This window comes from Carcharodon carcharias, chromosome X (assembly GCF_017639515.1).
Source record: "Carcharodon carcharias isolate sCarCar2 chromosome X, sCarCar2.pri, whole genome shotgun sequence".
Classification (NCBI taxonomy): Eukaryota; Metazoa; Chordata; class Chondrichthyes; order Lamniformes; family Lamnidae; genus Carcharodon; species Carcharodon carcharias.
This window is the reverse complement of record NC_054507.1, coordinates 14706586-14850764: the sequence shown is the minus strand read 5'-3', so window position 1 is coordinate 14850764 and position 144179 is coordinate 14706586. Positions and strand designations below refer to the sequence as shown.

Sequence of the window (144179 nt, the reverse complement as noted above, 5' to 3'; positions counted from 1 at the left end):
CGGGCTGTGACGGGAATGAGCGGCGAGCGTCACTCCGGCTGTGACGGGCGTGAGCGGCGAGCGTCACTCCGGCTCTGACTGGAATGAGCGGTGAGCGTCACTGCGGCTGTGACGGGAATGAGCGGTGAGCGTTACTCCGGCTGTGACAGGAATGAGCAGCGAGCGTCACTCCGGATGTGACGGGAATGAACGGCGAGCGTCACTCCGTCTGTGACGGGAATGAGCGGCGAGCGTTACTCCGACTGTGACGGGAATGAGCGGCGAGCGTTACTCCGGCTGTGACGGGAATGAGCAGCGAGCGTTACTCTGGCTGTGACGGGAATGAGCGGCGAGCGTTACTCTGGCTGTGATAGGAATGAGCGGCGAGCCTCACTCCGGCTGTGACGGGGGTGAGCGGTGAGTGTTACACCGACTGTGACGGGAAAGATCAGCGAGCGTTACTCGGGCTTTGACGAGAATGAGCGGTGAGCGTCACTGCGGCTGTGACGGGAATGAGCGGTGAGCATCACTGCGGCTGTGACGGGAATGAGCGGTGAGCGTCACTGCGGCTGTGATGGGAATGAGCGGCGAGCGTCACTCCGGCTGTGACGGGTGTGAGCGGCGAGCGTCACTCCGGCTCTGACTGGAATGAGCGGTGAGCGTCATTGCGGCTGTGACGGGAATGAGCGGTGAGCGTTACTCCGGCTGTGACAGGAATGAGCAGCGAGCGTCACTCCGGATGTGACGGGAATGAACGGCGAGCGTCACTCCGGCTGTGACGGGAATGAGCGGCGAGCGTCACTCCGGTTGTGACGGGAGTGAGCGGTGAGCGTCACTCCGGGTGTGACGGGAATGAGCGGTGAGCGTCACTGCGGCTGTGACGGGAATGAGCGGCGAGCGTCACTCCGGCTGTGACGGGAATGAGCGGCGAGCGTCACTCCGACTGTGATGGGAATGAGCGGCGAGCGTCACTCCGGCTGTGACGGGAATGAGCGGCGAGCGTCACTCCGACTGTGATGGGAATGAGCGGCGAGCGTTACTCCAGCTGTGACGGGAATGAACGGCGAGTGTCACTCCGGCTGTGACGGGAATGAGCGGTGAGTGTTACTCCGGCTGTGACGGGAATGAGCAGCGAGTGTTACTCTGACTGTGATAGGAATGAGCGGCGAGCGTTACTCCGACTGTGACGGGAATGAGCGGCGAGCGTTACTCCGGCTGTGACGGGAATGAGCAGCGAGCGTTACTCTGGCTGTGACGGGAATGAGCGGCGAGCGTTACTCTGGCTGTGATAGGAATGAGCGGCGAGCCTCACTCCGGCTGTGACGGGAGTGAGCGGTGAGTGTTACACCGACTGTGACGGGAAAGATCAGCGAGCGTTACTCGGGCTTTGACGAGAATGAGCGGTGAGTGTCACTGCGGCTGTGACGGGAATGAGCGGTGAGCATCACTGCGGCTGTGACGGGAATGAGCGGTGAGCGTCACTGCGGCTGTGATGGGAATGAGCGGCGAGCGTCACTCCGGCTGTGACGGGTGTGAGCGGCGAGCGTCACTCCGGCTCTGACTGGAATGAGCGGTGAGCGTCATTGCGGCTGTGACGGGAATGAGCGGTGAGCGTTACTCCGGCTGTGACAGGAATGAGCAGCGAGCGTCACTCCGGATGTGACGGGAATGAACGGCGAGCGTCACTCCGGCTGTGACGGGAATGAGCGGCGAGCGTCACTCCGGTTGTGACGGGAGTGAGCGGTGAGCGTCACTCCGGGTGTGACGGGAATGAGCGGTGAGCGTCACTGCGGCTGTGACGGGAATGAGCGGCGAGCGTCACTCCGGCTGTGACGGGAATGAGCGGCGAGCGTCACTCCGACTGTGATGGGAATGAGCGGCGAGCGTCACTCCGGCTGTGACGGGAATGAGCGGCGAGCGTCACTCCGACTGTGATGGGAATGAGCGGCGAGCGTTACTCCAGCTGTGACGGGAATGAACGGCGAGTGTCACTGCGGCTGTGACGGGAATGAGCGGTGAGTGTTACTCCGGCTGTGACGGGAATGAGCAGCGAGTGTTACTCTGACTGTGATAGGAATGAGCAGCGAGCGTTACTCCGACTGTGACGGGAATGAGCAGCGAGCGTTACTCGGGCTGTGACGGGAATGAGCGGCGAGCGTCACTCCGGCTGTGACGGGCGTGAGCGGCGAGCGTCACTCCGGCTCTGACTGGAATGAGCGGTGAGCGTCACTGCGGCTGTGACGGGAATGAGCAGTGAGCGTTACTCCGGCTGTGACAGGAATGAGCAGCGAGCGTTACTCTGGCTGTGACGGGAATGAGCGGCGAGCGTTGCTCTGGCTGTGATAGGAATGAGTGGCGAGCGTCACTCCGGCTGTGACGGGAATGAGTGGCGAACGTTACACCGGCTGTGACGGGAATGAGCGGCGAGCGTCACTCTGGCTGTGACGGGCGTGAGCGGTGAGCGTCACTCCGGCTGTGACGGGAATGAACGGCAAGCGTCACTCCGGCTGTGACGGGAATGAGCGGTGAGTGTTACACCCACTGTGACGGGAAAGATCAGTGAGCGTTACTCCGGCTTTGACGAGAATGAGCGGTGAGCGTCACTGCGGCTGTGACGGGAATGAGCGGTGAGCGTCACTGCGGCTGTGACGGGAATGAGCGGCGAGGGTCACTGTGACTGTGACAGGAATGAGCAGCAAGCGTTACTCCGACTGTGACGGGAATGAGCAGCGAGCGTTACTCCGGCTTTGACAAGAATGAGCGGTGAGCGTCACTGCGGCTGTGACGGGAATGAGCGGTGAGCGTTACTCCGGCTGTGACGGGAATGAGCGGTGAGAGTTACTCCTGCTGTGACGGGAATGAGCAGCGAGCATTACTCCGACTGTGACAGGAATGAGCGGCGAGCGTTACTCCGACTGTGATAGGAATGAGCGGCGAGCCTCACTCCGGCTGTGACGGGAGTGAGCGGTGAGTGTTACACCGACTGTGACGGGAAAGATCAGCGAGCGTTACTCGGGCTTTGACGAGAATGAGCGGTGAGCGTCACTGCGGCTGTGACGGGAATGAGCGGTGAGCATCACTGCGGCTGTGACGGGAATGAGCGGTGAGCGTCACTGCGGCTGTGATGGGAATGAGCGGCGAGCGTCACAACGGCTGTGACGGGCGTGAGCGTTGAGCGTCACTCCGGCTCTGACTGGAATGAGCGGTGAGCGTCACTGCGGCTGTGACGGGAATGAGCGGTGAGCGTTACTCCGGATGTGACGGGAATGAACGGCGAGCGTCACTCCGGCTGTGACGGGAATGAGCGGCGAGCGTCACTCCGTTTGTGACGGGAGTGAGCGGTGAGCGTCACTCCGGGTGTGACGGGAATGAGCGGTGAGCGTCACTGCGGCTGTGACGGGAATGAGCGGCGAGCGTCACTCCGGCTGTGACGGGAATGAGCGGCGAGCGTCACTCCGACTGTGATGGGAATGAGCGGCGAGCGTCACTCCGGCTGTGACGGGAATGAGCGGCGAGCGTCACTCCGACTGTGATGGGAATGAGCGGCGAGCGTTACTCCAGCTGTGACGGGAATGAACGGTGAGCGTTACTCCGGCTGTGACGGGAATGAGCGGTGAGCGTCACTCCGGCTGTGACGGGAATGAGCGGCAAATGTTACTCCGGATATGACTGGCGTGAGCGACGAGCGTCACTCCGGCTGTCATGGGAATCAGCGGCGAGCGTCACTCCGGCTGTGACAGGCGTGAGCGGCGAGCCTCACTCCGCCTGTGACGGGAATGAGCAGCGAGCGTTACTCTGACTGTGACGGGAATGAGCGGCGAGCGTCACTCCGGCTGTGACGGGAATGAGCGGCGAGTGTCACTCCGGCTGTGACGGGAATGAGTGGCGAGCGTCACTCCGGCTGTGACGGGAATGAGTGGCGAGCGTCACTCCGGCTGTGACGGGAATGAGCGGAGAGCGTCACTCCGACTGTGACTGGAATGATCAGCGAGCGTTACTCCGGCTGTGACACGAATGAGCGGTGAGCGTTACTCCGGCTGTGACGGGAATGAGCGTCGAGTGTCACTCCGGCTGTGACGGGAATGAACGGAGGAGCATTATTCCGGCTGTGACAGGAATGAGCGGTGAGCGTCACTCCGGCTGTGACAGGAATGAGCGGTGATCGTTACTCCGGCTGTGACAGGAATGAGCGGTGAGCGTCATTCCGGCTGTGACGGGAATGAGCGGCGAGCGTCACTGCGGCTGTGACAGGAATGAGCGGTGAGCGTCACTCCGGCTGTGACGGGAATGAGCAGTGAGGTTACTCTGGCTGTGACGGGAATGAGTGGCGAGCGTTACTCTGGCTGTGACAGGAATGAGCGGCGATCGTTACTCTGGCTGTGACAGGAATGAGCAGCGAGCGTTACTCCGGCTGTGACGGGAATGAGCAGCGAGCGTTACACCGACTGTGACGGGAATGAGTGGCGAGCGTCACTCCGGCTCTGATGGGCGTGAGCGGCGAGCGTCACTCCGGCTGTGACGGCAATGAGCGGCGAGCGTCACTCCGGCCGTGACAGGAATGAGCGGTGAGCGTCACTGCGGCTGTGACGGGAATGAGCGGCGAGCGTCACTGCGGCTGTGACGGGAATGAGCGGCGAGCGTTACTCCGACTGTGATAGGAATGAGCAGCGAGCGTTACTCCGACTGTGACGGGAATGAGCAGCGAGCGTTACTCCGGCTGTGACGGGAATGAGCAGCGAGCGTTACTCCGACTGTGATAGGAATGAGCAGCGAGCGTTACTCCGACTGTGACGGGAATGAGCAGCGAGCGTTACTCTGGCTGTGACGGGAATGAGCGGCGAGCGTTGCTCTGGCTGTGATAGGAATGAGCGGCGAGCGTCACTCCGGCTGTGACGGGAATGAGTGGCGAACGTTACACCGGCTGTGACGGGAATGAGCGGCGAGCGTCACTCTGGCTGTGACGGGCGTGAGCGGTGAGCGTCACTCCGGCTGTGACGGGAATGAACGGCAAGCGTCACTCCGGCTGTGACGGGAATGAGCGGTGAGTGTTACACCCACTGTGACGGGAAAGATCAGTGAGCGTTACTCCGGCTTTGACGAGAATGAGCGGTGAGCGTCACTGTGGCTGTGACGGGAATGAGCGGTGAGCGTCACTGCGGCTGTGACGGGAATGAGCGGCGAGGGTCACTGTGACTGTGACAGGAATGAGCAGCAAGCGTTACTCCGACTGTGACGGGAATGAGCAGCGAGCGTTACTCCGGCTTTGACGAGAATGAGCGGTGAGCGTCACTGCGGCTGTGACGGGAATGAGCGGTGAGCGTTACTCCGGCTGTGACGGGAATGAGCGGTGAGAGTTACTCCTGCTGTGACGGGAATGAGCAGCGAGCGTTACTCCGACTGTGACAGGAATGAGCGGCGAGCGTTACTCCGACTGTGACGGGAATGAGTGGCGAGCGTTACTCCGGCTGTGACGGGAATGAGCAGCGAACGTTACTCTGGCTGTGACGGGAATGAGCGGCGAGCGTTACTCTGGCTGTGATAGGAATGAGCGGCGAGCCTCACTCCGGCTGTGACGGGAGTGAGCGGTGAGTGTTACACCGACTGTGACGGGAAAGATCAGCGAGCGTTACTCGGGCTTTGACGAGAATGAGCGGTGAGTGTCACTGCGGCTGTGACGGGAATGAGCGGTGAGCATCACTGCGGCTGTGACGGGAATGAGCGGTGAGCGTCACTGCGGCTGTGATGGGAATGAGCGGTGAGCGTCACTCCGGCTGTGACGGGAATGAGCAGCGAGCGTCACTCCGGCTGTGACGGGAATGAGCGGCGAGCGTTACTCCGGCTGTGACAGGAATGAGCGGCGAGCGTCACTCCGGCTGTGACGGGAATGAGCGGCGAGCGTTACTCCGGCTGTGATGGGAATGAGTGGCGAGCGTCACTCCGGCTGTGACGGGAATGAGCGGTGAGCGTTACTGCGACTGTGACGGGAATGATCAGCGAGCGTTACTCCGACTGTGATGGGAATGAGTGGTGATCTTTACACCGACTGTGACGGGAATGATCAGCGAGCGTTACTCCGACTGTGACGGGAATGAGCGGCAAACGTTACTCCGGATATGACAGGCATGAGCGGTGAGCGTCACTCCGGCTGTGTCAGGAATGAGTGGCGAGCGTCACTGTGGCTGTGACAGGAATGAGCGGTGATCGTTACTCCGGCTGTGACGGGAATAAGCGGCGAGCGTCACTCTGGCTGTGACGGGAACGAGCTGCGAGCTTCAGTCCGGCTGTGACAGGAGCGAGCGGTGAACGTTGAACCGACTGTGACGGGAATGATCAGCGAGCGTCACTCCGGCTGTGACGGGAATGAGCGGCGAGCGTTACACCGGCTGTGACGGGAATGAACGGCGAGCGTTACACCGGCTATGACGGGAATGAGCGGCGAGCGTCACTCCGGCTGTGACGGGAATGAGCGGCGAGCGTTACTCTGACTGTGACGGGAATGAGTGGCGAGCGTCACTCCGGCTGTGACAGGAATGAGCAGCGAGCGTCACTCCGGCTGTGACGGGAATGAGCGGCGAGCGTTACTCCGGCTGTGACGGGAATGAGTGGCGAGCGTCACTCCGGCTGTGACGGGAATGAGCGGTGAGCGTTACTGCGACTGTGACGGGAATGATCAGCGAGCGTTACTCCGACTGTGATGGGAATGAGTGGTGATCTTTACACCGACTGTGACGGGAATGATCAGCGAGCGTTACTCCGACTGTGACAGGAATGAGCGTCAAACGTTACTCCGGATATGACAGGCATGAGCGACGAGCGTCACTCCGGCTGTCATGGGAATGAGCGGCGAGCGTCACTCCGGCTGTGACAGGCGTGAGCGGCGAGCGTCACTCCGGCTGTGACGGGAATGAGCGGTGAGCGTCACTCCGGCTGTGACGGGAATGAGCGGCGAGCGTCACTCCGGCTCTGACGGGAATGAGCGGTGAGCGTCACTGCGGCTGTGATGGGAATGAACGGTGAGCGTTACTCCGGCTGTGATGGGAATGAGCGGCGAGCGTCACTCCGGCTGTGACAGGAATGAGCAGCGAGCGTTACTCAGGATGTGACGGGAATGAACAGCGAGCGTCACTCCGGCTGTGACGGGAATGAGCGGCGAGCGTCACTCCGGTTTTGACAGGAGTGAGTGGTGAGCGTCACTCCGGGTGTGACGGGAATGAGCGGCGAGCGTCACTGCGGCTGTGACGGGAATGAGCGGCGAGCGTCACTTCGGCTGCGACGGGAATGAGCGGCGAGCGTCACTCCGGCTGCGACGGGAATGAGTGGCGAACGTTACACCGGCTGTGACGGGAATGAGCGGCGAGCGTCACTCTGGCTGTGACGGGCGTGAGCGGTGAGCGTCACTCCGGCTGTGACGGGAATGAGCGGCGAGCGTCACTCCGGCTGTGACGGGAATGAGCGGCGAGCGTTACTCCGACTGTGACGGGAATGAGTGGCGAGCGTCACTCCGGCTGTGACAGGAATGAGCGGCGAGCGACACTCCGGCTGCGACGGGAATGAGTGGCGAACGTTACACCGGCTGTGACGGGAATGAGCGGCGAGCGTCACTCTGGCTGTGACGGGCGTGAGCGGTGAGCGTCACTCCGGCTGTGACGGGAATGAGCGGCGAGCGTCACTCCGGCTGTGACGGGAATGAGCGGCGAGCGTTACTGCGACTGTGACGGGAATGAGCGGAGAGCGTCACTCCGACTGTGACTGGAATGATCAGCGAGCGTTACTCCGGCTGTGACACGAATGAGCGGTGAGCGTTACTCCGGCTGTGACGGGAATGAGCGTCGAGTGTCACTCCGGCTGTGACGGGAATGAACGGAGGAGCATTATTCCGGCTGTGACAGGAATGAGCGGTGAGCGTCACTCCGGCTGTGACAGGAATGAGCGGTGATCGTTACTCCGGCTGTGACAGGAATGAGCGGTGAGCGTCATTCCGGCTGTGACGGGAATGAGCGGCGAGCGTCACTGCGGCTGTGACAGGAATGAGCGGTGAGCGTCACTCCGGCTGTGACGGGAATGAGCAGTGAGGTTACTCTGGCTGTGACGGGAATGAGTGGCGCGCGTTACTCTGGCTGTGACAGGAATGAGCGGCGAGCGTTACTCTGGCTGTGACGGGAATGAGCAGCGAGCGTTACTCCGGCTGTGACGGGAATGAGCAGCGAGCGTTACACCGACTGTGACGGGAATGAGTGGCGAGCGTCACTCCGGCTCTGATGGGCGTGAGCGGCGAGCGTCACTCCGGCTGTGACGGCAATGAGCGGCGAGCGTCACTCCGGCCGTGACAGGAATGAGCGGTGAGCGTCACTGCGGCTGTGACGGGAATGAGCGGCGAGCGTCACTGCGGCTGTGACGGGAATGAGCGGCGAGCGTTACTCCGACTGTGATAGGAATGAGCAGCGAGCGTTACTCCGACTGTGACGGGAATGAGCAGCGAGCGTTACTCCGGCTGTGACGGGAATGAGCAGCGAGCGTTACTCCGACTGTGATAGGAATGAGCAGCGAGCGTTACTCCGACTGTGACGGGAATGAGCAGCGAGCGTTACTCTGGCTGTGACGGGAATGAGCGGCGAGCGTTGCTCTGGCTGTGATAGGAATGAGCGGCGAGCGTCGCTCCGGCTGTGACGGGAATGAGTGGCGAACGTTACACCGGCTGTGACGGGAATGAGCGGCGAGCGTCACTCTGGCTGTGACGGGCGTGAGCGGTGAGCGTCACTCCGGCTGTGACGGGAATGAACGGCAAGCGTCACTCCGGCTGTGACGGGAATGAGCGGTGAGTGTTACACCCACTGTGACGGGAAAGATCAGTGAGCGTTACTCCGGCTTTGACGAGAATGAGCGGTGAGCGTCACTGTGGCTGTGACGGGAATGAGCGGTGAGCGTCACTGCGGCTGTGACGGGAATGAGCGGCGAGGGTCACTGTGACTGTGACAGGAATGAGCAGCAAGCGTTACTCCGACTGTGACGGGAATGAGCAGCGAGCGTTACTCCGGCTTTGACGAGAATGAGCGGTGAGCGTCACTGCGGCTGTGACGGGAATGAGCGGTGAGCGTTACTCCGGCTGTGACGGGAATGAGCGGTGAGAGTTACTCCTGCTGTGACGGGAATGAGCAGCGAGCGTTACTCCGACTGTGACAGGAATGAGCGGCGAGCGTTACTACGACTGTGACGGGAATGAGTGGCGAGCGTTACTCCGGCTGTGACGGGAATGAGCAGCGAGCGTTACTCTGGCTGTGACGGGAATGAGCGGCGAGCGTTACTCTGGCTGTGATAGGAATGAGCGGCGAGCCTCACTCCGGCTGTGACGGGAGTGAGCGGTGAGTGTTACACCGACTGTGACAGGAAAGATCAGCGAGCGTTACTCGGGCTTTGACGAGAATGAGCGGTGAGCGTCACTGCGGCTGTGACGGGAATGAGCGGTGAGCATCACTGCGGCTGTGACGGGAATGAGCGGTGAGCGTCACTGCGGCTGTGATGGGAATGAGCGGTGAGCGTCACTCCGGCTGTGACGGGAATGAGCGGCGAGCGTCACTCCGGCTGTGACGGGAATGAGCGGCGAGCGTTACTCCGACTGTGACGGGAATGAGTGGCGAGCGTCACTCCGGCTGTGACAGGAATGAGCGGCGAGCGTCACTCCGGCTGTGACGGGAATGAGCGGCGAGCGTTACTCCGGCTGTGACGGGAATGAGTGGCGAGCGTCACTCCGGCTGTGACGGGAATGAGCGGTGAGCGTTACTGCGACTGTGACTGGAATGATCAGCGAGCGTTACTCCGACTGTGATGGGAATGAGTGGTGATCTTTACACCGACTGTGACGGGAATGATCAGCGAGCGTTACTCCGACTGTGACGGGAATGAGCGGCAAACGTTACTCCGGATATGACAGGCATGAGCGGTGAGCGTCACTCCGGCTGTGTCAGGAATGAGTGGCGAGCGTCACTGTGGCTGTGACAGGAATGAGCGGTGATCGTTACTCCGGCTGTGACGGGAATAAGCGGCGAGCGTCACTCTGGCTGTGACGGGAATGAGCTGCGAGCTTCAGTCCGGCTGTGACGGGAGCGAGCGGTGAACGTTGAACCGACTGTGACGGGAATGATCAGCGAGCGTCACTCCGGCTGTGACGGGAATGAGCGGCGAGCGTTACACCGGCTGTGACGGGAATGAACGGCGAGCGTTACACCGGCTATGACGGGAATGAGCGGCGAGCGTCACTCCGGCTGTGACGGGAATGAGCGGCGAGCGTTACTCTGACTGTGACGGGAATGAGTGGCGAGCGTCACTCCGGCTGTGACAGGAATGAGCAGCGAGCGTCACTCCGGCTGTGACGGGAATGAGCGGCGAGCGTTACTCCGGCTGTGACGGGAATGAGTGGCGAGCGTCACTCCGGCTGTGACGGGAATGAGCGGTGAGCGTTACTGCGACTGTGACGGGAATGATCAGCGAGCGTTACTCCGACTGTGATGGGAATGAGTGGTGATCTTTACACCGACTGTGACGGGAATGATCAGCGAGCGTTACTCCGACTGTGACGGGAATGAGCGTCAAACGTTACTCCGGATATGACAGGCATGAGCGACGAGCGTCACTCCGGCTGTCATGGGAATGAGCGGCGAGCGTCACTCCGGCTGTGACAGGCGTGAGCGGCGAGCGTCACTCCGGCTGTGACGGGAATGAGCGGTGAGCGTCACTCCGGCTGTGACGGGAATGAGCGGCGAGCGTCACTCCGGCTCTGACGGGAATGAGCGGTGAGCGTCACTGCGGCTGTGATGGGAATGAACGGTGAGCGTTACTCCGGCTGTGATGGGAATGAGCGGCGAGCGTCACTCCGGCTGTGACGGGAATGAACAGCGAGCGTCACTCCGCCTGTGACGGGAATGAGCGGCGAGCGTCACTCCGGTTTTGACAGGAGTGAGTGGTGAGCGTCACTCCGGGTGTGACGGGAATGAGCGGCGAGCGTCACTGCGGCTGTGACGGGAATGAGCGGCGAGCGTCACTTCGGCTGCGACGGGAATGAGCGGTGAGCGTCACTCCGGCTGCGACGGGAATGAGTGGCGAACGTTACACCGGCTGTGACGGGAATGAGCGGCGAGCGTCACTCTGGCTGTGACGGGCGTGAGCGGTGAGCGTCACTCCGGCTGTGACGGGAATGAGCGGCGAGCGTCACTCCGGCTGTGACGGGAATGAGTGGCGAGCGTCACTCCGGCTGTGACAGGAATGAGCGGCGAGCGACACTCCGGCTGTGACGGGAATGAGCGGCGAGCGTTACTCCGGCTGTGACGGGAATGAGTGGCGAGCGTCACTCCGGCTGTGACGGGAATGAGCGGTGAGCGTCACTGCGACTGTGACGGGAATGATCAGCGAGCGTTACTCCGACTGTGACGGGAATGAGTGGTGATCTTTACACCGACTGTGACGGGAATGATCAGCGAGCGTTACTCTGACTGTGACGGGAATGAGCGGCAAACGTTACTCCGGATATGACAGGCATGAGCGACGAGCGTCACTCCGGCTGTCATGGGAATGAGCGGCGAGCGTCACTCCGGCTGTGACAGGCGTGAGCGGCGAGCGTCACTCCGGCTGTGACGGGAATGAGCGGTGAGCGTCACTCCGGCTGTGACGGGAATGAGCGGCGAGCGTCACTCCGGCTGTGACGGGCGTGAGCGGCGAGCGTCACTCCGGCTCTGACGGGAATGAGCGGGGAGCGTCACTGCGGCTGTGATGGGAATGAGCGGTGAGCGTTACTCCGGCTGTGATGGGAATGAGCGGCGAGCGTCACTCCGGCTGTGACAGGAATGAGCAGCGAGCGTTACTCAGGATGTGACGGGAATGAACAGCGAGTGTCACTCCGGCTGTGACGGGAATGAGCGGCGAGCGTCACTCCGGTTTTGACGGAAGTGAGCGGTGAGCGTCACTCCGGGTGTGACGGGAATGAGCGGCGAGCGTCACTTCGGCTGCGACGGGAATGAGCGGCGAGCGTCACTCCAGCTGTGACGGGAATGAGTGGCGAACGTTACACCGGCTGTGACGGGAATGAGCGGCGAGCGTCACTCTGGCTGTGACGGGCGTGAGCGGTGAGCGTCACTCCGGCTGTGACGGGAATGAACGGCAAGCGTCACTCCGGCTGTGACGGGAGTGAGCGGTGAGTGTTACACCGACTGTGACGGGAATGAACGGTGAGCGTCACTCTGGCTGTGACGGGAATGAGCCATGAGCGTTACTCCGGCTGTGAGGGGAATGAGCGGTGTGTGTTACTCCAGCTGTGACGGGAATGAGTCGCGAACGTTACGCCGGCTGTGACGGGAATGAGCGGTGAGAGTCACTGCGGCTGTGACGGGAATGAGCAGCGAGCGTCACTCCGGCTGTGATGGGAATGAGCGGCGAGCGTCACTCCGGCTGTGATGGGAATGAGCAGCGAGCGTTACTCCGGCTGTGACGGGAATGAGCGGCGAACGTTACTCCGGCTGTGACAGGAATGAGCGGCGAGCGTCACTCCGGCTGTGACGGGAATGAACGGCGAGCATCATTCCGGCTGTGGCGGGAATGAGCGGTGAGCGTCACTCCGGCTGTGACAGGAATGAGCAGCGAGCGTTACTCCGTCTGTGACAGGAATGAGCGGTGATCGTTACTCCGTCTGTGACGGGAATGAGCGGCGAGCGTCACGCTGGCTGAGACGGGAATGAGCGGCGAGCGTCACTCCGGATGTGACGGGAATGAACGGCGAGCGTCACTCCGTCTGTGACGGGAATGAGCGGCGAGCGTCACTCCGGTTGTGACGGGAGTGCGCGGTGAGCGTCACTCCGGGTGTGACGGGAATGAGCGGTGAGCGTCACTGCGGCAGTGACGGGAATGAGCGGTGAGCGTCACTCCGGCTGTGACGGGAATGAGCGGTGAGTGTTACTCCGGCTGTGACGGGAATGAGCAGCGAGTGTTACTCTGACTGTGATAGGAATGAGCAGCGAGCGTTACTCCGACTGTGACGGGAATGAGCGGCGAGCGTTACTCCTGCTGTGACGGGAATGAACAGCAAGCGTTACTCCGACTGTGACAGGAATGAGCGGCGAGCGTTACTCCGACTGTGACGGGAATGAGCGGCGAGCGTTACTCCGGCTGTGACGGGAATGAGCAGCGAGCGTTACTCTGGCTGTGACGGGAATGAGCGGCGAGCGTTACTCTGGCTGTGATAGGAATGAGCGGCGAGCCTCACTCCGGCTGTGACGGGAGTGAGCGGTGAGTGTTACACCGACTGTGACGGGAAAGATCAGCGAGCGTTACTCGGGCTTTGACGAGAATGAGCGGTGAGCGTCACTGCGGCTGTGACGGGAATGAGCGGTGAGCATCACTGCGGCTGTGACGGGAATGAGCGGTGAGCGTCACTGCGGCTGTGATGGGAATGAGCGGTGAGCGTCACTCCGGCTGTGACGGGAATGAGCGGTGAGTGTTACTCCGGCTGTGACGGGAATGAGCAGCGAGTGTTACTCTGACTGTGATAGGAATGAGCAGCGAGCGTTACTCCGACTGTGACGGGAATGAGCAGCGAGCGTTACTCGGGCTGTGACGGGAATGAGCGGCGAGCGTCACTCCGGCTGTGACGGGCGTGAGCGGCGAGCGTCACTCCGGCTCTGACTGGAATGAGCGGTGAGCGTCACTGCGGCTGTGACGGGAATGAGCGGTGAGCGTTTCTCCGGCTGTGACAGGAATGAGCAGCGAGCGTCACTCCGGATGTGACGGGAATGAACGGCGAGCATCACTCCGGCTGTGACGGGAATGAGCGGCGAGCGTCACTCCGGTTGTGACTGGAGTGCGCGGTGAGCGTCACTCCGGGTGTGACGTGAATGAGCGGTGAGCGTCACTGCGGCTGTGACGGGAATGAGCGGTGAGCGTCACTCCGGCTGTGACGGGAATGAGCGGTGAGTGTTACTCCGGCTGTGACGGGAATGAGCAGCGAGTGTTACTCTGACTGTGATAGGAATGAGCAGCGAGCGTTACTCCGACTGTGACGGGAATGAGCAGCGAGCGTTACTCGGGCTGTGACGGGAATGAGCGGCGAGCGTCACTCCGGCTGTGACGGGCGTGAGCGGCGAGCGTCATTCCGGCTCTGACTGGAATGAGCGGTGAGCGTCACTGCGGCTGTGACGGGAATGAGCGGTGAGCGTTACTCCGGCTGTGACAGGAATGAGCAGCGAGCGTCACTCCGGATGTGACGGGAATGAACGGCGAGCGTCACTCCGGCTGTGACGGGAATGAGCGGCGAGCGTCACTCCGGTTGTGACGGGAGTGAGCGGTGAGCGTCACTCCGGGTGTGACGGGAATGAGCGGTGAGCGTCACTGCGGCTGTGACGGGAATGAGCGGCGAGCGTCACTCCGGCTGTGACGGGAATGAGCGGCGAGCGTCACTCCGACTGTGATGGGAATGAGCGGTGAGCGTCACTGCGGCTGTGACGGGAATGAGCGGCGAGCGTCACTCCGGCTGTGACGGGAATGAGCGGCGAGCGTCACTCCGACTGTGATGGGAATGAGCGGCGAGCGTCACTCCGGCTGTGACGGGAATGAGCGGCGAGCGTCACTCCGACTGTGATGGGAATGAGCGGCGAGCGTTACTCCAGCTGTGACGGGAATGAACGGTGAGCGTTACTCCGGCTGTGACGGGAATGAGCGGCGAGCGTTACACCGACTGTGACTGGAATGAACGGTGAGCGTCACTCCGGCTGTGACGGGAATGAGCCACGAGCGTTACTCCGGCTGTGAGGGGAATGAGTGGTTTGCGTTACTCCAGCTGTGACGGGAATGAGTCGTGAACGTTACACCGGCTGTGACGGGAATGAGCGGCGAGAGTCACTGCGGCTGTGACGGGAATGAGCAGCGAGCGTCACTCCGGCTGTGATGGGAATGAGTGGCGAGCGTCACTCCGGCTGTGATGGGAATGAGCAGCGAGCGTTACTCCGGCTGTGACGGGAATGAGCGGCGAGCGTCACTCCGGCTGTGACGGGCGTGAGCGGCGAGCGTCACTCCGGCTCTGACTGGAATGAGCGGTGAGCGTCACTGCGGCTGTGACGGGAATGAGCGGCGAGCGTCACTCCGGCTGTGACGGGAATGAGCGGCGAGCGTCACTCCGACTGTGATGGGAATGAGCGGCGAGCGTCACTCCGGCTGTGACGGGAATGAGCGGCGAGCGTCACTCCGACTGTGATGGGAATGAGCGGCGAGCGTTACTCCAGCTGTGACGGGAATGAGCGGCGAGCGTTACTCCGGCTGTGACAGGAATGAGCGGCGGGCGTCACTCCGGCTGTGGCTGGAATGAGCGGTGAGCGTCGCTCCGGCTGTGACAGGAATGAGCAGCGAGCGTTACTCCGTCTGTGACAGGAATGAGCGGTGATCGTTGCTCCGGCTGTGACGGGAATGAGCGGCGAGCGTCACGCTGGCTGTGACGGGAATGAGCGGCGAGCGTCACGCCGGCTGTGACAGGAATGAGCGGTGATCGTTACTCCGGCTGTGACGGGAATGAGCGGCGAGCGTCACGCCGGCTGTGACGGGAATGAGCAGCGAGCGTTACTCCGGCTGTGACGGGAATGAGCGGTGAGCGTCACTCTGGCTGTGACGGGAATGAGCGGCGAGCGTTACTCCGGCTTTGACGGGAATGAGCGGTGAGCATCACTCCGGCTGTGAGGGGAATGAGCGGTGTGCGTTACTCCGGCTGTGACGGGAATGAGCGGCGAGCGTTACACCGACTGTGACTGGAATGAACGATGAGCGTCACACCGGCTGTGACGGGAATGAGCCACGAGCGTTACTCTGGCTGTGAGGGGAATAAGCGGTGTGCGTTACTCCAGCTGTGACGGGAATGAGCAGCGAGCGTCACTCCGGCTGTGACGGGAATGAGCGGTGAGCGTTACTCCGGCTGTGACGGGAATGAGCGGCGAGCGTCACTCCGGCTGTGACAGGAATGAGTGGCGAGCGTCACTGTGGCTGTGACGGGAATGAGCGGTGATCGATACTCCGGCTGTGACGGGAATGAGCGGCGAGCGTCACTCTGGCTGTGACGGGAATGAGCTGCGAGCTTCAGTCCGGCTGTGACGGGAGCGAGCGGTGAACGTTGAACCGACTGTGACGGGAATGATCAGAGAGCGTTACTCCGGCTGTGATGGGAATGAGCGGCGAGCGTCACTCCGGCTGTGACGGGAATGAGCGGCGAGCGTTACACCGGCTGTGACGGGAATGAGCGGCGAGCGTTACACCGGCTGTGACGGGAATGAGCGGCGAGCGTCACTCCGGCTGTGATGGGAATGAGCGGCGAGCGTTACTCCGACTGTGACGGGAATGAGTGGCGAGCGTCACTCCGGCTGTGACAGGAATGAGCGGCGAGCGTCACTCCGGCTGTGACGGGAATGAGCGGCGAGCGTTACTCCGGCTGTGACGGGAATGAGTGGCGAGCGTCACTCCGGCTGTGACGGGAATGAGCGGTGAGCGTTACTGCGACTGTGACGGGAATGATCAGCGAGCGTTACTCCGACTGTGATGGGAATGAGTGGTGATCTTTACACCGACTGTGACGGGAATGATCAGCGAGCGTTACTCCGACTGTGACGGGAATGAGCGGCAAACGTTACTCCGGATATGACAGGCATGAGCGGTGAGCGTCACTCCGGCTGTGACAGGAATGAGTGGCGAGCGTCACTGTGGCTGTGACAGGAATGAGTGGCGAGCGTCACTGTGGCTGTGACGGGAATGAGCGGTGATCGTTACTCCGGCTGTGACGGGAATAAGCGGCGAGCGTCACTCTGGCTGTGACGGGAATGAGCTGCGAGCGTCACTCCGGCTGTGACGGGAATGAGCGGCGAGCGTTACACCGGCTGTGACGGGAATGAGCGGCGAGCGTTACACCGGCTGTGACGGGAATGAGCGGCGAGCGTCACTCCGGCTGTGACGGGAATGAGCGGCGAGCGTTACTCCGACTGTGACGGGAATGAGTGGCGAGCGTCACTCCGGCTGTGACAGGAATGAGCGGCGAGCGTCACTCCGGCTGTGACGGGAATGAGTGGCGAGCGTCACTCCGGCTGTGACGGGAATGAGCGGTGAGCGTTACTGCGACTGTGACGGGAATGATCAGCGAGCGTTACTCCGACTGTGATGGGAATGAGTGGTGATCTTTACACCGACTGTGACGGGAATGATCAGCGAGCGTTACTCCGACTGTGACGGGAATGAGCGTCAAACGTTACTCCGGATATGACAGGCATGAGCGACGAGCGTCTCTCCGGCTGTCATGGGAATGAGCGGCGAGCGTCACTCCGGCTGTGACAGGCGTGAGCGGCGAGCGTCAGTCCGGCTGTGACGGGAATGAGCGGTGAGCGTCACTCCGGCTGTGACGGGAATGAGAGGTGAGCGTCACTGCGGCTGTGACAGGAATGAACGGCGAGCATCATTCCGGCTGTGGCGGGAATGAGCGGTGAGCGTCACTCCGGCTGTGACAGGAATGAGCAGCGAGCGTTACTCCGTCTGTGACAGGAATGAGCGGTGATCGTTACTCCGGCTGTGACGGGAATGAGCGGCGAGCGTCACGCTGGCTGTGACGGGAATGAGCGGCGAGCGTCACGCCGGCTGTGACAGGAATGAGCGGTGATCGTTACTCCGGCTGTGACGGGAATGAGCGGCGAGCGTCACGCCGGCTGTGACGGGAATGAGCAGCGAGCGTTACTCCGGCTGTGATGGGAATGAGCGGTGAGCGTCACTACGGCTGTGACGGGAATGAGCGGCGAGCGTTACTCCGGCTTTGACGGGAATGAGCGGCGAGCGTCACTCCGGTTTTGACGGGAGTGAGCGGTGAGCGTCACTCCGGGTGTGAAGGGAATGAGCGGTGAGCGTCACTGCAGCTGTGACGGGAATGAGCGGCGAGCGTCACTTCGGCTGCGACGGGAATGAGCGGCGAGCGTCACTCCAGCTGTGACGGGAATGAGTGGCGAACGTTACATCGGCTGTGACGGGAATGAGCGGCGAGCGTCACTCTGGCTGTGACGGGCGTGAGCGGTGAGCGTCACTCCGGCTGTGACGGGAATGAACGGCAAGCGTCACTCCGGCTGTGACGGGAGTGAGCGGTGAGTGTTACACCGACTGTGACGGGAATGAACGGTGAGCGTCACTCCGGCTGTGACGGGAATGAGCCACGAGCGTTACTCCGGCTGTGAGGGGAATGAGCGGTGTGTGTTACTCCAGCTGTGACGGGAATGAGTCGCGAACGTTACACCGGCTGTGACGGGAATGAGCGGCGAGGGTCACTGCGGCTGTGACGGGAATGAGCAGCGAGCGTCACTCCGGCTGTGATGGGAATGAGCGGCGAGCGTCACTCCGGCTGTGATGGGAATGAGCAGCGAGCGTTACTCCGGCTGTGACGGGAATGAGCGGCGAGCGTTACTCCGGCTGTGACAGGAATGAGCGGCGAGCGTCACTCCGGCTGTGACGGGAATGAACGGCGAGCATCATTCCGGCTGTGGCGGGAATGAGCGGTGAGCGTCACTCCGGCTGTGACAGGAATGAGCAGCGAGCGTTACTCCGTCTGTGACAGGAATGAGCGGTGATCGTTACTCCGGCTGTGACGGGAATGAGCGGCGAGCGTTACGCTGGCTGAGACGGGAATGAGCGGCGAGCGTCACGCCGGCTGTGACAGGAATGAGCGGTGATCGTTACTCCGGCTGTGACGGGAATGAGCGGCGAGCGTCACGCTGGCTGTGACGGGAATGAGCAGCGAGCGTCACTCGGCTGTGACGGGAATGAGCCACGAGCGTTACTCCGGCTGTGAGGGGAATGAGCGTTGTGCGTTACTCCAGCTGTGACGGGAATGAGTCGCGAACGTTACACCGGCTGTGACGGGAATGAGCGGCGAGAGTCACTGCGGCTGTGACGGGAATGAGCAGCGAGCGTCACTCCGGCTGTGATGGGAATGAGCGGCGAGCGTCACTCCAGCTGTGATGGGAATGAGCAGCGAGCATTACTCCGGCCGTGACGGGAATGAGCGGCGAGCGTTACTCCGGCTGTGACAGGAATGAGCGGTGAGCGTCACTCCGGCTGTGACGGGAATGAACGGCGAGCATCATTCCGGCTGTGGCGGGAATGAGCGGTGAGCGTCACTCCGGCTGTGACAGGAATGAGCAGCGAGCTTTACTCCGTCTGTGACAGGAATGAGCGGTGATCGTTACTCCGGCTGTGACGGGAATGAGCGGCGAGCGTCACGCTGGCTGTGACGGGAATGAGCGGCGAGCGTCACGCCGGCTGTGACAGGAATGAGCGGTGATCGTTACTCCGGCTGTGACGGGAATGAGCGGCGAGCGTCACGCCGGCTGTGACGGGAATGAGCAGCGAGCGTTACTCCGGCTGTGATGGGAATGAGTGGTGAGCGTCACTCCGGCTGTGACGGGAATGAGCGGCGAGCGTTACTCCGGCTTTGACGGGAATGAGCCACGAGCGTTACTCCGGCTGTGAGGGGAATGAGCGGTGTGCGTTACTCCAGCTGTGACGGGAATGAGCAGCGAGCGTCACTCCGGCTGTGACGGGAATGAGCGGTGAGCGTTACTCCGGCTGTGACGGGAATGAGCGGCGAGCGTCACTCCGGCTGTGACGGGAATGAGCGGTGAGCGTCACTCCGGCTGTGACAGGAATGAGTGGCGAGCGTCACTGTGGCTGTGACGGGAATGAGCGGTGATCGTTACTCCGGCTGTGACAGGAATGAGCGGCGAGCGTCACTGTGGCTGTGACGGGACTGAGCGGCGAGCGTCACTCCGGCTGTGATGGGAATGAGCGGTGAGCGTTACTCCGGCTGTGACGGGAATGAGCGGTGAGTGTTACTCCGGCTGTGATGGGAATGAGCGGCGAGCGTTACTCCGGCTCTGACGGGAATGAGCGGTGAGCGTTACTCCGGCTGTGATGGGAATGAGCGGCAAGCGTTACTCCGGCTGTGACGGGAATGAGCTGCGAGCTTCACACCGGCTGTGAAGGGAGTGAGCGGTGAACGTTGAACCGACTGTGACGGGAATGAGCAGCTAGCGTTACTCCGGCTGTGACGGGAATGAGCGGCGAGCGTCACTCCGGCTGTGACGGGAATGAGCGGCGAGCATTGCACCGGCTGTGACGGGAATGAGCGGCGAGCGTTACACCGGCTGTGACGGGAATGAGCGGCGAGCGTCACTCCGGCTGTGACGGGAATGAGCGGCGAGCGTTACTCCGACTGTGACGGGAATGAGTGGCGAGCGTCACTCCGGCTGTGACGGGAATGAGCGGCGAGCGTCACTCCGGCTGTGACGGGAATGAGCGGCGAGCGTCACTCCGGCTGTGACGGGAATGAATGGCGAGCGTCACTCCGGCTGTGACGGGAATGAGCGGTGAGCGTCACTGCGACTGTGACGGGAATGATCAGCGAGCGTTACTCCGACTGTGACGGGAATGAGTGGTGATCTTTACACCGACTGTGACGGGAATGATCAGCGAGCGTTACTCCGACTGTGACGGGAATGAGCGGCAAACGTTACTCTGGATATGACAGGCATGAGCGACGAGCGTCACTCCGGCTGTCATGGGAATGAGCGGCGAGCGTCACTCCGGCTGTGACAGGCGTGAGCGGCGAGCGTCACTCCGGCTGTGACGGGAATGAGCAGTGAGCGTCACTCCGGCTGTGACGGGAATGAGCGGCGAGCGTCACTCCGGCTGTGACGGGCGTGAGCGGCGAGCGTCACTCCGGCTCTGACGGGAATGAGCGGTGAGCGTCACTGCGGCTGTGACAGGAATGAGCAGCGAGCGTTACTCAGGATGTGACGGGAATGAACAGCGAGCGTCACTCCGGCTGTGACGGGAATGAGCGGCGAGCGTCACTCCGGTTTTGACGGGAGTGAGCGGTGTGCGTCACTCCGGGTGTGACGGGAATGAGTGGTGAGCGTCACTGCGGCTGTGACGGGAATGAGCGGCGAGCGTCACTTCGGCTGCGACGGGAATGAGCGGCGAGTGTCACTCCGGCTGTGACGGGAATGAGCGGTAAGCGTCACTCCGGCTGTGACAGGAATGAGCGGTGAGCGTTACTCCAGCTGTGACGGGAATGAACGGTGAGCGTTACTCCGGCTGTGACGGGAATGAGCGGCGAGCGTTACACCGACTGTGACTGGAATGAACGGTGAGCGTCACTTCGGCTGTGACGGGAATGAGCCACGAGCGTTACTCCGGCTGTGAGGGGAATGAGCGGTGTGCGTTACTCCAGCTGTGACGGGAATGAGTGGCGAACGTTACTCCGGCTGTGACGGCAATGAGCGGCGAGCGTCACTGCGACTGTGACGGGAATGAGCAGCGAGCGTCACTCCGGCTGTGACGGGAATGAGCAGCGAGCGTCACTCCGACTCTGACGGGAATGAGCGGCGAGCGTCACTCCGGCTGTGACAGGAATGAGCGGCGAGCGTCACTCCGGCTGTGACGGGAATGAACGGCGAGCATCATTCCGGCTGTGACGGGAATGAGCGGCGAGCGTTACTCCAGCTGTGACGGGAATAAGCGTCGAGCGTCACACCGGCTGTGACGGGAATGAGCGTCGAGTGTTACTCCGTCTGTGACGGGAATGAGCGGCGAGAGTTACTCCGACTGTGACGGGAATGAGCGGTGAGCGTCACTCCGGCTGTGACGGGAATGAGCAGCGAGCGTTACTCCGACTGTGACGGGAATGAGCGGCTAGCATCACTCTGGCCGTGGCGGGAATGAGCGGTGAGCGTTACACTGGCTGTGACGGGCGTGAGCGGTGAGGTTACTCCATCTGTGGCATGAATGAGCAGCGAGCGTCACTCTGCCTGTGACGGGAATGAGTAGCGAGCATTACTCCGCCTGTGACGGGAATGAGCGGCGAGCGTTACTCCGGCTGTGATGGGAATGAGCAGCGAGCGTTACTCCGGCTGTGATGGGAATGAGCGGCCAGCGTTACTCCGGCTGCAATGGGAATGAGCGGCGAGCGTTACTCCGGCTGTGATGGGAATGAGCAGCGAGCGTTACTCCGGCTGTGATGGGAAGGAGCGGCGAGCGTCACTCCGGCTGTGACGGGAGTGAGCGGCGAGCGTTACTCCGGCTGTGACGGGAATGAGCGGCGAGCGTTACTCCGGCTGTGATGGGAATGAGCGGCAAACTTCACACCGGCTGTGATGAGAATGAGCGGCGAGCGTTACTCCGGCTGTGATGGGAATGAGAGGCGAGCGTTACACCGGCCGTGACGGGAATGAGCGGCGAGCGTCACTCCGGCTGTGATGGGCATGAGCAGGGTTTTGGATCATCTAATTTCATTAGAAACACAGACAGAGAGAGAAATTAATTTTCTCCTCAGTTTTAGCCGCTTTTTTAGCAAGATTTGCACCATGGTTTCATCAAACCACTTAAGATCGAGTAGAGCATTCTTTTCCCTTTAAACTTTAATCATTATTCACCCTTGCTGCAAATTCATCCCCTCTGTCGAATTAAAGTTGGTTTGTTTTCCCCTCTTCTCCTTCCTTCGAACCCGCTCATGCAACACTGCTGGCTCTTCGTGATGTCACTTCTACCAACATCTCGCGGGTATGTCCAGCCACAGTTGACAATCCTCATAGGGCATTAGCTTAAAATTAGAGCTAGGTGGAAATCTGGAACTCTCTCCCCCTTTAAAAACTATGGACACTGGGGGATAATCAGAGCTTTGGAGACTAAGGTGGATCGATTTTTATGAGTTAAGGTTATCAAGGGATATGGAGCTAAGGCAGGTAGATAGAGTTTGGCTACCGATCAGATTGAAGGGTTGAACAGGTTTGACTGGCCTCCTCTTGTTCCTGTGTTATGACCTGAGGAGGAAATCAGAAACAGCTTTCAGTAATTTGGCTGAGGTACGTGACGGTTAACTGAATCGAAAGTTGGCTGCTATAAATAGTATGCATGATGCTGTTACGTAATTCTTTATGGTAAATGGAGAGAAGGAAAAGAAGAACCTGAAAAGCCAGCTTCACTGCAGAGGCTCACCTTGTCCCCACCAATGTCTTCTCAGGCAAGAGGCAGGGAGATCCAGTATTCCAGCAGCCAGTGACATACTTCAGTGAAGGGGCCAGTGTCATACTTCAGAATCTTCACAGTGCAGTAGGAGGTCATTTGGCCCATCAATCTGCACTAGCTCTCTGAAAGAGCATTCCACCTAGTCTCACTCCCCTGCCTTATCCCTGTAACATTGCACATTCAGGTAGCAGCCCAATTCCCTTTTGAATACCTCGATTGAACCTGCCTCCACCATCTTCTTCGGAAGTTTGTTCCAGACTCCAGCTACCCTCTGAGTGAAAAAAAAATCCTCACATCACATTTATTCCTTTTGCCAATTATTTTGAATCTGTGCCCTCTCGTTCTTGATGCTCTCTTGAGTGGGAACAGTTTCTCACTATTTACCATGTTCATACCCCTCAGGATCTTTACTTCTATCAAGTCTCCTCTCAGCCTTCTTTTCAGTAGCAATGTGGCTTATTGGAATCTCTGGGGCTTGCGCTTTTTAAGGGAGATTTACAGACCCTTCGGTCGAGGTGTTACTGTCTGTCATCTAACAAAAGAAGTAAAGAAGGGCTTGCATTCATGTAGCACCTTCCACAGCCTCAGGACATCCCAATGTATCATACAGCTGATGAAGTCTACTTTTTGGAGAGTAAGCAAGATTACAATGTAGGAAAGGTGGCAGCCAATTTATGCACAGAAAGCTCCCACGAACAGGAATACAACAGTGGTCAAATAATCTGCTTCAGTGATGTCGGTTGTAGGCTAAATATTGGCCAGGACACTGGGGAGAACTCCCTTGCTCTTCTTCGAAATAGTGCCATGGGGTCTTTTAAATCTAACTGAGGGGGCAGACAGGGCCTTGGTTTAACATCTCACCCGAAAGACGGTACCTCTGACAGTGCCTCCCTCAGTACTGCACTAAAGATGGATGCCATTTTTGTGACCCTGAGGGGAGGAGGACAATGAAGGGTATGATCCAGACCTCATAGAAGGAAGTCTTGGCAGTGACTGCCACGTCCAGTAGGCTCCAACACAAATACTCAAGGCTGGAAGAAGTTTACTGACCTCTCCAGAGCAGTCAAGGTAACAGGAGACAGTCACGCTATGGAGGTGAATTAGACTGTACAGTGGGGGCAGTAGCGAATCAGCAACCTGTATTACATCCTCCAATTCTTATTTCTATTGAAAGTCAAAAGGGCATACCTTGTGACAATGTACTGGAATGACCATCTTTTCCCAGTTGCACCCATCTTGCCCTCGCTTCATCATTCGCTCTCCTTCACAATTCCTTCCTTCTGCAAATATTCCGTTACTCACCGCAGAACATCGGGGTGGTGGGCGCGTGCGGTGGGGAGCAGTCAAAAGCCCTCACGCGAAGTATTTCATTACCAACACCTGTTGTCACTCCGACCCTCAGCAGGTCGGGAAATTCCCACCACTTTTAGCTGGCCTCGCCAGATCTTCTCCCGCTTCCCGGTCAGTCTCCCCCCCCCCCGCCCAACCAAGGCTGCGAAGGCAAACCATCAGTCACCTCACAACCTCCTGCTGCTGATCGGGAAATAAGAGGTTCAGGTGAGGAGACACAACGCTCTATAAATTGTAGAAAAGTTGTCAGATTTGTTACCTCACAAAATGCTTTTTATTTTGTTGACTGGTGGGGTTTGCGTGGAATGATTTGGGATGAGACGAATGTGGTTTGGAGCAGCGGAACCCTCTCCGGGGTTGGTCGCTGTGGAGGAGAACGGCATGCCACCAAGCGACGGAGTTGAATTGGCTCTAAAATTACGACAGAACGACTCATTTGGATGGTGAGACAAAAACAGAAAGTGCTGGAAAAACTCAGCAGGTCTGGCAGCATCTGTGGAGAGAGAAACAGAATTAAGGTTTCGAGTCCGTATGACTCTTCATCAGAGCTGAAGAGAGGTAGGAATGTGATGAAATTTATACTGTTTAAGAAGGGGTGGGGCAGGTGGAGCTGGATAGAAGGCCAGCAATAGGTGGGAGCAGAGGAGAGATTGACAAAGATGTCATGAACTAAAGGACAAAGGGAGTGTTAATGGTAGTGGTTAGTACTAAAGGAGGTGCTGATAGTGGCAAAGGTAAGAAAGCAGAATATGATAATAGCATACGGACTCGAAACGTTAACTCTGTTTCTCTCTTCACAGATGTTGCCAGACCTGCTGAGTTTTTCCAGCATTTTCTGTTCTTGTTTCAGATTTCCAGCATCCACAGTATTTTGTTTTTATCATTCGGATGGTGGCCTCAGATCTTGGCTAGTTGACAGCTATCTGGCAGGCAGTTGAACTTGAGTTCCTGCTGTGAGGGAGGTACAGCCTTCTCAAGCATGGCAGAAGGATCGTTGTGAAATGGCTCTAACTGGGTCTGCAGACAGGGAGGTCTTGCTCAGCCTGGCATCTGTGCCGATGCATAAGAATCATGGTGGTGGGGATGGGGGAGAAGGGGCCCAAGGGGTCCCCAGTGGTCCTGAAGGCCATGTGTGAACATTAAACTTAAAAACACTTGAAGAAACTGCAAGCTTAAAAAAGATAATGTAAGATTTTACAGGCTTCAGAGATCCTAGGGGTTTGATTTTCAGATGTATCATCTAGGTATAAAGTGAGCTGCATACAGTGATGCCACTATTGCCAGCCAGAATGGAGATGATTGGGCAATTGCCCTTCCATCCTGTCTGGAGTGCCCCCCCCGCCAACCCCTCCCAAGCTGTTAGAAATTGGGATTGATTTTACCTATATGATTGGTATTATGTGACTATTCACCAACCCCCCTCCATTTTGCTGAAGAAATCACTCTGCTTTTACGGGCAGACATAATTACTCTGCTTCATTCATGAGTTCTGTTTTCTGTAGTTCGTGAAGACCCTGTTTAAATAGACGCTGTGGACTGTTTGCTGCTGTGCGCCGTTTAAATAGATTCCATTTGCTGTTTAACTAAATATTCAGATTTGGGTAACACCATCACTTTTGGTCATTTTCAGCCAATGACCCTAGTTTCATGATTTGGGGCTGAATTAACGAGAGATTTTTATGTAGATCAACCAGACCAGAGAGAACATTTTTTTTGCGGAATAAATGCTAGCTCATTCAACTCACTGTCAGCAGTTTCCCACTGACCACAGATGATGTGTGCCACCAAACGTGATATTGCCAGTTAAAGCAATGCAGAAGAGGCAAGGCACTGTGCAAAATTGTCCACTTTTTGATTATGCGTTGCATCTTAGCAACAGTGAGGCTTATTTGAAGTGAGTCCAAACTCTGCCAGAACACTATAAAGCCACCTTCTGAAGCACAGCAGTTACTGTGATCGCAGAAGTGCCCTTAGGAGATGCATGAATCATTTTGGCAGCAGCAACTGGAAAATAGAAGTAGATCGAGTACCCACCCTGATAGGATTCACTAGGCAATGGCCATTAATATAGTTCTTTGTGAAGATCAGCCCTGAATATGAAAAGGGATTCACAGATGAATTCTAAACTGCTTCTATATTCAGAACGACAGAATAACCTTGAAAGCCTATCCATAATTGCTACTTCGTCTGTTTTGATACTTGCGAGGATGAGAGTGACCATTAACCATCTTGCTGCCAGATTCTCTGAGGCATTCAGTGAAGATTTTAACAGACATCGGTCAGTCAGCAATGCCCCCTCACATACCCCAAGTTACAGGAAACTTATGGCAAACAGCACATCAGTATGTAGGGGTTTCTCTAAGCAAGCCGCAACCTCTCTAAGTGTTCCCTCAGTACTGCACTAGGAGTGTCAACCCAGATGTTTGTGCTCCAACAACTTTTATTTATGTAACACCTTTGACATAATGAAACGTCCCAAGGTGCTTCACAGGCGCATTGTAAAACAAAGTATGACCCCGAGCCACATAAGGAGATAATAAATAACAAAAGTTTGGTCAAAGAGGCCGATTTTAAGGAGTGTCTTACAGGAGGAAAGTGAGACAGAGAGGTGTAGGGAGGGAATTCCAGAGCTTGAGGCCAGGCAGCTGAAGGCACAACCACTAATGGTGGAGCGATTATGATTGTGGATACTTAAGAGGCCAGAATTAAAGGAGCACAGAGATCTCAGAGGGTTGTGGGGCTGGAGGAGATTACAGAGATAGGGAGGGGCGAGGACATGGAGGGATTTGAAAACAAGAATGAGAATTTTAAAATCAAGTTGCTTGAAGGGAGCCGATGTATGTCAGTGAGCACAGGGGTGATTGGGGAACGAGACTTGATGCGAGTTAAGATATGGACAGTAGAGTTTTGGATGACCTCAAGTTTACAGGAGGTAGAATGTGAGAGAGTGGCCAGGAGTGTGTTGGAATAGTTGAGTCTAGAGGTAACAAAGGCAAAAGTGAAGGTTTCAGCAGCAGATAAGCTGAGACAGGGGTGAAGTTGGGAGATGTCATGGAAGTGGAAAAAGGTGGCCTTAGTGACGGCATGAGTGTGAGGTCAGAAACTCATCTGGGGATCAAATGTGACACCAAAGCCAGGGTTTTCCAGTCCTGTCCTCGGCAGGACTGGAAATTCCCACCTAACGTTAATGGACCTTTCTCTGGGCCGCAACAGTGGTGGGACCAGAAAATCCCGGCCCAAGGTTGTGAATGGACTGGCTTAATCTCAGTCCTGGGCTGGAACTTGAATGCACAACCTTCAAGAAAAAATGTCGGGAGCAAAATTGCAACCAAGGATTCCCACCAGTGCTTGGGGTACTGCACCCCTGTGAAATCTTCCCTGACTCAGTGCAATCAGATAGTGTAACAGGATTAATTGTTTCCTTCTGTTTCACGAAAACATTTTCCTTGCTGGATTGGAGAGTGGTAACCTGGTGCAGTTTTATCGGTGCCGCTGAAAGTGGGCTTCTCAGCAAAAATAAGCATTTAATAATAGTGTCTAGCTTTCTTCCTGTGAGCAACCTGATTTAAAAATCACTGAAAATGACTAAAGAAATAGCGCCAAAGCATTTTCACTGGTGTACACTGGGGTTTGTAAATTCAATCGTTTTCAATGTGAATTGTAGAAAGACAGATTTGTAAATCACCCACTAGATCTCCGGGCTTCATAGACAATGAATTACTTCGCAATTCAATTGCTATGGTTATGTAGGCAATTTGGGCAGTAATTTTGTACAGAGCAAGATCCCATATACAGCAATGTGTTGAATGGCTATTCTTTTTGTGATGTTGGACGAGGCACCGATGTTGGTAGGGTCTCAGTTTAACATCTCACGCATAAGACAGCCTCCGAAATTGCAGCTCTTCCTTAGTAGTGCAATGGAATGTCAAACCAGATTGTGTAGGGACTAGGCTTGAGTCAAGCACTTTATGGCTCAGAGGTGAGAGGGTTACCAACTGAACAAAAGGAACGATGCATAACTTTGCTGTCTTCACAACAAAATTAGACAGAACAAAATTAGACAGTGGCAGCTAATGAATTGACATTTGAATTGATTCTTTAGCTAGGGAGTTCCGTGGTGCCATTGTTTTATTTTTCTGCTCATTTAATAGAGTGTACGGGGTATTATTTGTGTTGCATTTGTGTTATGCTGCCAGATTTGTCCAGATTCGCACACTTATCTGACATCTGTTTTCCTCTGGTTCGTGATATGGAAACACTTAAATCGCTTCACATACACAACTGGCCTCCTACCATGCGTGCCTTGCTGTACGAGTAATGGTAATATTGGCACAGTCTGTCGACCCCAGCTTCCCACACAGCCACTCATGCATGCCCAAGAATCAGGAAAATGAGCTCCAAGTAAGGATCAGTTTCTTCAGAAAATTGGCCGGATGTTCCACTCCCAATTCTCCCCACAGCACCACCCCCCTCCCCGGCCCCCCCGCCTACATTGGTACAAGTTGTCATCTCCGAGTTAAGGGCACTCAATGACAAGGAGAACCACCATGAGCATCATACTAATGAGCCCCCTCCACTTCTCAGCGAAAATCTCATTCCCTGTTAGCGCCAGTGCACAGCATCAAATTACGATTAATTAACACCAACTGGGCTGCCTGTCTCAGAGGGAAGATAAATGGTGCATGCGATCAATTTACTGTGATGATGTAGTGAGGAGCTTGATCCTTTCGCTCATTCCCTTTTGGAAAGCAATATAATTTGGAGATGAGTTACACTCTAATAACAGCGAGTGCATTAAACTTACTGTTAGGTTCCCAGCAAATTCTGGGCCATTAAGCAAATTAAAAAGGGATAACATTTATGACATTTATCATGTGCTTGTAAGCTAAATCCAAGCATATTAAGAAAAAATACAAATAACGCTTTTAGATCGTCTCAGCCTTTATGTTGACAAAGTCCATGAGCTCCTCGCATTTGTTGGGGATGAGAGTGGAGGGGGCAGGGGATAAGAATTTAAACGGCTGGATTTTATGTGCCCCCCCCCTCCCAGGCGTGTTTTCAGTGGGGAGGGCATGTAAAATAGGGTGGGTGCCCACCTCACCACCTTCCTGCCCACCCCCCATAACACGGTAGATGAGCGGGTGCTGAAATTGGCAGCCTGCCCACCATATTTAAAGAAATAACCAAGGGTCAGTTGAGCTTGTTAACAGGCCAATTGACACGGATAATGCACTGCCCACACCGTAATATGGCTGGTGTGGGCAGTCAGGTTAATGTGGGTTAAAAAGTTTTTAAAAGGGCAGGAAGGATGGGGGTACTATCTTTGGGGGTGATTCCCTTTGCACATCGAGAGCCCCCGTAAGATTGTACCCACCCCCCTTTATTCCTACCCACCTGCTGTCCACCCCCTATCCATCCGCTCCCTTCCGTCAGCTGGCCAAACCCTCCCCACCCAACAACCCGGACTTAGCTCGCTCCGGGATTCGTTGGGCTTTCTTCTTGGGGCTGGTTGCAGTCCCAGCAGCGCCCACTACTGACCTCTTGGTGCTTTTGGGACTCCTGGATTGGCTGGCAGCCCGAGGATGGGACCTCCTCCTCAGTGAGGGGCGGAAGTCCCACTGTCAAGCAATTTAGCCCGCCCATAGTGCAGTATGGCTGCAGAAAAGGCTGGTATGGTGAGAGTTGGCTTCATGCTGACTTTCCTTTTATGGGTAGGCGTGGGGGGTGCAAGCCATCCGTCCCCATGTAATATGCAGCCCAAGAAGATGATTAGTAGTGGCTTTGCTCTCCAGGTTAATCCTGGAGCAGTGTGTGCTTTTGGCAGAGGAGAATGAGGCCCAATGGCACTTGATATGTACCAGACAAATTAGGTGGTGGATGGCGAAACCTGTGCGCAGCAGATATATTCAAGTGTGAAGGTGGGGGTCATACCAGGGGACTGACTGGGGTGGGGAGACTGGTTTTGCTGGATCCAAGGGTAACACTAGCACGGAGGAATTCCTGTGTTGTAGCTTCACTGGGTCAGAAGCACATTGTAAAGTATGCCTGCTGCAGCTTTATGCATGTGGGGTGGTCTTTCCCTTGGCTGGATGAGCAACAACACTCTAGAAGCTCAACACTATCCAAGACAAAGCAGCCTGCTTGATTGGCACCCCATTCACCACCTTCAAAATTCACTCCCTCCACCACTGCAGTGGTTGTAGTGCGTGCCATCTACAAGTTGCATTGCAGGAACTCACCAAGTCTGCTTTGACAGCACGGCTCCCTAACATCCATGTTGGTAAGGAATTATATGCAATGGCTAGGAGTACACAATAGTTGCACTGAAGATTGGCAATTCTACATTGCAAACTGCTACAAATACCTTGCAGGCCATTTCAGATCAAGTACTAGGTATGCAGGAAAACAGAAATGTCTCCCTTGAAAAATGACCAAATCTTGTTTCAGTTAAGACATCCTCTTGGAGTATTTTTTTTATATTTGTTCTTCGGATGTGGCAAAGTTGGCAGTACCGTATTTATTTCCCATCCCTAGCTGCCCTGAGAAAGTGGCATGATTTCACCTTAAACCACGGCAGTCCTTGTGGGGATGGTTTTCCCACAATGGTGTTAGCCAGGGAATTTCAGCATCTTCACCCAGCAGCGATGAAGGAATGGCAATACATGTGTGTGGCTTGGAGGGATACCTGGAGGTGATGGTGCTCGCCTGATATCATTGTCCTTGTCCTTCTAGGTGGTAGAGGTTGCGGGTTTGGGAAGTGCTGTCAAAGTAACCTACATGAGTTGCTACAGTACATCCTGTAGATCACACATAATGGGATGCTGGATTTTGAATATGGTGGTAGGGCCACCAATCAATGTCTGTCCTGGATGGTGTCAGCTTTCTTGAGTGTTATTGCAGCTCTCCACCCACCTATGCGAGTGGTGAGTGTTCCATCAAACTCCTGATTTGAGTTTCATAGGTTTTGGAAAGCCTTTGCACAGTCAAGGAATAAGCCATTGTATCTACCCTATGCCCTTGTATCCATGGTGTTGATATGGCTGGCCCAGTTAAGCTTCTGGTCAATGGCGACCTGACAAAATGGTTACAGTAGGTGACCCAGCAATGGCGGTGATGTCAAAGGTCAAGGGGAGATAGCTGGCCTTCCTCCTGTCCAAGATGTTTGCTAGCCAACATTTGTGTGCAACAAATGTTACCTGTTGCTTGTCAACCCAGACTTGGATGCCACCCAGGACAAAGCAACATGGCCTGCTTCATTATCAAGAGAATTGTCAATGCGACTGAACACTGTGCAATCATCAACGAACATCCCCACTTCTGACCTTATGATGGAGGGAGGGACATTGATGAAGCAACTGAAGATGGTTAGCCCTAGGACATGACCGTGGGGAACTCTTGCAGCTATTGAGGGCTGCAACAGCACCGCAACTACTGGCAATCACACCAAAAACCAGAAGTTGCAGTGCTCCTCAATGAGCTCATGCTGATGGTCCAGCCATGATGTTCTGTAAAGTGGCAGGAACCTGTAATTTGGGAATTGGGGTTGATTGTCCATAGGTTACCATCAGTTTCATGCCTGTTTCCTTAAGGCTGGTATTAACAGGCATCAAACTTGCTCAGGAGACTCTTTTTGATTAAACAATGAAAGTAATAGCCTTCTTTTTGTTTTATGTGGTAATAAAAATGCAGAGAAAGCATGAGGGGAGATAGTAGAGAAACTAGAGGAAGATAAAAGTTCAGGTCTTAGGGCAGGGAAGAGTATAAGAGGACGTTTGGCCAGGTGGGCTAGTGGAAGGGAGAGGCACAGCAGAAGCAACTGATCAGATTGTTGCAAACTTGCTTCTCGCACTTATTGCTGGAGGTGAGGGTGGAGGAGACAGGAGAGGGGTTTGAGAAGTCGGTTTGCAGTCGAGAAAAGAAGCAGGGGGTTTATCTTTACATTCCAGGATGATTCTGGAATAGCGAGCAGTTTTAGCAGATGAGAGCAGGACCCTATAGACCTTTATGTGATCCAGCCAGATCTGATGGTGAATGACTAAACCAGTTGTCCACCATATCCTCCAAGTTTGTGTCCCTTAGACTTAAGGGAGCAGAGATGAGGGCCATACCAGGAGTAACAGCCAGGGTGACAGAGGGAGTAATGGTTTAATTGGCGACTAGAGCATCAAAGGTGAGGATGGGGTCGAACAAATCAGTAGCTGCAGAAATGTTGTGGCAAACGGACGGTCAAAAGCTAGTTAGATGGGATTTTGAAAGTGCTGTTGTAAGTGAATTGGGTTAGTTTATTCTAAGGGTTAATACAGAAGGAGGTAGGGTTGGGGTGTGGAAGGGGGATGTGGGTGGTGAGTGATACAAGAGATGGCCTTATTTGTAATCAATACGATGGGACTAGCAAGACCATGTGATATGGCAAGGTCAAGGCGGGGAGGGGTGGCCTTGAATATGGGTTGAAGAGGTTACATGGAGGGAGAGATTTAGGGAGGTTAAGAGGACAGTGAACACGAGAGAGTATGATGAGTTGAGATGGAGGTTGAAATCACCAAAAATGCATGTGAAGCCAAAGAGAGCACTCCACATTAAAGATCATGCCTTTACTGTGGATACTGACTGCCACCCTTCACCCCCGAGCCTTGAATACAGATTGCTCCCTCCATTACCTCACACCAAGCCACACTATCTCTCAGATTAATTCACCTCCATTTCATAAAAACACAGCTCGCTGTGCAAATTATATTATGCCATTTAGAATTTTATATAGACTAAATTCTCAGTGTAAATGTATACTGCAATCAATGTGTACTGTTCTTCTCTGTGCAGAAGAAGTTGGTACTCAATAAGTCCAACTGGCTGCAAACTGATGGTGGTACCCAATGTACCAGAGTCCTTATGCGTTTAGAAACTGCAATAAGGTACAGTATTGGCAAAACAGCCTTCAGGGTAATAAAAACAGCAAGTGCTAGAAAAACTCAGCAGGTCTGGCAGCATCTGTGGAGAGAGAAATTGAGTTAACATTTCGAGTTCAATATGACTCTTCTTCGGACTCTTTCCCTTGGCATGGGAAAGTTCTGTGTAGTTGAGAATTCTCACTGGCCCCTGGCTTTGTCTGCTGGGATCTGTCCCACTGTCACCCGGTTCCTCTTCCCACCATCCCCCACCCCCCAAACATTGACCACATTCACTGCATTCACTACTACTCAAATGAAAATAATGCACTTCACTTGTATGCTGCAGTCAGTTCTTTTAATGTACTCGTCAGAAAGACATGCAACAGAACTAAGAATGATAATACAACATATACAGATGGCAGGGCAAACCGGGTATGGCGAAAACAGGTAGGAGGTCCGGTTGAGCAAACCTACTAGCACAACTGTTGTGAGGGTTCATTTGCAAGGCTCGAAAGATGAGGTCAGCCATGAGCCCTGCTTCATCAGTCTCCCTGTCCTGGCTATTGCTGCTAGATCTCTGGGGCCCCTCAACAATTCCATGGCGAAGTCTCTATCCAAAGCAATATTGCGTACTCCCGCTTGAATTCAACAAACCCTCTCGGAGACATTTTGTAACCCCTATCCCTGTTTTTAGCGCCCTCCAACTATCCACTCCATTAGATTCCTGATCTACCCACCTGCCTCATGGCTGCACTTCACTGGGGATTGGAAGTGCTGTTAGGAATTGCTGCTTTTGGGTAATGGATGTTCCCCACTGCCCCCAACCCCTCACCCATGGAGTCAAACATCTTTCCCTTTTAAAGAGCTGGGGGCATGCATGATTATCTGAGAGTCAAGCCAGATGAGCATTCACTAGGAACAGTGTGCTCAAGTGCACTGGCTCACATACTGAGAGGCCCTTCCTACTGAGGTATGCAATTGCATTGTGATAAGATCTGCAAATGGGTACTTGCACATAATCTCTGATGCCCAATGCCTTGGAAAAGACAGAACTGCTGGAAAATTGTATTTGCCAGTCCTGTGCTGAGGCAGTTCAATGTTGAAACTGTGCTGAGGCTTGGTGGTGCACTAGGGAAAGAAATAGGGACACACATGATTGAAAAATCAGTGTAGCCATGCATTGCAAATTGACTAACCCCAGAGATGACTGCCATGGGTAACCCAAAACATCCTTTGCATAATCATTGAGGACCATGATGACTTTCATTGCTGCTGATGGGTGCAGTGTAGATGGTGGTCTGCATCTGCAGGATGGAGGCAGTGGGAGGGTCTTGTTCTATCACATGTCAACTGACCTGAAGTTTCCTCTGGCACTGATCCATTCTAAGGCCCAGCCCTCACATTCTGCTCATTGCACAGGTTACTGGTCAACCATCCATGTCCCCTGACTCTTCTCGGTTGGCATCTCCTGCAGTCCATGCTTCTCTGGCGAGACCTTTGCCAACACAACACTGTACCCATGCTGCCCCGCAGCCAAAAATCAGATGCATTTCTGCTGGCACCCTCAGTTGCGCGAGCACCAGTCCTTTATGATGCATGTTATATGTGATGTGCGTGAGGAGTTCAAGACAACATTCCTTTTTCCTCAATTGGACCTTTTATCGGGATACGAAAGAGACTTAATGCTGTGACTGTTTGTGAATGCGCTCAACACCAGGGAGGACGTTTTGGAGCAGTGCGGGATCAGACAAAACCTTTATTAGCGCAAACTCCATAAATGACCCCATGTGTGATTTGTGCATGGAATAGATGTTACAACAAGAAGAATTTCTTCTCAAGTGGACAGTTATTTTACATTGAACTAGACATCTTGACTTGATGCCCTAACATTGAAAAAAATTGGTTTAAAAATATATATTAACAATAGAAAAGTATATGCATTTTGCAACAACATCTAACAGATTTTCCTAGATTGCAGGATCTCATTTACATGGGCAGGTGAACCTCAAGAGGGGCCAGCTTCAATGGCATGGGGGCAGGGGGACTTTGGTTATAAAAACAGAAAATGCTGGAAATCCTCAGCAGGTTAGGCAGCATCCGTGGAGAGAGAAAAAGAGTTCATGTTTCAGGCCAATGACCTTTCATGAGGGTCACATTAACCCTGTTTCTCTCTCCAAAGACGCTGCCTGACCTGCTGAGTATTTCCAGCATTTTCTGCCTTTATTTCAGATTTCCAGCATCTGCAGGATTTTGCTTTTGTGACGTTGGTAGTGCCATTTTTCCAGGGGGGTTTCCAAATCTTCTCCATCAAAAGTTGTGGCAAATGAATGGAATAGCTCACTCGGAACCCCAACCCCTATAGTTGGTTGCAAATACAATCTAAATTAGAAGCCTGGTTGAAGTCTCGAAGTGCAGGTATCACTCAGTACTTGAGCTGCCCCACTGTGGGATTCAAGTACAGAAGCAGAAGAGACGAGTTTTGCAAACCTAGAAGCAAGCCTTAAAAAGTTACAGATGAGGATTCAATTGCATGACAACACAATGTGCAATGTGTTACACCATTTCCTGGCAACATCAGAATCAAGCACCTTCTGTACATAATGACTGGTAAGGCACTGTAACTATAGTCTATGGTTTTTAACCAATATAAAATATACACATTTCCATTATGGCATCAGACATGTTAAGTACTACAATTTATTCAGTGCTCCCCATATGAGATTAAAGCATGTTATTCCCAGTCATAATGCTCTCTATATAGAATAAAAACAGACAATTATTCCCAGCCATAACAGTACAATATATCTTCTTCACCCTTGCTCCCTCACAAGGTCAACCAGTCAATAGACCAATTGATTTGAACCTTTTGTCATGTGGGTGACCATAAGCTGAAGCCAGGAATAATCACTGGAAAATGCTCGTAGTCCACGTAAGTAACCAAAGGAGTAATTGGTGGATGTTACCAATACAATTTGGTGCTGCAGCTAAGGAGCCAACTGATAGTGAATTCATGAAAGGAATCGTAGACCACACTTGCCCCCACCTCCCCTCCACCTCACCCCATAAATTGCCTGTTTCCATTGGGACAATAGGCCTTACTCTATCATACACAAGTCTCAAAACCTTTCTGTAAAGCGGGTACTACAAATTCAAGTTGATCCACTCTTGGTTCCAGAACTATTAATAAACCTTAGCAAAAAGAACCTTTTAAAACATCCAAGCTAGTACCAATAATTTGTGCCATATTGCATGAGCGTAGTCTTCACAACTGAAGAGATTTGGCTTCACAGCTTCCAGTTAGGGCTGTGGTCATCTTCAGTATTGACTTATTTAGTTACTAAACCACAGCGTCAAATATTCATGCAGAATATGTCAGTGACATAGTTCAAGGTTTAGTCTGTCACACTTCAGGCTTCTGAGTCCTGACTGTCCAGAACTGGCCTTGAAAGAACCTTTTGAAGATTGAATTATTACAGTGTTAACAAATGTTGTCCTTTCAAAATCCATCTAAGATAGACAAGTTGAAGCTTTATTCTTTCCAATGATGGCTGGACTGGACACTGTTTTCCTACCTCTGGCATATGCGATTACAAATCCAGCCCAGACAGATAAAGTACGTATCCATTTTCTTAGATATCTGATCACTGAAATAAAATCAGTCCTGATCTTATATTTTTTTTATGTTAAAAAAATCACATTTGGCCCAATGATGATGATTCTTGATTCTCATTTATAACTCTTTTGATGTAAGAGACGACAGTGATTGAGAGTGTACAACACTGAAGAGTCACATTCCATTAGGTCGTTCTTAAGTTGAGATTCAGGGCCATGACAACATAGGGACAGAGGGAGAGAGTAGCTCTAACCAGTGCTATTATCTTCTCCGAGAACATCGGATCTGTCAAGTTTGTCAAAGCTCAGAGTTGCTTTACGGTTAGATTGTATTGCAGAAGCTGCAATGTAGCAAAGGGACTTTTTTTTTCTCCAACAATCTGTAATGCTGAATAAAATGAAAACAGCATTTTGAAAAACAGCAAACCCAATTAGCGCATAGCATATTTGTCCAGCTCCTGAAGCCATCCCACTTTGAACTGGTTCCAATGTACGTTGAACTCCCTGCTCATACTGCAACATCAAATATGAAGGCCGGGGTCCAGTTCAACAGTCACGTAACTTGGTGACTTCTCTAGAAAGGCAAAGTGTCCAGGAATAGTTTGTCGACAATGGCAGGTGGAGGAACCAGGTCAGCGAGCTTCAGGTAGAAAATACGCTGGAGTCCTTGTGTGCAGAGGGTACAGAGTTCAGGTAGCTTGCCCAGAAGCTTGGACAAGTAATTTGGCCGCATCTGCTCACCTCCACTGGATGTGACATGGTCTTTCAGACAAGTTATAATCTTGGTCTGCAGATCTTCAACTTTCTTGGGTTCTTTTAAGCCATGCCGGTCTGAAACATCGCAAAAACCAACACAGGCCATGCATGAAATTAATTTTCAGAAATGGATGCAAAACGATTGACAATAATTCAAAACCTTAAAGCCAAGGATCATTCGAGCAAATAAGGCCCATTTGAAAGAAGTTGTTCCCACTCTTGCATGAAGCTATGTTTTTTTTTGGTCAAATCGATAGAAAGAGAAAGAACGGATAAGCAGGTTGCTTGGAAGGATGCCCACTCACCACCCACTCTCTCAAGGCCCCCTCGTTCACCAGGGAGAGCTTTGGGTACAGTCTTCCCTCTGGTTGCTATCTATATAGTCCCTAAAAGGTAGAAGCCTAAGTGAATAGGTCTGGAAGGCCTGTCCTCATAGTTGGAGAACAGTACCAGGCCTAGGGAAACAGAAAATAGTAAGAAAACTAAAGAGTGAGCAAGTCCTTACTTACCCCAAAATTGTTTTTTCTAAGATAAAAGCAAAAAAACTGCGGATGCTGGAAATCTGAAACAAAAACAAAAATAACTGGAAAAACTCAGCAGGTCAGGCAGCATCTGTGGAGAGGAACACAGTTAATGTTTCGAGTCTGAATGACTCTGCATCAGAACTAAAGAGAAATAGAAAAGAGGTGAAATATAAGCTGTTTAAGGGGGGTGGGACAGGTGAAGCTGGGTAGAGGGCCAGTGATAGGTGGAGGCAAAGGAGAGATTGCCAAAGATGTCATAAACAAAAGGTCAAAGGGGTGTTGACGGTGGTGATATTATCTAAGGAATGTGCTAATGGTGACATTAAGGGTAGAAAGCAGGATGAGCAAGTGACACATGGCCCTAGTGGGGGTGGGGTGGGGGGAAGGGATTGAAATAGGCTAAAAGGTGGAGATAAAACAATGGATGGAAATAAATTAAAAAAAAAATAGAAATAGGTGGGGAAGGAAAACTATATATGTATAAAATATATAATAATTATTAAATAATTAAACAGCTTATATTTCACCTCATTTCTATTGCTCTTTAGTTCTGATAAAGAGTCACACGGACTTGAAACATTAACTCTGTGTTCCTCTCCACAGATGCTGTCAGACCTGCTGAGTTTTTCCAGCTATTTTTGTTTTCTCCTATGTCACTTTAGGGGGCAGAGCTTATTGAGAAAAAATCATATAGAGTGGAGCTGGAGTCAAACCGTGTTGGAGGGTTCTCAACGCTCCCGCTTTGGCACAAGAATCTCACAAAATCAGTGCTTTGTCTCCCGAGTGCTGCCAGTGGCAACTCTGGGAGAAAAGTTGGCTTGGAGATGACCTCTTCATTATCATGTGTTATTTCTGGAGTTCCAAAAGTTTCTATTAGAGGGAGTTGCTGTCTGGGTGGGCCAAGTGCGCGAGCCAGGAGCAGTTGCAGCACATGATGGAACTTTATTTCTTCTTTCATGGCACGTGGGCATCGCTGGCAATGTCAGCATTTGTTGCCCATCCCTAATTACTCTTTGAGGGCAGTTAAGAGTCAACCCACATTGCTGTGGGTCTGGAGTCACATGTAGCCCGGACAAGGTAAGGACAGCAGATTTCCTTCCCTAAGAACATTAGTGAACCAGATGGGTTTTCACGACAATTGATGATGGTTTCATGGCCACTGCTATTCATGTTGCAATCCTGTTACAATGAAGCGCATGGTCTAGTTGTAAGTGAGAGCAGCTATTACTAACTAGAGAAAGGTTAGGGCAGTATTCTTAAGATAAGAACCAGTTTACATCTGTGTGGGGGTAGGAAAAGGAAGTCTGGGCCTGTGTTCTCAGGGTTATGTGAGGACCTGGAGACATTAATCACCACCTAGAGGTGTGAGAGGACCCAGAGACAGTGACCCCCCCCCCCCCACCTAGAAGAGCGAGAGGACCAGACAGTGACCCCCCCACCTAGAGGAGCAAGAGGACCTGAAGACAGTGACTCCCCCAAACTAGAAGAGTAAGAGGACCCCGGAGACAGTGACCCCCACCTAGAAGAGTGAGAAGACCCAGAGGACAGTGACCCCCCCCCCCCACCTAGAAGAGTGAGAGGAACCAGAGACAGTGACCCCCATCTAGAAGAGTGAGAGGACCCAGAGACAGTAACCCCCCCCACCTAGAGGAGTGAGAAGACCCGGAGACAGTAAACCCCCCCCACCTAGAAGAGTGAGAAGACCCAGAGACAGTAAACCCCCCACCTAGAAGAGTGAGAAGACCCAGAGACAGTAACCCCCCACCTAGAGGAGTGAGAGGACCCGGAGACAGTAAACCCCCCCACCTAGAAGAGTGAGAAGACCCAGAGACAGTGACACCCCCCCTCCGCCCCCACCTCGAAGAGCGAGAGGACCCGAAGACAGTAACCCCCACCTAGAAGTGAAAAGAAGACCCAGAGACTCAGCTCGTCTCTTTGATTAACACATATAAATTCATACATTCTCCATGCGACTAGCACTAAGTGTGCAACCTCAACGGAGTGCAAGAGTTTGGTGAGCTGAGGGAATTCGATGGGGAGGGGAGGGAAGTGCTCCTTTGCTCTTTCTAACTCTTTCACCCAGTAGGAACTGGTTCTTGCTCTGCTACAGAGGAAGAAGCTAACTGGTGAGTATCTGTTAAGTGGTCAAGGTCTATTCTATTACTAAGGTTTAAAATAGTACAGGAATTTGTGATAAGATTAATAAATATATAAAAGAAAATAAAGAATAAAATCATCAAGTAATTAATTAAAGCATATTAGTATAGTAGGACAGGTGATGTGTCATGGCTGCAGCATGTGGGAGCTTCTGGATACCAGTGTTATCGAGGGCAAACGTGTCTGCAATAAGTGTCTGCGGCTTGAGGAGCTTTGGCTCAGAGTGACTGAGCTGGAGATGGAGCTGCAAACACTGCAACACATCAGGGAGGGGGAAAGTTACCTGGACTCTTTGTACCAGGAGGTGGTCAGACCCGTTAGGATAGGGTCTGGTCAGGGACAGGAGGGTGTAGCTGTAGCTGAGGCAGGTAAGGGGACCCAGAGGGCAAGAGTGTAGGAGTGTGAGTCTTTGCAATTGTCCAATAGGTTTGAGGTTCTTTCAGCTTGCTTGGATGAGAGTGGGGGCTGCAGGGTGGATGAGCTGACTGACAATGGCACTGTGGTACAAAAAAAACCATTCAAGTGAGGGGAGCACAAAGGAATATAGTTGTAGAAGGGAACAGTATAGTGAAGGAGGTTGACACTGTTCTCTGTAGCAAGGAGGGAGAGTCCAGATGGCTATGTTGCCTGCCCAGTGCCAGGGTTTGGGACATCTGCTCAGGGCTGGAGAGGAACTTGCAGTGGGAGGGGAAGATCCAGTGGTCATGGTCTATGTAGGTACCAATTACATAGACAGGATGAAGAAGGAAGCTCTGCAAAGTCAGTATGAGGAGTTAGGCACCAAATTAAGAAACAGAAGCTCAAAAATAATAATATCTGGATTATTACCTGAGCCACATGCAAATTGGCACAGGACGAATAAGATTAGAGAAATGAATGTGTGGCTCAAAGGCTGGTGTGGGAGAAGTGGGTTCTGGTTTGTGGGGCACTGGTGCCAGTATTGGGGAAAGTGGGATCTGTACCGCTGGAATGGTCTACACCTGAACAATGCTGGTGATCTGCATAGCTAGGGAAGTAGAGAGGATTTTAAACTGAATAGTGGAGCAAGGGATCAAATTTGGGAAGATGTGATAAATCAAAGAGTAGAGACAAGGCAAGAGAGAATGGTATTAATATGGGAAATGATAAACAGATGGTGACAGGAATGGACAGAGAGTACAAATCTTTAAGAGTAAATCAGCAGATAAGGCTACATGCTACAAAAATAATAAAATGACAAAACTAAAGGCTCTGTATCTAAACACATGTAACATTCAAAACAAAACAGATGAACTGATAGTGCAAATAGAAATAAATAAGTATGATCTGATAGTCATTATAGAGACATGACTGCAGGATGACATAGATTGGGACCTGAATATTGAAGGGTATGTGACATTTAGGAAGGACAGGATGTTAGGAAAAGATGGAGGGGTGGCCCTGTTAATTAATCATGGTATTAACACATTAGAGAGGGATGACCTAAGTTCAGAAAACCAGGATGTAGAAGCAGTTTGGATTGAGCTGAGAAATGATAAAGGCATGGAGTCACTTGTGGGAGTGGTGTACAGGACCCCTAATTGTAAATACATGGTAGGACAAGGTATAAAAGAAGAGGTAATGAGAGCTTGTCAGAAAGGTACAGCAATAATCAAGGGGGATTTTAATCTACATACAGACTGGAAAAATCAGATGGGCAAAGGTAGCTTAGATGAGGAGTTCATAGAATGTTTTCAGGATAGTTTCTGAGAACAGCACGTTCTGGAGCCAATCAGAGAGCAGGCTACACTAGACCTGGTATTGAGCAACGAGATGGGATTAACTGATAAACTCATAGTGAAGGCACCCCTAGGTACCAACGATCATAATATGATTGAACTTTACATTCATTTTGAGGGAGAAACAAGTGCGTTCAAGACTAGTATTTTAAACTTAAATGAGGGCAATTATGAAGGCATGAAAGTGGAGCTAGCTAAAGTGAAATGGCAAATGAGGTTAAGGGATATGTCAATAGAGGTTCAGTGACAGACATTTAAAGGGATATTTCAGAAAACACAGAATATATACATTCCAATGGGAAAGAAGATTCCCAAGGGGAGGGCCCACCATTCACAGCTTCTCATGGTATCAAGAGAGTACTACAGGACAACCAGTGATGTGAAAGCCTATTGATCATGTTCAAAAGGGAGAACATATGTGGGTTAAACGGCAGAAACTTCTGACAACAGGAACCCTTTCAGGTTTCCAAGTGAAGTGACACAGTGAGAAGATTTGTGGATTGGAGCTTGTTCTTACTCTCCATTGGGCTGGAGCACTGCGAACCCCACTAGGATCCACATGGCAAAGATGACATGGAGAAGGGAAGTCTGAACAAGAGGAAGAACTCACCTGTAATGACCACCAATGCCGCAAGGCAGGAGAAGCTAGACATGTCGATCTTCATCCGTTGGAGGGTGGTGGAGAAATCGATGATCGAGTCAATCCATTCACCAAAGCCGCGCACACACTGCTGGCGGTGGAGGACAACACCACTGCAGAAAATAAGCTTGCCTTCTTCAGGGTTGGACCTGCAAGCAACACAACACAAAGTTCTACTAGGTTCAAGGAAACCAACCTTCCTGTCTGGCTTGGACTGGATAGTAAGGAAGAGAAAATAAATCAAACTGATTACTTTGCTTGAATCCAGAATTAATTCCACACTGACAGAGGTGACTTCGGGATAGCTTTAATTTTACTGCCAGCTCAACATATTGCTGTTTGAAGGAATTTTGTTGACTATTTGCTCTAAACTGGGACTTCTCAGATAAATAATGGTATATTATTCATTCCCCTGTAATTTTGAGGACTGGTCCATTGAGGTTGCCAAGATTGAGTGTCACTTATGCTTCATACATCTCTTAGCCAGGACATATTTCATTGGGATAGTCGATAGAAAAAAAAGAGTGAAGTCAAACAATTCCCATCCCCGATTGTTATCCCATGGCTAGAAGGGTGTGCGTAAACATGTTGGTAGAGGATTGGATTGAGATCAGCTTTAATGACTCCTAGCATTAGACATCCTGCAAACCGATTATCTGATCATTATTACATTGCTGTTTGTGGGTGCTTGCTGTGCATAAACAGGTTACTGTGTTTCCTACATTTCAACAGTGATGACACTTAAGTCATAATTCCTTGGCTGTGAACTTCTTTGGGACATCTTGTGTTCATGAAAGGTGCTATATAAATGCAAGTTCTTTCTTTAACCCTCACTAGAAACAGCGGGGATGACATTACCATGGACCAACATACCATGTATTCTTGTGTAAAAGTCGAATTTTTGAGACCAGTTTTTTAGGCAATAAGCTAAGGGATCGACTTTTACACAGGTAGTGTTTTTGAGGCCCAGAATGAAAAACCACTAAAAACTGGGAATTTAGCATACTGGTCTGAACAGGTTTCGTATACCTTAAAATGGGACACCAGTAAAACTGGGAATTTAGCATATTGGTCCAAACTGTTTTCCCTCCTCGGGGGTGAGGGTGGGGGAGTGGGTGCTTACTTTCAACATACACCCACCCAGCACACCTAACATGGTTCTGAAAAGCATCCACAAGGTAATGGGAGAATCATGCCCAACTAGCCATTAATTGTATCTCTCACTTTCTGTCTTTATTAAGGGGCCCCCTCTACCACCGCGCCCCTCCCCCACCCCGCCACTGGGAAAGGGAACCTCGGCATTAGCTAGGCCTGCAGTTCCAATGCTGCTTGAGAACCAGGGGAAAGAAGAGAGGGAAGGGCCGCATTGTTAGAAAATGTCACGCTAACTGCTCCCAGCCTTTGACTTCGGCCTTGGTGTGGGGGGGGCGGGGGGGGGGGGGGGGGGGGGGGTTTGCACCGAGTCAGCACTCACAAGGGCCCTATTGGCAAGACCTGAGCCTCCCCTCCCCTCCCCAGGAAGGCTGAGGGCGATGACTGAGGACACAAGACTTGGGCATTCACTTATTTAAAGTTCGGTCTGGATAGTTGGTCCCTACATCTGTTTCCACGTGCGCCGTTTAATACTCCCCTCCGATAGTTTCTCCCCCCAAAAATCAAAATCTCCATTCTTCCTACCTTAATTGACAAGTAGGAAGTGAAAGAAATACGGTAAGTGAAACTTTTTTTTTTATTGAACAATGAATTGAGGTTTTTGAAGTGATTGTAGAGATTAGGTTCTGAAAGGTTTGGGCTTTGATTCCTGAAGAGTAGGGTCAACTTTTCCATGAGGTATATGAAAAAGTACATTTTTTCGGGCCAAAAGTCATGGGGTTGGCTTTTACAAGAGATCAGCTTTTACATGGGTATATGTGGTAATTCATGGTCTTCGGGAGAGGAGAATAATGGTGGCAGAAATGGACTAACAGATGGGTTCAGGTACCTACCTGTAGGCCAGCCTGAGGATGAAGAGCTCTAAGAATGCAGATTCCAGCAGTAGGTCCTGATCTTCTTTGGGCAAACCGTTAAAGCCTGGAATCTTCTCTGCCCACTTGCGTATCATTTCCATCGAACCTGCCAATAACTCATAAAACTGTCGGATGTCACCTGCCTCATCCTCCTCTGACTGAAAAGTGCTGGATTCCTGAAACTGTACCAGACATTGTGAATCAGTGGGGGAATGTTTCCGTGAAAGAGAACAACTATTTTCTTTTATAAATAACAAACAAAAGTAAGGAATGTCATTGTTGATTTAATACAAGCCGAGATTTCTCCGCAAAGCATATTATTTGCATCCTTCAACAGAGCATTGGACTTGTAAGCGAAATTCTGACATTTCAGGCTTTGCATATTGGTTAAAATTCACCTTTAATTAGACAGAAAATGCATGTTGCTTTCTGATCGCATTTATTCCATGATTGGATTGGCAACATAGAAGCGACTGCTCATATAATTTCTGAAGGCAAATTTTATGCTCGCACAAGTCAAGTTGGCGCCAGGCTTTTTTTGTTTCGCGCAGAGCTGCACATTTGCTGTCTTCCAATCCTTTGCGCCCGTCCACGCCATCACATGCTGAGGTGAACCTGAGTGATTCATTCACCGCCATTTTAAGTCTAGCTAATCATTTGGAGAATGTGGCCTGGAATGGAAGCAAACAGCCTCCTAGCTGGCAAGTGGTGCATTGTGAGGGAGGGAGGTGGGTGAAATTACGGGCCTACTTAAGGAAAGTCATTTTAAGTAGGACCATTGTGCTACATTTTCATGGCCACTTACTGCTTCTCAAAATAGGCAAAAAAAAATGATGTACATCGAACCCTAATTGACATTTTAGGACAGAACTCCTGGCAATAGAGCTAAAGGGGCCCTGAAATAGTAAGTTTAGAATTATTTCTGTGGTTCCACAAAAATAACCTATTTTGTTGCTGCCCCATGGGACTTCCCCTCCCTACCCCCACAGGACTTACCTGGTTGCTGGCTGAGTGGTCTCTGGGCCACCTGACGATGCCCACAGCTCACCGGTTTGATGAGGCCTGGGCCTAAATGGTGGCTTCAGCTTCTCTGCCTCTGGAATGGGAGGGCAGCTGGTCAGCCACCTAAGAGTTAAAATTGGCCCCGGCGATTCGTAAATAAGTCAGAAGAATTTCACTGGATTGCAAACTGATTTATATGCTGCCTCCTTCTCCCCTGATACAAACATTTTTCTTTTTAACCTCTCAACTGATTTTCACCTCATATTTACCTTGGAATAATCTAGATTGGACATGATTGGGTTGGAATCAATATGTGCCCTGACCAGCGCTGTGATGAGACTAACTGGAACATTTGAAGGCGTGGCTTCTTGAACATTCTTTGGTTTGGATGGAAGTCGACCTCTACGACCTTTCAGGCTGTCTGTGCGGACCACTGGAAGATTAAAAAAAAGTTAGATTTTCTTTTAAGCCTGTTAGGCTTCTCGCCGTTGGAGCTAGTGGATGCACAAAATATGAGCTAACAGGAAGGAATTTTGAGAGTTTGTGCAAGCGAAGTGTTTGTCCACTTCCAGTGACTTGTCAAGTCTCTCATGTATACAGATTGGTGTTACAAACAATTGTACACAGAATCAAAGTGAGTCCATTTTTGTTGCTTCTTAAGGCCTTGTTAACGAGCAATTCTTTGGCTTCACTTTCTGCGCCTGGTACATTTGTTACATTCAATAAAGGCTGCTGCTATAGCAACAGAGGGGTGCCGGGAACAGCATTACCACTGATACTCTGCTCCTCAAACAGCTCCTGTATTTGCTCCATCTTCACAACTGTCCCTGAACCTGGATATTAGAATCTGACTTCAAACTGTCTACAAGTCAACTACATTCCACCACTGGGCCTCAGAATCTAACATTGGGCACTCCCATATTGTAACCTCTCTACCGTGTAGTTACGACCAGGACAGGTCTCTCCTAATTCCCGACATCCCTGTGTAATCTCCTTTCCCTCTATGTCCATTCAAGTGCACATTTTGGTACTTCTCTTAACCTGAACCTATGTCCATCTCTCTTTTTTATCTCTTGGTCCCTCAATTGTCCAATCTCCTCCCCTCCCTGTCACCTACTCATGCCACCTTTCGTATCTCCCCCTCTTGGGTACTTTGCCTTGCCCTCACCACCTCATAATCTCTAACCTAATCCATCACAACTCTTCTGCCTTTCTATTCATTTCCAGCTGCCCAAGGCTTGAAGCTACTTTGGATAAGTCCATAGCTTCCCTCTGTCCTCTCATGATACTCTCCAAAGAGCCCATCGAGGCACTACTCCTTACAAGCAGCAACCTCAATTGCCTGATCCTCCTTACTTGCAGACTTTCACAAGAGTTTAAGAAATAGGAGCAGGAGTAGGCCATGCGGCCTGTTGAGCCTGCGCCACCATTCAATATGATCTTGGCTGATATTCTGTCTCAACTCCACTTTCCTGCCTGCTCCCCATATCCCCTGATTCCCTGAGAGATCAAAAATCTGTCTATCCCAGCCTTGAATATATTCAATGATTGTGCATCCACAATCATCTGAGGTATCGAATTCCAAAGGTTCCCAGCCCTTTGAGTGAAGAAATTTCTCCTCCTCTCAGTTCTAAATGATCGGTCCCTTATCCTGAGACTGTGCCCCCATGTTCTAGATTCCCCAGCCAGGGGAAACAATCTCTCAGTATCTACCCTGTCAAACCCCTTCAGAATCTTGTATGTTACAATGAGATCACTTCTCATTCTTTTAAACCCCAGAGAATATAGGCCCAATTTACTCAGCCTCTCATCATAGACATCCCCCTCATCCCAGGGGCCAATCTAGTGAACCTTCGCTGTACTATCTCCAATGCAAATATATGCTTCCTTAAATATGGAGACCAAAACTGCACAAAATATACCAGGTATAGTCATACCAAAACCCTGTACAATTGTAGCAAGACTTCTTTATTGTTGTACTCCAATCCCCTTACAATAAAGGCCAACATGCCACCTGCCTTATTAATTGCTTGCTCTACCTGCATGCCAACTTCCTTCCTCACCAAATGCACCTGCTGAGGGTACATCTCAGCAACCACATTCCCATCCCACTTACCTTACCCACCATTACCGACTATGCCTCTGCCAAAGGACCAACAATTACCAGGCCTCTCTGTATTTCCCTTCACCCAAATTTCCAATCAGGTTTCCACCTTGCTACAGGAATGAAATGATTCAAATCAAAGTCCTGTTTGTAGCCTTTGACATGATTGGCCAACCCATCCTCCGCCAACACCTTTCATCTCCTGTCCAACTAAGTGGAACTGTCGCTGTTTGGTTCCATTCTTATTCTCATCCAGATGTAGTCACAGCATCTCCAACAATACTTTTTCTATCTGCCCCATCCCCAGAGAAGGGGGCTATTCAGCCACTTGAGCCTGTTCCACCATTCAGTTCAATCATGGCTGATCTGTACCTTAACTCCATCTACCCGCCTTGGTTCCATAACCCAAAATACCCTTGCCCAACAAAAATCTATCAATCACATTTTTTAAATTTTCAATTGACCCCCGCCCACAGCCTCAACAGCCTTTTGGGAGAGAGTGTTCCAGGTTTTGTGTGAGGAATTGCTTCCTGACATCATCCCTGAACCGCCTGGCTCAAATTTTAAGGTTCTGACCCCTTGTTTTGGATTCTCCCACCAGAAGAAATAGTGTTTGTCTGCTTACCCTATCAAATCCTTTAGTCATCTTAAATACCTCAATTAGATCTTAATTTTCAATACTCAAGAGAATACAATAACTTGCCTGTGCAACCTGCGCTCATAATTTAACCCTTTTAGCCCTGTTATCAATCTGGTGACCTTGTCCGAGGCCAACATATCCGTCGTAAGGTGCAGTGCCCAGACCTAAACAGAATATTCTTGATAGGATCTAACCAGAGCTTTATACACTGTAGTACAACTTCCACCCCTTTGTACTCCAGCCCCTTGAGATAAAGAGCCCGCCCCAAAGATATATCCTTGCCCCACCACACGCTCCCCCTTCATCCTCATCTACATGCTGCTGTTTGGCAGCACCTCCCAAAGACATGGCACAGCTTCCACATATACTCAACTCTTATCTCTCCACTGTTTCTCTCGACGCCTCTGAGGCCTTTGTATTGTCCAGCTGCCAATCCTTCCAATATGCAATCTTGAATGAGTTGCAACAGCTCCAATTCAGAGCTTTCATCCTTAATTCAAATCCCTCCATGGCCTCATCCCCGGCTATCTCTGTAACCTCCTCCAGCCCCACAGCCCTCTGAAATCTCTGGGCTTCTCCAATTCTGGCTTCTTGTGCATCCTGCACTCCATTGGTTTCACTGTTGGCGGCCATTGCTTCAGCTGTCTCGGGCCTAAACTCTGGAATTCCCTCCCTGGTTCTCTGTACCCCTCCACCTCACTCCACCTTTAAGATCCTCTTTAAGATGCCACTTTGACCATGTTTTTGTTTAACCTTCCCTCCTTCCTTGGCTCAACATCCATTGGTGACTGATTACGCCTCTGCAAAGCATCGTGCGATGTTTCACAAGGTTAAAGGCACTATATAAATGTAGGTTTTTGTTGTTTTTCAATACAGCAGATGTACAACAAAACCTAGTGAAGGGAGAGCTCCTCTGTGATGAGGACAACATAGGTCCAGCATCTAATGTCACACAGATAGACCCGTTGAAGGGAAAGGATCAGCAGAGTAAAGCCAGGGAAGTTAAACAGCATATGAGGCATCCCAGCAGGACCCAACATGTGGCAGGATTACTGTACCAAACATAACTCCACTACACTTCATAGTGCAGGAATGTGAGAGGATATGATCCCTGAACTCTGTCCTTTGAAAGAGCAAGATCTGCAGCTGCACATCAAAGTAATGATGGCCATCAACCTTTACATCACAGAGTCCTATCAGTCACCCATGGAAACTAGATTTCTGCTCATCACTGCATTAAACAGGTCACAGTTGGCCTACTTCATCACATACACACTCGCCGAATGCAGTACCAGCAGGAGAGACAGACCCATTTCTACCAAGATTGTTTCTTGGGTATAGGATGCCATAGACTGCACTCACACAGCCAGTGGTGCATCTGTACACAATATCATTGTTCTCATCAACAGAATTATTACTTCCTAAATATCCAAATGCTATGAGAGCACTAGCAGAGAATGCTGCAGGTTTCAAGAGGAGCTTCTCACACTGCTTTAGTGTAATGATGCCTTCCAAAATAGATTGAAGGCCAAAATAGGCTGCAACATTAGTTTCTGGAAGATCTGCTGCAAGCATATGGCTGATGAACCTTTGTGCCATGCCCCCAATGAGACAAGGGGGAGGTTAAACAATCAGAGTGCAGATATTTGGAGCGTTGAAGTATAGAGTCGCACGGTTGGACCGTGGAGGGTTCCCCTCCCCCAGAGAAAGTTGGCAGACTAACAGCAAGATTTGCTGCACATTGCTGAATACCGCCCTGGAAGCCAGTGTGAGCATAGAGGTTGCTCAAAAGCAGCAGCAAGCCATGTAAGAGGAGGGTGATGGTAAACAGATCCATCAGCGGCAGAGCAGCTACAAGAACTCAAACCAGTGCATCAGGCTCTCATTGGCCCTTGAGGCCCTTACAAGTTAACAGTGCAAGTTTCACAGCTTGACTTTCCTAGTTCTCTAGTATCCTTGCTGTTACTGTGCTATCTTTCCTGAGCGCGGTTATGTGATTTGCTCAAGAGTACAGTATAAAAAATACTGACATCAATTCTTAAGTGTTTTTATCCCTGCAACAGCATATGTGAAGACTATGTTTAATGTACTGTTGCAGAGTCCTGTTGTGACTCATGCATTACTCCTACCTGATTCCCTAATGAAAGGCCCTGCTCACTTCTTGCAAGATGCCCTCACAGTCTCTCTCTCGCTCTATGTAATTGAAAACCAGAGGGTGATGCATGAATGTTAGAAACATTTTAGCTTTTTGAGGGTGGCTGGGGATTGCAGGGTGGAGGAGGGGTGGAAGGAGCTGCTTGCTTCAGTGAGGGCTATTTTGTCCAGAGATGCACAATGGCAAGGAATTAGCGCGACTTAAAGAGATGCCATTTACCTCTGCTTTGCTATGTGCATGCCACTATTAGCGATCAAGACATGAGCCACCAATCTCTGTCAGCTCTGGGTTTCTATGGATTGCCCTAATTGCATCTCCCAAGCATGTGGATGCCAGCTGTATTGTGCCTTGAGTTGTAGAGCTGAACATTAGTGGAAGCCTTTGTGAGAGATGCTCCAATGGTGTCTATGTTTTTCCCTGTAGATGCCACTGATGTTGCTTCCTGCTCAATGGCTGTCTGCAGAATTAATAGCTGTTTCTCCATGGCAGTGTATAAATGGGAGTTATAGACACCCCCATGCAACAAGGATCAGCTTCCACCGCACTTCACAAGGAGACAAGCGGTTCATGTAAGATTCCTTGGCATGAGAGGTCCTCCATTTGCAATTTGCCCTCAAGAGCCTGTACTTAAAGCAAAGGATCAGTCACCCTGCTGCACCTCCACTTCCTAATGATCCACAACTCACTCTGTGCCTCCTCAACCTCACTACATATCTTCCAAAGTGTGGATCACTAGGCTAATGCTGGGTTCAAGTCATGCTGATGACGCAGTGTTGCACTGCGACTAGTGGATTTAAGGAGCTGGCTTACTCCTCCAGGGGTTCTGTGATGAGAGATGGCACTATGAGACGGACCTACGGCAGGCCAGAGGTCTGTCTTGTTTCTAACCATGAGCGACTGTGCATCTTTTATATTTCTGTATAAAATCTTGCTTGTTGGCCAACTGATAAGTTGTTTACTGTTGGCTAGAAACAAACCATCTGAGTGGATGCCAAACATACGTTTTGTGGCACATGTTAACAAGGGGCATTCAGTCACCTCTGTCTAGGTGGAGAAGTGTTAATTGGCAAGTCTTCATAAAAGTGACAGAAATGCTTAATACTGATCATCTGGATGGGAGACAGAGACAGAGCCAAAAAGTTGTGGTGGTCCAATCCATCTGTGACTCCTGCAAAGCAAAAACTTTCACAGTTGGCTTTGTTCTGAAGGGCGTGGGTGCCTGGAAAGCAGATTCTGGGAAACCAGCCTGATGTGTTTAAATCCTACTGTGAGAGATAGCTGTGTCCAATTATGAAATGTACCTTCTCTTTGATACTTCATTGTCTCAATTTGAGCTTCAAAGCAAAGAATTGAGTACAATTGTTGTTCGCTAACTTTTGCTCTCCAGGCAACTGTGCCTGCTGGAAGTGGTGCGTGAATTGCCGCGTTCACATTTAAGTTTTGCTGCACAGAGCTGCGTTCAAAGTTTTAGGAAGTTATCGAAATTTCAGAGCATTTGTTACTTTTGAATTGTGGTGAGGGTGCATGAGAAGGCAAGCAACGTCCTTGGCCTGCTGCATTGTTCCAGTGAAGCTCAACGCAAACTAGAGGAACAGCACCTCATCTTCCAACTAGGCACTTTACAGCCTTCCAGACTGAATATTGAGTTCAACAATTTTAGATCATGAACTCTCTCCTCTATCCCCACCCCCTTTCTGATTTTTCCCCCTCCTTTTTGTTTTTTCCAATAATTTATATAGATTTTTCTTTTCCCACCTATTTCCATTATTTTTAAATGTATTTCCATCCATTGTTTTATCTCTACCTTTTAGCCTATTTCGATCCCTTCACCCCACCCCACCCCCACTAGGGCTATCTGTACCTTGCTTGTCCTGCTTTCTACCCTTAATTAGCACATTCCTTAGATAATATCACCACCTGCAACCCCTCTTTGTCCTTTTGTCTGTGACATTTTTTGGCTATCTCCACCTATCACTGGCCCTCTATCCAGCTCTACTTGTCCCATCCCCCTTAAACCAGCTTATATTTCACCTCTTTTCTATTTTTCTTTAGTTCTGTTGAAGAGTCATACGGACTCAAAACATTAACTGTGTTCCTCTCCGCAGATGCTGTCAGACCTGCTGAGTTTTTCCAGGTATTTCTATTTTTATTTTTGTTTTGGATTTCCAGCATCCGCAGTTTTTTTGTTTTTATCTAAGAAATTAAGCATGCCTTCACATTGGAATCTAGTGAAATTTGCTGTGCATGTTTTTGCTTCTAAATAATTCTACTTCTTACTAACTTGATTTACTGTGATAGTCTGTGATACCTTGTCTGTCAAGACATTGTTTGTCCATCTGTTGAGGGGATCTGGTGAGTATGAGGTGGCTGGTACTAATTTTAATTAACTTATTAACAACAGAAGGGGTTCATTGCTCAGGAAGGGCAACATGATCCCAGATTATTTTGTGCCTATAAGGTCAGTCTTCAGTTCAAGGTGAGCACAGGCTTCTCTCTGGGAGCTGGCTTTTATATTGGTCAGAAAAGAAAGTAGCTGAGACAGCCCAATTATTAATAATGACCACTTGGACATTAGTTTCTATTTTTTGTCGTAACGTCAGTTAGATAGCCTAAATATTCTATCAACATTTTATTTCTCAAGTTATCCTCGGGTTATTTGGGTGTCGCTGGCAAGGCTGACATTTATTGCCCTGTCCAAACAGGCTGCTTCCTCAGCCAATTCAGAGAGCAGTGATGACTGGCATTAAAATAGGGCTGTCCAAAAAGCAAATCAATGTGACGGATTTTAAAGGACGTGCTCAGGCACTGCTTTTGACCCTGAGAAATGTAAAACGCTTTGATGCAGTGTGAGAATATAACGGTACAGACCAAGAGCTTGGTTGCCTCCTCCAACCTCTAAGTCCCTTGGGTGCTCTGTGGTCACCCTGTCCTTAATGTCAATAGTGGCAGCCTCCGAGCTGGTTAGGATCTAATTTTTGTTGAGAACTATCACTAGTCACCAGTACTCTCTCCTGTCAAGGGCCACCTTCTCTTGCAAGATGACTAGTATCTATTTTGGCCACTTTTAGCTCAGAACGATTTCCCTTTGGGTTTTATTTCCATGCTCTAGATAAATTCAGGCTAACAATTCCCTTTCTATTCAAGCAAATATCTTTCAAACTGTCTATGGGATATCCAGTTAATTCACTTAACAGTTCGTACCTTACCCCCTTTTTTCAGGTTAGACACTTTCAGATTCTTCCAACTGGATTGAGGAGCAGAGCTGACCTTTGTTGTGAATCAGCTCCAAATGCCCACAGTGTTCGCTCCTTAATTGTGGCGTGTCCTTTGGGCCTGCAGGGGGCCTTTTTCCTGCCCCATACAAGCCAACTGCCATAACCTGAAAGACACCTGCAAGGTTTTCTCTTTGAAGTGAGCTATTCTGTTGGACTATCTTGCCTCAACAAGCAATACAAATTATGCAATGCGCAGCCAGATTGCTGTATTATGCACTCTTTATGCGCTCAGTTAAGAATCACTTGGATGGTTAATGCATGGCTCGGTTGTACTATTTGCAGCCGCACATTAGTTCTGACTAACCAGGTCTGACAGAAATCCCACCATGTAGGATAGAGTGTCACAACACACAGAAGAAAAATTGAGTGCCTTTATCATGTATTCTTCACAAGACAAGAAGAACCTCTTCCATGGACCTTATGCTTTCACTGTCATCAGCTCTGAGCTTTGGAATTTTACAACACCTGAACTGTCCCTGCCACCAGAAAAGGCACGGGGAACAAAACAAGAGGAATCAAAGGCATGAGAGTGGGGAGGAGACTAGACATAAAAGGACCATATGAGAGGACCAATGCTTTCTCCATTTGTAAAGTAATCTTCTGTTCTCTATATAATTTATAGGCATTGATCTGGTCCTTTTTAGGTATTAGAAGGGTTCCTCGAAGGACTGAATATTGGAAGACAGACGCTGAATGTAAAGCTGAGGTCAGTTATGGAGGAGTAAATCCTAAAATGGCAATAAGCCTGTGAGCTCACCAGGATTATCACAATAACAATATTCAGTTTTGAACAGTTCAAAGATTTAAGAAAGAACATTGCCAATGTGGAAACTGCAGTATAGCCATTGCACTGGTAATGCTCCTTCAAGCTTTGACAAAGTATGTTTTTTGTAAACTCATAGGTCAGGCATTACTTCTAAGGAGCAAGATGCATACATGTCTCCAGGTAGCTATAAGTAATCTGTAGGAAAAAATTCTAATCCAAAGACTTTATTAGCCTCCATACTAATAAGCACTTAGAAATGTTATCTAATTGAGGTGTTTAAGATGATTAAAGGAACTGGCAGGGTATATAGGGATAAACTATTTTCCTCTGGTGGGAGGAGTCCAGAACAAGGGGACATAACCTTAAAATTAGAGCCAGGCCATTCATGGGGTGATGTCAGGAAGTACTTCTTCACACAAAGGAGAGTGGAAATCTGGAATTCTCTCCCCCAAAAAAGCTGTCAAGGCTGGGAAAAATTTCAAAACTGAGATTGATAGATTTTTGTTAGGTAAACAATTTAAGGGTTTACGGAATCAAGGCGGATAGATGGAGGTAAGATACAGATAATCATGATCGAACTGAACAGCAGAACAGGCTTGAGGGGCTGAATGGCCTCCTCCTGTTCCTATGTTCATCCTCTGTTCTAACTGGAATGGATGTTCTTTACATACCCTACTTGCTACATACTTATCTTCATGGTGCCCAGCTCAATGTTTTGGCTTTACCAGTGCTTTTCTGGTTATCACTACCAAATCCATATGCTGAAATTTCACCCCCTTGTAGCCTTTTCCCCATTCCTACTAACATGGTTATGGTGACCCTGGGCTTTGAATAGCTTTGTCTTAATTGTTATTATTATAAGTACCATTATTATTGAAAGCAAACCACCAAAGCATAGATCAGTAACTTACCACAGAAGTATGTGGAACAAACCCTAACATAACAGATAAGGGGTGGGAGGGACCAGATTCTGAAACTGTTACTTCCTCATTGCAAGAATACCTCAAGGGAATATATAAAGAAGTGACTTGCATTCTCAAGGGCAAACATACCTTATTTTTGTATTATATTTTTATTAAATTATATTTTGCATTATAGTAAAATGCATCGTACTAGATGATTAGAATTAAATTATTAATGACAGGCAGATGTGACGAATGAAATAGTGGTTGACCAACAACGCCATGTATAAACATGTGTGTGTGTGTGTGTGTATCTAGAATTGTCCAAATGCTTACCTTCTTTTACCATACCCACGGCAAGGCATTTCTGAAAGCGGCAAAACTGGCATCGATTCCGTCGCCGTTTGTCCACGGGACAGTCTTTGTTTGCTAGGCAGACATACTTGGCATTTTTCTGAACTGTACGCTGTGGAGACAAATGAAAATTATCAGTGAAGAGAGGAGGTTACCAAGGAGGTCCTGGTCGACAGATGTACCTTGACAACCAGATGCTGTAATGCAGAGGTAGAAATCCGCTAACGTATAGCATTCTCTGCATGCATCCACATTTTCATATCAGAAGGTTGAATGTCCAAGCATCAATCGGGTGCAATGTTACAAATCTGCCTCCCTAGGTATCTCAGTTGATAAATGCATTGCCCTTTCTGGAAATGAGCCAAACCAACAAAGTAACAGGTCCAGTTCCCGGTCTGGACTGTGTTGGCTGATGTTAACCAGAGTGGAGCAGAGACACTAAAGTTGGCTCAGTGCCACCTGATTGGGGAGGGGCAAATAATGAAGTACCAGCCACAGCTTCCGTTCCACATAACAACAGCGAGATTCATAGCGGAAAGCACAAGTATGTCAATATTACATTAGGGCAGGAGCAAGCTCGGTGGGTGAAGCTGGAATGGTCTGCCAAGGCTTACTGTCCAAGCTCAGGCTTGAAGAATGGGCAGTTGGACAAAGCATATCGGAGGGCTTCAAGCACCCATGGGAAATGCCCTGCAGTATGAGGTATCATTTTCATGAGACTGGTGGGGGGAAGAGGGAGAAAACTGGGGTCTTGAACAGCATTCTAAACAGGTAAAACAGGATACCACCTTCAACACATTACATGTGCTGCAGACCATCGTTATTTTATTGGGTAAACAGACAGTAGAAAAAGTAGTTCTTATGGCAAACTGTCATGTTAGAGCCTATGGTTGGATCCAGTCAAACCCAGGTTTGCCAATGAGCAATGGTAGAAGATGACTCCAGCTTAGGGAAAAAATTGCATAGGTGATGGGTGGGGATGGGGGAGTTTTTGAAGGTGATAGTGATGGTAATAAAGTTCTTGACGTCATAAGGGTTGTACCTACCTTGATAACAGAGAAGTAACTGGAAAAGCAGTGGGGATATAATGGGCTAAGCAGAGATATAGTGATAGCCCTATCAATCAATCAGTGGGTTACAGTCTTGTGCTAAATAGCAGCTAATACCAATGCTGAACTAGTTTCAACTGGTATTCAGTGTGCCAAACTAGAACTGTCAGCATTGGTCCAAGTACAGGGTTTCAATTCCTATTCACTTCCGTTTAATCTGCCTGGCCAAGCTGGTGAAATACCTAAACCCAGTTCAGGGATTATGACAAATTCAACTGAATCTGAACATTGGATTGCACCTTTGAATTCTCTCCAATGTTCATGGGGCAGGACCCACCTAGGAGAGCAGATTAAATGAATCAAGAGATATTGGTTAAGTGACATCAAAATTTGGCTTTAAAAGCCTGTGGATTGCAGGATGAGAAGGCTGAGGGAGGTGAGGAAATCCAATGTTTTGAGGTTAAGAATGAGTTAGATGAGTTTTGATTTCAGGACAGTGAGGAAGCCAGGAGGAGGAATACATAGGAGGGTGCATTCAAAGCTAAGGACCAACAGGACAATTCAGAGAATTGGCCATAGCAGTGTCGTTTGTACAATCATTTGTAATGGTACATTATAGCATTGTGTGAGAGGTCAAATAGTGACGTTCTCTTTACTGTGAAATATTTTCCAATTCAAAACCCACTTTATTCGGAGAGGCCTCTTGCCCTAGTTTCCAACACACTTTAGCACCATTTGATGAGATGTACTTGCATTACAGGGTGGGGGACTGAAGAATTAAAGCCCAAAAACGAGCAATCCAGCTCAATCAAATTGTCTTTATAAACTAAAAGGCTGGAATAGATGAGTTCTTGAGATAAGTGTTGTGGATGCTGGAAGGCAATAAGTTTTTCCACATGAAGCATCAACGCATGCACGTTAAGCACTCACACATCAGGTTTTAGTGCTAATCAAATACTTCTCCTTTGCCCTAACAACTCAACCTTACTCTCAGAGGAGGTAAATCAATGTGACTTTTCCGATTCCCACACTCTTAAGAGTGAACACAACAGTGTAAAAGAATGGATATTTACATGCTGTGCACTTCTGTCTACTGGAAATTGGATTCAGATTCCTTTGCATAGTCCCCTCCCTCAGAACAAAGAAAAAACTTGCACCTATCTATGCCAGATTTGACCTCAGAGCCCAGCAGTGAAAGGACAATGTGCTGAGACTCAGTCCTCAGAAGGTGCACAAAAAATAGGAAGAGGTATATCATAGAGAGGATGCTTTTTTTTAATGCCTTTTTTATTCATTAGAGGTCCATGAATACTATGCCATGATCAAACACTATAGTATAACAGCAACCATTATGCAAAGATATTAGTCCATTATGAACTGGCTGACTTTTTAAATATATCATTTACAATATTCTCCACCTGAGCAAAAAATGCTCATCTGACAAAGAAGGGACGATATACCGTTGCCAAGCAACTGGCCCATTAGTAGGATGCCAGAACATCTGCAAAACAACTATCTTGGGTCCCTCTGCCCACCCCCACCCCACCCCTTCCTAAGATCCAGTGTCACAGCTGTACTGAATATCTGTGTTGTCGATGTTATGTGATGAAAAACAGATTTGCTTTTGGCAATGTGCCAGGAAAATTCAGTGTTTAAAGGGCGTATTGTGTTGTGCAATCGCTCACTGGCCAGTTGGTCATGTTTGCGGTTGTCACTTCTTTCTTTTAAGACCCACTCCAATATGCTGCTGCACACTATCAAAGCGTTTTCCCATTTAAAAGGAATGGTGTATCCTTTGAATTGCCTCTCCCTGTTATGCAGCAACAATTCATGAAAAAAGTTGCAGTGCTGTCAAATGCTTTATTGAAAATACAAGATGATTGAAGAATAACTTGCTTGGTTTAAAAAGCAGTCATCTGTCCTGTAAAATTCAGCCTTGTGGCTTCCCATGGTGTGTGGTCCAGGATCCCTGATCTGCCAACTGATCTCACCCTGCGTTAGCAGTCAGGATGCTACAATTGATCTCATCCATGATCAGGGAGGGAAAAGACATACTGGCCTTTGCTCTTGGTCACTAGCTTGTTAGAAAGTGCTTGTGCCTAGGTGAGTACCAACTCAGGCTCGCCTCCACAGTCAAATAGCACACAAGCACTCACTGCCTAGACTCACAGCACAAGTCCCTCGGAGGTCAAAGGTCAGCTGACAAGCATTATGAATAGCATGCTAGAAGTGACCAATGAGAAAACAATTAACGCATGAACAAGACATCATTTTAATAGACATTTTAACCCATTGGGAATAAATGGATTGATGCCTGCGCTGAAGCAATGGACAGGGGAATGCCATACGAGGGCACTAAGGAGCCTATTGCTCAAATTCCTTTCCTAGCCTAGATAGTCTGACTAATTTTTGTTAGGGTAAAAAATATATATTTATGAGTCATTTTTCATTGCAACTTTAGATGTCACTTTAACTATATATTACATATAATACAATTTTTCCCCACACACACATACAGGGTGCCCTTGTGCAACTTTAAACTTTAATATCTTTTGATGTGCCCATGGTAGAAGCAAACTGTAAGCAACACATGAAAACATAATTCATATAGTTTCTTTAATGCTAATTCCTTAATGTTGTTACTAATGATGCTAAAACTGATCGAAAATTGTGATAGTGGAAGAAACTGTTGGAAACTCATCTTAAACAATGTAGCATAAAATATATGGGTTATACTGAAGCCTAGAAATCTGAATGGTATTGTTAAAATTTTATGAATTATATTTTCATATGTCTTTACAGTTTGCTTAGTTTAAAGTTGTACAAAGACTTTTTAAACACCCTGTATGTTATAAAACATACATTTATATTTATAGAGACTTGCATTTCTATAGTGCCCTTCATGACCTCAGAACATCCCAAAGCACTTTACAGCCAATGAAGTACTTTGTGCTGTAATGTAGGAAATATGGCAGTCATTTTGTGCACAGCAAGCTCCCACAAACAGCAATGTGATCATGACCAGATAATCTGTTTTTGTGATGTTGGTCAAGGGAAGAACATTGACCAAGCCATCAGGGATAACTGCACTGCTCTTCAAAATAGTGTCATAAAATCTTTTACATCCACCTGAGGGGCATTGGTTCAACATCTCATTCGAAAGACTAGATATTTATACCCACATTATCATGAAGTCCCTGCTGGCAGGGGGCACTGTGTGGTCATCTCTTCAAATACCAGCCGACCAGCCTACTGTGAATTCCTCATAAATTGATGGTATGATTTTGACCCATATTTAACTTTGGTCTTCTGTTATTCTTAATCGTACACCACAATTTCACGCCTGTTTGAAGTCCAATTATTATAAAACACATGCGAATGAAATTTGACATGAATGCAAAACAGAAGGCAGTCAGTCAAAGAATAAGATAAAAGCTTAAAAGTGGCTTCGCTTAAGGGCAAGGGGCTCTCCGGTAAAATGGCAGTGAAGGAGCTAAATAGAGGATACCCAAGAATGGTGGGTACAGTGCAGTGGAGCTACAAGAGTTAAATTATGAGGACAGGTTGCATAGACTAGGCTTGTATTTTCTTGAGTATTGAAGATTAAGGGCTGATCTAATTGAAGTGCTTAAGATGATTAAAGCATTCACTAGGATAGACAGAAAGAAACTATTTCCTCTGATAACAAGGGGGACATAAGATTAAAATTGGAGTTAGGCTGTTCAGGGGTGATGTCAGGAAGAGTTCCTTCACATAAAGGGTAGTGGAAATCTGGAACTCCTTCACGCAGGGTCAACTCAAAATTTCAAAACTGAGATTGATTGATTTTTGTTGGTTAAGGGTATTAATGGTTATGGAGCCAAGGCGGGTAGATGGAGTTAAGATACAGATCAGCCACGATCTAATTGAATAACGGAACAGGCTCGAGGAGCCAAATGGCCTCCTCCTGTTCCCAAGTTCTCGAAAGCTTGTAACTCCTGTTGGGTGTTTTGTTGGCCAATATAGTATGATAAGAGTTGAGAAGAGAGTGAGGACTGTCAAGTCAAAGCACTGCAAACAGCCTGCTTCCTAAATCTTGCTGATCTTAAAATGTACTCGTGAGTAACAGATTGTGTGTGGAGGAAGAGTGGGTGGGGGAATTCTCATGCCCCTGGTTTTCAGTGAAAGCACGAGTTAGTCACAAGTGAGTCATGAGCAAGTTATAAAAGTCTCCCTTAGAAATGTAATCACCTTGGTATTCCCCTGGTCCCCAAAGCATTGTCAATCTGTACCACAGGTTAAGAAAAGGTACTCTAAGCAGTCATGTATCACTTGCACTACTTTTAAGTGTATCCAAAGTAGTCAGTAGCATATTCCTTTGCAAAAATTATTTTCATAACGGACAGCTTAGAAGATGGTATTTAATGTGGCTTTGCCCCGGTATGGGGGACAGGGAGTTATTTAAAGCATAAGGTACAACCAAATCCATTTTTAAACACTAATCTGGGAGCTGATCCAAAGCAGGAGAACATGCTGTTTGTTGGTGGCAGAGTCTGCCAAAGAGTTGTTCCAGGACAGAAGTCCCTAGCAGTGACATCATTATGGTTGGCCAGTCTCCACTGTGCCAGAATATGTTTCTTTTAAATGTAGCAAATATTTTTATCACTATATAGAATCTTACAGCGCAGAAGGAGGCTGTTTGGTCTGTCTGTACTGCCTCTTTGAAAGAGTTATCCAGTTGACCCCACTTCCCTGCTCTTTTTCCATAGCTCTGCAAAATTTGCCTCTTCAAAAATTTATCCAATTCCCTTTTGACAGTTACTATTGAATCTGCTTCCACCGCCCTTTCAGGCAGCACTCTCCAGATCCAACAAGCTGGTGTATAAAAAATTGTCTCCTCACCTCTCCTTTGGTCTTTTGTCAATTATCTGAGATCTGTGTCCTCTGGTTGCTGACCCTCCTACCAGCGGAAACAGTTTCTCACTATCTACTCTATCTAAGCTGCTCATAGTTTTGAATTCCTCTGTTAAATCTCCCCCTTATCCTCCTCTGCTCTAAGAAGAAAAATCCCAGACTCTCCAGTGTCTCCACATTAACTAAATTTCCTCATCCCTGGTACCGTTCTGGTAAAACTCCTCCACACACACCCACTCCAAGGCTTTGACATCCTTCCTAAAGTGTGGTGCCCAGAATTGGACACAGTACTCCAACCAAGGTCTAACCAGTGATTTATAACAGTTTAGCATAATTTCCTAGCTTTTATACTCCATATTTTCAATATTCCTCTTAGGCTTCCCCTTTTAAACAGCTTCGGGTCTCTTATTTCATACTATTAACGGGCGTATAGTAATGGAACCTCTGAGTTGTAGCCATGGCCTTGCCCTTTGCTATCTCTGTAACCTCCTCCTGATCCTACAACCCTCCCCATTTCTGTAATCTCCTCCAGTCCCTACACCCCTCCCTATCCCTGTAACCTCCTCCAGCCCCTACACCCGTCCCTATCCCTATAACCTCCTCCAGCCCCTACACCCCTCCCTATCTCTATAACATCCTCCAGCCCCCTCAACCCTCCCTATCTCTGAAGCCTCCTCCAGCCCCTACAACCCTCCCTTTCTCTGTAACCTCCTCCAGCCCCTGCAACTCTCCCTATCTCTGTAACCTCCTCCAACCCCTACAACCCTCCCTATCTCTGTAACCTCCTCCAGCCCCTACAACCCTCCCTATCTCTGTAACCTCCTCCAGCCCCTGCAACTCTCCCCATCTCTGTAGCCTCCTCCAGTTCTATTATCCTCCAAGATCTCTGCATTCTTCCAATTCTGGCCTCCTCAATTTCCTTTGTTCCACCATTGACAGCTGCATTTTCACTACCAATGTCCTAAGCTCTACAATTCCCTCCCCAAGCCTCTCCATTACTCTCTGCTTCTTTACAACACTCTTTGACCAAGCTTTTGGTTCCCCTGTCCTGATATCACCTTATCTGGCTCGATGTCAAATTTTTGTTTGATAACACTCCTGTGAAACACCTTGAGATGGTTTGCCACATTAAAGGTGCTACATAAATGCGAGTCGGTGTTGTTGTAACACTTGAGTTAATTCCAGAGTTGGAATCAGAATTTGGCATGTGGAGAGGATATGACCTATGCTATAGATTTTGTGCAGGGATAACATATGCCTCCCATTCATAATGCCCCCACCACCCTCAATGGGTGAGTTGCAACTGAGGATGAAAGCTTTTTCCTTAAGTCATTCAAGGGGAAAAAGTGTTTTAAAGAATTTGTTTTAACAGCTACCTTCACACCGAGGAGGTACTTCCTCTTCCCACCTTATCTCATTGCCTTGATAGCTGTCTCTTTGGTGCGTTCCTCTCCCATTTTTTTCCCTCAGTCAGTGCCACACCAACGAAAGGCACTTGACTGCTGTGATCATGCATTAGATGACCCTGGCATGCATTTTCCCAGAGAACTACAAGCTGAGACTGAGAAGGCACACACAGCATTAGCCTTGGGGCTAATTTCAAATTATTTTATACTTAGCAGATATGAATGAACCATTGAAAAAAAAGGAAGCCTTATTGCAGTTTTTAAACACAAATAAACTCCATTTTCCATTATATCCCACTGGAAGGCCAAACCCCCCAAAAAACAATGAGACATTTGAAAGGGCCACTATTTTCTGGTGGGTTTTTTTCCTTGCCATATACTTGATAAAGCTTGTACACAGAGCACTACTGTGTCACAACCTATATATTTCCAGAATATAAACTGTACATCCAAAATCTTTTTTTTTTCAACACTCCCCTGTTGCTGGTGATGTAGAGACACTCATCATTGACGCCAGCTTCATTCCAGCACTTCAGCACATAACCTAGGATAACAGTACTAAAGGGAATGCTACACTAATAGAGGCACCATCTTACAGATGAGACGTTAAACCAAGACCTCATCTGCCTTCGGTGACCATTAAAGATCCCACAGCATCTATTTGAAGAAGAATTCTCCCCGGTGTCCAGGCTAATATCTGTCCCTCGATGAACATTATTAAAAACAGATTATTTTTTACATTACATCTCGTTCATGGAAGGTGGGTGTCACTGGCTGGGCCAGCATTTATTGCCCATCCCTAATTATCCCTGAGAAGGTGGTGGTGAGCTGCCTTCTTGAACTGCTGCAGTCCATGTGGTGTAGGTACACCCACAGTGCTGTTAGGGAGGGAGCTCCAGGATTTTGACACAGCGACAGTGAAGGAACAGCCGATATATTTCCAAGTCAGGATGGTGAGTGGCACGGAGGGGAACTTGCAGGTTATCTGGTCATTGATCACATTTCTGTTTGCAGAATCCTAAAGTGAGCAACTTGGTCCATATTTGCCAAAACAGTGACTACACTTTGAAAAGTATGGAATTGGCTGTATCAAGCACTTTGAAAGGTGCTATATAAATAGAAGTCTTTTGTTTCATTTTTTAAGGTTTTCAATGAACTGGCATCAGTAGCAAAACAAACATCAGAACTCATCCCTTGATCTCACCCTCTGCCCCATACCTAACCTACTTGGGGAAAGAGAAGGGATGCTAATCACAAGCAGTGAATGATCTGGTACTGTAAAGATTTTAAGTATACAATTCCCAAAACAACCCACCCAAAAGATGGAATTCAACATTTCATGTTGCAAAATATATGTGTCTGTCAATCATACAATCTTAGGGCAGACACAAAGGCCATTCAGTCCATCGTGCCTGTTCTGGCTCTTTGAAAGAATGAGCCAATTAGGTTCTGCTCCACGGTTTCTTCCCCTTGGCTCTGCAGATTTTTTCAAGTAGATATATCGAATTCCCTTTTAAAAGTTCAACATTGATCACTGGACTAGTAATCCAGAGGCCCAGACTAATACTCTGGGGGCAAGGGTCCAAATACCACCATGGCAGCAGGTGGAATTTAAATTGAATGAATTTTTTAAAAATTGGAATTGAAAGCTCTGTGACTGTGAAACTATCATCGATTGTTGTTAAAAAACCCATCTAGTTCACTAATGCCCCTTTAGGGAAGGAAATCTGCCATCCTTACCTCGTCTAGTCTGCATGTGCCTCCACATCCAAATGTGGTTGGCTCTGAAATGGCCGAGCAAGGCAATTAAGGATGGGCAACAAATGCTTGCCTTGCCAGGAAAACCCACATCCCATTAAAGAATAAATAAAAAACTTGCTGCAATAGGTGTCCTCAAAAATGACAAGAGGTTTTAATCTTGAGGCAGTCTTAACATAGAATACAGTAATGTTTCTGTCCCATTGTTCCGTCAACTCTCAGTGGGTTTTAGAATGGGTCACAGCTGGGAAAATGTGACGTGTCTCAAAGCTGAGATGCTGGGGCTGTGTATAGAAAAACCTGAGTGGGAGGGTGGCAAAGAGAAGATAGCTCCCAGAGCCAGCAGATAGGAGAGTGTGGTCACCATGATTTGTAGCACTGGTAGCCTGGTTATAGCAACTAATTCTTCATGCTCTAAGCTGTAACATTATGAAATGTGCTCCTCCAAACCATGGTGTGTGTAACTGATTGCAATGAAGATACTTTTGTACAAATTACCAATTTCCAAGTAACAACTGTCATTCTGCTTAGAAACTGTCATAGCGCATACAAGATTCATATCTTTAACTTGCTGAATGACCAACAAATGAAAGGGCTCGCTGGAAAGAAAGACTTGCCTTTTTGCAGCACCTCGCATGACTGCAGGATAATCCCAAAGCACTTTACAGGCAATGAAGTCCTTTTCAAGCACAGTCACTGTTGTAATGTAGGAAGCAATTTGTGAACAGCAAGACCCACAACAGCAGTGTAATAATGATCAGATTATCTGTTTTTAGATTGAGGGATAAATATTGGCCAGGACACCAGGAGAACGCTCCTGCTCTTCTTTGAAATAGTGTCACGGGTCCTTCTGCATCCACGTGAGGGGGCCTCAGTTTAATGTCTCAGCCAAAAAAACCCATCATTGTTGCCAGCGCTTCCTCAGTACTAAGCTGGAGTGCCAGCCTAGACTTTTATGCTGAAGTCCTAGAATGGGACTTGAACCCAAACACTTACTAACCTACAGGTAAGAGTGCTACCCACTGAGCCACACAGCAACTTTGCATGATAATCTAAAACAGCTGAGAAAAACAGAACGGGTGATACCAATGGAAATATAAACTGGAAGAGATTTGCGATCGTCCATTTGACATTACCACACATTATACCACCCACCCCCCGCACCACCACCGTCGCCCCCCCCACCCCCCCCAACCCATTGTTAAGGTTCAAGAAACTCATCAAATACCTTAAAGAAACCTTTGCATCCTTCACAGGTTCGTACACCGTAATGTTGGCAGGAAGCATTATCTCCACACACAGCACACTGGCCCTCACTGGAAGGGGGATTACGAACCGGTGGAGAGGGGATGGGATTGTCTATTACAATGGGACTGTCCAAGAGCCGCGGTCCACGGTCCATGGGTAGAACAGGAAAATTCATGGAGGCTTGGTTGGTGGCATCATAAGACATGGTATCAACTAGTTGGTGGACAGTATTAGGTCCATGGGAACTTGCATCAAGCCTCATGTGGCAATGCGACACAGGTGATTCTGAAGGTACCTGTTTAAAGGAAAAGAATGAAAGCTGGGAGACATTTTTTTGTTGATCTAATAAGTGATCCACCTCACCATATTGGAGTGAGTGCTGAGGAAAAGAATCATCCCATATGGACACTTGCTGCATTTGAAAAGCAGGGGTTGAAGGTGATGGGATGGAGCAAGATCCATTGTAATATTGAGAAGATCCACACTGGGGTAGCACCTCTTCTAAATGCATGTTGATCGAGGCTGGGTAACAGCCAAACATTTGAACGTCCTCCACTTTAAATGGAGACTGCTGGTTGGAAAGCATCAGTTGGTACAAATAGGCGTCAAAGTCTCCGTTGTTGCTGTCGATGAAAGTGTTGAAACTGGGCAGTGAGGTGGTGGCAGCGATCTCTGTGGTGCTGAGGTCCATTCCAAACTTGACAAACTCAGGAGTCAAGAAGTCAGAACTGTAGTCCTCATATGGTCCTCCACCTTGTGGCAAGGTCCCATACTGTGCCTGAAGACAAGGCATTTCTGAAAAAGAAACATATTAAAACCTATTCAAGTTAGAGGGCATTTTGGTCTTCCTTTGTTTGTCTTACATTGTGTACTATTTACTAAAAACAGGCTATACACAAGATGGATGTCTACTGATGTATTGTAATGGTTTTATTTCACCTCTGAGGTCAATTTTCCAAGATAGCCAAATGTATTTATGCATCAATACTACTCTAAGTTTGATAACAGATTATTCAAACTGCCAATGGAATTTTGCACCCAGTGATAGCACCAAGCCAATGTGGTACAGGCCAGATTTGACAATCAGATGCGACCCTCAGCCCTCTTATTCTATTTAATCGCGATTATTAAGATTTCAGTTTCCAAACGTTTGCATCGAGTCTGTTGAACCTAAGCTAGCCATTTTTTTTTGAGTCTGCACCCAAGACCTCATGCATTGGAAAATGGGCTACTGAATAATAACTTACTGATTGGCAATGCTGTCTTTTTTTTTTATAGTGACTTGATTCATGTTATGCACGTAGCTGCAAATAAATTGAATGTAACAGAAGACGAGACTGCAATCCAAGCAGTTGTGGTGGCCTAATGACAGCAGACATTCTAAGGACATATAAGTGGCCATTTGTCATCACTGAGGTAGATATATATAAAAATTGAGCCCTCTACCATGTCCCTCCAGAAAACTGAGCCACCTTGAGAGTCTTTTCATATTTTTATCAATCAAAATTGGAAAATGTTTTATCTTTCAACTTGCCACGACATTGTCTCATGCTAAACAGATTTTTTTTGTAAAAAGAGAGCTTAAACATAGGAACATAGAAACAGGAGGCCATTCAGCCCCTCGAGTTGCTTCTGCCATTCAATTATATCATGCCTGACCCATATCTTAACTCCATCCGCCTGCCTTGAGTCCATAATCCTTAATGCCCTTGCCTAACAAAAACTTCTCAACCTCAGTTTGAAGTTTCCAGTTGACCTCCAGCCTCAACAGTTTTTTGGGACAGAGTTCTAGATTTTCACTACTCCTAAAGCAGGCTTCTTCTCTGGATGTTATTCAGATTGGCATCCATAAATTGCGTGTCGAGTCATAGACACGGTGTGTGGGAGTGGGAGAGAAGAATGTGATTCTACACAGAGAATGCAGGACTGTAAATTACTTAATTATTGATGAAGAAGAAAATTAAATAAAATTTGTTCTCTTAGAATGCACGAGGGGACATTCCCAAATAACAGTTAAGGCACTTCCCTTCCATTTGACAGCTGTTTTTTTGCTCTTCATTAATCATTCTACACATTTTTTAACCATCTGACTTGAGAGCATATTCAGTTCTTTCCAGTTTAAAAATAAATCTCTCAGGTTATTAAGTCCAGTGACAAAGTCCCCTGGTGCTGTTACTGTATATACGTAGATACAGAACTAGCTTTGTGTATAAGCATACGTTAATACATTGAGCTCTCTATCAATATAAAGCTAATAGTCCGGGGAACATCTAAAACGGCTGCTGGCTCCATTGTGTTAGATTTCCGGAAGGACGTTATTCACTTCCAGTTCCAAGCAATATAAAAGTGTTCATTCAGCCAGGAGGACTTTGCTTGGTCGATATGACCAAACACCCTCCTACGGATAATTTAAACTGGAAATGGGACTATCTGTGAGGAACCAGGACCGGATGAGGCCAGCAATGTTAATATTCATCTGATGTCTACCTAGAATTCACTGGGCCTGTGTGGCAGTTCAAAGACAACAAGGGACATCCAGAGAATGATTGAACTATGAAAGTGTGGGAGATGAGAACCAAGATAGCCCTTGGTGAAAGTTAAACCACCAAATGTGAGTCCTGCAGAGTGTTACGGACTACTTATAAAGAGACTCTGGGGGTGAATTTCCTGGTGTATAAATTGGAGTTGTGCCAAAGTTACGCTGGAAGAATGGGAGAAACACCAAAGAAATTCATCCCGTCTGACTAGATTCACTGCTGACAGAAGCAATAGACCTAAAACATCAGGGCATCTACTGGTCTCTTGATACATAGGCTTGTGCTGTTCTGTATGTGTCTGGCTTGCTTAATTTCTATAAATAAACCTAGTTAGCTCACTTGAAATATGAGCCTAGCTGGCATGTGATGTGTGTCTTCTGGACTGGCATGGAGTGAAGTGCAGTGAGCATCAGTGATCTAGGATTGCATGCGTCTGTAAGGGTATGAGAGGGGCAGGAAACCACAAGGCTGCACCTCCTGGATCATAAGGTCATTTGACAGGAAGTGCTGACACCAAGGCAGGAAGGTATGGCTGATTAAAGTACCCCAAACAATGGTGATAGAGAGTTGTGAGACACCCAATCCTGTCACAAACCCATTAACTGCCTCTCTGTGACAGGAATCAGCAAACCTGCCCCATGACTTTCACCCATATGGGGGTCAGCTTCAACTTTTAGCTGTGCCAAGGGCAGAGCGCGCTGACTAAATGCCCATTCCAATGCCCAACAGGCCCACCCTCACAATTTTGCGACCCTGGCCTCATGTAAATCTTGCAGGCAAGCTATAGGGTGCCAAACAGGAGCAGATTGTGAACTCAAGATCGGGTGAGGTGGGCAGAAAGGGTGGGAGACCCAGGGCGTCAGCTGCCCAGATTCCATCTGTGCCCCTCCCCTCCCCCAGCCAACCCCCACCCCACAAACCCATCCCTGCAGAAATGCTCCTCTGGTGCCTATGAGAATAACTCGGAATTATCTTTAGTGGCCTCTTCTGACATTTACTCAGGGTATGAAGAGACCAGCCTATCCAACCTTATTTCTCCAATCTCCCATTGCAAACATGCAAAACAATATGAGACAGGAAAAGACTAACGTGTCCATCTGGCCTGTGCCATATAGTACTGTGCCTAATGCCTCAGCTCATGTGGCCTCTGGTGCCCTAGGGGGAGGTGAAAAACAGATCGAAAGCCAAAAGACCAACTAGGGGAAAAAAATCTGAAAAATTACTCTCCACGCTCTCCAAACAATCAAAACCAGCCTAGGAACACACATTGAATTTGACTTATATTAGTTGCTGCTTGTCTCCTATATGATGTGACCCCCACCCCAGTCAGAAATTAGTCCAGTTTTCTCTTGTAACTCTTTCGAGTACAAACACGTTTCCATCTGTTCCTATTCAGATGAAGTTACATTGTTCCATAGTTTGCCATTGTGAGATTTGAACTCTTGAGCTTGGGGTTACAAACCCAGTACCATAACCACTTGGCTATTTAGGCCAAGCAAAATATATCTACCGTGTAACTCTTTCGAGTACACGCTCACTGCACAAGCCTGTCCTACACCTTCCCTTGGAGAAGCACTACTACTGAATATCTAACCTAGTTCTTCTCTTGTTCTTCTTTTCATGAGGCTTGGTCCCTACTCGCAGAAATCTTTGTATCATCAGCAAACTTGTACGTCATTCCCCCAGCACCTTCCTCCGGATATTATTCCCTGGCAATATTGATTCAATCAAATCAAAAAAAAAGTCATATGGCTCGAACAAGCAGACATTGATACTAAGAACACAATGGAATGGAGAGGATACTTCGTTTCTACTGTGCGTGGACCTTCTGGAGTTGGACTACCAGCCAGCAACAATGCATTCTCTTCCCTATTCTCTCGGGCAATCAATGTGTACGTCAACAGCAAACGCGTACTTAGACCAAAAAGAGAACAACGTAAGCCACCTGAGGGTAAGGTTGTTTCATCAGCTTGCCAACATCAAGAAGGACATCCTTCTAGTCTCACTGATCAAAGCCATTTGCGTTACCTTTTGACCAAACTGTGTCAGTGTGGCTCAGCTGCCAACAGGATGTTGACAACAGCTGGCACTCCAGCAACATGCTGTATTGTTTAGAGGACCTTTCTTTCAGATGAGACCACACTTCCTCGTTCAGGTAGGCATTTAAGAAACCCCCCACCCCTGCCCGCCAATCCTGGCAGTATTGGAAGAAGAGCAGGAACCTAAGAACACAAGATATAGGAATAGGAGTAGACCATGCCCGCCATTCAATACGATAATTGATCTTCTGTCTCAACTCCACTTTGCTGCCCGCTCCCTGTATTCCTTGATTTGCTGAGAGACCAGGAGAGGTCTTCTGGTGTTCTGACCAATGCTCATTGCTCAGTTGACACCACAAACAGATTAACTGATTAATCATATCATTGCTGTTCCCAAGAGCTTGCTGCGCAAACGAAATGGCTGCTCTGCTTCAACGTAATGCACTACTTTACCATGTATTTAGATTGTGATAAGGCACGATATATATGTAACTGTTAAGTACAAATGCAAGGATTATCCACTTTGTTCAAAGAAAGTAATCTGCTTTTCTGGTACCTCCAGTCCCTCCCAGAACGAAAAAACAGTAAAAACTGGGAAATAAGAGTACTGGTCTGAACTGGTCTTGTATACCTTAAAATGGAACAACAGTAAAACTGGGAAATAAGAGCACTGGTCTGAACTGGTCTTGTATACCTTAAAATGGAACACCAGTAAAACTGGGAAATAAGAATACTGGTCTGAACTGGTCTTGTACTCCTTAAAATGGAACAACAGTAAAACTGGGAAATAAGAGCACTGGTCTGAACTGGTCTTGTAAACCTTAAAATGGAACACCAGTAAAACTGGGAAATAAAAATACTGGTCTGAACTGCTTTGTACACCTTAAAATGGAACACCAGTAAAACTGGGGAATAAGAATACTGGTCTGAACTGGTCTTGTATACCTTAAAATGGAACACCAGTAAAACTGGGAAATAAGAGTACTGGTCTGAACTGGTCTTGTATACCTTAAAATGGAACACCAGTAAAACTGGGAAATAAGAATACTGGTCTGAACTGTTTTTTCCAGCTACCCGCCCCCCCCACCACCCCAGCTGATGGGACAAAGAGTTTGCTCCCCAAGGTCATGTTTCCGACTTCTGCTGTGCCAGTGTGGGGGAGGTAGCAAACAGGGGAACTGCAGCAAAAGTGAAGAAGAAAATAATCAGAGAGCCAGATTTTGCAGAAAAAAACTGAAGCGTTTTCAATCTAAGTGCAACATCTGGCATCTTTTACTACACAATACACGAGCAAGGGCTTCCATCCCATGCAACAACTCTCTCTCTGACAGGGCCTGAATGCAATATGTTGACCCAAGTTGCAGCGAGTTCTGACAAAGCCTGAACTAATCTGTCGTAAAAATCCTCTGTTTGCCCAAGGATTTCAATAAACGGATGAGAAAATAAGCAATGCTGACAGATCACACCTTAATAAGCAGCCAGCCTTCAACCCAAAAAGATATTTTGCACAAATCTGCTTCTCTTTCTCAATGCGCTCCAGGTGAGGTTTAACAGTGGCTTGCCTTTTGTAACAAAGCATTGAAGAACAGCTAGTTGTAAGAGATTTCTGTGGTTAAACCACAACCGTTATTCTGTACAAGGGCACATTGGAATTTTAAAGTTCAATTAGACATATGCATCTGGCTGGGGGGCCACCTGGTGGTATCTCTAAGCTTCTGCAGCACAATCTTTAAGGGAAGTTCCCTAACTGTGCTGTACCATCCAGCAACTGAAAGGCACCTGTTGCTGGTCTTATCGGTTTGAGGGGGACATTTGCTCCTACAGCGATCTACAGTCTTTAGTGCGGTGTTTGTCAACAGAAATAGCTGCATAAAAGGGACCTTTGACCCAGAATTAATGAACTGTTAACCCAGGGAGGTCTCTGGACACTTAATGTGCCTCGGCTGTTGCTTGCTCCTGTCTAACTAAAGCCTCTGGTAGTAAATATTCTAGCTATAGACACCCTTCTGTAGAACCCACTCCTAGGACAATGATCAGTTCTTCCCCAGTTTCACCATCTGATTCCCCTGGGAACTTCTGATGTCAAAATTATGGTTGGTCCCCTTGTAATTTTCTTTTTTGTACAGGACAGGTTTTTCATTTCATTTCACAACTGCAAATACTATTGAGGTTTTTTTTTCTTAAATAAAAGATGGAGCAGGCACGGCTTTTAAAAAATAAATAAAGCCACGGAAGGTAATGTGCCATCTGTGTCATTCTGAATTTTGGGCTACCCCTTTAAGATGATACCTAGTTATCTAAGCCAACTGTAAAAGCGGAAGAAGAGGCAGTAGGATAAGTAAATAGTGAATGTTTTATTGCATTAACAACTAAAATATCACCTTAGATATGTACAAAGTGATGTGAAGGGCATGCACTATGCCCTCCAAAATAAAGGACACCATAAACTTGGCATCCTAAACTGACACATACTAAATCTCTCCTATCTAAAAAAAGCAATCAGATTACAACGACTTCTTGCTTGGTGCAACATTCATTAACGAGCAAGTTACTAGATAGACAGAAACAGCGGTGAGCCATTAGCTGTGAGCGGCTTTTACTGTGGTTTCTTAGAATATGTCACCCTGACTCATAGATTCATCGAGTCATATGCGGCACAGAAGTAGGCCATTTGGCCCATCGTGTTGGCTCTCCACAGAGCAATCCAGTCAATCCCACTCCCCTGCCTGATCCCCATAGCAATGATGATTGACAGACCCTCTTCTACTGCCACTGGGGAGTTCTGCAGCTTTCGGCATGAAATTGTTTACATGTATTCTTACTACACCATGTTAAAACACTGATCTGCCTCCTCGCATGCTCCCTGGGTTGAAATGAAAGCTCCTTGCTCTGTAATTGCTTGGGAAGACAGTGGTGTGGTGGTAATGTCATTGGGCTAGTCATCCAGAGACCCAGGCTGATGCTCTGGTTTAAATCCCACCATAGAATTTAAATTCAATTAATAAAATCTGGAATTATAAAGCTAGTCTCAATAATAGCACCCACTGATTGTCATAAAACCCTACCTGTTTCACTAATGTCCTTTAGGGAAGGAAATCTGGCCTTACCTGGTCTGGCCTACATGTGACTCCAGACCTATATCAATGTGGTTGTCTCTTAACTGCCCTCTGAAATGGCTGAGCAAGGGGCAATTAGGGATGGGTGACAAATGCTGGCCTTGCCAGTGACGCCCACATCACATGAAAGGGAAAATAAAAATCAGCGCTTTTTCTGTTCTCAATACTCCGGGATTCCATATACTTTACTCAGCCTTTGCTTCAGCCTGCAACCAGGCTGGCTTCTACTATGCTAATCACAACTTTTTCTACCCTGTTCAACATTAGCAGTCTCCTGCACTGTGATTTTGACCCTTCCTCTGGGTAAGAAGAAAACAAATCTAGGGGCTACAGAGGAAACTCACGGATGGGCAGCTGAGCATAAGCCACGGAGCCAATCATGAGTGATATTTCTGAATTGTGTGGCTTGTAATTTGCTGTCCATCAGATCAATGGCACTCCCCTCACTCAGTAGGTGGAGGAAACATGTTTTCTAGTATTTCTAGCACACCCTGAGAAAATCCTGAAACATAGTACTTCTAAAGCCAGTTAGCCAAACCAGCTGCACCCCCCTGATCTAGCCACCACCATTACTACCCCCTCGCACCCCCCCTCACCCCCCACACCCCTCACCCCACCACCAGCTGATTTTCTCCTCTTCTCCTCTCCTTCTGCAACACTATACATGTGTGGACACTGGATGAAGACAGGACTGGGCTTAGCCATGATGCCCCTCACAGTTGAATGTCCTGCCACCATTTACTGCCCAGTCACACCGTGAGGAATGGTTGCTTGGTACAGTTCACTGGGAAGAGTCGGCACCTCACTGAGGGGGGAGGTGGGAAATAGAAACAAGCCATCTTTGTATGTACAGAGACGATGCCAGCTATGTCAACCTGCTTATCAGCACCAAAAGTATAGTCCCTCAAAGTCTTTGGGTGCTCCCAGGAATTGCCTGCTGGGGTTGAGTTTGTGAAATGGCATCACACTTCAAACCTGCTTTGAATGCAGACCAATGGTCTGCTACTGGATGTCACCATGGTTACCTTCACTAGGTCACTCCTCGCCATGCCAACAAGAAGCTGAAAGGGTAAATAACTAAATACCACGCCAGTTAAGGTGGTTGGAAAACAATGTTAATTTGAGCAGGTGGAATGAAAAGGGTTAACATATTTTAGATATTCTTCACTGAACCACCTTGGCTGAGGGTCTCTAATAATGGTTATATACAAGTTCACACATGATCTTCTATCTCCTTAATGCAGGAAAGTGACTTTTATATTGATGCAACTTTTACGTCAGAGTTTATGACACCATTCATTCAAAATGCTTCGGAACACAACACTGTACACACCTCACACACAAAACGGTGTGGTATCAGGTGGTTAATGAAAGCACATCACTCATGGCCCTGAACTGGTAACTCATGAGTGATCAATGCATTATGTAGGTCAGGTCAAATGTGAGATGGTTTCTCTTCAAGCAATCTACTAATGCAATCAAAAAATGCTTATTAGTATTTCAATCATTTAAAAATATGTGCATAGATAAACAAAGTCTGACTCTGCTGTCCATACTCTAATTCCCATTCACCTCCTGTACTCTCTGACCTATATTGGCTCCCGGTCCAGAAAGGCCTCAATTTTAAAATACTCATATAAAAGCAAAAATTTCGTCTCAATTTCTCTGCTCCTCTCACCCATTCTAACCTGTCTCTCTCTGAACTCGCTGCACTCCGTTCTCTCAGGCCCAACCCTGACATTGTCATCAAACCTGCTGACAAGGGTGGTGCTGTTGTTGTCTGGCGCACTGACCTCTACCTCGCGGAGGCTGAGCGTCAACTCGCAGACACTTCCTCCTACCTCTCCCTGGACCATGACCCCACCACTGAACATCAAGCCATTGTTTCCAGGACTGTCACTAACCTCATCTCCTCTGGGGATCTTCCTCCCACAGCTTCCAACCTGATAGTTTCCCAACCTCGGACGGCCCGCTTCTACCTCCTACCCAAAATCCACAAACAGGACTGTCCCGGCAGACTGATCGTGTCAGCCTGTTCCTGCCTCACGGAACTCATTTCTTGCCATCTTGACTCCATTCTCTCTCCCTTTGTCCAGTCCCTTCCCACCTACATCTGTGATTCCTCTAACACCCTACATCATATCAACAATTTCCAGTTCCCTGGCCCCAACCGCTTCCTCTTCACCATGGACATCTAATCTGTCTACACCTCCATCCCCCACCGGGATAGTCTGAGGGCCCTTAGCTTCTTCCTCGAACAGAGGCCCGAACAATCCCCATCCACCACTACTCTCCTCCGTCTGGCTGAACTTGTTCTCTCACAATTTCTCCTTAAACTCCTCTCACTTCCTCCAAATAAAAGGTGTGGCTATGGGTACCCGCATGGGCCCCAGCTATGCCTGTCTCCTTATGGGGTATGTAGAACATTCCTTGTTCCAGTCCTACTCTGGCCCCCTCCCACAACTCTTTCTCCAGTACATCAATGACTGCTTCTGTGCTACTTCATGCTCTCGTCTGGACCTGGAAAATGTTATTAATTTTGCTTCCAATTTCCACCCCTCCATCATTTTCATATGGTCTATCTCTGACACTTCCCTTCCCTTCCTTGACCTCTCTGTCTCAATCTCTGGTGATAGACTGTCCACCAGTATCCATTACAAGCGCACCGACTCCCACAGCTACCTCGACTACAGCTCCTCACACTCACTTCCTCTAAGGACTCCATCCCATTCTGTCAGTTCCTTCGCCTTCGTCGCATCTGTTCTGATGATGCCACTTTCAAAAACAGTTCCTCTGACATGTCCTCCTTCTTCCTTAACTGAGGTTTTCCAACCACGGTGGTTGACAGGGCCCTCAACCGTGTCCAGCCCATCTCCCGCGCATCCGCCCTCACACCTTCTCTCTCCCAGAAACATGATAGGGTCCCCCTTGTCCTCACTTATCACCCCACCAGCCTCCTTATTCAAAGGATCATCCTCCGCCATTTCCGCCAACTCCAGCATGATGCCACCACCAAACACATCTTCGCTTCACCCCCCCCCCCGGCGGCATTCCGCATGGATCGTTCCCTCCATGACACCCTGGTCCACTCCTCCATCACCCCCTACACCTCAAACCCCTCCCATGGCACCTTCCCATGCAACCGCAGAAGATGCAACACCTGCCCCTTTACTTCCCCTCTCCTCACCGTCCAAGGGCCCAAACACTCTTTTCAAGTGAAGCAGCATTTCACCTGTACTTCCCTCAACTTAAGTCTACTGCATTCGTTGCTCCCAATACGGTTTCCTCTACATTGGAGAGACCAAATGCAGATTGGGTGACCGCTTTGCAGAACACCTTCGTTCTATCCGCAAGAATGACCCAAACCTCCCTGTCGCTTGCCATTTCAACACTCCACCCTGCTCTCTTGCCCACATGTCCGTCCTTGGCTTGCTGCATTGTTCCAGTGAAGCCCAATGCAAACTGGAGGAACAGCACCTCATCTTCCGACACTTTACAGCCTTCCGGACTGAATATTGAGTTCAACAATTTTAGATCATGAACCCTCTCCTCCATCCCCACCCCCTTTCTGATTTTTCCCCCTCCCTTTTGTTTTTTCCAATAATTTATATAGATTTTTCTTTTCCCACCTATTTCCATTATTTTTAAATGTATTTCCATCCATTGTTTTATCTGTCTTTTAGTCTATTTCGATCCCTTCCCCCCACCCCACCCCCGCTAGGGCTATCTGTACCTTGCTTGTCTCCACCCATCACTGGCCCTCTATCCAGCTCTCTTGTCCCAACAACACACCCCCCCCCCACCTCCCCCTCCCCCAAACCAGCTTATATGTCACCTCTCTTCTATTTTTCCTTAGTTCTGTTGAAGAGTCATACGGACTCGAAACGTTAACTGTGCTCCTCTCCGTGGATGCTGTCAGACCTGCTGAGTTTTTCCAGGTATTTTTATTTCTGTTTTTGTTTTAAAATACTCATCCCTGTTTAGAAATCCCTCCGTGGCCTCACCCCTCCCCTCCCTATCTCTGTAATCTCCTCGAGCCCCCACAACCCTCTAAGATCTCTGTGCTCCTCCAATTCTGGCCTCTTGCACTTCCTTAATTTTAATTATTCCTCCATAGGAAGCATTGCCTTCAGCTGCCTGGGCCCTAAGCTCTAGAATTCCATCCTTAAATTCTCCATCCCTCTCTACTCTCTTCCCCTTTTAGATGCTCCATAAAATCCATCGGTGGGATTTTCTGCACCCGTCCTCTGCCAGGATCTTCCGGTCCCACCACAAATCAATGGATTTTTGGCTGAGGCGCTGCCTCACCCACGGTGGGTCCCACCCTTGACGGGGCCAGAAAATCCCAGCCTATGTCTTTGGCCACCAGCACTAATATCTCCTTATGTGGCTCAGTGCCACAAAATTTTTGTTGATAATTGCTTCTGGGACACTATTACTATGTTAAAGGCACCATATAAAGTAAGTTGTTTGATCACACACATCAATGATTGGTTGGTTCCTCTTTCAGATTTTCCCATTGTACATGGGTCGCCACCATGCTGGTTAATCACCTTACATATCATTTGGATTTGGCAGGTGGTTTTACAGCCGGATGCCCTTCCTGCCACTAGCCCTCCCCATTTATCCAGGCTGGAGACTGGCACTGATATACACTGGCCTGTCTGCACCAGCGGCTGTGTTCCTTTGTAGCTAAAAAGTGGGACTCAAACCCAGGGCCTTCCAGCTCAGAGGCAGGACAACCAGCCACTGAGCCACTTCCTTTGTAACATACATCAGTATTGTGTGATAATCACAGACTCATTACATTGTGAGCTTGAAGGCAGCACAGTTGCGAAGTTCTCCATGAGGGTTATACAGTGCACAAGGACACAGATATAGGCACAGACATTGGCTGAATTCCCAGCCTGTCCCACACGGGGCTCAAGGAAGGGAGAAGTCAAGTTTCCGGTCAGCCCTGAACCGCTCTCACAGTCCTCCTCATGGCTGCACCAGCTGGTGACGAATATAGAGCAGGGTTCTAACCGGCATTTTAGCTTAGAAATGGGCTGGGGGCAGGGAGGAAAATTGGAGGGGGTGGGTTGTTGGCAGAGGGATTTGAGACTGCGAGGGAAACAGGCGAACTGAGAAATGCGAATCCCTCCTGTGCCTCAAGATTGTGTAACAAGAAATTAAACGTTTGTGCTTCGGGGCATTGGGCATGTTTCAGATTTTGTTACGGGTGCCAAACGATCTTTTAAAGAAGGTATTGAAAAGGAAACTAATTATTCCTGCTGGTGTATCTGCCCTTGCGGAGGGTCATTTGCAATCTATTGAGAAACAATTAGCTTTAATTGACATCAAAATGTGCCAGTTACAGCTTGCGGCTTTAAAGGGACATGCAGCACTTTAGCAGCAGAGTGTGTCACATAGAATATTCCTCTCCTGCTTACCTTCCAACTAAGCATGATGGGTGGTCGGCTGGCATCTTAACATTGTTTTGTAAAAAGCAGCTCAATGAAATGCACAGATCAGAAAAGGCCCAAGTCCTGGCCCGCAAGCCTATGCTTTGTCAGCCGACCTTAGCCCAGGGGTTACATGTGTGGAGGCCAGGGTGGGCTGGAGTTGATTCTTCCATGAGAAACAGCCTCTTGGGTTTGGTCCGGAAGACTACTGGCACCCAGGAAACTATACTCCAGTAAGGATCAAGAGCTTTCGGAAGGAGAGGGCAGTCTGTCTGTGGCAGAGGAATTCGGCAAGATTAAAAAAAAAAGTATTTTCAAAATGAAGGGAGCCCTCCCTCAGTACCGCACCAGAATGTCAGCCTCGATCATGATCATGAGGGGCTGAACCCACAACTTTCTGACTCAGAGATGAGAGTGCAAGCCAGTGAGCCATGGCTGACTGTAAAGGGGAAGCATTTTCACACAAAGCCTTATTAAACTGTGGAATGTATTCCTACAGGTTAGGCTGAGCTGCTTGCAACATTTAACAGAGAATTAGACAAGAACTTGAAAAGGAAAGTCACTGAGAAATGGTAGATAGCATCAATAAGGAGCAGGTGTGGGCGAGATGGGCTGAATAGTCCCCAATTCTGTGCTGAAATAGAATTACATCGACTCTACAGCACAGAGCTAACTGTTGGCCTAACTGGTCTATGCCAGTGTTTATGCTCCACAAGAGCCTCCTCCTGCCCTACTTGATGTAACACTGTCAACAAATCTTTCTATTTCTTTCTCCCTCACGTGTTCATCTAGCTTTCCCTTAAATGCATCTATGCTATTTATCTCAACTATGCCACGTGGTAGCAAATTCCACATTCTAACCACTTGCTGGGTGACAAAGTTTCTCCCGAATTCTCTATTTGACTCATTAATGACCATCTTATATTGATAGCCCCTATAGTTCTGGACTACCCCACAGGTGGAAACTTCTCCATATCCACCCTATCAAACTCCTTCCTAATCTTAAAGATCTCTATCAGATCACCCCTCAGTCTTCTCTTTTCTAGAGGAAAAAGGCCTAGTCTGTTCAGCCTTTCCTGGTCAGAGGAACTGCACAGTTCTCGTATCATTCTAGTATTTTTTGCACCTTCTCTAGTAGCTCTTTATGATTTTTTCTATAATATGGAAACCAGAGCTCTTCACAGTAGTCTGAGTTCATCCAAGCCAGAGGTATAAATCACACGGCACGCAGTGTCTACTGGTACACTTGAATGTATACTGGGCACTGAAAATAATATTTTTATTTAATTTTATAAGTTACCTTTGTTTTACGGGTTAGTGTTTCATTAGTTGTGCCCCTCTAAAAAGGCAGTACTTTTGCCTGTTTTTTGCTGATAACCCCGATGCAACCCAGTGACTCCTTGTTGGTTTATTTAGAATAGGCATATGAATCTCTTTCTAAACTGGGGTATTTAGATCCTTGTGGTTAAGTTGACTCAACAGCAACCTGGGTGTTATCAATGACACACTAACACCCACTACCAGTGTGTACAAAAATAGGTCCAAAAAAAAGTACCACCATTCTGTCCGTGTGGCATGACGCTTTCCCACCTCTTACACCCCAGGGCATCGCCAGCAAGACACGTCAGTTAAAAATGGGGATCGAAGCTGGGACCATCCCGCTCCAAACATTTCAGCCTTAAAACCTGCTGAACTATATTCAGAAAAAAGTGCTTCATAAAAGAGAGTTCAAACACTGAATACGATAAAGGAACATCAATAGTGATTTGAAGTAACTAAGAACAGAAAGTGCTGGGAAAACTCAGCAGGTCTGGCATCAAATGCGGAGAGAGAAACAGAGTTAATGCTTCCAGTCAATTCCTTCACGGAACTCATCATCGACCTGAAACGAGAACTCTGTTTCTCTTCACAGATGCTGCTTAACTTGAGCATTTCCAACATTGTCGGTTTTTATTTCGTATTTCCAGCACCTGCAGTATTGTGCACTTGTATTAGAACAATTTAAAGTACTAGTATAACACTGCACACAACATAACACTGATTTGTTACACAATATAGCTTGAAATATGTTTCAGTATAAATAGTTTCTATATGATAAAGTCAAAGTGAAGCCAACATTAAAAAGGGGGCAAACCTCACTCATGGGGCTACCTATAAAAGTTACAGCTACCTCAACAACTTGCATACATATAGTAAAGCACCCAAAGCGCTTCACAGGAGCATTATCAAATAAATTTTCACACTAAGTCACATGAGAAGATATTAGGGCAGGCGACCAAAAGCTTGGTCAAAGAGGTAGGTTTAAGGACCATCTTAGAGGAGGAAAGAGGCAGAGAAGTCTAGGAAAGAATCCTGGAGCTTAGGCCTGAGCAGTTGAAGGCATGGAGCAATTAAAACCAGTCCACCTCTGTTCAGTTCCATCTATCTAGTGAATGAGGGATGCTAACGTTGAGCTGATAGCCAGTGTCATGTTAGGAGGGATCCTGTCATTGAAACGCCCTTCTCTAGATGTTTATTCCTGGCTTCTTTCTCCTCACCTCAGCCAAAGCTTGCTTCATCCAGGTTTGTATTAACAACCTGCTGCAAGAAACCAATACGGCTGTTAGCCAAAACAGAAAACAAGAGACGTGGTTTCACGGAGAGCTTTCCCAGTGCTCCTGATCTGACCCGCCAGAAACACCGCGTCGGTGGATGTAATTGGACATGGATGGAAGTCGCAAAACAGGCGGAATGGTAGAAATCGCCCATTATATGTTTGCTCACTGTCCATTTTCACTGACTTTGATACAGCTGAATATTGGGTGTGACATCCAGCAGTGGCTGCCCTCCCACCCCCGCCCATGTCCACTCTCACCCTCACCATGTTTAAAATGAGCGATGGGTTAAATCGCTACAAACAATTAATTACAAATCTCACGTTGTTCCACAGCATTCCTCTTTCACCATCTGACGGGCTGGAGAAATATGTCTCAGGCCCAATTTCCTCATTTGACATTCGCTACAACACATTGACTATCAAGACTGGGGGCGGGGGGGGGGGGGGGATGTTTCGTGAAGAGGCTTCAATCATTTCAAACCTACGGATATGACACGATCACACGCTAAGCTTTAAATCAGAATCCTCCTCATTAGGATCCATTTATATTTTCTGTACACGCTATGATGGAGTCATTGAGATTTTTGTTTTAAACAAGTGCTCGTTCTGTTTCAAATTCAAACTTAAGTCTTTAGTAGTTCCCTCCACATTAATCATTCTTACCAGACATCTTTGCATCTTTCCCTCCCCACTCCCCAACTTTTCTAAAATGCTCTGAGGCGTTTCCCAGTCATGGGCAGGGGTGGGGGGAGGGTGCAAGCTGTTTTGTTGCAATGTTACAGGCTATGGAAAAAAACAAATAAACAATCATACCCAATGAGATCTTTTCACGTTTTGGGTGGAGGTTTTTTTTCTCTGACACAGGGTACCTATTGCAAAGCATTCATATTCAGGTGCCCAAGCGCCCTGATGTGCACTCCCAGCATTTTCGAGTTTTATTTCAGGCTTCCAAGATCAGCAGTTACGTGTTTTTTCATCTTGGCTAATACCCAATAAATCGAGCCCAGTGGACCAAGAAAGCAGGAAAAGTCCTTTGCATTGGTTAAAATGGCACTGTGGGGGCAGCATGGCACAATGGTGTGCCAACCAAATATGCCAGCATGCCAGGGATGTGCAGATTTGCGCCTGAGGCCTCCCCACGCGTTGCAGTGCCACTTCCATGTTGCGATCAACAGTCCCTCCCTGCCTCCTAGTACAGCAGTATAGTTACTGGGACAAGGGGAGCCTCCCTGCACCCCACGACGGTGCATGTTGTAACAAAGCGGCAGAGTTGGGGAGGTGCTGGGGCTGTGGTGGTGGCAAGCACATCAAAAAACCACCAAATGACCCAGAGCTGGACGGAGCAGGGCATCTCATGGTGTTAGTTAAATGTTCTCCCTCGCCCTTCGACTCGAAAAGCTTCTGCGGCACAAATGGTTGGACATGCGAGTTGTTAATGGCAGCAACTTGAAACTTCCAATTCCAAGCAATTCAGAACTTAAGTCCAACCCCTCCCTCGCCTTGCTGAAAGTATTACAGAGATTAATAAGGCTCGAAACTCGGTGTCGCCTTGGTGACAAATCCTGGGCCAATGCATTTTGCAAGTGGCATCTTTTTAATGACTCAACACTTTTAAATCAAATCGCGCTTTTGTCGTCAACAAAACCTTTTAAAAATAAATGTCATTGCCATAGCAGGCACAGATCAAAGTGGCAATGGGGTATCATATTATTAACTTTAAAGGCACCCGTTAATCTGCTTTAGATTTACACTTGTCAGTAGCCTTTTCCCCTAGCATTCTGCATATCACATATCCTGGATTTCATAATTAATAAATATTTCCTCTCATATTTAGTTACCTTATGGATATTTGTATTTTGAAATATGTTTTATAGATCAAGATTAGATACACGGAAATGTCCTTCTGATTTTTTTTTTACTTTTAATCAGTTGTATGGGTTGGAATAACAAAATTCCACCACAGTCACATTCACAATCCTAAACAAATATATTCATGGTCACCTTCTATTCTTTCAACTGGTGTAGAATTTTATTAGCTGATTTATTGCGATGTTGTAAATACAATTATTAAGTTGCTCTCTCTCTCTCTTTTTCTCTTTTCCACACCGGAATTGGAGATGCTGTTCAAGGTGGTTTAATGGCACAGGGCCCAAAGCAAATGCACCAACTATTGCGATACTAAGCTCGACAGACCAGGTTAGATCCCCAGTCTGTACTGAGTTACTTGATCTCAACTGGATGGATTGGAAACAGGGATGTCAGAATTGGTCTCAACACTCCTGAGTGAAAGAGGGAGATCAGCCAGGGTTCTCACAAATTCTCATGAAATAATTTCGACTCGGGGACCGTTGGGTGAGGGAGGGACGTTCCACATGAGAGGGCGTGAGGAGGAATGGGCCTTGAGACAATAATAGCGGGGTTGGGGGGGGGGTTAAAATCAACTAAAACTTATCTTGTTGAATCAACATTATCATCTCTCTACCGGCTGATTCATTCACTTGTAGTCCTGTTTGAATTGCTCAAACTCACTTCGGGTCGGTCTCCCACAGGTTGTCCTAGAAATTTGGGGACAAAAGGCGTCCCCAAAGGGGCAATCCTTTAAAATAAGGGGCTATCCCTTAAAATATGGGGCAGTTTGTCACCTTGGTTCCCACCCCTGCCGTTCCCTGCATGGGTGGAAACCGAGTAAGAACAGAATTGGGCTTATGGTGTGATGCCACCTCTGCCTGAATGGCCGGCTACACACTGCCTGGGCTCACAAATTGGCACTTGGGTGAGGTATACAGGAGGACGACCAGTCCCTAGCGAACTGTTAACACAATGTGAGCCACTGCCTTCAGGAGAAAGCAGCTGGAAGAAATCTTTTGCAAAGGACCGAGTCTAAAAATAAGACCACTGCTGCACCTCTGGCACATCTCAATGATTTCTGACCAGTCCCACAGCCGTTCTAGAAGCCACCTCACTGAAGATGGCAATGCTTTTCAAAGTTGTGATTTATGCACTACTTTTGGTTTTGGAGTAAAAATTCCAGCAATGCATTTCCACAGCTTTTAAGAGCATAAAAATTAACAGTTGGTCCTACCCTATTACAGCCAGAGGAGTAGGCACAGGAATAAGCCCGCATGACCCAACATTTGAATGCAATTGAGATGCAGAATGTGACAGCTTTGCTATTCCCAAGACAAGGCTGCAGCCACTTTCCCTTAGTAACTGTCGGCGTTACTACCTCTGCTGACCCTATCTCTTGTACGGATCAATCCTATTTTCACTAACATTGCCTGCATGAATCCTACCCCCGCCGGCTGACAGGGAGTGCGTCTGCACAACCTTCTGAACTCAAATCCGGAGTTTTACAGTTGCTCGGTTAACCCACATTCGCTTCTGAAGCAACAGATGAAATCTTGCTTCTCTAATTACATCTACAGTTGAATGAAATGTTGTGCACAAAACGCATACATCTACAAAACATTAGCAAATTAAAGCTCTTATGCAATACACATAACATAGCTTAAAATATGCCAAGAATACAGTAGAGTGCATGTTCGATTCGTTATTTTTGACTACAACAGTTACAAACAACAAAAAGCAAAATAGACACGTTTACAAAGCAAAACAGAAGAGATCGAAACAAGTGTCCCTTGGAGTGAAATAAAAACTGATTTATGTACCCCAAGATGCAAATTTATAGTATTTTTTTAAAAAGCAATCCGAAAGCAAGTTGTATTTGCAATACATACCTGATTGTAATATATGTATAATATATCTTTTGTTTTTTAAAGAATCCAGATAAAAATGATGTATAGAAATAGTTATTAAAAAAAAACAAAAAAAACCCAGCGGATGATTTCAGATGCACAGCTATGCAGCAGTTAGCATCAGGTTGGAGACACCTGCTGAGCTGCCGCGGATCCCAGGTACTTTTTTTGCAGGCTCCCTCACTGACTGACAACCTCCCAGCTTCTGGGAATCACTCTTGTCAATGTCACTGTAATGAACTATCCATTGCGTCTTGGCGTGAGGGGAGGGGGGCGCGGCTGGCGGCGGGTGGGGGAGGTGGACTTGCTCCTATTGGCCAGCCGCCCGACCTGTGGGCGGCACCCGCCTGGGAATTGGGCCAATGGCTGGCGGTGCCCGCTCGCTGACGTATGTGGAGCTCCATTGACGCACAGGAGGTGGCTAAATATAGCGGCAGGTGAGCTGCTGGAATCTGTGGGAAAAGGATGTCCCCACCTGCACACAAACACGGCAAGTAGCTATATTTATACCCAGCGCAGAGAAAGGCATCACCCTGACGTTTGTACATCTTTTATCTGCTGCGGCAGAAAGAAATGTAAACATCATTTAGGGCGGGGGTTGCCTTTGTTCAGAAAAAAAACAAGAAGCCTGGATATACGCAAGCAAGTCTAACAGAGTTAACATTTCAGTGCGGTGACTCTTTTATTCATTCATGGGATGTGGGCGTCTCTATCTCTCCCGTTCTGAAGAAGAGTCATATTGGACTTGAAATCAGCCAGACCTACTGAGTTTATCAAGCACTTTCTGTTTTTACTCTTTTTGAGCAACCAATTAAACTATAGGGACAATATACTTTCTGTTTTTATTCCAGTATTTTTATTGCCCATCTCTAATTGTCCTTGAGAAGTTGGTGGTGAGCTGCCTTCTTGAACCGCTGCAGTCCATGTGGTGTAGGTACACCCACAGTGCTGTTAGGGAGGGAGTTCCAGGATTTTGACCCAGTGACAGTGAAGGAACGGCGACATATTTCCAAGTCAGGGTGGTGAGTGACTTGGAGGGGAACTTCCATGCGGTGGTGTTCCCATGTGTCTGCTGCCCTTGTCCTTCTAGATGGTAGAGGTCATGGGTTTGGAAGATGCTGTCAAAGAAGCCTTGATGAGTTCCTGCAGTGCATCTTGTAGATGGTGCACACTGCTGCTACTGTGCATTGGTGGTAGAGGGAGTGAATGTTTGTGGATCGGGTGCCAATCAAGCGGGGCTGCTTTGTCCTGGATGTGTCAAGCCTCTTGAGTGTTGTGGGAGCTGCACTCATCCAGGCAAGTGACTTTCAGGCAACACAAAACTTTGCAAGAATTTCCATCACAAGTGCTCTGCCCTGAAACATTAACTCTGTTTTTTTCTCCCCACAGATGCTGCCTGACCTGCTGACCATTTTCTGCTGTTCTTATATATATTTCAGACTTCCAGTATCCACAGTATTTTACTTTTGTCTTTATTGCAACCTTTTTTGTTTCCAGAGCTGCTGGCTTTACTGGCGCCAAAAAAGGGAGAACTTGTATTCATACAGTGTCTTTCACCACCTGAGGACCCGCAAGTTCCAAAGTGCTTTACAGGCAATGAGGTGCTGCTATAATGTAGGAAACATGGAAGCCAATTTGCGCACAGCAAGCTCCCACAAACAGCAATGTAATCAGATAATCTGTTCTTTCCAATGCTGATGTTTGAGGGGTGAATATTAGCCAGGGCATCAGGGAAGAACATCCTTGCTTTTACTTTGAATAGTACTGTGGGATCTTTCAGTTCCACCAGAGAGAACAAATAGGATCACAGCTTAATGAGTCAACTGAAGGATATTTATGTCTTACATTGGAGCACTCCCTCAGTGCTGGATTCATAGAGTTATTACAACACAGGAGGCCATTCAGCCCATTGTGTCTATGCTGGGTCCCTGAAGGAGCAATTCACCTAGTGGCACTCCCCCACCTTCTCCCCATAACCCTGCACATTCTTCCTTTTCAGATAATAATCCATTTCTCTTTTGAAAGCCACAATTGACCCTGCCTCCACCACACTCTCAGGTAGTGCATTCCAGATCCTAACCACTGGCTGGTTAGAAAAATTTTTCCTCATGTCACCATTGCTTCTTTTGCCAATCACCTTAAATCTGTGCCCTCTGGTTCTCAATCCTTCCACCAGTGGGAACCGTTTCTCCCAATCTACTTGGTCCAGACCCCTCATGATTTTGAATACCTCTATTAAATCTTCCCTCAACCTTCTCCACTCTAAGGAGAACAGTTCCAGCTTCTCCAGTCTATCCACGTACCTGAAGTCCCTCATCCCTGGAACCATTCTCGTAAATCTTTTCTGCACCCTCTCTAACGCCTTCACATCCTTCCTAAAGTGTGGTGCCCCAGAACTGGACATAATACTCCAGTTGAGGCCAAACCAGTGTATTATACAGGTTTAACATAACTTCCTTGCTTTTGTACTCTATGCCTCTATTTATAAAGCCCAGGATGCCTTGCGCTTTATTAACTGCTCTCTCAACCTGTTCTGCCACTTTCAATGATTTATGCACATATACCCCCAGGTCCCTCTGCTTCTACACCCCCTGTATCCTTTATTTTATATTGTCTCTCCACGTTCTTCCTACCAAAAGGAATCACCTCGCACTTCTCTGCATGAAATTTCATCTGCCTCTTTTCTGCCCATTCCACCAACCTGCCTCTGTCCTTTTGAAGTTCTACACTATCCTCCTCACAGTTAACAATACTTCCAAGTTTTGCATCATCTGCAAATTTTGAAGTTGTGGCCTGCACACCCAGGTCTAGGTCATTAATATAGATCATTAATGAAGTGTCAACCTAGATTTTGTGCTAAAGTTTCTTAAGGCAAACTTGAACCCATGATCTTTTCACTCAGAACTGAGATTGGTACCAGCTGAGTCATAGCTGACACCTAAAGAATTACTGGCAGGCAGAGATGATGAGGAGGATAGGTTTGTAATCCTTGTTGGACCTTACAACATTAGCTTCTATAACCTTTCAAAATATGGTCCATAGATTATAGCAGTCCACAATGAGATCCTTTTCACTTATAGTATCCCATTCCTGTTGCACAATGAATCTTCAGGAGGTGCTTGTGTTCTTGCCATACTCCAGCTCACATATTAACTTCTGGCTATAGTTTGGACTGCAGCAGACAATGTACTAAGCAAGTATCAGAGGTGATCAGCACGTTTTCAGAATTTGTCATCAAACATTGACATGTTCCCCAGTCTTCATTGGGAAAGGTCACTGAAATAACCCACAGCCATAGCAATTTCCAGTGACCCACAACCAGACAACCAATCAATGGCAAATGTAACAGATATTACGTAGAGTTTGCAACGGTGATCATGTAGAAAGCACCAATGCAGAGCAGATAGATGAGATGGGCCGAGCAGCCCCCTTCTGTGCTAAGATAGAATTGCATCAAGCCTACACCAATAGAAACAGGCCATTTGATCCAAATGGTCCCAAGCTGGTGTTTATGCTCCACTAGAGCCTCTTCCACCCTATCTGATCCATGCTCACCAGCATAACCTTCTATTCCTTTCCCCCTCATATGTTTATCAAGTTCTCCCTTAAAGACAGTTATAGTATTCACTTCAACCACTCCCTATGGGAGTGAGTTCCATATTCTCACCATTCTCTGGGTAAAGAAGGTTCTCCTGAATTCGCTATTGGATTTATTAGTGACTATCTTATATTGATGACTCCTGACTCTGGTCTCCCCCTTAAGTGGAAACATCTCCACATCTATCCAATTGAATTCTTCCATAAGTTTAAAGATCTTTATCAGGTCACCCCTCAGTCTTCTACAACGTGGCATGAATTGGATCATATCTAGTGATTGAAGTATGTTTCTCCTGTGAAACAATAGTAGTTAAGGTCCAATGAAAGCACCTGTTTTACCGCTTGGCTGCTTTTCAGCTGAACTCTATACCCCTGCTCTAATAACCAACACAGTAAACGTGTAACATGCAGTCACCTTGAGAACTGAACCACATTTGATACTTAAAATAAAATGACACGTGATCTGGGGACTTCGAATCTACCCTTTGCTTGTAACACTTGTTGCTGATGAGGCATGACGTTGCTTTGGTTTTTTTTAAAATAGCCTGTCACCCGTGATCAGGCTGCACCGCCGCCCTTGTAACTGATTCCCCGCAGACTGGCACAGCCGGTGAGCTAGCTAGTTGGTGCAGCAGGGCACTGCACACATTTTGTTACACAGGAACTCACGTCCACTATTCACCACAGTGGTGCGACCCCGCAGAGTGCAACAGGGAGGGGGGAGAAAATTTAAAAAGGCAATTTACCAAACAACTCCTCTCACGGATCTGCCAGCAATGTTTTTTTATTCTTTCATGGGATGTGGGCATCACTGGCAGGGCCAGTATTTGTTGCCCATCCCTAATTATCCTTGAACTCAACATTCCAGAGGGCAGTTAAGAGTCGACCACATTGCTGTGGGTCTGGAGCCACATGTAGGCCAGACCAGGTAAGGATGGCAGATTTCCTTCCCTAAAGGGCATTAGTGAACCCGATGTCTCTTTACGACAATTGACAATAGCCTTGTGGTCACCATTACTAAGATTAGCTTTATATTCCAAGCTTTTATAAATTGAATTGGAATTCTGCCAGCTGCTATGGTGAGATTTGCACCTATGTCCCCTGAGCATTAGCCTGGGCCTCTGGTTTATTGGCATAGTACGTTGCCACCATCAGCCCTTAACCAGTGAAGGAAGGGGCTCAGTTTACATGCTGGTACTCTCCATCCCAATATGGGTGGATAGCATGAAAATACTTAGGCCAGGATTTTGCAGCCCTGTCATTGGGTGGGACCTGCTGCTGGCGAGGCGGCACCCCAGCCAGGAGTCCATTGACTTATGGCTGGACCGGAAGATCCCGGCAGTGGGTGGGTGCGGAAAATCCTGCCCTTAGAGCGGAATCGTCCCAGATTTGCACCAAGTGTAGCAGTGGGTGGGAAAAATGTCATCTTACCCACCGGCTGCAATGGCATGATTTTGCACTGTATTGTCCCATTTCCACCTCATTAATTATGCAGGTGCAGGAAACACGCCATCTTGCTGGCAGGCAGCATACGATGTCCCCGTGGTGCCATTACCTCATCGCCTCCTCACGCAGGGCGCCATATTTAAACTGTAGCCGTATGCACACTTTTCAATGCTTGCAGCATTGCTCCGGTGAAGACAAGGCCCCAAAAGCTGAGAAGAGTGAAGCCTCCAGATTCAGTGACGCATCCCTGGAATACCTTCTGAACACTGCGAAGGCCTGCCGTGATGTCCTCTACCCCCATTCTGGCCCCAGGAGGCCCATCAGTGTCACCACTCCGGCTTGGGAGGCGATGGCAGAGGTGGTCAGTGCCAACGCTGCACAGAAGAGGTCAGCCATCCAATGCAGAAAACAGATGAATGATCTCATCCATGCTACTGGGTAAGACAGCCGTCTTATCGCTCTAAACTCACACACTCACAAGCCCATCAAACACTCACTGGCATCTCACTCACTGCCAGCTCAAGGGACATCACCACTCACTGTCTCTCACACAGCCTCACATCTCCACCTGGCCTCATCTCCTCTGGAGACTGCCTCCTCAACCCTCACCATCTTGAGGCCACCTGCACAGATCAACATGTGCCCCACACACACACCCTGGGATACCCTCCTTCCCCAGTACAGCCCTCGCCCTGCAGCCTCTTCCCCTGCCTGAGGCCACTTCTCCCCCTTCCCCAAGCAAGCCCCAGCCCTGCAGCTGTTGAAAAGCCACCCCCGCCTTACGGCTGGTCTGGTGGGTAGAGACCTGCCCGTGAGCCCCCCTAAAAGTGATGTGGTGCGGCCTGTGAAGCCTGGCACTGATGACTGTGAGTGCTGCCTGAAGCAAGGTAGGCAAACAAACCTCGAAGTCCCGAGTGAAGTGCAGCTCGCCAGGTGCACGTACAGTTGTGAAACATTGCATGTCGATGTTCCCGGATCCCCACAGCTCAAACAAGATTTTCCTTTTTAAATATTTATCTAATTCCCTTTTGAAAGTTACTATTGAACCTGCTTCCACCATCCTTTAAGTCCGTGCATTCCAGATCACAACAACTTGCTGTGTAAAATTTGCTTGTTATCTTCCCCTTTGGTTCTTCTGCCAATTGCTTTAAATCTGTGTCCATTGGCTACTGATCCCCTGCCACTAGAAACAATTTCTCCTTATTTACTCTCACCAGAATCCCTTGTTGTTTGGAATGTGTAATATTTGCAAACTACGATACGTACACACTTTTGTTTTTCAGTCTTATACACAGTGTCTTCCCTTCATTATAATGTGTTAGCTAACTTCCAAGTAGCACATGAGAAGAAGAATGGGCGAGCCCAGCAATCAGTTCAATAGATAAGGCTGAAGCATTTGCAACCATCTTCAGCTAGAAGTGCCAAGTGGATGATCCATCTCGGCCTCCTCCGGAGGTCCCCAGCATCACAGATGCCAATCTTCAGCCAATTTGATTCACTTCATGTGAAATCCAGAAACCGATAAAGCAAAGGTTATGGATCCTGATAACATCTGCCCCTAGCCAAGCTGTTCCAGTACAGCTACAACACTGGTATCTACTCAGCTATGTGGAAAATTGCCCAGGTATGTCCTGTCCACAAAAAGCAGGACAAATCTAATCCAGCCCATTACTGCCGCATCAGTCTACTCTCAACCGTGAGCAAAGTGATAGAAGGTGCCATCGACAGTGCTATCAAGCAGCACTTACTCAGCAATAACCTGCTAACTGATGTTCAGTTTGGGTTTTGCCAAGGCCACTCAACTCCCCAAACTCCCTTCCTAACAGCACTGTGGGTGTATCTACACCACAGGGACTGCAGTGGTTCAAAAAGGCAGCTCACCACCACCTTCTCAAGAGCAATTAGGGATGAGCAATAAATGCTGACCTAGCCAGTGATACATGCAGCCCATGAACAAATAAAAAAGAGTTCAGTTCACAAATAAATCATTATTTAATAACTTTTGTGCACATTAATAGGATATACTAAAGTTGCTAAAATAAACATGGACAATGATCCAATTGTGAAGGAGGCAAAACTCCCATCAAAAAATACTTTTCTTCCCAAAAGCTTTTCTTACTTGTTTACCAACACATGGATACTGATACAAATTATGTTGTAAATAACATAAGGGCACACTCCAGAGACTGGAGCACATCATTTCAGCTGACACTTTAATGCAGTACAGAGGGAGTGCTGCACTGAAAGAGATGCTGTCTTTCCAACAGGATGTTAAATGAGGCCCCGTCTACCCTTTTAGGCGGACACAAAAGATCCCATGGCACTATTTCAAAGAAGAGCTGGGGAGTTCTTCCCAGTGTCAATGTTTATCCCTCAACCAACATCAAGAAAAATATACGATCTGATCATTATCATATTGCTGTTTGTGAGGTCTTGCTGTGCGCAAATTGGTTGTCGCGTTTCCTGCATTACAACAGGGACGACACTTGATTGCCTGTAGCATGCTTTGGGAAGTCCTGAGACATGTAAAGTGCTATATCAATTCAAATCCTTCTCATTTTCTATTAACCTGTCACTTGCAACACCATAGTGACACAGTTCTTTTGAGATAAGCTGATGAATGGACTCCATCCAAAACATGTCAACTTGTTTTTTACAGATACTAACCAACCTGCTGTGTATTTCCAGTGTTTCCTGTTTTCTGTACTGACATCCAACACCTCGACAAGCACAAAATAATCACCCTCCCTGCAAATAATGACACAGATGTAAAAGAAAAGGAAAATTTTATTTTGATTCCCTTTTAGTATTGAATGAACAAATGTGGACTATATATTCTTCATTTCTTCAATAGCCAAGCTATTACATTTACTAATAGGATTAAGGCAACAAAATAAAGGGAAATTATTCCCACACATTGTGGTGAGATTGTTAATTTGGTACTAATACAATTGCTGCCCCAGACAATGCATGAGGCCACAGTAACAGCACATGGACCTTACTGTGGTCTGGCCCTAGTCCCACACTTTGCTGGCAAAGTTTACTTTTCACCAGTGGCTAGTTGCCATATTTCCATTTGTAAATAACATTGGTGCATAATTAATGTGGCCGTTAGTGCAGTCTTATCCATTGTGTGTCTCTAATGTTTAATAATTTAAATAATTTTGTAGTTAACAAGAGGCATTTATCTTTATCTCTTCCTCTTGGAACCAGAAATGAGACTGTGCCATTTTATACTGAATGCATTCATCTGAAACTATTTTCTCTGCTATTTTTATTGGAGTTGTTAACCCAGGTTAATGATTCCATTGAAATGGTGAGCAAAGTTATCTTAAATGAATGGTTTAAGCATTCTAGGCTTTATGAGGGCTAAGGTCATTTTAGAGCAAATGATTGTTAATCAAGCATCCGGACCATCCCTGTAAAATTAGCAAAATAAAGTCTAAATTAGATATTGCGTTAGAAGAAAAAACCAGTTCAAAATTGTCAAATCCCAGCAAAAATCAGTTATACTAGCACCAGTAATAGTGGAGTTACGTTTTAAGGTGTACAAGGCCAGTTCAGACAGGTTTTACTGGTACCCTTCATTTCCAAGTTTTACTGGTTTTTCCTTTTGATAACTGAGCTCAACGTCCAGTCCAGGCTAATATGGTAACAGTCTCTCCTGCCTGCTGGCTATAAGGGTCACATAAGATCAGTTCAGGTAATGTCAATTACTATCAGCACCAATAGGCAACCTCATTCTGGGAAATGGAGAAGTGGTCACCATGGCTGGGTGATGCTCTTCTGAAGTTTGAGTTAGGCATGTTGTTGGGGCAGTGCGGAACATTTACTGTACATCTAGCTGTTTTGTAATAGTTATGACACAGCAGTTGGTAAACGCTGAGCTGTTCGAATCCCAGAGAAACAACTGTCACAACTAATTTTCAGTTTGTATAAATTTCGAGATGCGTGCCTTGAATTCAGTAGTAATAAGACCACCAAGCCTTATAGGTTTTTATAAAACTAGATTAAACATTTGTTAATAAGAGAAATTATTTCAAATACATACATAGATCTACAAATTCCTACAATGATAGCTTCTAAGTGCCCTACACAATCTAACTCGCGGTTACACTTTCGTTAAGGCAACACCACCATTTTCTCAAGGGCAATTAGGGATGGGCAATAAATGCTGGCCCAGCCAGCGAAGCCCACATCCCATGAATGAATAAAAAAAACAGTAAAATACATAAATTTTAAAAGACCCAGGCAAAGAAACATAATACCCTGAACAAGTCGACTTCAGTCCTTTGAAGACAACAGCTTGAGGCATAGATGCTGAAGGCTTTGCATATTTGTAAGATCTTAAAAATGCATTCCCTTACAAAACAGTCTTCTCTTCTTTATATATACCTTCCTCTTTGAATGCAAATACCAATTGTTTCATTATGCCTTTGGACTTTATCTCCCTGATAATAAAACCCTCTCATAGCACTAAGTTTTACCAGTCATCTTTGGGAAAAATAAACATACTGTTTCTAAACTTCACCTGGCTAGGTGACACATTTCACCCCTTCCTTTGAAAATAATCTAGTCTGGTTTATTTCAAAATGCAAATGTTCCCTTGGCACCTATGTTTATCTATTTAATGTTTCAAACCTACCCTCTCTTAGATCAAAGCTCTCAGACGAGCTGCCTCTAATTCAATTAAATCTCACACAATCACACACACACACACACATATAGACACAGACACATCCCACTATTACTCTATTTTAGAATAAATCCCAATAACATTATGAGAATTATTATATCTTCTTCACAGTAACTGACCTGTGAGTGCTTGCTGTTGACACAGGTAACCTGAAATGGGAAGGGTATCACTCCCCAGTGTGAACATCCCTCAACTTTATGAAGAGGAAACAAAAGAATTTGCAAAGCAAATCATTCTGTACTCGTCTCAGTTGTGTTGAGTCAGTTAGTTTGTCCCATCTTTGCCAGCTTCGTTTTAGGATTAGCATTGCCAGCCAATTGGTTCCATCTCACTAGTTTCTTTCTTTTTGCAATGGAATAAAGTATTGACTTTCAGCCTCCCTGTAGATATAGATGGAGTAACTCCCTTTCCTCTTCCTTCTCCATTCTTGACGTCATTTGCTGGAGCTTTATTCACAGCTTTCTTGGCGTCCTTCTTGGGAACTGTTTTCTTCTCTTCAGACATTTTCAGACACAGAAATCATCACTTCTTGACCTCCTGTGAAATTTTGTATTTTAGGAATGTCTTTTTTTTAAATGTCCCTCTTTTTTTTAGCCTTTTCTCGTCCAACTGAAGTCTTGGAAATGCTTCAGTTAAAGTCAGCTTTCTGGTAATTTTGCAGACAAAATCTCTGCCACCCATAGCCAATCCCAAATCCTGCTCGTCATTCACCTCCATTCTCGGCTAATCTGCATTGGCTCCCAGTCTCCCAGTGTTCAAATTTCGAAGTTTTAGGCCTGGATTTTGTTGCGTGAGGGAATGGAAAATTTGGAGAACCAGTCAAAAGTCCATTGACTTTCAGCGGCACCGGAAAATCCCAGTCGCGGGCAGGACCAGAAAATCCCGCTCTGAGTCTTTTGTTTAAAACTCTCCATGGCTTCGCTGCTACCTTTAATCTCCTTTAGCCCTACAAATTCTTGCTCCTATCCTCCCGCTCCCATCCCGCTGACTCTGGTCCCCTGTACATACCCGTTTCCCTTCACCACACCATTGAAAGCTGTGTCTTCAGCCAGAGTTTGTACTCTCAAAGCCCCTCCCTAAATCCCTTTATCTCTTCATGTCCCTCCCCTCCTTGAAGATGCTCCTTAAAACCCCCTCCTTAACAAGCTTTTGGCTCACCCCCAACTAATACCTCCTATTTTACCAGTGAAGCACCTTACAATGTTTCTCCACATTAGACATAACACCAATGCAGGTTCTTGTTATTGTATCATTTAAGTTTAGAGAGATTGTGATAAACTTCACCTGAAAGAGGTATTGTACCATTTTTTGGAGCACATCTACCTTAAAACGAGGTATTAAATTCAGCCCTACCAGGCGAAGTATCTGGGGGATGAGAAAGCAGGTGACACAGGGGGCAGAGGGACAGGCTCACAGTACAACCATGGCAACTATTTAGGGGTGCAACTAACTCACTGCCTACACATCAAAACATAAGAAATAGGAGCTGGAGTGGGCCATCCGGTCCCTCGAGGCTGCTCCGCCAATCAATAATCTGCTATCTCAGCTACACCTTCTTGCCCTATCCCCATGTCTGTATTTCCTCAGTGTAAAATCTCTCGATCTCAGTCTTGAACATACTCAATGACTGAGCATCCACAGCCCCCTGCGGAGGTTACACACTGTCCCACAAATTGAGCTATGTGTGTCTCCCAGTCAGCTCCACATGGTCCTAACAGGGGCTCAGCTTTCTTGTGCCTGGATTGCTTCCCTTCAGCCACCTGCCTTTCACAGTGTTCTCCTGTAACAAGACTGAGTCATTAATTTTTGGCTGGCATTTGAGGGAAGTCTCCTGGGGGGACCAGACGGCTGAAGTAATAGATCAGCTGGTTCCATCCTATTAAAGTGGGTGAGGGAGCCTTTAAAGTTTTGCAGGCAAGTAATTGCTATTAGGAGAGGTATGATGGCACCAACTAAGACTTTGAGCTGGCGGCACTCACACGTCACAACACTGTGGCGCAGAGGACTACTTGTGTAGCCAGAGGGAGAACAGTGGGTTGGTGCCATGGAAGAAAAGAGATCACCAGCTGGTCTGTTGCCTTGCTTGCCCTCATCAGACCATTAGACTTGGCAGCAGCCCTGGGGGTGGGGGTTGTTGAGAGAGGTGGCACTCGGTGCTGTTGCCAGCTCCCTCCACATGGTATACCAAAAGGCTCTTCTGAGGTTTCCTGCCATGGGTGCCCAGGAGTCTTTTTCTCCTTTGGTACGTTTCTATGCAGGAGGTCGGAAGGTCATTACAATTGCAGGCTCTTCTTTTCTGTCTCCTTTGCTTCCCCTCGCTAGGTGCTCCACTTAAAAACATGCTTTGAAAATGCCACAAGGTCTTACATGAGCTATCCAATGCAGCTAGTTACACCCAGTGATCCAAACACTTCCCTATTTACCAGCCGTGCCACCAGGCCACTACTGCAATCTTTAGCCATCCTCGGATTTCCCCATCCTTATTTTCCAATCCCTCTGTGACTTCACTCCTCCCTATCTCTGTGACCTTTTTCCAAGATCTCCTCCAATACTGGCCTCTTGCGCCAATTTTAATCGCTCCACCATTGCCGGCCGTGCCTTCAGCTCACTTAAGAGGAGTTTTCGGTATGCCAACTTGAACCATTCATTTCAAAATTCCGCTGCATTTCTGCCGTCCCTTCACTGTCACTGGGTCAAAATCCTGGAACTCCCTCCTTAACAGCACTGTGGGTGTACCTACACCACATGGACTGCAGCGGCTCAAGAAGGCAGCTCACCACCAACTTCTCAAGCACAATTAGGGATGGGTAATAAAAATGCTGGCTTTGCCAGCAATGCCCACACCCCATGAAAGAATTTAAAAACATAACACACGGAGCAGAATGGATCAATAATGCGATATTCCAACTTTCTCACAGAGCACTGGTGACTTTGTTTTTGACTTGCAATTCTATCTCTTTGATGTAAAATATCTGCTTCCATTTCACTTTTATACATTCGGTGTATTTCTATATGCTGGAGCTGCAGTTTGCCAGCAGGGTGACTGTGTAACACTTTGAAACAAAACAAGTTTCAGACTGGAGTTTGGTCATCTTGTGTTATGTTTGTTGCTTTTGGGGTTTCTTTATGCTATTTTTCTGACCTTTTTGCTCAATGGACACACACACACACACACTTTGCAGCTGTCTTGGGTCTGGGATGTGCAGACGTCCCCATCGATTGGGGATTGAGATTGGGTGACTGGCTCTCTGCCTGCAGAGCTCAGTTCCACATCATTTATCTGCTAAATCACTGGGGGAATTTGGGCACAGCTAACGCAAAGAGGTTACATACTGCATAAAAGAGCAGCAACCACTGCCTTCCCCAAGAGAACCAGCAGAAAATGCATATGATTTATGGTCTGTCCAAACGATTTGCTTGGAGATCATTCCCCAGTACAGTTTCTCATGACTGTGTTAAGTTTCACAATAGTCCAACCCACATTCCTCCAACAGTTTAACATGCCTAATTACCTCACATTCTTTCATGCAATTAAAGAGGCACTGGCTTCATGAAAACGTATGGCAAAGCCACTTTTCGTTTGGGAGGGAAAAGTTCAGTGAGTGCAAATCCTGTGATGATACTCTTCGGTGTGATTTATGCCATTTAATCATCTTGTTTATCCCCTTGCAATTCCTTTCTCCACCCCTCCCCAGCAACAATGCTCCTTTAAGCGAGCTCAGAAAATCAGGAACCGTCACCATATATGGAGACAGTCAAAACTGATGGGAGTGCATTGCAAATAAAGACAATACATTGGTCATATTAAAATGCATAATCCTTCCAATATAAAACAAAATTTAACAGTAGAGCAGCTTGGGTGGTGTTCGTACTTACAATTTTGATTTTCCATTATTGCTCGATTGCCAGGGGGAAAAAAATAGCTTGTGACAGTGCACAATGAAATCTGCAGCGTAATTAAATCTAGGCTTTCTTCTGTTCTTCATGCCACAGTAGTCCCTCTGTTTGAGCAAGCAGCGGTCTATGCAGTACCAGGCCATAGCTAGCTGAATGCTGTTGGACTGGATTGTAATACTACACTGCATTGTGCAGTAATACTACACTTCCTTTGTGCCCTTGCCAAAAAATGCAGCTTTGTGCAGCCAAACCCTGCTCAGAAGGACGTCAATTCAGGCTTCCATTGACGTCGATGGAATTCCCATCTCTTGCGTCATTCCAATAAAAATAGAATCCACAAAAGAAAGAATCTGAAATTGTACATGGTCTGGGTGATGGATACCAAGGTAACTATTTTACCCATCTGCACCGCTATTATTAGGATTGATTCCCAGAATATTGTTATTCTGCATTGTGTCTCAGTACTGCTTGGTATCTTTAAAAGGGTCATTTTGGGAGGTAAAGCTTCTGGCATGGCGCCTAGCTAGGCAAGAGTTTGAGTTTACAATAGTGCTAGAACACTACAAGGCTGATTCTGCCAATTTCATGCCGAGTGAAGTGTAGGTGTGAGGTCACTTGAGGATTCCCTCTCTCCTACTAGCTTTTCTACCAGCTGTGGCTCAGTAGGTAGCACTTTCACCTCTGAGTCAGAAGGTTGTGGGTTCACATCCCACTTGACAGACTTGAGTGCATAATCCATGCTGACTCAGAGAGTGCTGCACTGTTAGAGGTGTCGGTCTTTTTGGGTGGGATGTTAAACAGAGGCCCGTCTGCCCTCTCGGGCAGATTTTCTTCTAGGTCATTGATCCTTTTGCCATTCAAAACTGTTTCTCTGTGTTTCCGATTTTACAATTTTAGACACCTCTATCAAATTTCCCCTTAGGCTTCTCTGCTCTAGGGAAAACAATCCCAGCTTCTCCAGTCTATCCATGTAACTGTCATCCCTCATCCCTAGAGCCATTCTAGTAAATCTCTTTAGTACCCTCTCCAAAGTCTTCACATTCTTCCTAAGGTGTGGTGCCCAGAATTGGACACAAAACTCCAGACTGGGGCCAAATTAGTGTTCTATATACATAAGAACACAAGAGATAGGAGCAGGAGTAGACCATACAGCCTGTCAGCCTTCTCCGCCATTTAACATAATTTTGGGCTTCAACTCCACTTTCCCACTCACTCCCATTATCCCTTGATTCCCCAAGAGACCAAAAATCTGTCTATCCCAGCCTTAAATGTATTCAACAATGGAGCATCCACAACCCTCTGAGGTAGAGAATTCCAAAGATTCCCAACCCTTTGAGTGAAGTGATTTCTCCGTATCTCAGTCCTAAATGATTGGCCCCTTATCCTGAGACTGTGCCCCCATGTTTTACATTCCCCAGTCAGGGGAAACAATCTCTCAGTATCTACCCTGTCAAACCCCTTCAGAATCTTGTATGTTTCAATGAGATCGCCTCTCATTCTTCTAAACTCCAGAGAATATAGGCCCAGTTTACTCAGCCTCTCATCATAGGACAGCCCTCTCATCCCAGGGACCAATTTAGTGAACCTTTGCTGTACCGTCTCCAATGCAAGTATGTCCCTTCCTAAATGTACTCCAGTAACAGTACTCCAGATACGGTCTCACCAAAACACTGTACAACTGTAGCAAGACTTCTTTATTCCTGCCCTCCAATCCCCTTGCAATAAAGGCCAACATGCCATTTACCTTCCTAACTTCTTGCTGTACCTGCATGCTAACTTTCTGTGTTCCTTGTACAAGAGTACCCAAGTCCCTCTGAATATCATACAGGTAATTGTTAAGCCATTTCATCTACAACTATAATATACAAAATATCTTATGTATGGGTGGTTTTTTCCTTGTTCACGTTACTCTTACTTTATATAATCATAATTTTTGATACTCTTGTGTTAACACATAGTGGAAAAATCCCCATGTCAACATTTGCTGTAGTAACAGGCTTCCGACCGTCAGATGGCACTGCTGCATGTCACTACTGCAACTGTCAGATATTCCCACCTACCCCCAAGAACTTAACACCTCCTTGCTTACCAAGAATCTATCTGCCTCTGCCTTAAAAATATTCAAAGATTCTGCTTCCACCGCCTTTTCAGAAAGAGAGTTCCAAAGACTCACAACCCTCAGAGAGAAAAAAATTCGCCAAATCTCCATTTTAAATGGGAGACCCCTTATTTTTTAGCCAGTGACCCCTAGATCTAGATTCTCCCACAAGAGGAAATATCATCTCCACATCCACCTTGTCAAGTCCCCTCAGGATCTTATATGTTTCAATCAAGTCACCTCTTACTCATCTAAACTCCAGCGGATACAAGCCTAGTCTGTCCAACCCTTCCTCATAAGACAACCCGCCCATTCCAGGCATTAGTCTGGTAAACCTTCTCTGAACTGCTTCCAATGCATTTACATCCTTCCTTAAATAAGGAGACCAGTACTGTGCACAGTAATTTTTAAAAATTCATTCACAGGATGTGGGCTTCACTGGCTGGGCCAGCATTTATTGCCCATCCCTAGTTGCCCTCAAGAAGGTGGTGGTGAGCTTCCTACTCCAGATGTGGGCTCACTATTGCTCTGTGTAACTGAAGCACAACCTCCCTACTTTTGTATTCAATTCCCCTCACAATAAATGATAACATTCTATTAGCAGTTTTGCATATTCTATTAGCATATTAGCATAGGGGATGCATATTATTGAGATTCCAATAAAATAAGCTTTGAAAGAAACAAAAACTTTTGCGTTTTTGAGTACCTTCATCAAACTCTTTACTCAGAGTCCTCAACTCTGTAAATCTAAGGTTTTATTGATATTTTTCACAGAGCGAGGAGCTGAAGCCAGTTAACACCTATACATGTGCCTGCAATTCCTAGCATGCCACAGTTTGAACATGTGCACTGTGGGAAATCTCCCAGCATGCATCAGTATTCTTTCCCTTATTGACTAAAATCAAAATTACCTACACTAACATCACACACAATTCAAACCATAAAACTATACAACTATTAAAAATCCAAAAAAATTCTTAATATATCTAATGATAATAAAACAGAAGGCAGCTCACCACCACCTTCTCAAGGGCAACCAGGAATGGACGATAAATGCTGGCCTAGCCAATGAAGCCCACATTGCATGGATGAATAAAAAAAAGTCAATTTTGATTTGAAACCTGGCTGACGAAAGTCTTGAAATTCGTAATGTTTAAGTCAGTCAACAGGGTATTGTTATGATTCAACCATTTACCCCTTCCTATTACAAAGCCAAAATATTTGATGTTCTTGCCGTTAGTCATTTCCAAGATCTGGGATCTGAGATGTTGATACCTCTGGACTTTTTCATTCAATGCTTGTTACAACGACGAATTAACACCCTCAAACCTAAAAGTAACGTCAACCACGGCCACTTCGCCATCCTTGACGAATAACAGGTCGGGTTTCCAGGTTTTACTATCATCACTCCTGAAATGTGGTTCAATGTAAGCCGTCCATCTGTGTTTGACCACTTTCTCTTCTGATAAGTCCAAGATTTTATTATGTCTGCGGATCCTTGGATGTTTACAAAATGACAACTTTCCAGTATATGTGGGAGTGTCTCACTAGGAGCACCACACCATCGGCAGCCCCTTTTCCTGTTCAGTTCTCCCCACCGACACTGAATATCTAGTGGGGAATGTATTTGATCGAAGCTGGAGTGCTTTTATGAAACAAGATTGCTTCAAAGTATTATACTGCAGCCATTTATTTGAAAGTGGATCATTATAAAAATGTAAAATACCGACTCCTTGAAAATTTTAATTCAGCCATTTATAGAACTCGACCTCCCTCCATTTCGCATAAGGGTCCTTATGTCTCTTTTGTTCCATGGATTTTCCTGTCACAGATTCTGTCACCATAACTCTAGCTGGGTTCAGATTCTCTTCTTCTTTCACTCCATTGACCATTCCATTCGTCTTTTCTGGGACCTCACGCAGAAACTTTAAATTCTTCAAATGTTCAATCTTTTCTTCTAAATTCACTCTATATATAAATGAAGCTTTAATCACAGGGCCCATCGAGCCACTCGTGGTTTTGAATGTTTTAATCACTGTAGCCAGTATTTGAATCTCTCACCTAGGAAGTCCTAAATCACCATCTCTACTTTTAGCATATAATAGACCATCTGCAATTCCAGTTGGGAGATGCAACATATCTTTAACAGCTTTTTGAATTATATCATCTAACCTTATCAAAATATTTGTGACACCTCATTAAGAATCAAATGATAATTGGTATCATATGCACCTTTCAAATTCCTAATCGTGGAGCTGATTTTAATCTTGTTACCATCAGACTATCAATCCATTTCTGTAGTTTGAAACCCCAGTCTTCCTCTTTTGCCCCAGTCCGAGGTATTTCTCAACTTTTCCTGGATTAATAAAGTCTAGACCAAACCCATTTAAAACCCATTTCATTTCATTATAATGAGGGCCAGGATTTTACTTATGGCGGGCAGGCTTGGTGGAAGCGGGCATGGAGCCAATTGTCGCCCGCGATCGGCTGCACGCTGCCATTTGATGCGGGTGGGCCAATTAAGGCCTGGCCAGTGTAACGCTTGGCCGGTAACGCTCAGCGCTCCCTGTGTGGGCGGGGGGGAGGAGGGAGAGTCAGGGCATGCGCTCTTATGTGTTGGGTCTGCCCCCACACATCGACCGGAAGATTCTGTCCGAGATGTTTTATTTTTACTGATCATATAAGAACCAGCAGTTTTCTTCAAATTTATCTCCAATCCTGTCTTCTTGCAAAAATTTGGTTCAGTCCCACATACAAAGCACTTATAAGAGCCACATCATCCCCAAATGCTAGAGCTGTACAATTAATTGCTCTGTCTTTATTCCCCAATCTGATACCAATGCCATTATCACCCAATGTGCATAACAAAATGTCCATAACACAATTAAATAATATTGGTGACAATGGATCGCCTTCTTTAACACCCCTTCTAATTAAAATTGGCAGTTTTACCCGCATCACATTGAACTACGGTTGTAATGTTAGTGCACAAATTCTCAACAAATTTAATAAATTTAAGACAAACACCCAACCTCTGCAGGTTTTCAGAATCAATTTGTGGCCCACAGAGCTGAAAGCCTTCACTAAGTCAACAAATACAACAGGTCTTTGTTAGCTTTCTTAACACCTTTCAGACAATTTTGGAAAATTTTAATATTCTCATTACATCCAGATGTTCCTTTTACAAATCTTTTCGGCCTTGGGTTAATATAAATCATATTTGTTAACGGCTTGGCAATAATTTTAATAAACAGCCTCAGTAAAACAGAGCCAATTGTAATCAGCGTCCAGTTGTCAATATTTCTGAGAATCACAGGATCCTCAGATTTGGGAAGTAACGGTTCGACATGCTTTAAATTTCTCCGTGATAATAGATGTTTTCATCCAAACACTGAGGAACTGGGCTAACACAGTAGGATAAGAAGTTAATAAAAATTTTAAATCCACTACACTTAATTTATCAGAGCCTGAATCTGTATTATTTTTAAATTCTTCTACCCCTTCTCTAATTTCAGTTTCTGTAATGTTGTCCTTTAACCACTCACTATACGCCTCCTTTCTGCATTTCGCAAATTTATTGTTGTAGGGAGGCCGAGTTGTTCTATTAATGATAGAGTTGATTTGCAGACACTTCTTGGGTGGAAATGTTTTAAGTTTATTTACAACATACTGAGCAGCAACTACACATGTGCTTTCAACTCCTACTCTATCTCTGCTGAGATAGCCCTTGTTACTCTCCTATTGGTTACTACAGACCATGTGATCTTGCCTAACACGTATTATTCTTAAAGATACATAACACACTACATAAAACCATAATTACTACGTTCCTCTCCCTTTAACTCGGCTATACATATTATATTTACAAGTGCATATTTTCCAAGACAACATAATATTTACACTGGGTAAGAATTTCCAAATTCAGTCTTTCAGGTGGTTTCCTGGTACGTGTGGAATGTCACAGCTCCACAGCTTCAGATTCTTTGTCAGGAACCTCCCCTCTGGAGTTCCTTGAACATTAGGTGCTTCAGTGGGCACTCGCAGTTCTGTAACCTCGACTCTTACAGAAACATCAGATATTTCAGTCCTGGGTTGAGTATCCTCAACAGGAAACGCAGACCTAGTCATGATCACTGGTGGAACCAAATCTTGGTGATTTGTCTCTCTCTTCCTTAAATGGTCCACATATTATTAGATGATCTGGCCTTCCACCTCCATGTGGTAAGATAGAGGTCCAGTCACTGCACTTATTTCACCCGGTAACCACTTTAGTCCTTCCCTGAAGTTTTTCACGTATACCGGCTCTCCCACGGTAAATTTCCTCTCGTGACTATGCAAGTCATGTCTAGTTTTCTGGTTCCCTGACTCCTTTTCACCTTCCCCTCTAAATTCGGCATTATTAAACTCAATCTCATCCTGAGACAACGTTTCAACAATAACTCCTCAGGTGTGACACCTGTTGTTGTGTGAGGGGTAGTCATGTAATGAAAAAGAAAGTGAGCTAGCTTGGTTGCCAAGGAATCGCCAGTTAGCTTTTTCATGCCTGTCTCAAACGTATGAACCACCCTTTTGACCAGTTTGTTTGAGGAAGGGTGGTAGGGTGCAGTTTTCACATGTGGCTGATAAACCGTTAAAACTCAGCACTCGTAAATGCTGTGCCATTATCAGAAACAACTACTTCTGATAGTCCATGAATGTCAAAACTCTGATGTAGTTTCTCAATTGTAGTGGCCGATGTTGTTGACTTCACCTCATATACGTCCAACTATTTTGAATGGGCATCAACAATGAGCAGAAACATTGTTCCCAGGAAAGGTCCAACGTAGTCAATGTGTAACCGCACCCAGGGTCTACCTGGCCACTCCCATGGGAGTAATGGAGCTGTCACTGGCAACTTTTGCAGTTGCTGACATTGCACACAGTGCTTTACTAAACTCTCTAATTCGCCATCCATCCCAGGCCACCATAGATAGCTGTCTTCATCAGTGGTGCATTCTTCAGGGCAACGCCACTTGCCAATCAATCAGCACTCTCTTCACATACAGTATAAATTGTTGTTTTCCCCTTATATTGGAATTCTTGCGAGTGTCCTGAAGAGTCCAAGACGAAAAGCTTAGACATGACTCTTTTTTCAGCAATATCCGTTTTATAATGCCTACTGGATAATTCGGATTTAAAATTTTGTTCCAATTTCTCAATATTCAATGGACAGGCAATTTGTTCTGGCTCTCCCATAATCTTCCTTGCCAATGCATCTTGTTTGTACAGGGTTTGTATTATCTTAAACTCAGATTTCTTACGGGTATATCTCTTCCTATCCCCAGCATTCCTAAAGGGCTTCTGTTTCTTTTTACCTTTCACTCTCTTCTTTTGCTCTACTTTCTTAGTCATAGTTGGTTTGCCTCTAATTATTAATTCTCCCAATCTATTCATTTTAATATTAAGATCTTTCTTTATTCCTATGCTGAGCTAGGAATTCTATACTTTCAATTGATTGAATAATAATTTCATCCTTTTCCTCATTATACTTCATACTATTGCCTATTTTCTCCTCATCACTATCTGATTTGTCACTACCTTTCAATAAATTATCTTCAATCTCTTCATCATCCTTAGACTCCTCATCTTCTTCAATTACTAATGGGGTTGGTATACTTAAAATAATTAAATTTCTAAGTTTACCAAATTCAACCGTCCTTCTTTTATCCGTTATCTGTTTATTTGTTTTGGTAGTTAAAACTTTAGCTAAAATTTTAGATCATAATATTAATATTCTTATGCCCACTATATTCTTTCTCTAGTTTTAGAAGAGGAGAAATCTCTTCCTCTGATCAGCCTAATTTCCTATCGCCCTTACAAGCTGAACTTTTACCTTTCTCAATTCTTTTAATATTCCGAATTTCAGTGTGTCTCTGTCTTCCATATTGACCTAATCCACTTTTAGTCTTAAACTTTATTCCATTTAAACTCTCCATCTAGCTCCTTTGGGTTCCTACATTTCCCATAATGACAAGCTGTAGCATAATATTGACCTTCCTTCTTACACTTATTACAAATAGCAATAATTTCTCAAACAAAATGTTTTTCTGTAACATACTTTTTGAAAATCCCCATTAAACTATAAAGTTCGTGACGAATCTCACACACAAACCTATCATTCGGATAATTAACTTTAATGTCATCCATCTCATTAATTTCAACTTGATTTCTTTTTGGGTGCACAACTATCCCCTTTCCAAAAATCTCCGGTTCCTCTTCCACTAATCATTTATTATTAATCACACCTTGCTTTATTGGATTTGACACTAAATTTACAGAGGTCTCAGATAAAACTCATAACTTTGAATTATAAAAAGTCAAATTAGCCTCTTTTGGAGTAGCCAACAAACTGCTGGATTCTTCACCGTCATTTGGCTTAGATTTATCCACTCCCATACTTTTAATGGTTCTATTAAATGGTGTTATGATATCATCCTTGTTAGTTTGAGTACTAACACACTTTAGCAATCCCTCAGCTAAGTTCTTAGATATAGCTCCATTTCTTTGTTGTCAAGAACATCTACAATATTGAGGTTTTCATCAGCCGAATTATAACAAAAACAGGGATATTCCCGACAAAGTCCCATCCATATGGACTAGGCCTCGAAAGACCATCCATCATTATCTTTAATACCCTAGTTGTCCCCGCAGACATGCCAGTCAGTATCAATTTCGCTCAAACCTATTTGCTGGCGGGGTTGGACTAGTTGGAGACGTGCTCAAATCACCAAAAAGCCAGATATGAGCATGTAAACGTGCCACACCCAGCCATTTTCAGTGAGACCACGAAGCTCCACTATGACTCAAAATTGCCAAACAGTCATAGTTACTCCCACCCTGGGAGACCTGTGACATAAAGTGCGTTACCCTTGGCTCACATATCATTCATAAAATGGAAACACATCACAACTACAATCTCGAGAAAGACCAACATTAAAGGGAGGAAGAATGCCATTCGTTATTTGCTGGGCTGTCTGGAACGACTTGGCATCGAGGAGCCCTAGCAAAACTGGAGTCAATGGGAATCAGGGGGAAAACTCTCCACTGGTTGGAGTCATACCTAGCACAAAGGAAGATGGCTGTTGTTGTTGGAGGTCAGTCATCTCAGCTCCAGGATATCACTGCAGGAGTTCCTCAGGGTAGGTCCTTGGCCTAACCATCTTCAGCTGCTTCATCAATGACTTTCCTTCCATCATAAGGTCAAAAGTGGGGATGTTCACTGATGATTGCACAATGTTCAGCACCATTCCCAACTCAGATACTGCAGCAGTCCATGTCCAAATGCAGCAAGACGTGGGCAATATTCAGGCTTGGGCTGATAAGTGGCAAGTAACATTCACACCACACATTGCCAATATCCTACCAGAGACGATCCAACCATTTCCCCTTGGCATTCAATGGCATTACCATTGCTTTTATTTTATGAATGGAAAAGGGGATGGACATTGCAAACCCCCTTCTCGCGTTTTCTGTGTGTGTAATATAAACCAACCCTCTGATTTCACCCTATCTCGAGTTTGATGTGCAGTTATTAATAGAGGATTGGATCACTCCAAAACTGAGCGGTTGGGGAAAATACACCACCAATTATGAAGAAGGAAATCAAAAATATAAAAAACACCTTTCTCTTTACGGACGGTTGGTGAGAGGAGATATCAGGGTTGTTCCAAATTAGACCCCCTCCTGTCCGAAACAAGTGTGTACCATCTACAAGATGCACTGCAGCAACTCACCGAGGCTCCTTCAACAGCATCTTCCAAACCCACGACCTCTACCACCTAGAAGGACTGGGGCAGCAGACACATAGGAACACCACCACCTGGAAGTTCCCCCTCCAAGTCACTCACCATCCTGACTTGGAAATATATCACCGTTCCTTCACTGTCGCTGGGTCAAAATCCTGGAACTCCCTCCCTAACAGCACTGTGGGTGTACCTACATCACATGGACAGCAGCGGTTCAAGGAGGCAGCTCACCACCACCTTCTCAAGGGGCAATTAGGGATGGGCAATAATTGCTGGCCCAGCCAGTGAAGCCCACATCCTGTGAATGAATCTAAAAAAAAATCCCTCTTTAAATGTCTTCACCTCTCCAACTCTGTTCTCCTTTAAGACCCTCCTTAAAACTTACTGCTATTACTCTTTTGGTTTGGTAAGAATTTCTCTCTGATTAGTCTTCTGTGAAGTTTCTCGACAGTCTATGCAATCTTTAAATAATTAATGACTAACAAAACTGGCAAAAAAAAAATTTTAATGGACAACATTTGTGTTCATTAACTCCAAGTCCCTCTCCTGACTTCTCCATGAATTAAACTCTCCTAAAAGTCACTACTCTGGAAACAGTTGAAACAGTTTGAATTATTTGAAACAGTTTGAGAAAAATCGAACCCATCAAGCCTGCATTATAAATGAAAAACGCACAGCTGATGTTTTCACACTCAATTATACTTTCCCTTCGTGCATCGCCTTAATTTTTACAGTCAACATACTATATATATTTGCTTTTATACTATATATGTTACATGATGAGATAGGTGAAACATACAATCTACTTTTAGTAAGTAGTTTCGTAAAACTAATGCATCGGCCGGGAATCGAACCCGGGCCTCCCGCGTGGCAGGCGAGAATTCTACCACTGAACCACCGATGCTTACAGATCTAGCTCTTTCAAAAGTTTTCTTATATCTAAGCCAGCTCTTTGATTTTTTTTCATAATTTCGTATATTTTTTATATGGAAAACTTCCAAAACAAAAGAATCCAAAAAATCACCTTGCATTTCATCAGAGAAATCAAACTTCAATAACTTAGAAGAAACATGGTTACAGCTTCTGTTGTCTTAACAGTGGCCTCTAAGGGACAGTTGTCCTCTGAAGTCTCTTTGCACAGAAGCCTGTACCAAGTGTGGTGCTTCCCTTATGGCTTCCAAATTTTCAGACTGCAGGATGGCAGATGGTGGTGTTCCCCAAGGGTCACTGCTAGGATCACTGCTATTTATAATATATAACTGACTTGGATTTTGAAATGCAGAGTAAAATTTCACAACTTTCCAATGATGCCAAACTGGGAGTTGTGACTGAGGATGAATCGACTACAACGGGACACGGGTAGCCTGGCAGAATGGGCGGACACAGTGGCAGGTGGAATTTAATACAGAGAAGTGTGAGGTGAAGCATTTTGGCAGAAGGGATAGGGCGAGAGAATAGACACTTCACATTCTAAAGAATGTTTAGGGACAGAGGGTCCTGGGGGTTAATGTGCAAAGATCTTTGAAGGTGGCAGAACATAGCGAGAGAGCAGTTAGCAAAGCATATGGGATCCTGAGCTTCAGCTAAAGGTATTGAGTACAAAAGCAGGGAAGTTATGCTGTTGGCCAGGACAACTCCCCGCTCTAAATAATGCTATGGGATCTTTTACACCCGTTTTCCCATCCCACCCTGTCCCACCACCATGACCAACAGTTAAGATCTCAGTTGAACATCTTGTCCAAAGGATGTCACCTCTGACAATGCAGCACCCATTCAGTACTGCCCTGAACTGTAAGCTCAAATCGACTTGAACCTTCTGACTTGGAGGAATTATTTCTTTTTAGGAGGTTTTCCTGAAAGATACATTTTCCAAATGTATCAGTGTTTATTTGACTGTCACAGGACTGGCTAGTCTTGACAGACAGTCATTAACTAGATCTATCCACCTTCTTGGGGTTAAACAATGATATAAATTATTTATGAGGTTCAAGGATAAACATATGTAGAGGTGGCAAAATATTCTTGAAACCTCAGGTGATTCCTGTACTTTTGAGATTGTGGCAAATAACTAGTGAGGTTAGAATAATGGACGTAGAAGGGAAGGTGGATTGTGTATACAGCACCCCTGGGTTGGTATAAATATACTGCTGGTGTATTCTGAGCTGTACAGGTCAGGAAAGACCCAGGCCTGAGCCCTGGTCTACGCTGACTGAACTGATGTTAATGTGGGCAAAGAGGGGTAATCATAAGCAACTACAAATTAACTCACTGCTCCCATGCTAGAGAGGGGGAAATAAACCAGTGTTCTTGATCTGGGCTACTATCCAGGAACACCTGCTGTAAAGTGTGTGGGTTTACATTATGGAAGAAGGTCAAATTTGGCTTTGTTGTACGTCATGGTAGATAGCTTGCCAACACTCATTGTCAGGTAGAAAATAGCCAGCTGGATGAATTAACAAGAAAGCTCACACTACCTGTGGAACAGACCAGCAAAAATCAGCATCTTCATGAAAGGAGGAGAGGCAACTGGAGGGAAAAAAAAAACAAAGTAAAATCAGGTCCCTGTATGAAAGGATTCAATATTTCTCAACGGAACAAGGTTGTTTCATTTGAAATTACAGGCATAGCAGTTCCAAGCAACTCAACCTTACATTTCCACTGCTCCCACACAGGTATTTAGTGAGTACTCAGTTACTAAATGACTGATGGTTCAAAGAAAGAATAAGAATTTCAAGTCTCAGTGATGAAGGCTGTGCCTGATGGTAGCTGGATTGTTGAAGCAGGAGAGTGCAATGAGTCTTGATTGAGAAGAAATGGTATGTTAAATGGTTTTTTTGGCACAAGGATGGAAGAAGAGAGGAAAGAAAGAGAAGGACTGACCTTGTAGCAGAAATAGAGAGGCAAGAAAGGTTCCAATGGAGGGATAGGAGTTGGATCGCCAGATACAAAGTAGGATGATGGTAGGATATGGATTGGTGATGAGAGGAGTATAATTGAGATATAGGGGTTGAAAAAGATCAGAGAGAAATTGACGCTTGAGGCCAGAAAATATAATAAAAGATAGGGGTTAAAGAGAAGAGCAGGACAATGGAGAAATACAGGTTGGAAACGAGAAAAAAGCAATGGAGAGATAGGGATTATAAACTAGAGAGGGACAATGGAGAGGTAGAGTTTAGAGATTAGAGAGGGACAATGGAGAGATAGAGGTTATAAACTAGAGAGGGAAAATGTAGAGGTAAAGTTTGGGACTAGAGAGGGCCATTGGAGAGATAAGGATTAGAGACTTAGAGGGGCAATGGAGAGGTGGGGTTAGAGACTAGAGAGAGACAATGGAGAGACAGGGGTTATAGACTAGAGAGGGGCAATGGAGAGATAGGGGTTATAGACTCGAGAGGGGCAATGGAGAGATAGAGGCTATTGACTAGAGAGGGACAATGGAGAGATAGAGATTATTGACTAGAGAGGGGCAACGGAGAGATAGAAGTTATAAACTAGAGAGGGACAATGGAGAGATAGGGATTAAGGATTAGAGAAGGGCAATGGAGAGATAGAGGTTATAGAGTAGAGAGGGGCAATGGAGAGATAGGAGTTATAGACTTGAGAGGGACAATGGAGAGATAGAGGTTAGAGACTAGAGAGGGACAATGGAGAGACAAAGATTAGAGACTAGAGAGGGGCAATGAAGAGATAAGGATTAGATGCTAGAGGGGGACAATGGAGAGACAATGGATTAGAGACTTAGAGGAGCAATGGAGAGACAGGGGTTAGGGACTAGAGACGGGCAATGGAGAGATAGTGGTTATAGACTCGAGAGGGACAATGGAGAGATAGAGGTTATAGACTTGAGAGGGACAATGGAGAGACAAGGATTAGAGACCAGAGAGGGGCAATAGAGAGATAAGGATTAGAGGCTAGAGAGGAGCAATGGAGAGACAACGGATTAGAGACTTAGAGGGGCAATGGAGAGACAGGAGTTAGGGACTAGAGGGGAGCAATGGAGAGAAAGGGGCTATAGGCTAGAGGGGGGCAACGCAGAGATAAGTGAGGGGAAATTGAGAGAAAGGGGTTATAGGCTAGAGAAGGGCAATGGAGAGATCGGGATTATAGACTAGAGAGGGGTAATGGAGAGATAGGGTTTAGAGACTCGAGAGGGGCAATGGAGAAATCAGTGTTATAGATTAGAGAGGGGAAATGGAGAGATAGAGGTTATGGACTAGAGAGGGGCAATGGAGAGATAGGGATTAGAGACTCAAGAGGGCCAATGGAGAGATAGGTCTTAGAGACTCGAGAGGGGCAATGGAGAAATCGGTGCTATAGATTAGAGAGGGGCAATGGAGAGATCGAGGTTATGGACTAGAGAGGGGCAATGGAGAGATAGGGATTAGCAGCTAGAGAGGGGTAATGGAGAGATAGGGATTAGCAGCTAGAGAGGGGTAATGGAGAGATAGGGATTATAGACTAGAGAGGGGCAGTGGAGAGATATAGGGATTGGAGATTAAAAAAGGGTGATGGAGAGTGTAGGAACATACAATGGAGAACTCGGGAGGGCAGTGGAGAGATAGGGATTAGAGACTAGAGTAGGACCATTTATTAGATGGAAAGTTTTTTATGGCAGCATTACCCTTGACTACTGCTTTATTTTACTCTTTCAAACTTGGAGATATCATTCGTTGTGAACCTCTACTTTGGTTGAAAGAAGTACGAAAGATCTACTGGAGGAACCTCTCCCGCAGATCAGTCTGAACATAAAATAAAAAGAATGAAAGAACATCAATGAATACCATATCCATCAAAACTGGGAATGCTTACTGTAAAGGGGACAGGGAGAATGGGTCAACTCTTAGCACAGACTCCAGCCAAACTTGTACAGCACAGAGGACACGGCCTAGAACACATAACATAGATTTTACTGCATGACCAAACTATTAAAATTTATATTTTTTTTATTTGAATTTTATCTCTAACCTTCTACAATTTTTCAACTTAAAACCTGACGCAGCAATATTACTTCATTCCTCAAATACCAAGAGGACCTATTTTGCAATAATGTTGGATTTAATGGGAAATTCTATTGCATAGAATTATATCAAATTTACAGCACAGAAACAGGCCATTTGGCCCATCCAGGCCATGCCAGTGTTTATGTTCCACTCAAGCCTCCTCCCATCCTTCCTCATCTAAATCTCCCATCATAACCCTCTATTCCCTTCTCCCTCATATACTTGTCTAGTTTCCCCTTAAATACATCTACACTATTCTCTTCGACCACTCTCTGTGGTAGTGAGTTCCACATTCTCACCATTCTCTGGATAAAGAAGTTTTTTCTGAATTCCCTATTGGGTTTCTTGGTGACTATCTTATATTGATGGCCTCTAGTTATGCTCTACCCCACAACATTCTCTCTGTATCCACTTGATCAAAACCTTTCAGAATTTTAAAGACTTCTATTAGGTCACCCCTCAGTCTTCTTTTTTCAAGAGAAAAGAGACCCAGCCTGTCAATCCTTTCCTGCTATGTAAACCCACACATTTCTGGTCTCATCCTTGTAAATCTTCTCTGCACCCTCTCCAGTGCCAATATATCCTTTTCATAATATAATATAGTACTCCACGTGTGGTCTAACCAAGGTTCAATACAGGTTTAACATAACTTCCCTGCTTTTCAGTTCTATCCCTCGAGAAATAAAGCCTAGTGCTCAGTTTGTATTTGTCATGGTCTTATTAACCTGCATCAGAATATTAATGGTCTTGTTTGGTTCTTGTACCATTTCTAACCACTAACAAACTGGTAGCAGGGCTTGGAGTTGACACATGGGTTCCAGTATGAGGAACTGCAGTGGCATACCACACACTAGTGGTGGGATAGGGAGAAGCAGCCTCATTGACTTGGTAAGCACAGTGATAAATAGTGCTGTCACAGCACAAGTTCAGTTTGGATGCAAAAGGCTGTTTTGGCCTTTCAGAATACTTAACCCACAGCATTCAGCTATTTCCCAAATAAGTCCTTGTCTTGCTTTTAACCCTGTTCACTCAGCGTCTGTAAAGTCCAGTTTGATGATTTCTTCTTTAAGTAGCACATGGTATTTGACTGAGAATGTGGTACAGATTTTAAACTTGCCATCGAGCCATAAAACTGACATTGCTGATTGGCCATGGGTTATAGAAACTGCCTGATTGTTATTGACTTCATAGACTATGGCATTATTTTTTAAAATTCATTCACAGGATGTGGGCGTCGCTGGCTAGGCCAGCATTTATCGCCCACCCCTAATTGCCCTTGAGAAGGATAGGCCTCTGTGGTGCAGTAGTAAATGGACAGTGAAGTAAGTGGGCAAGTGAGTGGTGCGTACATGTGACGTGATGCCAGGACAACCCAGCTTTTTAAATATCTGCAGACTGCATGAGGAAGGGAAAACTGAGGGAGTTATTGAGTCCTGCAGTGTCCAGTCTTGGTATCAAAGTGGTGACAATACAAGGAGGAGGAAGACCAAGATTTCAAAGCAACAAGAGAATGAAGTTCAGTGGGGCAATGATCAGAACGTGAACCCCTTAACAGTAAGTGTCAGGCTACAGCCTTGAAGACCGGCACTTCTTCAGTCTTCAAGCTACACTCAATCTTGCATTTATCATAGCGGGGGACTTGATCAAGAGGAGGAAGTGTGATTGAGTTTTCTTCTGATTACTTCAGGGCCACTAAGGCTAATTGTAATGCTTTACTCCATCAGTGCTCTGCACCATCAAGCTGCCTTCAACAGCTATCTTCAGTTTTTTTTTATCCATTCATGGGATGTGGCTGGTTGGGCCAACATTTATTGCCCATCCCTAATTGCCCCTTGAGAAGGCGGTGGTGAGCTGCCTTCTTGAACCGCTTCAGTCCATGTGGTGTAGGTACACCCACAGTGCCGTTAGGAAGGGAGTTCCAGGATTTTGACCCAACAACAGTGAAGGAACGATGATATATTTCCAAGTCAGGATGGTGAGTGACTTGAAGGGGAACTTCCAGGTGGTGGTGTTCCCATGTGTCTGCTGCCCTTGTCCTTCTAGCTGGTAGTGGCCATTGGTTTGGAAGGTGCTGTCTAAGGAGCCTTGGTGAGTTCATTACACATTGGAGTGATTACTTAGAAGCAGAATGAGAACAAAATCCCAGTTAACATAAGACCTTCAATATGTCTTGTGCCTGGACATTACATAAGTTATGGCACTGTCTTATAAATAGTATTTATAGCTTGACATGACTTTGCAATGGCATCTTAGTCTTTTGTGGGACCTTGCCAAAGGAAAGCAATCTATAGTGCATGGCAACTTGTGGCGATGGAAGATGGAATTACAGTTTCCCTGTCCCACACCAGCAAGTGATAAACTGTTCTTGAGCTGGTGAGGATCGAGCTACATGCCTTTCACTTATAACCCTGGCAGTGACTCCTGGCATTTTACAAGTATTGTGAGCACCCATCCGTCTGTACATTTATGGTGAGGTCATTTTACATAACTATTTCCAGACAAGGGCATGTCCAAATCAACTGGTGCTTTATTATTGTAGCGTTTGTGCACACTTTAGCAATGAGTTAATAGAGACAATGTTCACCCCCAAATAGCATCCAAAACTAGGTGCAATTCAAAAGAAAAATGGACACTCCTGTTTTGCTCCTGTGTAGCATTGCACACAAACTTCCTCTGTGGCTTTTCTGGTGCCTGCACCTGCAAATGGTATGAATTTCATGTTAATTAATGTCAAAAGACTTCTGCACTTGGAATCCCTGTAATTGCATAGTTCAGGAGCAAGGAAAGCCTAGAGCTGGTGTTTAGGTGCTAACTGCCAGGCAGGAACAGGCTGATATTGTACAGAAAGATTATTCATTTTGGCCCAGTACACAATTTAAGGTAATGTGCAATGAGACAGGATTAATTCATGACCTCCTGGTAAAGGAGCCTCTGGATAGTAGTGATCACAGAAATGATTTAATTTTGCATTCAGTTTAAGGGAGAGGAGAGTGGGTATAAAACTAGTGTTTTAAACTTAAATAAAGGCAATTATTTGGGTATGAAGACAGAGCTGGCTAAAGTGAACCTGGAAATTAGGTTAAGGATTAGGTCAGTAGAGATGCAGTGTAAGAGTTTCTACAGGTATTTAAAAAGGAAAAGAGTAACTAGAGTGAGTGTTGGTCCTCTAGAGAATGAGTCTGGGGAATTAATAATATGTCCTGGTGCATGAATCACAAATAGTATGCAAGTACAGCAAATGATTAGGAAGGCAAATGGAATGTTGCTGTTTATTGCAAAAGGAATGGAATATAAAAGTAGGGAAGTTTTGCTACAGTTGGTGAGTCTACATCTGGAGCACTGTGTACAGTTTTGGTCTCCTTATTTAAGAAAAGCTAGAATTGCAATAGAAGAAGTGCAAGGAAGGTTTACTCAGCTGATTCCTGGGATGAAGGGGTTATTTAAGAGAGGTGATTTTGTTAAAACATATAAGATCCTGAGGGGACTTGACAGGGTGGATGCTGAAAGTACGTTTCCCCTTGTGGGAGAGACTAGAACTAGGGGACACAGTTTAAAAATAAGGGGTCTCCCATTTAAAATGGAGGTGAGGAGAAATGTTTTCTCTCAGAGGGCCGTTAATCTGTGAAATTCTCTTTCCCATGGAACAGTGGAGGCAGGCTCAATGAATATTTTTACAGCTGAGTTAAATAGGTTCTAATTGACAAGGGAGTCAAAGGGTATAGGGGATAAAAGCACAAAAATAGAGGTCACAATCAGATCAGCCATGATCTTATAAGACCATAAGACCATAAGACATGGGAGCAGAAATTAGGCCATTTGGCCCATCCAGTCTGCCCCACCACTCAATCATGGCTGATAAGTTTCTCAACCCCATTCTCCCGCCTTCTCCCCGTAACCTTTGATCCCCTTACCAATCAAGACCTATCTATCTCGGTCTTAAATACACTCAATGACCTGGCCTCCACAGCCCTCTGTGACAATGAATTCCATAGATTCACCACTCTCTGGCTAAAGAAGTTTCTCCTTATCTCTGTTCTAAAAGGTCTTCCCTTTACTCTGAAGCTGTGCCCTCGGGTCCTACTCTCTCCTACTAATGGAAACATCTTCTCCACGTCCACTCTATCCAGGCCTTTCAGTATTCTGTAAGTTTCAATCAGATCCCCCCTCATCCTTCTAAACTCCCTTGAGTATAGACCCAGAGTCCTCAAACGTTCCTCATATGTTAAGCCTTTCATTCCTGGGATCGTTCCCGTGAACCTCCTCTGGACCCTCTCCAGGGCCAGAACATCCTTCCTGAGATACGGGGCCCAAAATTGCTCACAATATTCTAAATGTGTTCTGACCAGAGCCTTATAAAACCTCAGCAGCACATCCCTGCTTTTATATTCTAGTACTCTCGAAATAAATGCCAACATTGCATTTGCCTTCCTAACTACAGACTCAACCTGCAAGTTAAACTTAAGAGAATCCTGGACTAGGACTCCCAAGTCCCTTTGCACTCCAGATTTCTGGATTTTCTCCCCATTTAGAAAGTAGTCAATGCCTCTATTCTTCCTACCAAAGTGCATGACCTCACACTTCCCCATATTGTATTCCATCTGCCACTTCTTTGCCCATTCTCCTAATCTGTTCAAATCCTTCTGCAGCCTCCCCGCCTCCTCAATACTTCCTGCCCCTCCACCTATCTTTGTATCATCTGCAAACTTAGCCAGGATGCCCTCAGTTCCTTCATCTAGATCATTAATGTATAAAGTGAAAAGTTGTGGTCCCGACACCGACCCCTGCGGAACTCCACTAGTCACTGGCTGCCATCCTGAGAAGGACCCCCTTATCCCCACTCTCTGCCTCCTGCCAGACAGCCAATCTTCTATCCATGCTAGTACCTTGCCTCTAACACCATGGGCTCTTATCTTGCTGAGCAGCCTCCTGTGCGGCACCTTGTCAAAGGCCTTCTGGAAGTCCAAGTAGATAACATGCATTGGCTCTCTTTTGTCTAACCTACTTGTTACCTCCTCAAAGAATTCTAACAGATTTCTCAGGCATGACCTCCCCTTGATGAAACCATGCTGACTTTGCCCTATTTTACCACGCACTTCCAAGTATTCTGAAATCTCATCCTTAATAATGGACTCTAAAATCTTACCAAGGACCGAGGTCAGGCTAATCGGCCTGTAATTTCCCGTCTTTTGCCTCACTCCCTTCTTAAACAGGGCGGTTACATTAGCGATTTTCCAGTCCTCTGGGACCCTCCCTGACTCCAGTGATTCCTGAAAGATCACCACTAATGCCTCCACTATCTCTTCAGCTATCTCCTTCAGAACTCTGGGGTATAATCCATCTGGTCCAGGTGATTTATCCACCTTCAGACCTTTCAGTTTTCCTAGCACCTTCTCCTTGGTAATGGCCACCATACTTGCCTCTGCCCCCCGACTCTCCTGAACTTTGGGGATGTTACTCGTGTCTTCCACCATGAAGACTGACGCAAAGTACCTATTCAGTTCCTCCGCCATTTCTTTGTTCCCCACTACTGCTTCTCCAGTGTCATTTTCCAGCGGCCCAATGTCCACTTTTGCCTCTCTCTTACCCTTTATATATCTAAAAAACTCTTGCAATTTTTTTTATATTACTGCCTAGTTTATCCTCATATGTAATGTTCTCCCTCCTTATTTCTTTTTTAGTTGTCCTCTGTTGGTCTTTGTAGGCTTCCCAATCCCCTGGTTTCCCACTGCTCTTCGCCGCATTGTATGCTTTCTCTTTAGCTTTTATGCTGTCCCTGACTTCCCTGGTCAGCCATGGTTGCCTCGTCCTCCCTTTAATATGCTTCTTCTTCCGAGGGATGATTTTTGCTGTGTCTCCCAAATTACTCCCAGAAACTCCTGCCATTGCTGTTCCACTGTCTTTCCTGCCAGGCTCATCTCCCAGTCAATTCAGGCCAGCTCCTCCCTCATGCCTCTGTAGTTGCCTTTATTCAACTGTAATACCGTTACATCTGATTCCAGCTTTTTCCTCTCAAATTGCAGGGTAGATTCTATCATGTTATGGTCACTTCCTCCTAAGGGTTCCTTCACCTTAAGCTCCCTTATCAAATATGCCTCATTACACATCACTAAATCTAGAATTGCCTGTTCCCTAGTGGGCTCCACCACAAGCTGCTCAAAAAAGCTATCTCGTAGACATTCCACAAACTCCTTTTCTTGGGATCCACTACCAACCTGATTTTCCCAGTCTACCTGCATATTGAAATCCCCCATGATCACTGTAACCTCGCCTTTCTTACACACCTTTTCTATCTCCTGGTGTATCTTGTGCCCCACATCCTGACTACTGTTCGGAGGCCTGTACATAACTCCCATTATGGTTTTTTTTACCTTTGCGGTTCATCAACTCTACCCACACAGATTCTATATCATCTGACCCTACGTCGTTTCTTGCTATCGATTTAATTTCATTTCTTACTAACAAAGCAACCCCACCCCCTCTGCCAACCTGCCTATCTTTTCCATAGGATGTATATCCTTGGATATTTAGCTCCCAGTCCTGATCCCCTTGCAGCCATGTCTCCGTGATGCCCACCACATCATACCTGCCAATTTCAGTCTGCGCCACAAGCTCATTTACCTTATTTCGTATACTGTGTGCATTCAGATACAACACCTTCAGTCCTGTATTTCCCGTCCCCTTTCTCATTGTCGTCTATTTATCTGATGTGCTTGAAGTTAGATTCCTAGTCCTTTCCAAACACTCTGTCCTATTTTGTGTTCTGGGGACTTTAATAACCTCTCCTGGGCTCTCCTTTCTTTTCAGTTTTTTCACAATGTTCCATGAAGTTGAATTCACCCCCCCACACGCTAACCTGCTGCTTTGTTTCCCACTAGTGATACTTCTTGGAGTTTTACCCTTCCCTCCCCGCCTCCCCCCACTTTCTAGTCCTGTTGACCACCCTATTTACCCTTTTCACTAGACCATTGGTCCCAGATCGGTTCAGGTGGAGACCATCCCAACAGTACAGATCCCTCCTGTTCCAATACTGATGCCAGTGCCCCACGAAATGGAACCCCTCTTTCCAGCACCACTCCTTTAGCCACGTGTTTACTTCCCTTATTCTCGTGTCCCTATGCCAATTTGCACGTGGCTTGGGTATAATCCGGAGATTATAACCCTTGAGGACCTGTGCTTTAATTTAGTTCCTAGTTCCTGATAATCCCCAAACAGGTCCTCTTTCCTAGTCTTACCTATGTTATTTGTCCTGACGTGGACCACAACAGCTGGATCCTCCCCCTCCGTCTCCAATATCCTTTCAAGCCGGTCAGAGATGTCCCTCACCCTGGCACCGGGCAGGCAATATACCATGCGGTACACTCGATCCTGCTTACAAAGGAAGCTATTAATTCCCCTAACTATAGAATCCCCTACAACTACCACTTGTCTTTTTGCTCCCCCCTCTTGAATGACCTCCTGTGCCACAGTTCCATGGTCAGCTGGGTCATCTGCCCTACAGCCCTGTTCCTCATCCACACAAGGAGCAAGAACCTCGTACCTGTTGGACAAGGTCAAGAGCTGAGGCTCCTCTGTTCCTGAACACAGGATCCCTCTACCTGCCTCATTTGCAGTCACACCCTGCTGACCCTGACCACTGACCGAACTTGAGGTACTTAATCGCTTCCTGAAACAAAGCATCCACGTAAATCTCCCCCCTCCTGGATGGGCCACAGCATCCGGAGCTCAGACTCCAGCTCATCAATTCTGAGCCGGAGTTCCTCCAGCAACCAACACTTGCTGCAGATGTGGTCACTGCGGATTGCAAAGGGATCTGCCAGCTCCCACAGCATACAGCTACAGTACATCACCTGCCCAGCCATCACAACTTAGTTAATTAATTTATTAATTAGCTTTGCAATGCTTTTTTTTCAAATTTGGTGCAGATTTCGTACCAACGAATCACGTCACAGGTTTCCTGTGAGGTCACTTTTTCAGTTTTGGCTTCAGTTACTCTGTGCCCCGAGGCCACCGCTCTGGTGCTCCTCCCTCCGAATCTGCTCCCTGGAGACAAGGCCGCCAATCCCCGAGGTAAGCTAGATTTATACTCACCGCTCCAGTGCTCTTCCCTCCAAATCTGCTCCCTGGAGACAAGGCCGCGAATCCCCGAGGTAAGCTCGATTTATATTCACCGCTCCGGTGTTTCTCCCTCCGAATCTGTTCCCTGGAGACAAGGCTGAGAATCCCCGAGGTAAGCTCGATTTATACTCACCGCTCCGGTGCACCTCGCTCCGAGTCTGCTCCCTAGAGACAAGGCTGCCAATCCCCGAGGTAAGCTAGATTTATACTCACCGCTCCGGTGCACCTCGCTCCGAATCTGCTCCCTGGAAACAAGGTCGTGAATGCCCGAATTAAGCTAGATTTATACTCACCACCCCGGTGTTCCTCCCTCTGAATCTGCTCCCTGGAGACAGGGCTGCCAATCCCCGAGGTAAGTTAAATTTATACTCACCACTCCGGTGCTCCTCTCTCCGAGTCTGCTCCCTGGAAACAAAGCCGTGAATCCCCAAAGTAAGCTAGATTTATACTCACTGCTCCAGTGCTCCTCCCTTCGAGTCTGCTCCCTGGAGACAAGGCCGCGAATCCCCAAGGTAAGCTAGGTTTATACTCACCGCTCCGGTGCTCCTCCCTCCGCGTCTGCTCCCAGGATTTACTCACCAATCAGCTGCTTTTTCTTTAAAATCCACTTTCAGAAGAGTGTCCCTCACAGGTTTGGTGCAATCATGAATGCACTGCCTCTTCCTCTCATCTTTTTTTCAGGTTTGAGGGGGAGGGAGGGATGGAAACACTACAGCAATGTAATGTTTGGGGCTATTCCGTTCTTTGACAGTGGGTCCTCCTCGATTCCCTCCTGAGTTGCAGTGTCTGCGGTGACTTCTCCCATTATCAAATGGTGGAGCAGGCTCGATGGGCTGAATGGCCTACCTACCCCACACCCCCCCCCCAAAATTCATATGTTCGTATATTTATGGTGCTCCTGAACCTGCTGTTGAATGCTATTATTCCTGTGGGCTGAGTGCTAGAAGCTACATTCTGTACTGTTTGCAATTACTTGGAGACAGTCAAGTGGAAACAACCACAGAACTCTTTGAGAGCTGCTGAGACTATTCGCCCGAACCCTCTCCTGAACCACAAACACTTGTTTCCCTACAAAGGAGTAGGCCAGACCAGGTAAGGACAGCAGATTTCCCTTCCCCCAAAGGACATTAGTGAACCTCAACGGCTGCAATCAGACTTTTAATTCCAGATTTTTATTGAATTCAAATTCCACCATCTGCCATGGTGGGATTCGAGCCCAGGTCATGATGACATAACATTCATCGAAAACACTGTTGGAAAAGAGCAGGAAAGATCGCTGTCTCCCTCTCTCTCTGGAAACTAAGCCTGTGTCTTCAACAGAGTGCAGACCTGAACAAAGTCAACTCCAGAATTCTACAAGAAACCACCTAACTTCAAATGGCCACAAAATTCAACAGTCTATGCCTCAAAGACAAACAATGGACTTAATCATTATTCTTAACAAAACCTTACTGACTGTCCTTGATTAATCCCTGCCTCTCCAAATGTAGATTAATTCTGTCCCTCAGAATTGATTCCAATAGTTTCCCCACCACTGAGGTTAGGCTGACTGGCATGTAGTTCCCTGGTTTATCTCTTTCTCCCTTCTTGAATAACGGTATCCCATTGGCTGTCCTCCAGTCCTCTGGCACCTCTCCTGTGGCCAGAGAGGTATTGAAAATTGTTGCCAGCGCCCCTGATATCTCCTCCCTTGCCTCACACAACAACCTGGGATACATTTCATCTGGGCCTGGAGATTTATCTACTTTTAAGCCTGCCAGACCACTTAGAATCTCCTCCCTTTTTATGCTAATTTCTTTAATTATATCACAGTCCTTCTGCCTGATTTCCATACCCACATCATCCCTCTCACTAGTGAACACCGACATAAAGTATTCATTTAGAATCCTATCTACGTTTTCCAGCTCCACACACAAATTACCACTATGGTCCTTAATGGGCCCTACTCTTTCCTTAGTTTTCCTCTTACTTTTAATATACTTGTAAAATAACTTCGGATTTTCCTTTATTTTACCTGCCAGTGCTTTTTCATGCCCCCTTTATACTCTCCTAATTTCCTTTTTAAGTACCCCCTATATTCATACTCCTCTAGGGCTTCCGCTGTTTTGAGCCCTCGGTATCTGCCATAAGCCTCCCTTTTTCTCTTTATCCAATCCTGTATACCCCTTGACATCCAGGGTTCCCTGGATTTGTTGGTCCCACCCTTTGTCTTTACTGGAATATGTTGGCCCTGTACTCTCCCTATTTCCTTCTTGAATGAGTCCCACTGCTCTGACGCAGATTTACCTAAAATTAGCTGCTCCCAGTCCACTCTGGCCAAATCATATCTGATCTTATTATAACGGCCTTCCCCCAATTTAGAACTCTGATTTCTGGCCTATCCTTGTCCTTTTCCATAACAACCTTGAATCTAATGGAGCTATGATAAATATCTGCAAAATGCTCCCCCACCTTTTACCACTTGCCCGGCTTCATTCCCTAATATTAAATCCAGGACCATCCCCTCTCTTGTAGAACCTTCTACGTACTGGCTTAAAAAGCTCTCCTGGATGCATTTTAAGAATTCCACTCCCTCTAAACTAATCACACTATGACTAACCCAGTTAATGTTGGGGAGGTTGAAATTCCCCACTATTACTACCTTATTATATCATGAAAGAATAAAGAAAGGAACTGTTGTGTGGATAATTATAGAATAGTGTAAGAATATTTAGCTGTGAATACTACATAGCTGGCATAACTGCAAAAATGTAGTTGTGTTGAGACCTTCCCCTATGTTATGGACAGTACCAGCCTCCATTGCAAATTACAAATAAATTTATAAAGGGATTGTGCCGTGTTGCAGGAGAGAGAGCACTCATAGGCTTGAATCAAGACTCTTATTGGTACAGTCTATCATGCTTTTGTTGCTGTGTACTCAGCAGCAGGATATAGAATCCCCTAGATGGACAGATATTGTTTGTAGCTACAGCCAAGGGCTCCAGTAGATTTCTAGCTATTTGGTGTCTCAGAGTGGACAATGGCCTCTTCAGTGGAAGGTTGAGACCTGAAGGAAGTGGACAGTTTGTATGTGGATGGCAAAGGGACAATGTGCAACCTGTTACTGATGAATGTACATTCGATGGAACTGGAGACAGGTGATGCACCAGGGTTGCCAGGTAATGTAGTGGTGTTGCCAGGTGCTGTAGTAGGGTTGCCTAGCAAAATAGCAAGAAATGCCAGGTGAGCTGGTAGTGCCAAGGAAGAAATCAAGGAGAAATCAAATGCAGTTGGATGCTAGGCTGGGCAAATTAAGATTGCTCATGGGCTCAGCAGTGATGGGAATAATCTATTCTCATTCTTGGCTTATCTTCTGTTCTTATACTTGCATGGGCACAGTTAAGTGGAGAAATATCCTGCCACATACCTATCACAAGGGCCTTCAAGCCAGTAAATCATACCCAATACCATTGGCCCAGATATATATTCCAAATAAGAGCAGATAGGCTGAAGAGAGCTGCAGGCTGGAATACATTCTCAAAACTCTGATGGCAAGATTGAAATGTTTCACGGCTCATGATGCTGCCGAAAGATTTGATTGCAACCCCATCTTTCTGTACAATGCTTTGTCGACATTCTTAGAATCCCTCTATAAATGTTCAGGGGAAGTGCAATCACTATGTAGTATATATGAATTATGCCCCTGTGTTTGTGCTATGTTTACACAGGAGTTAACCCTGTTGCTTGGTTAGAGCCTGTGGAACAAGAGCACACACAGGGATATCATATGAGTGCATTAAGATGTGAACTTTTGCTCACATGCCTTTACCATATCAGTGCTGCCATCAGACTCATTCAATTACTGTTTCCAAAACACTTCATGCTCCTTTTATAGTTCTCTTAAGTTTTCAACTCAAATTGACCTCTCCATAACCACAACAAGTGACAGTTCTGTGCCCACCAGTGCTTCATCCCAGTGTTGCACAGTTCAAAACACTCCCCGCAAGAAACACCTGGAGGATACAATCTATGAGAATGCTGCCGGATATTTTTTCACAGCTCATGTATCAGCCGAGCCCACTTGAGGTGCTTGAGTCAGAAGGTCAATAGGTTCATGACCTACTCCAGAGATGTGAGCGCATAATCTGATTTTACACTTCCTGTGCCGTACTGACTGAGTGCTGGGTTCATTGGCCAACCAAACTCTTAACTGTATGCCTTCCTATGTTCTCCTCAATTGCTGCTTGCAATCAATAATGGGGAGAGACTGGGGATTTCTCTGCCGTGTCCTGGGCACTATTTATCTCTCAGCCAAGCTCACTAAACCAGATGACCTGGTCATTTATGTTACAGTTTGTGGAAGCTTGCTGTGCACAAATTAATTGGTGTGTTTCTTACATTACAACAGTGACTGTACCTCAAAAAAGCTACATTGGTTGTAAAGTGCTTTAGGATGCCCTGAGGTCACAAAAGATGCCACGTAAATTCAAGTTCTCCTTTCTCTCATGTGAAGTGCTTTGGGATCTCTTTCTGTCTTGTACTGTAGAAATAGAAGGTTGCATTACGTAGAAGACACTATAATCTGTTTTTAGCGAAAGCTCAGAATTCTCTCCATGAATATTCATGCATTTTAATGTGATATTTAAGAGTAAAAGGGCAAATCCTCATCAGTACAGGGGGACACCCTTCAGCTAGATTTGAGAATTTACAAATTCTCTTCAGTTCAGTTCAGCCGCACATTCCTGTAGCTTGTTAGCTGAGTATCCTATTCCTCCAATACCTGTGGCAGTTGAGTAAGCCTCCAAGATTCCCAGTCTATTTTTAGGCGCAAACTGCTCCACGAGTAAAACAGACAGTGATGAATGTGGGAGGGGTGGAGGGGGGTGGGGGTGCGCAGTGAGTTGCAGCCAATTATTTACAGCCCCTATTATGACACATCAGACAACTGGGGACCTTGTAGGGTGGCTTTCCTATGAGCAGACTGGATTGCCCTAGTGGCTCAGCTGCTAAATGGCCATGTATACAGGCAGGAGGCTCCGAGGTTCAATTGCTGGATGACGCTGAGTTAGCTGTGCTCTCCTTTATATGGGCCTTAATCTCAATGATTTTACTGTCCTGTACATGGGCTGAATTTCTTATACTGAGGTATACAGATATGAAAGCCTATTCCTAATGGCAGAAATGATTGTCTAAGTAGATTGTAAACCTCCAGTCATGCACACTAGAATAGTTTCACAAAATGGCATTGTTGGTCTGAATGAAATCATTGACTGACCCGAATTGAAACACCAGAGGCAGGTATTCAGGATACTTAAGTATTACAATACACTAGATAAAAAGCAGACATGCTCCCAGATAACTGAACAACACGGTCTACAAACTGAGTTCAGAACACAAACATCCTCACGAGAGACAAATTTGACTTTCAGTAGGAGAGCAAACGGGTGGTAGGGAATTGGTTGCCTCCCACACTCCTGTCACATTCTCAGTCACACTCCACATCGCAATCTCTCTGTCACACCCTGTGTCCAAGTCTGTCTCACACTCTGTCACACGTCCTGTCACACTCTCTCGATCACACTGTCTGTCACACTCCCTGTCAAACTCTCTCGATCACACTCTCTGTCACACTCCCTGTCATGCTCTCTCGATCACTCTCTCTTTCACACTCCCTGTCACTCTCTCTCGATCACATTCTCTGACACACCCCCTGTCACGCTCCCTCGATCACTCTATCTGTCAAACTCCCTGTCATGTTCTCTCGATCACACTCTCTGTCACTCTCTCTCGATCACACTCTCCCTCACACTTCCTGTCACACTCTCTGATCACACTCTGTCACACCTCCTGTCACACTCTCTCGATCACATTCTCTGTCACACTCCCTGTCATGCTCTCTTGATCACACTCTCTGTCACATTCCCTGTCACACTCTCTCGATCACATTCTCTGTCACACCCCCTGTCACACTCTCTCGATCACACTCTCTGTCACACTCCCTGTCATGCTCTCTTGATCACACTCTCTGTCACATTCCCTGTCACACTCTCTCGATCACATTCTCTGTCACACCCCCTGTCACACTCTCTCGATCACATTCTCTGTCACACTCTCTCGATCACACTCTCTGTCACACTCCCTGTCACGCTCTCTCGATCACATTCTCGGTCACACCCCCTGTCACAATCTCGCGATCACGCTCTCTGTCACATCTCCTGTCACACTCTCTCGATCACACTCTCTGTCACAATCCCTGTCACGCTCTCTCGATCACACTCTCTGTCACACCCCCCCGTCACACGCTCTCGATCACACTCTCTGTCACACTCCCTGTCACACTCTCTCGATCATAATCTCTGTCACACCCCCCCCGTCACACGCTCTCGATCACACTCTCTGTCACACTCCCTGTCACACTCTCTCAATCACACTCTGTCACAACCCCTATCAAACTCTCTCGATCACACTCTCGGTCAAACTCCCTGTCACGCTCTCTCGATCACACTCTCTGTCACACCACCTGTCATACTCCCTCGATCACACTCTCTGTCACACCCCCTGTCACACTCTCTCGATCATACTCTCTGTCATACCCGCGTCATGCCCTCGATCACACTCTCTGTCACACTCCCTGTCACACTCTCTTTATCACACTCTATGTCACATCCTCGTCACGCCCCCATCACACACTCTGTCACACTCCCTGTCACACTCACTCGATCACACTCTGTCACTCTCCCTGTCACGCACTCTCAATCACACTCTCTGTCACACCCTCCTCAAACTCTCTCGATCACATTCTCTGTCACACTCCCTGTCACGCTCTCACAATCACACTCTCTGTCACACCCCATATCATACTCTCTCGATCACACACTCTGTCACAGCCCCTGTCACACTCTCTGTTACACTTCCTGTCACCACCTCTCAATCACACGCTCTGTCACACCGCCTGTCACGCTCTTTCGATCACATTCTCTGTCACACTCCCTGTCACACACTCTCGATCACACTCTCTGTCACAGTCCCTGTCACACTCTTTCGATCACATTCTCTGTCACACTCCCTGGCACACTCACTCTCTCACACTTCTGTCAAACTCCGTGTCATACTATCTCGATCAGACTCTCTGTCACACTCCCTGTCACACTCTCTCAATCACACTCTGTCACAGCCCCGTCACAATCTCTCGATCACACTCTCTGTCAGACTCCCGTCACACTCTCTCGATCACACTCTCTGTCACACCACCTATCACACTCTCTCGATCACACTCTCTGTCACATCTCCTGTCACACTCTCTCGATCACACTCTCTGTCACACTCCCTGTCACGCTCTCTCGATCACTCTCTCTTTCACACTCCCTGTCACTCTCTCTCGATCACATTCTCTGTCACACCCCCTGTCACGCTCCCTCGATCACTCTATCTGTCAAACTCCCTGTCATGTTCTCTCCATCACACTCTCTGTCACTCTCTCTCGATCACACTCTCCCTCACAATCCCTGTCACACTCTCTGATCACACTCTGTCACAGCTCCTGTCACACTCTCTCGATCACACTCTCTGTCACACTCCCTGTCACGCTCTCTCGATCACACTCTCTGTCACACTCCCTGTCACACTCTCTCGATCACACTCTCTGTCACACCTACGATCACACTCTCTCTCTCACACTCTCTGTCACACTCCATGTCACACTCTCTCGATCACACTCTCTGTCACACTCCCTGTCACACTCTCTCGATCATACTCTCTGTCACACTCCCTGTCAAAATCTCTCGATCACACTCTCTGTCACACCCCCTATCACACTCTCTCGATCACATTCTCTGTCACACCCCCTATCACACTCTCTCGTTCACACACTCTGTCACAAACCCTATCACAATCTCTCGATCACACTTTATGTCAAACTCTCTGTCACGCTCTCTCGATCACACTCTCTGTCAAACCCCCATCACACTCGCTCGATGACACTCTCTGTCACACTCCCTCTCACGCTCTCTCGATCACACTCTCTGTCACACCCCCTATCACAAACGCTCGATCACACTCTCTGTCACACCCCATATCACACTCGCTCGATCACACTCTCTGTCACACCTCCTATCACACTCTCTCTCTCACACTCTGTCACACTCCATGTCACACTCTCTCGATCACAATCTCTGTCAAAACTCCTGTCGCACTTTCTTGATCACACTCTCTGTCACACCCCATTTCACGCTCTCTCAATCACACTCTCCGTCACAGTCTCTGTCACACTCCCTCGATCACACTCTCTGTCACACCACCTGTCACACTCTCTCGATCACACTCTCTGTCACACTCCCTGTCACACTCTCGATCATACTCTCTGTCACACTCCCTGTCAAACTCTCTCGATCACACTCTCTGTCACACCCCCTATCACGCTGTCTCGATCACTCTCTCTTTCACACTCCCTGTCACTCTCTCTCGATCACATTCTCTGTCACACCCCCTGTCACGCTCCCTCGATCATTCTATCTGTCACACTCCCTGTCATGTTCTCTCGATCACATTCTCTGACACTCTCTCTCGATCACACTCTCCCTCACACTCCCTGTCACACACTCTGATCACACTCTGTCACACCTCCTGTCACACTCTGTCGATCACATTCTCTGTCACACCCCCTGTCACACTCTCTCGATCACATTCTCTGTCACACTCTCTCGATCACACTCTCTGTCACACTCCCTGTCACACTCTCTTGATCACACTCTCTGTCACACCCCCCCATCACGCACTCTCGATCACATTATCGGTCACACCCCCTGTCACAATCTCTCGATCACGCTCTCTGTCACATCACCTGTCACACTCTCTCGATCACACTCTCTGTCACACTCCCTGTCACGCTCTCTCGATCACACTCTCTGTCTCACTCCCTGTCACACTCTCTCGATCACACTCTCTGTCACACCCCCCCGTCACACGCTCTCGATCACACTCTCTGTCACACTCCCTGTCACACTCTCTCGATCACACTCTCGGTCAAACTCCCTGTCACGCTGTCTCGCTCACACTCTCTGTCACACCCCCTGTCATACTCCCTCGATCACACTCTCTGTCACACCCCCTGACACACTCTCTCGATCACACTCTCTGTCACACCTCCTGTCACGAACTCTCAATCACACTCTCTGTCACACTCCCTGTCACACTTTCTCGATCACACTCTGTCACTCTCCCTGTCACGCACTCTCAATCAGACTCTCTGTCACACTCCCTGTCACACTCTCTCGATCACACTCTCTGTCACACTCCCTGTCACACTCTCTCGATCACACTCTCTGTCACACCCCATGTCAAGCACTCTCAATCACACTCCCTGTCACACCCTCCTCACACTCTCCCGATCACATTATCTGTCATACCCCCTGTCACGCTCTCTCGATCACATTCTCGGTCACACCCCCTGTCACAATCTCGCGATCACGCTCTCTGTCACATCTCCTGTCACACTCTCTCGATCACACTCTCTGTCACACTCCCTGTCACGCTCTCTCGATCACACTCTCTGTCACACTCCCTGTCACACTCTCTCGATCACACTCTCTGTCACACCTACGATCACACTCTCTCTCTCACACTCTCACACTCTCTGTCACACTCCATGTCACACTCTCTCGATCACACTCTCTGTCACACTCCCTGTCACACTCTCTCGATCATACTCTCTGTCACACTCCCTGTCAAAATCTCTCGATCACACTCTCTGTCACACCCCCTATCACACTCTCTCGATCACATTCTCTGTCACACCCCCTATCACACTCTCTCGTTCACACACTCTGTCACAAACCCTATCACAATCTCTCGATCACACTTTATGTCAAACTCTCTGTCACGCTCTCTCGATCACACTCTCTGTCAAACCCCCATCACACTCGCTCGATGACACTCTCTGTCACACTCCCTCTCACGCTCTCTCGATCACACTCTCTGTCACACCCCCTATCACAAATGTTCGATCACACTCTCTGTCACACCCCATATAACACTTGCTCGATCACACTCTCTGTCACATCTCCTATCACACTCTCTCTCTCACACTCTGTCACACTCCATGTCACACTCTCTCGATCACAATCTCTGTCAAAACTCCTGTCGCACTTTCTTGATCACACTCTCTGTCACACCCCATTTCACGCTCTCTCAATCACACTCTCCGTCACAGTCTCTGTCACACTCCCTCGATCACACTCTCTGTCACACCACCTGTCACACTCTCTCGATCACACTCTCTGTCACACTCCCTGTCACACTCTCGATCATACTCTCTGTCACACTCCCTGTCAAACTCTCTCGATCACACTCTCTGTCACACCCCCTATCACGCTGTCTCGATCACTCTCTCTTTCACACTCCCTGTCACTCTCTCTCGATCACATTCTCTGTCACACCCCCTGTCACGCTCCCTCGATCATTCTATCTGTCACACTCCCTGTCATGTTCTCTCGATCACATTCTCTGACACTCTCTCTCGATCACACTCTCCCTCACACTCCCTGTCACACTCTCTGATCACACTCTGTCACACCTCCTGTCACACTCTGTCGATCACATTCTCTGTCACACCCCCTGTCACACTCTCTCGATCACATTCTCTGTCACACTCTCTCGATCACACTCTCTGTCACACTCCCTGTCACACTCTCTTGATCACACTCTCTGTCACACCCCCCCATCACGCACTCTCGATCACATTAACGGTCACACCCCCTGTCACAATCTCTCGATCACGCTCTCTGTCACATCACCTGTCACACTCTCTCGATCACACTCTCTGTCACACTCCCTGTCACACTCTCTCGATCACACTCTCTGTCACACCCCCCCCGTCACACGCTCTCGATCACACTCTCTGTCACACTCCCTGTCACACTCTCTCGATCACACTCTCGGTCAAACTCCCTGTCACGCTGTCTCGCTCACACTCTCTGTCACACTCCCTGTCAAACTCTCTCGATCACACTCTCTGTCACACCCCCTATCACGCTGTCTCGATCACTCTCTCTTTCACACTCCCTGTCACTCTCTCTCGATCACATTCTCTGTCACACCCCCTGTCACGCTCCCTCGATCATTCTATCTGTCACACTCCCTGTCATGTTCTCTCGATCACATTCTCTGACACTCTCTCTCGATCACACTCTCCCTCACACTCCCTGTCACACTCTCTGATCACACTCTGTCACACCTCCTGTCACACTCTGTCGATCACATTCTCTGTCACACCCCCTGTCACACTCTCTCGATCACATTCTCTGTCACACCCCCTGTCACACTCTCTCGATCACATTCTCTGTCACACTCTCTCGATCACACTCTCTGTCACACCCCCTGTCATACTCCCTCGATCACACTCTCTGTCACACCCCCTGACACACTCTCTCGATCACACTCTCTGTCACACCCCCTGTCACGAACTCTCAATCACACTCTCTGTCACACTCCCTGTCACACTTTCTCGATCACACTCTGTCACTCTCCCTGTCACGCACTCTCAATCAGACTCTCTGTCACACTCCCTGTCACACTCTCTCGATCACACTCTCTGTCACACTCCCTGTCACACTCTCTCGATCACACTCTCAGTCACACCCCATGTCAAGCACTCTCAATCACACTCTCTGTCACACCCTCCTCACACTCTCTCGATCACATTCTCTGTCACACTCCCTGTCACGCTCTCACAATCACACTCTCTGTCACACCCCATATCATACTCTCTCGATCACACACTCTGTCACAGCCCCTGTCACACTCTCTGTTACACTTCCTGTCACTACCTCTCAATCACACGCTCTGTCACGCCGCCTGTCACGGTCTTTCGATCACATTCTCTGTCACACTCCCTGTCACACTCTCTCGATCACACTCTCTGTCACAGTGCCTGTCACACTCTTTCGATCACATTCTCTGTCACACTCCCTGGCACACTCACTCTCCCACACTTCTGTCAAACTCCGTGTCATACTATCTCGATCAGACTCTCTGTCACACTCCCTGTCACACTCTCTCAATCACAATCTGTCACAGCCCCGTCACAATCTCTCGATCACACTCTCTGTCACACTCCCTGTCACACTCTCTCAATCACACACTCTGTCACACCCGCTATCACACTCTCTTGATCACACGTTCTGTCACACTCTCTGTCACGCTCTCTCGATCACAATCTTTGTCACACCCCCTATCACACTCTCTCGATCACACTCTCTGTCACACTCCCTGTCATGCTCTCTCGATCACACGCTCTGTCACATTCCCTGTCACACTCTCTCGATCACACTCTCTGTCACACTCCCTGTTACGCTCTCTCTCTCACACTCTCTGTCACACTCCATGTCACACTCTCTCGATCACACTCTCTCTCACACTCCCTGTCACACTCTCTCGATCACACTCTCTGTCACACCCCCTATCACACTCCCTCGATCACACTCTCTGTCACACCCCCTATCACACTCTCTCGATCACACACTCTGTCACACACCCTATCACAATCTCTCGATCACACTTTATGTCACACTCTCTGTCACGCTTTCTCGATTACACTCTCTGTCACACCCCCATCACACTCACTCGATGACACTCTCTGTCACACCCCCTATCACAAACGCTCCATCACACTCTCTGTCACACCCCCTATCACACTCGCTCGATCACACTCTCTGTCACACCTCCTAACTCACTCTCTCTCTCACACACTCTGTCAAACTCCATGTCACACTCTTTCGATCACAATCTCTGTCAAAACTCCTGTCGCACTTTCTTGATCACACTCTCTGTCACTCCCCATTTCACGCTCTCTCAATCACACTCTCCTTCACACTCCCTGTCACACTCCCTCGATCACAATCTCTGTCACACCACCTTTCACACTGTCTCAATCACACTCTCTGTCACACTCCCTGTCACACTTTCTCGATCACACTCTGTCACTCTCCCTGTCACGCACTCTCAATCAGACTCTCTGTCACACTCCCTGTCACACTCTCTCGATCACACTCTCTGTCACACTCCCTGTCACACTCTCTCGATCACACTCTCAGTCACACCCCATGTCAAGCACTCTCAATCACACTCTCTGTCACACCCTCCTCACACTCTCTCGATCACATTCTCTGTCACACTCCCTGTCACGCTCTCACAATCACACTCTCTGTCACACCCCATATCATACTCTCTCGATCACACACTCTGTCACAGCCCCTGTCACACTCTCTGTTACACTTCCTGTCACTACCTCTCAATCACACGCTCTGTCACGCCGCCTGTCACGGTCTTTCGATCACATTCTCTGTCACACTCCCTGTCACACTCTCTCGATCACACTCTCTGTCACAGTGCCTGTCACACTCTTTCGATCACATTCTCTGTCACACTCCCTGGCACACTCACTCTCCCACACTTCTGTCAAACTCCGTGTCATACTATCTCGATCAGACTCTCTGTCACACTCCCTGTCACACTCTCTCAATCACAATCTGTCACAGCCCCGTCACAATCTCTCGATCACACTCTCTGTCACACTCCCTGTCACACTCTCTCAATCACACACTCTGTCACACCCGCTATCACACTCTCTTGATCACACGTTCTGTCACACTCTCTGTCACGCTCTCTCGATCACAATCTTTGTCACACCCCCTATCACACTCTCTCGATCACACTCTCTGTCACACTCCCTGTCATGCTCTCTCGATCACACGCTCTGTCACATTCCCTGTCACACTCTCTCGATCACACTCTCTGTCACACTCCCTGTTACGCTCTCTCTCTCACACTCTCTGTCACACTCCATGTCACACTCTCTCGATCACACTCTCTCTCACACTCCCTGTCACACTCTCTCGATCACACTCTCTGTCACACCCCCTATCACACTCCCTCGATCACACTCTCTGTCACACCCCCTATCACACTCTCTCGATCACACACTCTGTCACACACCCTATCACAATCTCTCGATCACACTTTATGTCACACTCTCTGTCACGCTTTCTCGATTACACTCTCTGTCACACCCCCATCACACTCACTCGATGACACTCTCTGTCACACCCCCTATCACAAACGCTCCATCACACTCTCTGTCACACCCCCTATCACACTCGCTCGATCACACTCTCTGTCACACCTCCTAACTCACTCTCTCTCTCACACACTCTGTCAAACTCCATGTCACACTCTTTCGATCACAATCTCTGTCAAAACTCCTGTCGCACTTTCTTGATCACACTCTCTGTCACTCCCCATTTCACGCTCTCTCAATCACACTCTCCTTCACACTCCCTGTCACACTCCCTCGATCACAATCTCTGTCACACCACCTTTCACACTGTCTCAATCACACTCTCTGTCACACTCCCTGTCAAGCTCTCTCGATCACACTCTCCTACACACTCCCTGTCACGCTCCCTCGATCACAATCTCTGTCACACCACCTTTCACACTCTCTCAATCACACTATCTGTCACACTCCCTGTCTCACTCTCTCGATCACACTCTCTGTCACACTCCCTGTCATGCTCTCTTGATCACACTCTCTGTCACATTCCCTGTCACACTCTCTCGATCACATTCTCTGTCACACCCCCTGTCACACTCTCTCGATCACATTCTCTGTCACACTCCCTGTCATGCTCTCTTGATCACACTCTCTGTCACATTCCCTGTCACACTCTCTCGATCACATTCTCTGTCACACCCCCTGTCACACTCTCTCGATCACATTCTCTGTCACACTCTCTCGATCACACTCTCTGTCACACTCCCTGTCACGCTCTCTCGATCACATTCTCGGTCACACCCCCTGTCACAATCTCGCGATCACGTTATCGGTCACACCCCCTGTCACAATCTCTCGATCACACTCTCTGTCAAAACTTCTGTCGCACTTTCTTGATCACACTCTCTGTCACACCTCCCCCGTCACACTCTCTCAATCACACTCTCTGTCACACTCCCTGTCACACTCTCTCGATCACACTCTCTGTCACACTCCCTGTCATGCTCTCTTGATCACACTCTCTGTCACATTCCCTGTCACACTCTCTCGATCACATTCTCTGTCACACCCCCTGTCACACTCTCTCGATCACACTCTCTGTCACACTCCCTGTCATGCTCTCTTGATCACACTCTCTGTCACATTCCCTGTCACACTCTCTCGATCACATTCTCTGTCACACCCCCTGTCACACTCTCTGTCACACCCCCTGTCACACTCTCTCGATCATACTCTCTGTCACACCCCCTGTCACGAACTCTCAATCACACTCTCTGTCACACTCCCTGTCACACTCTCTCGATCACACTCTCTGTCACACTCCCTGTCACACTCTCTCGATCACACTCTCTGTCACACCCCATGTCAAGCACTCTCAATCACACTCTCTGTCACACCCTCCTCACACTGTCTCGATCACATTCTCTGTCACACTCCCTGTCACGCTCTCACAATCACACTCTCTGTCACACCCCATATCATACTCTCTCGATCAAACACTCTGTCACAGCCCCTGTCACACTCTCTGTTACAATTCCTGTCACCACCTCTCAATCACACGCTCTGTCACGCCGCCTGTCACGCTCTTTCGATCACATTCTCTGTCACACTCCCTGTCACAATCTCTCGATCACACTCTCTGTCACACTCCCTGTCACGCTCTCTCGATCACACTCTCTGTCACACTCCCTGTCACACTCTCTCGATCACACTCTCTGTCACACCTCCCCCGTCACATGCTCTCGATCACACTCTCTGTCACACTCCCTGTCACACTCTCTCGATCACACTCTCGGTCAAACTCCCTGTCACGCTCTCTCGATCACACTCTCTGTCACACCCCCTGTCATACTCCCTCGATCACACTCTCTGTCACACCCCCTGTCACACTCTCTCGATCATACTCTCTGTCACACCCCCTGTCACGAACTCTCAATCACACTCTCTGTCACACCCTCCTCACACTCTCTCGATCACATTCTCTGTCACACTCCCTGTCACGCTCTCACAATCACACTCTCTGTCACACCCCATATCATACTCTCTCGATCACACACTCTGTCACTGCCCCTGTCACACTCTCTGTTACAATTCCTGTCACCACCTCTCAATCACACGCTCTGTCACGCCGCCTGTCACGCTCTTTCGATCACATTCTCTGTCACACTCCCTGTCACACTCTCTCGATCACACTCTCTGTCACAGTCCCTGTCACACTCTTTCGATCACATTCTCTGTCATACTCCCTATCACACTCTCTCGATCACACACTCTGTCACAAACCCTATCACAATCTCTCGATCATACTTTATGTCAAACTCTCTGTCACGCTCTCTCGATCACACTCTCTGTCAAACCCCCATCACACTCGCTCGATGACACTCTCTGTCACACTCCCTCTCAAGCTCTCTCGATCACACTCTCTGTCACACCCCCTATCACAAATGCTCGATCACACTCTCTGTCACACCCCATATCACACTCGCTCGATCACACTCTCTGTCACACCTCCTATCACACTCTCTCTCTCACACTCTGTCACACTCCATGTCACACTCTCTCGATCACACTCTCTGTCACACTCCCTGTCACACTCTCTCGATCATACTCCCTGTCACACTCCCTGTCAAAATCTCTCGATCACACCCTCTGTCACACCCCCTATCACACTCTCTCGATCACATTCTCTGTCACACCCCCTATCACACTCTCTCGATCACACACTCTGTCACAAACCCTATCACAATCTCTCGATCACACTTTATGTCAGACTCTCTGTCACGCTCTCTCGATCACACTCTCTGTCAAACCCCCATCACACTCGCTCGATGACACTCTCTGTCACACTCCCTCTCACGCTCTCTCGATCACACTCTCTGTCACACCCCCTATCACAAACGCTCGATCACACTCTCTGTCACACCCCATATCACACTCGCTCGATCACACTCTCTGTCACACCTTCTATCACTCTCTCTCTCACACTCTGTCACACTCCATGTCACACTCTCTCGATCACAATCTCTGTCAAAAATTCTGTCGCAATTTCTTGATCACACTCTCTGTCACACCCCATTTCACGCTCTCTCGATCACACACTCTGTCACAAACCCTATCACAATCTCTCGATCACACTTTATGTCAAACTCTCTGTCACGCTCTCTCGATCACACTCTCTGTCAAACCCCCATCACACTCGCTCGATGACACTCTCTGTCACACTCCCTCTCACGCTCTCTCAATCACACTCTCTGTCACACCCCCTATCACAAACGCTCGATCACACTCTCTGTCACACCCCATATCACACTCGCTCGATCACAGTCTCTGTCACACCTCCTATCACACTCTCTCTCTCACACTCTGTCACACTCCATGTCACACTCTCTCGATCACAATCTCTGTCAAAAATCCTGTCGCAATTTCTTGATCACACTCTCTGTCACACCCCATTTCACGCTCTCTCAATCACACTCTCCGTCACAGTCTCTGTCACACTCCCTCGATCACACTCTCTGTCACACCACCTGTCACACTCTCTCGATCACACTCTCTGTCACACTCCCTGTCACACTCTCGATCATACTCTCTGTCACACTCCCTGTCAAACTCTCTCGATCACACTCTCTGTCACACCCCCTATCACGCTGTCTCGATCACTCTCTCTTTCACACACCCTGTCACTCTCTCTCGATCACATTCTCTGTCACACCCCCTGTCACGCTCCCTCGATCATTCTATCTGTCACACTCCCTGTCATGTTCTCTCGATCACACTCTCCCTCACACTCCCTGTCACACTCTCTGATCACACTCTGTCACACCTCCTGTCACACTCTCTCGATCACATTCTCTGTCACACCCCCTGTCACACTCTCTCGATCACACTCTCTGTCACACTCCCTGTCACGCTCTCTTGATCACACTCTCTGTCACATTCCCTGTCACACTCTGTCGATCACATTCTATGTCACACCCCCTGTCACACTCTCTCGATCACATTCTCTGTCACACTCTCTCGATCACATCTCTGTCACACTCCCTGTCACACTCTCTTGATCACACTCTCTGTCACACCCCCCCATCACGCTCTCTCGATCACATTATCGGTCACACCCCCTGTCACAATCTCTCGATCACACTCTCTGTCACACCTCCCCCGTCACACACTCTCGATCACACTCTCTGTCACACTCCCTGTCACACTCTCTCGATCGCACTCTCGGTCAAACTCCCTGTCACGCTCTCTCGATCACACTCTCTGTCACACCCCCTGTCATACTCCCTCGATCACACTCTCTGTCACACCCACTGTCACACTCTCTCGATCATACTCTCTGTCACACCCCCTGTCACGAACTCTCAATCACACTCTCTGTCACACTCCCTGTCACACTTTCTCAATCACACTCTGTCACTCTCCCTGTCACGCACTCTCAATCAGACTCTCTGTCACACTCCCTGTCACACTCTCTCGATCACACTCTCTGTCACACTCCCTGTCACACTCTCTCGATCACACACTCTGCCACACCCCATGTCAAGCACTCTCAATCACACTCTCTGTCACACCCTCCTCACACTCTCTCGATCACATTCTCTGTCACACTCCCTGTCACGCTCTCACAATCACACTCTCTGTCACACCCCATATCATACTCTCTCGATCACACACTCTGTCACTGCCCCTGTCACACTCTCTGTTACAATTCCTGTCACCACCTCTCAATCACACGCTCTGTCACGCCGCCTGTCACGTTCTTTCGATCAAATTCTCTGTCACACTCCCTGTCACACTCTCTCGATCACACTCTCTGTCACAGTCCCTGTCACACTCTTTCGATCACATTCTCTGTCACACTCCCTATCACACTCTCTCGATCACACACTCTGTCACAAACCCTATCACAATCTCTCGATCATACTTTATGTCAAACTCTCTGTCACGCTCTCTCGATCACACTCTCTGTCAAACCCCCATCACACTCGCTCGATGACACTCTCTGTCACACTCCCTCTCACGCTCTCTCGATCACACTCTCTGTCACACCCCCTATCACAAATGCTCGATCACACCCTCTGTCACACCCCATATCACACTCGCTAGATCACACTCTCTGTCACACCTCCTATCACACTCTCCCTCTCACACTCTGTCACACTCCATGTCACACTCTCTCGATCACACTCTCTGTCACACTCCCTGTCACACTCTCTCGATCATACTCTCTGTCACAGTCCCTGTCAAAATCTCTCGATCACACCCTCTGTCACACCCCCTATCACACTCTCTCGATCACATTCTCTGTCACACCCCCTATCACACTCTCTCGATCACACACTCTGTCACAAACCCTATCACAATCTCTCGATCACACTTTATGTCAAACTCTCTGTCACGCTCTCTCGATCACACTCTCTGTCAAACCCCCATCACACTCGCTCGATGACACTCTCTGTCACACTCCCTCTCACGCTCTCTCGATCACACTCTCTGTCACACCCCCTATCACAAACGCTCGATCACACTCTCTGTCACACCCCATATCACACTCGCTCGATCACACTCTCTGTCACACCTCCTATCACACTCTCTCTCTCACACTCTGTCACACTCCATGTCACACTCTCTCGATCACAATCTCTGTCAAAAATCCTGTCGCAATATCTTGATCACACTCTCTGTCACACCCCATTTCACGCTCTCTCAATCACACTCTCCGTCACAGTCTCTGTCACACTCCCTCGATCACACTCTCTGTCACACTCCCTGTCACACTCTCGATCATACTCTCTGTCACACTCCCTGTCAAACTCTCTCGATCACACTCTCTGTCACACCCCCTATCACGCTGTCTCGATCACTCTCTCTTTCACACACCCTGTCACTCTCTCTCGATCACATTCTCTGTCACACCCCCTGTCACGCTCCCTCGATCATTCTATCTGTCACACTCCCTGTCATGTTCTCTCGATCACACTCTCCCTCACACTCCCTGTCACACTCTCTGATCACACTCTGTCACACCTCCTGTCACACTCTCTCGATCACATTCTCTGTCACACCCCCTGTCACACTCTCTCGATCACACTCTCTGTCACACTCCCTGTCACGCTCTCTTGATCACACTCTCTGTCACATTCCCTGTCACACTCTGTCGATCACATTTTCTGTCACACCCCCTGTCACACTCTCTCGATCACATTCTCTGTCACACTCTCTCGATCACATCTCTGTCACACTCCCTGTCACACTCTCTTGATCACACTGTCTGTCACACCCCCCCATCACGCTCTCTCGATCACATTATCGGTCACACCCCCTGTCACAATTTCTCGATCACGCTCTCTGTCACATCACCTGTCACACTCTCTCGATCACACTCTCTGTCACACTCCCTGTCACGCTCTCTCGATCACACTCTCTGTCACACTCCCTGTCACACTCTCTCGATCACACTCTCTGTCACACCTCCCCCGTCACATGCTCTCGATCACACGCTCTGTCACACTCCCTGTCACACTCTCTCGATCACACTCTCGGTCAAACTCCCTGTCACGCTCTCTCGATCACACTCTCTGTCACACCCCCTGTCATACTCCCTCGATCACACTCTCTGTCACACCCCCTGTCACACTCTCTCGATCATACTCTCTGTCACACCCCCTGTCACGAACTCTCAATCACACTCTCTGTCACACTCCCTGTCACACTTTCTCGATCACACTCTGTCACTCTCCCTGTCACGCACTCTCAATCAGACTCTCTGTCACACTCCCTGTCACACTCTCTCGATCACACTCTCTGTCACACTCCCTGTCACACTCTCTCGATCACACTCTCTGTCACACCCCCTGTCATACTCCCTCGATCACACTCTCTGTCACACCCCCTGTCACACTCTCTCGATCATACTCTCTGTCACACCCCCTGTCACGAACTCTCAATCACACTCTCTGTCACACTCCCTGTCACACTTTCTCGATCACACTCTGTCACTCTCCCTGTCACGCACTCTCAATCAGACTCTCTGTCACACTCCCTGTCACACTCTCTCGATCACACTCTCTGTCACACTCCCTGTCACACTCTCTCGATCACACTCTCTGTCACACCCCATGTCAAGCACTCTCAATCACACTCTCTGTCACACCCTCCTCACACTCTCTCGATCACATTCTCTGTCACACTCCCTGTCACGCTCTCACAATCACACTCTCTGTCACACCCCATATCATACTCTCTCGATCACACACTCTGTCACTGCCCCTGTCACACTCTCTGTTACAATTCCTGTCACCACCTCTCAATCACACGCTCTGTCACACCGCCTGTCACGCTCTTTCGATCACATTCTCTGTCACACTCCCTGTCACACTCTCTCGATCACACTCTCTGTCACAGTCCCTGTCACACTCTTTCGATCACATTCTCTGTCACACTCCCTATCACACTCTCTCGATCACACTCTCTGTCACACCCCCATCACACTCTCTCGATCACACACTCTGTCACACACCCTATCACAATCTCTCGATCACACTTTATGTCACACTCTCTGTCACACCCCCATCACACTTGCTCGATGATACTCTCTGTCGCACTCCCTGTCACGCTCTCTCGATCACTCTCTCTGTCACACCCCCATCACAAATGTTCGATAACACTCTCTGTCACTCCCCCTATCACACTCGCTCGATCACACTCTCTGTCAAACCTCCTATCACACTCTCTCTCTCACACACTCT

The 144179-nt window shown here is 47.4% G+C and overlaps 1 protein-coding gene and 1 non-coding gene across 8 annotated transcripts; both read right to left on the bottom strand.

Annotated features, from left to right (window-relative positions):
- Positions 1-33622: 33622 nt before the first annotated feature.
- Positions 33623-99578, bottom strand: LOC121273268 (nuclear receptor subfamily 4 group A member 1-like). Of its 7 annotated transcripts, none has more exons than XM_041180309.1 (8): positions 99388-99578; positions 93487-93563; positions 66266-67080; positions 55914-56043; positions 46005-46168; positions 44713-44915; positions 42698-42876; positions 33623-37724 (listed from the first exon to the last, which is right to left on the bottom strand). In XM_041180309.1, the coding sequence occupies exons 1-8, from the start codon at positions 99549-99551 to the stop codon at positions 37468-37470; spliced, it is 1989 nt and encodes a 662-aa protein (XP_041036243.1). In that variant the 5' UTR covers positions 99552-99578; the 3' UTR covers positions 33623-37467. The 7 variants fall into 7 exon arrangements, with proteins under 7 accessions (XP_041036243.1, XP_041036244.1, XP_041036245.1 ...); XM_041180310.1 differs by having other exon boundaries at positions 93483-93563; positions 99388-99572; XM_041180311.1 differs by lacking the exons at positions 93487-93563; positions 99388-99578 and adding exons at positions 82831-83418; positions 85755-85984.
- A 10545-nt stretch (positions 99579-110123) lies between these two features.
- On the bottom strand, positions 110124-110194 carry trnag-gcc. The gene has a single exon. It is a non-coding gene; the product is annotated as a tRNA-Gly (tRNA).
- Between the last annotated feature and the right edge of the window lie 33985 nt (positions 110195-144179).

Excerpts from the sequence above, each read along its gene's own strand:
- LOC121273268 (XM_041180309.1), bottom strand. The coding sequence starts at position 99,551 with ATGGCCTGGTACTGCATAGACCGCTGCTTGCTCAAACAGAGGGACTAC. Across the intron at positions 46,169-55,913 it reads CGTGGGTATGGTAAAAGAAG|TGGTCCGCACAGACAGCCTG; the intron begins GTAAGCATTTGG and ends TTAATCTTCCAG. Across the intron at positions 42,877-44,712 it reads ATCCTCAGGCTGGCCTACAG|GTCCAACCCTGAAGAAGGCA; the intron begins GTAGGTACCTGA and ends TGTTGCTTGCAG.